This window comes from Aplidium turbinatum, chromosome 7 (genome assembly GCF_918807975.1).
Source record: "Aplidium turbinatum chromosome 7, kaAplTurb1.1, whole genome shotgun sequence".
Classification (NCBI taxonomy): domain Eukaryota; kingdom Metazoa; phylum Chordata; class Ascidiacea; order Aplousobranchia; family Polyclinidae; genus Aplidium; species Aplidium turbinatum.
Window position 1 is genome coordinate 17,983,269 of NC_137478.1, and position 137,958 is coordinate 18,121,226.

The following is a 137,958-nucleotide window of genomic DNA, read 5'->3' on the forward strand; positions in this document are numbered from 1 at the left end:
GGGTAGGCTATAAGACTATGGTATATGTATTTCAGTATATATTTCAATTTCTTTTATTTCAGTATATACGTGTATAAGCAAGATTCACCGCTGTACATATATAATTATATATACCATGGTGAATCTTGCCTCAACGAATATATGAGAGTGCTCAATGACCAGAGTCGGAGCATAATATCACAAAGTGGATCCGATCACATTATAGATTCATATTTATATAATTAAGTTCTCCTTCTTTTAGCATTTCTTCTGATGAGCCCCTATGGGCGAAACCAACAGTAGAGAACTTAATAAAATATGAATCTAAGTATAATGTGATCTGTTTCACTTTGTGATGTATATATATCTGGTATGATTGCCAATACCGTAGATTCAAATTGCTCAATGATATAATCAGAGCGAAATACTGTATAGTTCAGCAAACAAGTCAGTTACATCATGTGTATGTATATTGTATATAGCGGACCATCAATGGCAGGTAGTGTATGTATGCACAGTTGCACACACGCAACTTATATGCATGTGTGCAGTATGTGTCTTCATATACTGTATAATGCCTGCATTATTGCTCAATGTTCTGGCTGAGTCTCTTTCCATATTTCTTAATCTTTATATACATTTAATTGTTATTTTGCTGTCCAATTACCCGATTCCAACCCTTAGATAACCATTTGTGAACTCTTACCTATGTTGTTATTCAGTGTATTGTTGTATGATATTTTTGATGTGTTAGTTTTGTTGTGGAAAAATAGGTCAAGAAAGACTTGTACCCGAAGTGACAAAATGTTATTCTAGAATTTAGAATTTATCATTGTTGCTCAGATGAATCTATGGCTTAAAATGTTTAAGTAGCAGGACCCATATTACTTTAAAAACATAATTTTTTGGCACAATCTTGTTGTTGGCTCCTCTCCCTCAAAGTCATTGAGGAGGAGCCATTCCAAGTTGTTTAGTGGTCGAGCCATGGCCTCCCCCACACAGCCACAAGCTTGGTCGCTTTTGTGGGATTTCTCCATATAGAAGGGCTTCTTCTAGAAATGGGATTACCACAGTATGATGCAGACGAATGGAGACTTTTCATTGATAGCTCCAAACGAAGTTTGAAGTGTGTTCTACTTCACAATGGTAACGTGTACGGTTCTATTCCGATAGGACATTCGGTGACAATGAAATAAGAGTATCAGAACATCAAAACCGTTCTTGAAAAGTTAAAGTACTATGAGCATGGTTGGCTCATCTGTGTAGATTTAAAAATGGTGAACTTTTTGCTGGGGCAACAAAGTGGCTACACCAAATACCCATGTTTCCTATGCTACTGGGACAGCAGGGCCAAAGATCAGCACTGGAACAAAGAAGAGTGGCCTCCAAGGCTCACCTTGACACCTGGAGACAAAAATATCATACGTGATCAGTTAGTTGATATCAAAAAGATCCTCTTGCTTCCTCTTCACATCAAACTTGGTCTCATGAAACAATATGTAAAAGCTTTGGATCATGAAGGAGAGTGTTTTAAGTATATATGTTATGCTTTTCTTGGTCTCAGTGAAGAGAAAAAAAGAGCTGGGATTTTCAATGGACCACAAATCAGGCAATTGTTAAAGGGTGAAAATGTTGTAAAATCAATGTTGCCATTCGAGGCTAGAGCGTGGAATGCTTTCGGTGCTGTTGTGAGAAATTTTTTGGGAAACAGAAAAGCAGAAAATTATAAAGATCTCTTAAGGGAGCTACTGCTTAGTTTTGAAGATTTGGGATGCAGGATGAGCATCAAAGTTCACTATTTGAAGAGCCATGCGGATGAGTTTCCAGAAAACCTTGGGAAAGTTAGTGAAGAACAAGGTGAACGTTTCCACCAGGATATTAAAATTATGGAGGAACGTTATCAAGGTCGGTGGGATTGTCATATGATGGCCGACTATTGCTGGAGTTTTAAAAGAGAAATTCCAGATGCTGCTCATAAAAGAAAGTCCCTCAAAAGAGCATTTTTAAGCTTATAAGTGAAGAATTTATATTTTATGAAAGCTCTTTTTTTGACTGTTTCTGAACTTGCCCTGCCCAAGTCTTTTTGAGTCAATTTTTATTTTGGTACTTTGCTATTTCTGTGTGTGTCCTCAGAATTTCTGCACTCCATTGGAATGTCTATGTGCATATTGTGTGAACTGTAGGCTATAATTCAGATAATACCTTGTCACTGTCCTATCGACATGTTCGTCAGCATAGTGTAGCGTTTGATGTTATTATGGTTGCTCTTTTGCATGCCTATTTTTTATTCCAAGGCATGAAATTTTAATAAAGACAACGCAAATTTGTGTGAATATAATATAGAATGCTTGTTTGCTAATTAAAGCTAGATTATTGCAGGTAAAACAGTGTTTATTGCATCAGAATTCCTTGTTTTGACAACAGAGGGGGGGCAAAAATTGATTTTTTTCAAAAATTAGGGATATTTTATATCTCAAAAACGTGATGTGATAGAGAAAATCTGAGTTCATTTTCGGATTCAACGCCCCAAAATTAGCTAAAATAAGTTGTCAAAACCCAAACCTGAAATTTTGTGTAGACCAGTGTCATCGATACTATAGAACTTCTAGTTTAAATTCATATTTAATTTAAGGATTCTTGTTGCATTGCTTGAATAGATGCTTGTATCAAATAATCTGTTAATTTTCATTGTTTGATTTATATGTGTGGGGTAGGCTATAAGACTATGGTATATGTATTTCAGTATATATTTCAATTTCTTTTATTTCAGTATATACGTGTATAAGCAAGATTCACCGCTGTACATATATAATTATATATACCATGGTGAATCTTGCCTCAACGAATATATGAGAGTGCTCAATGACCAGAGTCGGAGCATAATATCACAAAGTGGATCCGATCACATTATAGATTCATATTTATATAATTAAGTTCTCCTTCTTTTAGCATTTCTTCTGATGAGCCCCTATGGGCGAAACCAACAGTAGAGAACTTAATAAAATATGAATCTAAGTATAATGTGATCTGTTTCACTTTGTGATGTATATATATCTGGTATGATTGCCAATACTGTAGATTCAAATTGCTCAATGATATAATCAGAGCGAAATACTGTATAGTTCAGCAAACAAGTCAGTTACATCATGTGTATGTATATTGTATATAGCGGACCATCAATGGCAGGTAGTGTATGTATGCACAGTTGCACACACGCAACTTATATGCATGTGTGCAGTATGTGTCTTCATATACTGTATAATGCCTGCATTATTGCTCAATGTTCTGGCTGAGTCTCTTTCCATATTTCTTAATCTTTATATACATTTAATTGTTATTTTGCTGTCCAATTACCCGATTCCAACCCTTAGATAACCATTTGTGAACTCTTACCTATGTTGTTATTCAGTGTATTGTTGTATGATATTTTTGATGTGTTAGTTTTGTTGTGGAAAAATAGGTCAAGAAAGACTTGTACCCGAAGTGACAAAATGTTATTCTAGAATTTAGAATTTATCATTGTTGCTCAGATGAATCTATGGCTTAAAATGTTTAAGTAGCAGGACCCATATTACTTTAAAAACATAATTTTTTGGCACAATCTTGTTGTTGGCTCCTCTCCCTCAAAGTCATTGAGGAGGAGCCATTCCAAGTTGTTTAGTGGTCGAGCCATGGCCTCCCCCACACAGCCACAAGCTTGGTCGCTTTTGTGGGATTTCTCCATAGGGTGGTTGTGTCCAGGGAAGTTGGGAGCTTGGGGCATTCAAGTGGGTGTCTTGGAGGTGTGGAGGATGGTTTTGCATTGTTTGGCACAATCTTCTTCAATTATAATATTTAATGAGCCTATTTTAAATTATAAATATACAAAACATCATTAGGGGAACTTGGTATAGCACACTTGTAATTAAAAATAGTACTGATTTTCAGACACAAGCTTTTGTTTTCACTTTGTGAGGTGAAATACTCAATAAGCCATTAATTTTATTTCTGATATCAATTCTCCCTGAAAATACCTTTAAAATGATGCATTGCATGTGATTGTAACTAGTGAGCACCATGAGTTATTCATGATCAAAAATTATGTTCTGCATGATTGAGCACAATTGGGGCTACTAATAAACATGAGGTTAAAGGTCAAAGGTGATGGTCAAGACATTTAGTTTTGAGTGATATGGCTCAAGAAATATATGTCCTACAATACCTGAAAATATCAATCAGTACAGTTTTTTACGAGCTGAGAAATATCTTCCTATAGTTAAACTTGTGAAAACGAAATGGATTTTACGCTTCAGCGATCACAAAAAGCAGTCAACTTTAAGTGGCCGTAACTTTTGTTTTAGTTGACCGATTTAAAAAAAAATTAGTTTTTTGAAATCAGGAAGAAAAGTTTTATCAGTGTGTGAATTTTCATTAAAATCTAAGAGGGTGGGTTACATGGTCTGGATCACTTGACATGGAATGACCCACAGACAGACTCGAGATTTATTGCTTGTTAGATCCAGAGTAGGCCTACAGTGCAGTAGATAGAGAAATAGTGCAGTTTCTGGCAGTAAATGAACTGAGTTTTTGAGGTAGGCTACTTATGATAAAACTGTGCATGATGAACAAGGCCTGCTCATAAACTTGTTCAATTACACCATGAAAAAAGATTCCAAGTTATCACAGATTGACAAAGAAATCCCTAAATACCCCTAAAAACGAGTTCTGCGCTCTTTTGATGAAAAAATTACTCGGAATTTTGAAGCCAGCCGATACCTGCCTCCAGATGCGCGAAACAGACATAAATGAATCGGTAAAGTTGATAGACACTTCAATCAACATGATTCAGTTACTACGTATAGCAGTAGTTCTCAAACTGTGCGTCGCGATGCCCTGGTGCGTCGTTTCACTTTTCCAAGTGCGTCGCAGAATAGTTCAATTTCTTGGCTGAACTCAGTTTAAGATTAAGTTATAAAAACAAGGTTAACCTTTGAGGACCGCTGTGAGACATGTGTTCCATGCATTTAGCCGATTACACCGCAATTAACTAAAACAATTGCCTCTGCTGATACCCTAACGTAGTGTTGGATGTCTATCCTTCAAAAAAAAATTGGAAACTCTGAATCATTTTTCTTCGTGTTATTTCAGTTTGAAAACAGTGAAGAGTTGAGGTTACATCTTACAAGGGCTGTCTTTAAATGTAGCAAACCTCGCAAACGTCGCAAACCTAGCAAACCTCGCAAACCACAAGGTTGCCAGAAGGTATTTTTTATTGTATTCTTTTAAATTTCTTGGCTTTTTATTTATTGGGTGCATGTTTTTTAAAACCCTTTTGAACAAGTTACTTGTTTAGTGTTGATGTTGCAGAAGTTCTATTCTCATCTATAAAAAGATATCAAAATCTCTGCTTTGTTGGTTATGGTTAGTTTTGATATAAATACATTTAAAGCAATGCCTTTGCGATCAACATTTGTGAGATAGCCTATTGCAAGTTAATATTAACGCAATATTTGGTAGTCAGACATTCGGGAATCAGTACTCCATCCCTTAGTTTGACCATGGTTGGGTGAGTTCACTAATTACTGGTTTTCTAAAAACCGGGCTGCAGACGATAAATAAAACTTAACTTTTGCAGACGACCGTAGTTCCAGCCCTGGGCTACGCAGTGTGACACAAAACGAATAAGTGCCTAATGACAAGTTTTTGTGTGTGTTTAGAAAGTAAAGGATATTTTGTGAACGAAACCGGTTTTTCCAAGGTTTGGTAATTTGAAGTGTGTTTAAAATACCTATATGCTTTGGCTCTTTTTTGGGCTACCTGCAAAAAAATGGTTTGTTTTTGGGATTGGTTTGAAACGTGTTTTGGTTGGGTAATTTTGTGGAATCTGGCAACTCTGCAAGGTTTGCTTCTTTAAATGTAGCAAACCTCACAAGGTTTGTACATTTGTACAATTATGGGAAAATATTTTTTGTGTTATGAGGTTTTCTCAGCGGGCGTCTTTAAATGTCGCGAACTCCGAATTCCTCGCAAAGCTTGAGAAGGTTTCTGCATTTGAAAGCCTACCGCAATGGGTTTTCATAGTCTCCCTAAAGAAGATAGATTTAGACTAGCAGCAAGTAATGATAAGGTTGTCTGTAGTCTAGGCCTATCTATTTGGTGCAAACTATGAACAGTTGAAAACCTCATCGGCCATCAATTGTAGAAACCTTTCTCAAGATTTGCGGGTTTGCTAGGTTTGCTATATTATATTTAAAGAAACAAACTTTGTAAAGTTGCCAGATTCCACAAAATTACCCAGCTAAAAACACATTTCAAACCAATTTTTTTTCAAGTACCGTAGCCCAAAAAGGAGCCAAAGCATATCGGCATTTTAAACACACTTCAAATAACCAAAACTTTTGGAAAAACCGGTTTCGTTTACAAAATATTCCTTACATTCTAAACACACACAAAAACTTGTCATTAGGAACTTCTTCCTTTTGTGTCACACGGCGTAGCCCAGGAACTACGGTCACCTGCAAAAGTTAAGTTTTATTTATCGTCTGCAGCCCGGTTTTTAGAGAACCACTGATTAGTGAACTCACCCAACCATGGTCTAAGGGATTAAGTACTGATTCTCGAATGTCTGACTACCAAATATAAATTGCGTTAATATTACCTTTCAAGTTTCAACATCTCACAAATGTTGATCGCAAAGGCATTGCTTTAAACGTATTTATATCAAATCAAAACTAACCATAACCAACAAAGCAGAGATTTTGATATCTTTTTACTGATAAAAATAAGACATCAACACTAAACAAATAACATAATCAAAAGGGTTTTAAAAAAAATGCACTTGATGAATAAAACGCCAAGAATTAAAAAAAAAAAAAATTAAAAAAAATACCATCTGGCAACCTTGTGATTTGCGAGGTTTGCTACGTTTGCTAGGTTTGCGAGGTTTGCTACATTTAAAGACAGCCCTTACAAGTGCACTTTTTTTCCTTCAAATTTACAAAGCATATTTATTTATATTTGTCCAAGCTCGAGTCAAAATTTGCAAAATACTTCCCGGAAAAATTTTCAAACTGGAAAATGGATTCGTGATCCTTTTGTAGTAGGAAATCCGGAAAATTTGTGGATTCAATGAATGACGATTATCCAGGTTTGGTGAATGAAAGCAGTGCGAATTATTATCCCATTTGCTACGTCGTAGCCTATTTATGTGAAGCAAAATTTTCTGCCTTGGCGGTGATAAAACCAAATATCCATCACGAATAAACAGTGAAAGAGAAATGCGGGTGGCAATTTTAAAAATTCTCCCAAGATTCAATGAACTTTGTGAAAACAAACAAGCCCACATGTCACATTAAATAATATGCATCGCTTTTTGTTGTTGTTTCAATAAACAAAACTTTAATCATATGTTTCTTCATTTACTTTTAGTTTCTGCTACGTCGCAAGTCAAAAAAACTTTCCAGAGGCGTCGCAACAAAAAAAAGTTTGAGAACCACTGACGTATAGTGATGATGGATGTGATGCGCTTCTGCAGGAATGCAACAAATTGCATGATTAGATAACTAAGAAGAACATTATCATGAAACTGGTGAAGCACTGCTACGACGTAAACGCAATCTAAATACACGCTTTACTGATTTCTTGGAGATGGAAGAGTTACTAGTTGCTGCAGGAATATAGGAGGAAACGGATCTGAGAAAGTTACTTATGCATGCTGTGATAGACAAAATAGTTTTGGAGATGAATCTCAGATTTGCATACAATTGATGGTTTTACACATCTGTTCGTGCCCTTTCTAGAGGGAAATGAAAAGTTCTTGGACCGTGAATCGCTCATTCCACTATATATGCAACTGAAGATGGACATTCCATCAGAAGAGAAATCGCAAGTCTCAAAGCAGTTCCTACATGACCATGTGAAAGTTGCAGAACACCAGGATTTCAATATAGTAGGCTATTGAAAGAACTGTTATAGCCTACAATCAACGAATGGCATTCCCAAATGCATATAAGCTTGCCGCTATACTGTGGAATCATTCGGGTCCAGTATAGTGCAGTTGTGAGAGTGGCTTCTCGGTCTAGACAAGGAGTGACATCTCGATATATCGAATAGACAAGTCGTGACATCTCGTGAGAGTGACATCTCGGATAGACAAGTCTACACGCAGGTCTATGTTCCAGATGAGACAGGCGAACTTGGTTCTGTTGGTGTTTGAAAAGAAAATGACCTAGAAAATAGACCTGGATGTTTTTGTAGATTCAGTGAAGTCCATACACGCCTTCCATTAAGCCAGCAGCGTTTCTTAACCTTTTCTGATTTTAGCACCCCTGTAAACAGGCCCGACCAGTCTAGCACCCCCTAACTATTATTGACATTAGACTACTACAGTACCGACCAAAAGTTTAGTACAGGCCGAAATTTTAACATGCCTTCAGATCGCTGGAGATATATTTTGTAATGAAGTCTCTTGTTGTTTAACAAACTGAGCAGTTGTTTTAACGAAGTTGATTCAGGATTTGGTGTTTGGCTTTCATTCACCAACAGAAATTCAATTATAACCATATGTAGGTGAATCAACTCTCTTAAAACAACAGCACCGTTTGTTAGGCGACAAAAATATACAAAATATACCGCCAGTGATCAAATAGCATGTCAAAATTTCGACGCCGCCATTAAACTTTGGCCTGCACTATTGAAAGGAAAGCGAAGTACAAATTGATCATTTTGTTTATTCTTCAAAACTACTGTCGTCATTGGTGATAAAAGAAATAGGAAAACCCGAGAATAGTAAAAGAACATGGACAAACTTAAGCATATTTAAGTTACCCAGCTGGGTATCTAGTTACACATGTATCAATGTGATTTCTGTTGTTGCTTATGTGTGACCAATTTCTCTATTCGAGGCTTCGTGTTTGTCAAAGCCACTCTCATATCGTGGAGCAACCCATGTTGAAGGCGGCTCCGGCCAATTGTTTTCATTTGGAGCATGGTGCAGAACGCCTTTTCACACAGGTAGTTAGTCGGAAATGGGACGATCAATTCCATTGCTGCTCGTGCCAATGCAGGATGTGCTGTCAACTGGTCACACCAGAAATCAGCAAGCGGAAGGACGAAAGTTTGTCCCACAACTCTGATTCACCTGCATGTCAATCATAGCTCCTCCTTTAGTCTATTAGCCTATGATCACTCATGTCTGCCAAGATGGCTGCTGTATCCACTCTGGATACTTTGCCATGGTGGTTTCTAGAAGCGAGAGGTGAGCAACAATATTACAACAAAACACCCACCAGATAAGTTCGCACAATCTACTCAGGATCAATTTGAGTATTTGACTGGGAGATGACTACAGCAATGACAGCAAATCATGTAGGCTACTTCGAAACAGCAATCATTGATATGACAACTGCTGATACTGGCAGAATAACAAAAAAATGCAGAAAATTAAAATGGCATTTTTTGATATTATACTGCATGCATTTAGCACCCCTTACAGTCTATTCCAGCACCCCCAAGGGGTGCTAGCACCCCCGGTTAAGAAACGCTGCATTAAGGTAAGACCTAACCTATCTATGGCAAGGATAGGCTACATTTTCCTGATGATGTGACATACATTGAGGTGCGATGTAGCCTACACATTCTACAATTATTTTTAAAACGATAAGTGACAGGTGCAGCCGCTACAGCCCTATTTGATCACAATTAAACGAATATTTTCTATGTATAGTAGCCTATAGTCTATTTTGTCTGATTTATGCAGCGCATTAGAGGAAAATATAAATAAACTAAAACAAACTCGAAGTCCAAGAAAGGCAATGGATTAACTAACAAAAGAATCAACTACAAAATCATAAATTTCACTGCGGTTTCTATGCCAATTTTTTAACCATTTTATCACTAGTTGATGGTCGGATGTTTTAAATATGATTTTGCTTCTCAATTTCTGTGCTGTCGTCATTTTAACTGTTTAAGCTAGCATGTAATTGACTCTACAATGCCAGTTCATGCTGCTGTTTTTATGATAATCTATGCATTTTTAAACGCTGTAATATGATTAATGTTTTTGTGTAAATATACTCACATTGTGTACAAACGTCGTTTTCGTACATGATACTGAAGGTAAAAGTTGGGCCCCCTCTAGAATACTTTTTGCCCCCCCTGGTTAATGTGCGGCTGGTGCCCCATGATTTTCAAAACTGGAATCGATTGACCCTTACTTTTTTTGGTAGGAAGGTTAGGGGTATAAAACAATCTGTTAAAATTTCAGGAAAAATAAACAATGTTTAGGGGTAGCAGGTCACCCCCAAACTTTTGAACCCCCTCGCTCGCCCCGATAATCACGATTTTACAGTATTCTACAGTTATACTTGGGCTAGAGAGTTGATTTATAGCTCAAAATGACCAGAAACCTCATATTTATATTAGTCTTACTAACATTATATAGGTCTATATTCTTGAGAAATAAAGATAATGAGAAAAAACTATTTTTCTCTTGTACGACAAGAATTATTTGGCATTAATGGTATATAACAGGGGTGGGCAAACTTTTTGTACTTAGGGCCACATTTGAAAAAATGTTGCAGCCGGGGGGCCGCACACTCTCATTACAAAGTAGGAAAATTTACCCGGTGTGTAAATAAACACATATTCATATTAAACACAATTTTTATATTTCACAACTCAGTTACGTTTAAAGCTTTGCAATCATCATCACAAAAGTTAATGAGACTTGTGCAACTGTTCACAGTTTTTCACAATCTTCTGGTTTGGTTGTGTCTTTTTTAATTGTACTCCTTGAAAACAGCCACGGACTCACGGCACAACAAGCAAACTGCTTTATTCCCAATTTCGATAAAATAGAATTTAACAGTCCATTCCTTAATGAAAACACGACTTTCGTTTTCAATCTTTCGCTTCTCAGCACTCATTATTTTAACAGAGTAAAAATATAAATCTTTTATTTTTTAACAAAAATCCTGTCGAAGTAGAAAACATTAAACTGTGCGTCTCAAATAACAATGAAAAGCTATTTGGAGGAAAGTGCTATACTGGTAGGCCTACGGTAGCCGCTACCGTATTTGTATTTTATGATCAAACAATTGAATTAAACAATGCGTGAGAGCATTTTGCAATACATGCGCGACTGGCGTGAATGCGTTTACGCACTGAAAGTGAAGAGAAAAACACACTCGTAAAGGGAATAATATTTTGTCATGTAACCTGTTTAATTAAAACAATAAGTGATTAGTAGTAGTTTCTGCAAGTGCCGGCGGGCCGCATAAAATGATCTCGCGGGCCGCATGCGGCCCGCGGGCCGTAGTTCGCCCACCCCTGGTATATAATATACATAAAATTTATTTAAAAAACTTGTTCTATAACCATGTAAGTGTGTAACTAATACCTACTTTTAAAATAATTGCTAACTATTGTAATTTGCATATTTAATTTCAACAGAAGCAAACATTCAACACATTGCAAGGTAAAGCAGTAAGGTAGTATTGCATTAATTTATAATGCTAGAAACCACGATACTGATTTCAGATTTTTCTTTCTTTGATTTGGTAGCTGATGTCTGGCATTCTCAAGCACTTGCAGGATATCTTGATGACGATCTTCTCTCTCTGCTGCCCCCAAAAAATCATGGCATAGCTTTATCCCTCTCTCGGCGGCATCGTTGACCACATGAAGACTTTGTACAATAGTATTAGCTTTTTGTACTGCTCATCTTCTGACCATTCTTTAATTGGTCGCGAGAGGAAGGTATGCCCAATCTTTAATGCCTCGAAAATCATCCACGAACTACTTCCAAAAAATTGTATCAAATCCATGGATTCTTCAGTAGGCATTCTGGGAAAACACGGTCTGCCAAAACCTGTTCCATATCGGTTGGAAGCAGTTGTGGATCTTACCGAGAGCAAACAATCAGCCATTTTCAGCTTCTCTTCGGGAGGGACATGTTGACTGAAAAGAGCCAATGGCACCAGTTCTTTTGTGAGATACCAAAGATTGTTTGCAAAGCCTCTGAGGGCAGAAGTAGCAAGCGTTTGGTCAATACGAACATAATGCAATAACAAGTTAAATAAACCAAGATCATTCTTACGTGCAGTGGCAGGATCAGTGGTTGTCAACCACCATGGAATGTAACAATAAACTACAAACTGGACAAATTGGTGGATTTTGGTCTGTTGCAGTGGTCTAACCACTTTTGCTTTGGGCAATTCCGTCACAATTTTAGAACTCATTAAGTTCATCTTTAAGCAATACAACAACTTCGACATCCAACATGCTTTATGCATGGCACCTGGTTTACGAAATGCAAAGTTCGTGACTATCTCACTATCACCAAGATAAACCAGCGTCAAATGCACCAATTTTTTATAATCACCACGTACAAACGATTGTGTCAATGCATTGTTACATAGATCAATAATGCTATGCCTTCGATCCTGGAGATGAGTTGATGTGATTGAAATATCCAAATTATCAACATCTCCATGGGTCAAAGAATCATAGTTTTTTTTTGAATCTGGTAAATAATGTATCATGCATTCACTTTGGTAAATAAAATTTGTGTACAGTACCATACCAAACCATTTCCAAAAATTTAGAAAATGTTTCATAACTGAAAAATCACTAAATGGAACACATAACCATGTAACAAAGACTGCAAATCTGTCCAAACTTTTGTAGATCTATACCTGACTGACTCGTATAGGTAATCTTATCATCATTATCTTTCAGCTCTAACACAGTGATCAAGTTTTTTAACATAAAGATATCTGACTCTGTACTTCCCTTTTAAATACCATGATATCAGGACTTTTAGAAACTTCCATGTTTAAACTATTCCATGAATGCGTTAGTACAAAGTCGCCTATATGGTGTCTGCATGCAAACCACAGTAACTTTCGATTCAACTATAATCTATATGCGATGCGTAGTTGCTGAACTTGTTAAGAAATAGTATTTCTTTTAGATACTGCATTTGTTACTGTATATACATCTATTTATATTTCTGTTATAATATGCATACTGTTTCATATTTTATTGTTACTTACTACTCATAAAATATAGCCTTACAAGAATAATTCATAATAATCTTATTAATCTGGTCTGCCTTCTGCAATTGTATAGATATTACTGTATTGAGTTAGCCTTTATTGAACTGTATTTTACTGAATTCTGATCATAAATGCCTGACTGAATTTTCTATTCTATATAATGCTACCGGTATTAGAAGCCATTGTGTTAAACACCATCCCTTCAACACACTCAGTGCAATTCCATTCCTTGAAATGTTCAATGGTAGCTTTTGAAATTAATTCTCCTGACTTTTGTGATGACTTATGTGGTAGTGCTGGAACTCCTAAAGTCCATAAAAACCCTAAAACACCATTTTTGGCAATATCTCTTTTTCTAACGGAAATAGACCTATGTAATGTTAGAAAGACTAATATAAATATGAGGTTTCTGGTCATTTTGAGCTATAAATCAACTCTCTAGCCCGAGTATAACTGTAGATATAATACTGTAAAATCGTGATTATCGGGGCGAGCGAGGGGTTCAAAAGTTTGGAGGTGACCTGCTACCCCTAAACATTGTTTATTTTTCCTGAAATTTTAACAGATTGTTTTATACCCCTAACCTCCCTACCAAAAAAAAGTAAAGGTGAAACATCCATACAAGGGGCACCAGCCGCACTCTACGGTACCCCTGGTGCTCCAAGCTAGTTACGAGCCTGCGGCGTAAATACAGCCGTTCCATGCCTTTTCTTTTAATCTTTACGTCGCTTTTACTGCGCATGCGCGCTGGTGCGTATTTTTTCTTTCTGGAAATAACAAATGAAAAAAGTTCATATATATATAACTTCTAAATTCAACCGCTTTTGGCAAGTGAATCCGTGGCGCCTGCGATCTTTGTCTAGCTCATACTCCCAAGGATATGAGTTCGATACCACCAAGAGGTATTTCTTTTTTTAAACTAAATTCGAACTCGAAGTGACTCAATCGTTAGGCTACGCATTTTTGTCGCAGTTTAGTTTGTTTTTAGTTCTTACCATCACAACGAAAAAACAGTATGCGTATAGAATGCGCTGGAAATTATATGGATATTATATTCTTGCAACGATTGTTCGTGCTATGCAATGACGTAAGGGTTAGAAATGTTTAAGCCAAGGATTCAGCCTATTTCAGCGCCAGAACACTTCGTACCCCGATTTCAGGGTACGAAATTTTCGAAAACTTGAAAGCGATACACCTACCACCAATGGCAGTATTCAATCTTGATCGTTTAACAGTAACTTGCATGACTATTTTTAATGGTGTGACGTTTTTGATATGAAAATTGAAGAACCAAATGTTAAGAACGTCAAAGCAGAAATATTTATATTTGCGATCAAGACCAGTAAACATCTTTTCTTTTATTATTTTTTAATTTAATTCTGACAGATGAAGAGTATCTTCTTCAGTTAAACAATTGCTGGCAAAAGTAAGCATTTGTTACATTGATTCAACATCTGCACGCATTGAACCAGCATATTTATTCAGTAGCCTACCGGTACTACTTCAATTAATATTGTAATATTCCATAATTACTGCTTTGCCAGCCATAACTGCTGCCTGTAACATGACAGTTTCACCATGGTTTTAGCAAGCACCGTAATAGTGCGCAGTGAAAGTGCCACAGAGATAAAAAAGAGAGCATAAAACGGTTATATCAATGGCATTGTAGACACTTCTTTTGTGTTATTGTTTTTTAAGATTGGTATGTTGTAATGCAGTTATACACCAGTATTATATTTTAGTCTATGTTTGAATTAACTTTGTGTTTCAGTTTGGTTTATTCTTGTATTTTTTAGGTTTATCTACTTTCTTCTAGGAAAACCAATACATGTATAACAACACTGGTGAATTCTGTTTAGGTCATTCACTTGTTATTGTGAGTTTGTGATGTTTGTTTTCTACATTTGTACATAATCTGTTGTAGCCAACAGATTTTCAGACTAGGTACCAACTTCATTTTCAAATAACTGACAAAACTTTCTGTGATTTTAATAGTACCGGTATCGCGGTATTTCAATGTTAATGAGAAAATTATAAATTTTTATACAGGGTTCTTGACATAAATGCTATGACGTTTGAAAAGTTTGTGGGAAATTCACCAGTGAAAATTGCTTTTGAGGATTTTATCTTGGATCAAGAAGATTTTGCTAAGAATCAAAAAACTGATGCTGCGAAAATTAATGATGATTTAATTATCAACCGATCAAAAAGGTCATGCAAAAGTCTTCCTAGCAAGCAAAACAACCTACCATTTTTACAACCTGTTATGCCAGACAGAACGTTTAAAAGTAAAGCTAAAAACATTGGCAAAAGTCAAGCAAGGAAAAAGCATGGATCACAAACTGATTTATCATTACAAGCCAAACGAAAAAGGTTGAGTTCTGATGATGTGATTGTAATAGGGGTTGTACCTTCACCTATTCTGGAAACTGTTAGCAAACCCACTGCCGATATTGCAGTTGTGAACAGCTTTTGCCCTGAAACAAGCTCAGGTGAGTGCAATCACAATGGAACATCCCTTTTAAATTGGGTTGTGGTTGTGATAAGCAGTGCCAGTAACTTGTTTTACACTTTTTGCAAAATACTGTTAAATGTTTCGCTGAAGCAATGCAGAAAAGGTCTAAATTTTATTAGTCAAATAAAACTTGATAAGGGTGTCTTTAATCTGATGCTCCGATGGTGATGGTGAGCTTTTGGAAGAATAACCTCATTGCCACATTTCAGGGCTTCTTTAAACAGATTTCTACTGGGAGGAAGCAATCTTTACTGTGATTATCCTAGTTGCTGATGGGCTGTGCCCCCCAGACTCCCCAACACTTTCTCAGAAATCCAAGTCGAGTTACATTTTACCTAAAAAAGTGGTTTGGTATATACAGATAATTTAACTTTCGTGGTTGCGTGTTAATAATCCATTCACCGGATCGCTAAAAATATTCATTGTCAAACTGGACCTTTGTTAACATTAGTTGAGTAACCACGCTATAGAGCAGGGATGGCGAACCACTGACCCGCGGGTCACGAAGTGACCCATCACAGATTTTCAGTGACCCACTTGTCTTTTTTAAAATAATGAAATTTAAACAAATATTTCAGCAAAGAATAAATGTTTCACTAGATATTTGTAATAAGGCCCTACCCTATTTCAATCTAGCTTTGTTGAATTTCACTGCATAATACATCAGGAAGCCCTTTGTGCCAAATCAATCAAATCTCTTCAAAAAGTTGTAGGTGTGGTAACAAAAATAGTCAACTATATTTCATCTCATGCTCTTAATAAACGCCAGTTTGCAAATTTTTTGAACACGTGTGACTGTCAATTTAATGGCTTACTCATGTACAACAGTGTAAGGTGGTTAAGTTGTGGTAATGTTTTACAGCGATTTGTTGAATTGTTAGAAGAAGTACAACTTTTTTTAGCTGAAAAAAATCAAAAATATCTAGAGTTAAGCGAAAGTGCGTGGTTGAATGATTTACATTTTTTTGCTGATTTCACAATGCATTACAATAACAGCCCTCGAAATTAGCTTCCATCTACGACGGCAAAAACATTGCCGTCGCCAAATCAACAAACCTTGGATTGCGGCGGCAATTGCCGTATGCTTTAATCAAACGAAATTTTATGCGCTTCTTCTTCATCGTGTGTCACACAGCGGTAGCCAAGAGCACCACAGAAGCTATTTTATGCGCTGACAATGCTCTTGTGAACTGTAAAAAGTTTGCAACCTTGTAAATACTGGCTTAATTGTTACGCAAAAGTTATTCTTTCATCGAATGCTTATGTTTGACCGGTGTTTTTGCAAATATAAAAAGTGGTACAAAATTGGATTGATCGCACAACAAATCAAACAGTGCGGTCGTGATGGACTATTCGATTATTTTTTCTCTTATCGTTTTACATGTTTTGGTACAATTTTTTCGTAATACACGTTCACAGCAATTGCCGAGGCAATTTCAACTTTTGCCGTTTGGCCTCGTCAACGTTTTTGCGAAGTAAAAATATGCTAATTTTGAAGACTGTGTGAGTTTTCACAGCAAGTAAAATAGTCCGAGGTGAGGTCTTGGTGCGACGTTTCTGCTGATTAAACTCACGCTGCTAGTAAATCAAACAGGAAGAAATTTTGAACAATTTTTGTCCGAATTAAATGCTCATTTGCGACGGCATTTTTATTGCCGTAGCAGAATGGCCATTATGACGTTTGCGGCGGCATTTACCACGGCAATTGCCGTGTGCCGCCGCTAATTTCGAGGACTGCAATAAGTTAAATACTAAATTGCAAGGCTGTGGAAATATTGTATTAACCATGTTTGGGCACATTAAAGCATTTGAGAAGAAACTCGCTATTTTTTCTGTAGACCTTGAACAAGGTCAGCTGAAATATTTTCTTTAGTTGTTGAAGCACTTTACCAGCACCAATTTAACTTATGAACAAAAGCAAACTGCACTCAACAAGTATGTTTTACTGACGAAAGAGGCCAAAAATGTAATGTCAGAAACTGAAAGGTTTACCCAGTTCCGAAAGCTAGATACTACATTGCAGTTCATTCTTTTCCCTCATGCAATTCCATTTGAAAATCTTGAATTATCAAACTTCAAATGGCTTCGACTTTACAACTTGGAAATAGAAATGATAGACTTTCAAGAAAGTGCAGTTTACAAAACAAAATTTGTAGAATTAAATCATCTCCTACAAAAAATTGAAATGAAAACAGATATGGATGGTTGTGACTTTCCTGCTGTTGAAAACCATGCTGAAAATATGATTCTTACAGAGTGGAACTCCCTGCCAAATTCGTTTGAAACTATGAAAAGACTTGCGGTAGCTCTGTTAACGTTGTTTGGTTCTTCATATTTGTGCAAATCTTTACTTTCGCACATGAATTTTATACAATCAAGCACACGGAATCGTCTCAGCTCAGATATGAGTGCTGCATGTGTGAAGCTAAAAACTACGGATTACCAACCAAGGATAATAAGACTTGCAGAGAAGATGCAGCAGCAAGTTTCGCATTAACATGTAGTTTTGCATTAACATGTAATTAAATGTATGACCCACTTTTGTTTTTTCAAGGATTAAGGTCTCTTTTGTGACCCATGCACTAAAAAAGGTTTGCCATCCCTGCTATAGAGCATTATTCAAGGAAGCTTCGTTGGGTCTATCCTCACGACATGTACCATATATAATATTGTCCACTGTCCAGCAGAGGTGGTGTTGCAGTACGGTGGCTTCTAGGCTGGGTAGTTGGTAATCTGGCACAATTGCATCGTAGGTGAGACAATCTTCACAACGAGTGCCCAGTAACCTACTTGCCTCAGACCATCATCAGCACTATAGGCGCCGACTCCGAGAGGGCAGAGGGGCAGCGCCCCCCCATGAATTTAGCTCGGGGTGCTGCCCCCGCAAAATATTTTTAAAAATTCCTAAAGCAAATGTTTGTAAGTGCAAACTTGCCTTAGTTTGACCTTCATTCATTGCGGATCGATCTCAATTAAAAGATCTACTTGTTGCAACAAGAGCGCTGCTCCTAAGATAACAAAAGAAACAGAAGTACGGTAGCTGATAAACGCCAGCAAGCCCAGCATGGTGCCGTTGAAGCACAGTAACAATGATTGAAAAAACGTTTTTCTTGATTTCTTCTGCTTTGTTTTTTCTTGGGAGTGTCAATAACGAGGTGCAGTTTGCTTAGTTTAGTATCTACGCGTATTAAGAGCTAAAGTTCAAAGTGACTAGCATATAATTCGAAGTAGCCTACAGGCCTCGAAATTCGTTCAGTTGACGCCGGACAAACGTGTCCGGTCTGAGCAGCTATCTTGGCGGACAAATCAAGTCTCACGGCGGACACACCAGTTTTAGCCGTCAATCGTCATGCTTAATCACTTTATCTTGATAATAATTCTTCGCCATTTCAGAACTATAACTACGGTTTTAGAAGGCTTTTTAAAAAATCAGTAAAGTCACTCTGAAAGGCTTTCATCAGACCAACGACTTGCGCTTGAAGAGTCAAAGCGCCGTGTAGCTGGTCAATACGTCACATAACTGATTAACTTCCCCCGAACGAGGCCGTGTGGCTTATTGCGTCACAATACTCTGGGTCTGGGCAGGAGTCGGAAAATTTCTACACCAACTCTACTATTTTCTGCTGTGCAAGTTTCACAGGCTTTTTTTCTTTTAAGTTTATTTTTGCGTGTCATGTGAACGAAAGTAAATTTTCCTTGAGCCTTTTCTTTCTTACTGTAATACCAAAACTTAACAAATTTTATTGCATCTTGCTGTAATAGCCTACTCGTATAATCTAATTTAGTAACCAACCTTGCCGTATTATTATTACTCGGAGATCAAAGCCAGATTGTAGAAGTACATTATTGTACATTCAAAGCCATTATTATAGAAGTACCTGTACTCCTATCGATTCTTAGCGAAGAATTCACCCTTGTTACGCTGATTCAATGTCATCAATCGTTGAAGCAACGTAAAAATCGAAAGTATTCCTCCTTGAATGGAAGCTAAGAGATACAGTATTCACATTTTCTAGATGCGCGCTAGAATGCGCTGGAAAATATATTATTGCAACAATTGTTCGTGCTATGCAATGACGATTTGTATCGCTAGTTCCTGTGTTATTTGTCGGCGGACAAATATGACCGGACTAGATGGTACTTCCCGTGGACATCACATGCTGTGATGGCGGACATGAATTTCGAGGCCTGAGCCTACATTATAAAGCTTGGTGATATACAATGGCAGATAGACGCAAACAAACATCAATGCTAACAAACAAACTTCAGCATTTTGAATGTAAGCAATCAGTCGGCTAGAAAGGTTGCCCTCTGGAAATTTTCAAAACCCGACGCCTATGGTCAGCACTAAGCAGTAGATTTATTTATAGTTCAGTTAATTTAGTAGAAAAGATGAAGTTTTTGTATAATTTAGTAGAAAAGATAAATAAAAATAACTAGTCTCTTAACGCAAGCAGCAATCAAATTGGAAAGTTACTGCTATTTCTATGCCAAGGCACAGCTGTTTTTTAGTCTTGTTACATGATCATGTGCTTCAATGGGCATGTATGGCAAGTAAATAGTCGTAGTTGATCCGGTATTGATGGAAAAAAAAGCTTTTTATGAAATATGAGTCTGGTCAAGTCAACACAAAATTCGACCTGATGGACCTGTTGTGACTTAGCAATCGACGTGCTGGCCACCCCTATTTACTGTGTACTGGTGTATTGATAAAAAATATTTAATATTGATCAAAAATACAAGCTGTTCCTGAATCTAAATAGCACAAATGATAAAAAGTTCAATGGGCACACCTGTATGGTATATATATCATCAAATGTACATTAACATTAGTGTTTAATTACTTAGGCTAGTTGTACGAGTCAAAAGTGGAATAGACCTGTTGGCGGAAACATAAATTATTCAAGTTTGGTGTACAAAAGAGTTATTATAATTATATGGAAAAATTTAGTGTACGTTGGATGCCTGATTTCATGCCAGGTTTAGTCGATTGTTGTAAATTGTGTCTTATGAACTTTTTCTTTCTCATTATTTGTGCGGTTTATGCTTTTGATCAATATTCTTTTCTAAAATATACTAACAGATATGCAAGGTTGGAGTCAAACAAGCCTTGGACAATGCATTGGGCATGCTATGATAAGAAAATGTTAATTGGATTAATAATATAGAATTCGTATTAAGTCTTCTAGTGGTGAGATGTCCTTGCGACAATGCGACAGGTCTGCTATGACAGGATGTCCTGTTTTCCAACAGGAACTTTTTTGTTTTAATCTACATTTTGTTAATGGGAGTTTCATGACATGTATGAACATAAATCCGCAAACTTTTATAAATTGACAAAACATTTATTTGTTATAGACTTGCTGTTAACTGACAAGTATCAACCAATAAATTCCAGTGAGTTAACTGGTGCTGGTACTGAAGTGGATAAGCTATTAGAATGGTTGAAAGTTTGGAAAAATCGTGTGGAACGTTGGAAAGAAGAAGTTGCCGGTAAGTATACTGCAGATACAGTTATACTCGATGCCACAGTTATGGAGTTACCATTTTACCTGGTTAGTTATAAATATAGTATTATGCATTTCCCTTTCTTTATGACAAATCTTAGTTCTGAACAAATGGTTTTAAATTTTCAATTCTGTGTGCGCTTGCATAAGCCACTCAATTCCACTCATTTTAGATTTTTGCTGATAAGAAATGATTTGATTTTGAAGTAACTTAAATTTATTTACAACTTGATAAATGGTAGATTTGGCTGCTGCCTACTTTTAAGCTTAATGATCTTAGAGTTGGTTTTCTTTGCGAACAGAGCTAAATAATGGCTTCTCGTTAGCTCATTTTAGACCTTACATACAATGCTTACAATTAGACCTAAATTTTAGAGAGTTTAGTAAATCATATTAAAAGGCATATAAGTGATAATATGCTTATTCAATATTCATACAATGAAAAAAAGTTCAAAGACTTTCTTTTCAGCCAGTACTTGAACCTTTCTGAGATTGCAAAGATTCATGTGATTTATCGAGTTTTGTTTGCACTATTTGCCATTGTTTATGGAGGCAGGCTATGCGAGTTGCTCAGGTTTTTCTTCACACAAGTTCTTCATGGAATGGCATGATTCAGTGCAGCCGATTTGGAGATATCCAGATTTTAAGACAACAGTCTTCGAAATTAACATCGGCAATTACCGAGGCGATTGCCGACGCAGATGCATGAATGGCGAATTAGCGTCGGCATAAAAATGCCGAGGCCACACGAACGCTTGTAAGGTTAGGTTTAGACATTCCTCCCAGTCGTTATGCCACAGCCATGAATTTGTTCCTTAGTCAACGCCCTGATGGAGCTCTGAGAAAGAGGCGTGTGGATGGGTATCAAAGCACGAAAGCCGCAAAACGTGGACGCTTCATTGCGAACGGTGAATGATTCCAGTGATGACGCGACAACTTCATCTTGCGATACAGCATCTGATGATTCTGACAACTAGTTCTTTATCAAACACTACCCCAATTGTGCCGAAATTATGTTAGTGTATACATAAATTAAGGCAATCTTCTCGCAATGAGCTATTACTTTGTTATTTTATGATAATTTAACGTAGCTAGATGTCGAATTAATGTAAAAGAAACGTATTATATATAAATTTCTTATTGGGCATTGTTGTTATGCAATATAACCCGCCAGGAAAATTACATCGATTTGTGCTGACTCGAACGTTGAATCAACCCAAAATTAACTTTTTCCCCGCACTATTTAACGTGAATTACCGGAACAGCGTGCGTATCGCGTTGCTCGCTTGATCACTACTTTTGGTATTATTACATCACAACAAATCAAACAGTGCGACCGTGATAGACTACTCTAGTATATTTTTCTTTCGTTTTACATGTTTTGGTACAATTTTTTCGCAATAAACGTTCACAGCAATTGCCGAGGCAATTTCACCTTTTGCTGTTTGGCCTCAGCAACGTTTTTGCCGAAGTATAAATATGCTAATTTTGAAGACTGGACAATCTATTTGATGCGGATGCTCTGACAAACAGCAATTTATGATTAAAATGGAATTGTCTGTGTAGAGTTGGAAGTGCTCTAAAATGCCATGGCGGCATCTGTTTATTTCAATTATAATTGAGATTATTCATAGGGGTGATCATTGATCAACCAAGTTAAAGCGTACAGTCGTTCCATTACATCTCTGTCAAACAACATTTTATGATAAAAATATGATCATCTGTATGGAAGCTTATCTTCTCGGAAATCCCACGGCAGCTTTTGTTTATGTAAAATATTATATGATAGGGATTATTTATAAGTATGAGCTACATTCTCACAATTCATGTTACAAGTTCAAGCAGTTTCAAGCAATTGTGAAGTGTCACATTTTCTGCCTTCGAGACTTGACGTAATGCATGGTATAGTTATTTCCCTAACCACGAATATTTAGAGAAATAACCCAAAGCGCGAATTTCAAACTAAATAGGCTACTGTTCAGGCCTCGAAATTCACGGCGGACATGTCGGCCGTCACAGCATGTGATGTTCGCGGGAAGTATAGTCAATCTGGGTAATGCGCAGCCATTTTTAACACACTTTGCTCTCATTTGGTCAAATTACACCTTAGACAAGCCAGTTTTAACTTTTTAAGTGCCTTGCTACTTGTAGATCAATTGTACTAAGAAGTAGGTCAAGTGCGCCTTTTGTTTGTTCTCAAGCGAATTTTCGGCATCGTTACGAATGTGCAGTGCTCGTTGAGCTAAAGCGCACCGCGCAATCGAATGCGCAGTTAGGCTGCATTATAACAGCTTTGTGCCCTTGCAGTGTACCGCCAGGCAAAATCGGGAAAGGGAAATTTATCAATGTTGAGTAGGCTACACTACAGTTCAAGCTTTACATGACAAGCACAGACGTCATTTATAGTACGAAAAGAGAAGAGAAATAATTCCTCATACACAAAAAGGTACAAGCTGCCTTTGGCGGCGCAAACTTTTAACTACGTTGATTCAACGTCAAGAAACACAGAGTCAACAAAATGTAAGATTTTGTTGACACACAAATAAACAACTAAACGAAGCGGCGTTCACAAATTATAACACAATGGGCATTACGTAGCTGCTTTAGCATAAAAAAAAATCAGTCAGTTGCCTAAAAACTCTATTTATGGCACAAATTATCATAATTATCATATTATTATCAAAATAGCAGATAAAAATTATGGCTGTTACAGTGTTTATAGCACAAATTATCAACAGGGGTTACGGTATCAATCAGTGGGGACATTCTCTTTAAATGCTCGAAACAAAGGAAGTAATTTGTTTTCCTTGCTAATGCTTGAACAGTGAACGTAACAGAAACAATGTGATATTGTAGGAAGATTTAAATAGTCTGGAAAATATGAAGTTATGCCTTTCGTAATCTGTAGTTTATCTTAACGCTGAATACCATGCTAAACTGTTTTTTGTTTTTTTTCACAATTTTATCCTCCGGAGTGGAAAAGTGAATTGTATTGCTATACCGTACTTCGCACTAAGCTGCACCCACCGTGGAGCCGCCGGCATCACTGTTTCCAGTTGATTTACGACGAATTTTGCTTTAATTGTTGTTGTCCAAAACTTTAACATCTTAATAACACCAGTAAACTTTTAATTCTGTGCTGTAACTGTCCAAGCCGAGATTCTTAGTTAAGCGCGCTTTTGCTGCACTGGACAGCAAATCACTCGTTTTTTACATTTATTTAACGTCAGCAAACGTTGAAGCAACGTAAAAAATGACTCATTTGCTGTCTTGGAATTAATATACAAACACAACAGACCGAGCCGCTATTTTGTAACACTGTCTGGCTCCTAATTTCAAAGCGTCACGTGGTTACCACGCATTTAACCAATATATAAATATTATATTCAGAATTAAAAAATGGGTGAAGAAAAATATTTCGTGTTTATGAAAAAAAATTTGTGGTTAGGCAGTCTTCAAAATTAGCATGAATGGCGCATTGGCTTCGGCAATAAAAATGCCGAAGCTTCACGAGCGCTTGTAAGGACCACGAGATTACAAAAAAAAACTAATTTTCTTAGACTACCGGTACACCAGTCTAGGATGTTGATTCAACCTTACTACAGTATTGCTGGATTTTTCATTTGGGTTACTTCCTACTTCGCCGGTGTAGCAGTCCAAGAGTTACTGCATGCCAAAAGTTACAAGAGTTGCCAAATATTTCATTTAAATTTTATTTAATTTTGTTTTAAAAAATAATTAAATTTTTAACCTCTCAAAAGGTCAGATTAATAATTATAAGTATTTTGTAATGTTAACTGAAAAGCTTGCATTAGTTTGAGAGCAATGAATTCATTACACTTAGGAATTCATTACACTTAGTTAAAACAATTTTCGCTTTTCTATCGATTGTGAAAACGCCTGGCACCGCTGGTAGCTTTTGGACTGACAGTAACTTCCAGACTGCAACGCCGCAGAAGCAGTCCAAAAGTTACTGCTATTGTAAGTGGGTGTGCTTTTTCGAAATTCTTTTGGGAAAACTTGTAAATGGACTGAAACTTCACTTGGTCAGTATGGATTAAACCCTCTGCAAGTGTGCGAAAGATGAATCCCAAGGATAAATATTCTCACCACGAAACCATAATTCTAGACTTTTAAGTTTCATGCCACGTGTTTTCGATGGGAGTCCAACGGAAATTCATTGGAATCTCAAAGTGTTCAACACTTTCGTAAAAACTAAAGCCTTCCCGGCGTATGAAACTGTGATAGCCTACTCACTGAAGGTTGATGCCATGGTGTTTTGACTACCGGTCGGCCTACATGTAGCCTAAGTTACTTTATATTTCTTCAAAACGGTAGTTATGAAAAACCAGACCAAAAATAGGCTCAGTGCTTCATTCACTAGAAAACTTTGGTTTTAACTTTCATGAAATAGGCCTACATAAAATATAGTCAAAGACTATGTTCGTCAACTACAACTCAAGACCAGCGGCTAACAAGTCAGCCTTCAAATGCAAACTTTGCACGATATATTAAGGCCTGTATAGCTTATTAAATGTTACCGATTTACGTAGCCTATAGCCAGGGATGGAGGAACCATTTTAAAAGTAGGTGGGCCCAAAGCCGTAGCAGTCAAAGTTAATCAAACTTCTGGGGGGCTTCGCCCCCCCAGACCCCATAGCATTGCTGCGTTCCTAATACTTCAAATCGTTTATACATTGTTTTTCATGATTGCCTTTTGTGCCAACCAGAGAAAATATTCCGTTTTTAGGCCCGATTTGGCCAAACAAATTACAAAATTGTTAAATTGCTCTATAGCACTGTACAAAATATGGCGATGTACACACAAATAAAAAGGCGAAATACACACACAGTTATAATATCAATCTGGGAGAAATAATCTGCAGCATTATACAGTAGGCCTACGTGCATGCACTGCATAGTATGTAATGATATCATTGTTTTAACATTGTTTAGAGAACAATTAGATTGATTTATAGATTTCTCCACCAATCACACGCAACCACACCCACATGTGCTGCCCATCAATAGTGGGCTCAACAGAAAAGTTTGGAGATTAGATTTCATCATTGAGCTATCAAAGATAACACAGGCCAACAAAAAAAAATTTTTTTTTTAAAGGCACGGCATGTGAGAGTCATATTAGGGTATTTCGAGGCCCCTGATTCCGAAAATGCACTTGTTTTTTCGAATTATCTCTAGTTTTTGAGATAGCCTACAGCAAAAACATTTTTTTGCAATTTTGCGCCCCTATAGATTTAACTTCGTGTCGTTTATTACATACACAAAACTGAAAGTAATCCCAGGCACATTTCTGAGTTGTATATGCTGTTTGGAACCAATCACGTTGATTACAACCCAAACAAACGGCTATTTAACGTTTACTGGCCTAGTAATTACAACCAAAATACGACGTGAAGCAAGCCTTAGGATACAATTAAGATGTAGAATAGCTTGTGCTTTGCGTCAATATATTTGTTGACTTCAACAGAATCAGACTTACTAACTCTAAGCTACTAAGTACAAACAACAAAATACATACATTGTTTTGCTTAACAAACTAGACGAATAAGCAAAACAAAGCCATCGATGAACAAGCGCAATTCTTTATTATGGTAGGCTTAAGATACTGACCAACACCCATCAAGGTATGAAGGCCATTTATATAATTACAGAATACAAAGTTGTGATTTTCAATAAAGTAGCTGCTTAAAATTTTACCCTTGTTACGGAAGAACGTAATCTTGGTACGAAATTCAATTCCTGGTAGTTTCAAAAATTCGAAAAAACTAAGTGCATTTTTGGAATCAGGGGTCCTGAAATACTGTAAAATGACTCTCACCTATTGTGCCAAAAATTTTTTGTTGGCCTGTGTAATCAAACTAGTGTGTGAAGAGCTTTTTTTTTGCAACTCTTTCTCTAATTTGCCGTTTTCGCTACCTTTTCAAAGAAATTTGGCTTTCAAAAGTGGGTGGGCCAGGCCCACCCAGAAAATAAAGTAGGTGGGCCTAGGCCCACGAGGCTCACATGGTTCCTCCATCCCTGCCTATAGCCCGATTTAAACTTTGAAATGTTTGGAGCGATGATCAATTAAATTATTTGTTTCAACAGAGCCATATAGCCTACAATGAGTCAATAAAACACTCATAATACTACATTGTGAATCGTAGGTTGCATTATAGCACAATCAGGATGACAGCAAAAGACTATAGGCTAAGTGGTCATCTAGTCAATCACCTCCCCATGCAAATTTATTTGCCAACGCACGTAAGGCACGGACACAACTTCAAATGGTAACTTATAGTACAAACAAATCAGGTTAAAATGATAGCCTACGTAAATTGTTAGGTTACCGTACAAATTCAAATTTCATTCCAAAACAGCAACAATTTCTGGTACAAAACTCATCTGTTAACTTTCATCTTATTTTCGCTTCATTCCCAATTACGTTTCTGCTGTAAATCATGTTGTTAAGATGCAATGGTGGATAAGTCTTCAAGTTCAACATGTTTCCAATGTTGAAATCATTTATACAAATCTGCTGCAAGCGTCAAATCTGAAAACCCTGTTTTAGTAACTTCTAGACTGGCAGTAACTTTCAGACCGCGTACACGCGGTCCAGAAGTTACGGTAACTTTCAGACCGCAGTAACTCCTGGACCGTTACACCGGCGCTTAGACACGTGCCCAGCTGGGCAAATTGAATCTTTTATAGAAATATCACCCTATTTGCATTGATTTAACTCCAGTAGACGTCAAATTATTGTATGCATTTACTCCTTATTGCCTCTCGCTTTCCGTTATCTTGTCCAGCTGATTTTTTTAATTTTAACATATCCCCTATTCATAGGTGTCGAAATAGGGTGGGCCGGGTGGGCGACGCCCACCCTGCCGTGAAACGAGGGTGCCCACCCTGTTTTCATGACACTTATGAAATGTTCGTTACAATTATTTCCGTTTTTCTTAAACGCTGGACTATCCAACCAACTGCAGCGCAACTTCTTGTTTTACGCTATGTCTCGCTAGGTATCCGACAGAACAAAGCAATTCCGCAACAACGCTGCGTGGAAAAAAATGCGGTAGGGGAAAGTGGTGTAACGTCGACCAGTGTGTAATTTGGACCAGTCCCCTAACTCAAAAAATAAAAATTGTTTTGTCAGTATTTTTGAACAGTTTGAAAGAAAAAATAATAATAGCCCGGATGTGAAAAACTCAGCTCATTAGGTTTAGAAACGTGGACGGGAGATTGGAATTTGTGGTTTTGGGTATGCTGATGTTATTTTGAGGAGTTGATTGCTAAGCGCTGAGACGTTATTGGCATGACGTTTGAGTCTGATATGATGTTGGTATTATCTTTAACCTATAAGGAGATGTTGTGCTCAATTACAAGACTTGTAACCAAGTGTGGAAGTCATAGTTGGTAATTTTTAACAGTGCATGACAGTGTGTAATTTGGACCAGTCATCTCACCTATGCAGCATCGCGTCAGTTCAAAATTCCCAAAGCTGTAGTGTTAAAACATGTCCATAACAGGCTACCAATAAATATGCTACACAAGTATCAAAAACCATTGGTAGACAACTTGATCTTCCCGAAAATATTGAAGATCAACTGGTCAAACATGTTTTGGAAATGGAGTGAAGATTTTATGGTTTAGGGGCCATAGATTTAAGAAAGCTTGCATATGACATTGCGTCTGCCAATAATATCAATACCGCTTCAACAGAGAAAAGGGCCTGGCTGAAAAAGATTGGCTTAAGGGATTCTTGAACCGTCATCCAGAAATTTCATTTCGAAGACCTCAAGCAACTTCAGTTGAAATTACATACTCCAATGGTCCAAAATACACACCCCAATGGTCCAAAATACACACCATATGTGTAATTTGGACCATTTTTGAACATTTTTTATTGCTTAATTATTCTGTATTTTTTTATTGTATGTGATTTATATTTTCTACACTGGTTTGCAAGTACCTAGACTGTATCTGGGTGAAAAATAATACACATTGACCGGAAGTTGGCTGAGTTGTGCTTATTTTTCTTTAAGGGGTTCAAAATACACACCTTTCCCCTACTCACTGCATTGTTGTTGCTACGGCAACTGCCACAGCTGGCAATTCCTGGTGAGAGAAAGCCACGTTTGATTTTTTCTCCGAATTTGCGTCGGCAATTTGATTTTTCTCCAAATGGTCTCACTTTCGTTACGTCACAATGAAACTTCAGTTCCCGGTCAGCGTAAGGGAATGTGAATATGACATCATAATGAACATGACAATAAAATAACCGATACAAACTAAAGACGTACTAAAACAATTGTTTTTGCTAATCAAAACCCGGCAAATCCGAAGGCGCCACTTTAAAGATAACAGGTCACGAGTCACGCGCTTTTTACGTCGCAACGGAAAACATAAAAGAAGTTTGTTTAGTTTAGCAGCGCTCATAAGATCGCAGGATGCAAGAAAGAAAACATCCAACCTATTAAAGCTTAATTGCTGCAGCGACGCTAAACGCAGTCTTTGTGAGAAAGACTAACCACACTTTTCGAAATTAGCGTCGGCAATTGCCGAGGTGATTGTAAGGACCACAAGATTACAAGAAAAAACTAATTTTCTAAAAGACTATACCAGACTAGGAGATTGATTCAATCTTACTATTGCTGGATGTTTTATTTGGGTTACTTCCTACTTCGCCGGCGCTTAGACACGTGCCCAGCTGGGAGATTCTCTTATAAAAATATCACCCTATTTGCATTGATTTAACTCCAGTAGGCGTCAAATTATTGTAAGCATCTACTCCTTGTTGCGCCTCGCTTTCCTTTATCTTGTTCAGCTGATACAACATCTGATGATACCGATCCTGCCTAGTTCATCAAACAGACTTTGTGTTGCTCGCAGTGTCCCAATTGTGCCGAAATTATGTTTACAATCTTCTCGCAGGGAGCTATTAATATGTTGGGTCTGCTACTATTCGGCGAGTCCAATTCGGCTAGTCCGATTCGGCGAGTGCCCTATTCGGCGAGTTTTTGAAAAAAAACTTTAAAAATTATCGGGTACCGTAGCCTAATTATCATTGCCGTTTCTACATCGTTTGAACGTCGCTAAACGTTGAAATCGTGCAGAAAAAAATAGAAATAAAATGTTTGAACAATTAAATGAAAATTCGTCATGTCAGTTCAGTTGTTTTTATTTGTGACCATCATATCAAAAACGATACAAGTTAACATAGCAAAGGTAGAAGCGACAAAACGCGAACGTTAAAACGTGCTTGAATTCGTCAGTTCAGTTGTTTTTATTTGTGACCATCATATCAAAAACAATACACGTCAACATAGCAAAGGTCGAGAAAAAGGTAGAAGCGACAAAACGCGAACGTTAAAACGTGCTTGTGACCGAAGTAAGTGATTGAGTTGAAAGAAATTTGGCACGGTCGCAACACTTTCAGAAATTTAAGATATGAAGGGAAAATAAACAAAAGAAGATGTTACAAAAAAAATCATGTTTATGTCTATAAGTTAGTACTTTTGAATAGTTAAAATGATTATCGGTAGTTTGGATCAACAAATGTGTGGCCTACAGCTTGGATTGAAAGGAAGTTATCGGGTACCGTAGCCTAGTTATCTCGACCAGTAAAAATTTGTTCCAAGAACCCAGTTAGCCTAACAGTTCATTTTTACATTGTAGTAACAGACAACCAAATGTGTGGTCTATCATTTTAACGTCGCTAAACGTTGAAATACCGTAGCCTAGTTATCCCGACCAGCAGAAATTGCCGTTTCTACATCGTTTTAATGTTGCTAAACGTTGAAATCGTGTAGAAAAGAGAACTTTTGCTGACTAGGATATTCCACAATTATCGTTTCTTTTATAGTTGAATTTATCGAAGCTTTAGATGAGTGGGGTTAAGACCTAACCATTGAGATCTTAAAACTAAAAAGCGAATTAAATTTATTTTTGAACTATTAATGTTTGCTTAGATAAAATTGACATGTATCCTGCGTCGCCTTCTGCATGCAAACTTAGAATATATTAGAATCCCCAACTATTACAAAATTCTAAATCCAACGACGCCTTCTGTTTATTTACAGTAGAGAATTTTGTATTTTATTCCATAATATCGTTTCTTTTATAGTTGAAATTCTCGAAGCTTTAGATGAGTGGGGTTTAGACCTAACCACTGAGATCTTAAATCATATTGATGACACCGGAAACATCCCTAGTGCTATGGTACGTTCCATATTCATAACTTTACCAAAGAAAACCGGAGCAACAGAATGCTCACTCCACAGAACAATTAGCCTTGTGAATCACCTAACAAACATCTTACTCCGAATCATGATGATGAGATTGAGATCAAAACTATAATCGGAAATTTCAACAGCACAGTTTTTATTTGTTCCAGACAAAGGGACCACAAAAAGGAATTTTTCATTAAAAATGATCAGAAAGACGTGTCCGATCTCCAGATCTTTTCAACGCTTACAGTGGGATGATTTTGAGAGACATCGAACATATGAATGGAGTAAAGGTTGGGGGACAAAATGTAACCAACTTGAGATACGCTGATGAATGATGATGCAGTCTTGATAGCAGAATCTCCTAACGATCTACAGGACTTATTAAATTGTGCTGTCAATAACAGTACACCAATGAGTTTAGAGGTAAATTCAGAAACAGAATGTATGATCATATCCAAAAAGAAAACTTATCCAAATTGCAACCTTACACTCAATGGTGTTGCAGTGAACAAGTTGATAAATTGAAATATCTTGGGTACACTATAACTTGCGATGGCAAAAATGACACTGAAATTAAAAAGATAATTTCTATAGCAAAGGATAGCCTACTTTTAGTAAAATGAGCACAGTCTTCAGGAATCGCAACATGACAACAAAGACCAAAATTAAACTTTTAAAAGCTTACATAGATTCAATTCTAACCTACGGATGTGAATGCTGGACAATCAGTAACGATATGATAATAAGAACAGTTAGAAATAACTAGGCTACGGTACCCGATAATTTTCTTTCAATCCAAGCTGTAGGCCACACATTTGTTAATCCAAACTAAACATTTTCTTTGTTTTATTTTCCCTCCATGTCCATATCTTAAATTTTTCTGAAGGTGTTGCGACCGTGCCAAATTTCTTTCAACTCAATCACTTACTTCGGTCACAAGCACGTTTTAACGTTCGCGTTTTGTCGCTTCTACCTTTGCTATGTTGACTTGTATTGTTTTTGATATGATGGCCACAAATACAAACAACTCAACTGACATGACGAACTTTAATTTTATAGTTTAAACATTTTATATTTATTCCTTTCTGCACAATTTCAACGTTTAGCGACCGTTAAAACGATGTAAAAACGGCAATTATAATTAGGCTACGGTACCCGATAACTTCCTTTCAAAAATTTCAAAAACTCGCCGAATAGGGCACTCGCCGAAAAAGGCTCTCGCCGAATAGGGAACTCGCCGAAACGGGCCATTCCGTAATATGTTACCTGGTTGAGCAATTAACGTTATTTTATGATAATTCAACGTCGCTACATGTCAAATTAGTGTAAAACAAACGTAAATTTCTTATTGGGCATTGTTGTTACGCAATATAACCTGCCGGAAAAATTAAATCGATTTGTGCTGACTCGAACGTTGAATCAACCCAAAATTGACTTACTTTCCCCTCCCCGTGAGTTTTTAACGTGAATTACCGTAACAGCGTGCGCATCTTGTTGCTCGCTTTATCGCTACTTTTGGGATTATTACATCACAACAAATCAAACAATGCGTTCGTAATAGACTACTCTAGTATATTTTTCGCTTCTCATTTTACATGTTTTAGTACCTACAATCTTTTCCTACTAAGTATTCACAGTAATTGCCGAGGCAATTTCAAATTTTGCCGTTTGGCCTGGGCAACGTTTTTGCCGAAGTAAAAATATGCTCATTTCGAAGACTGCACCATTGCAATTTGCAAACATACACATTCAATGAAATCTGTTTGAAAACTTTGCCCACCCAGAATTCCTCTCTTCTAAGAAAAAATCAACGCCTATGCATCTATTAGTATAAGCCTTGCTATTCAACGCAACAAACAGTTTACCAGTCTTATTTCCAGTCATAAATCGGTTTCGCTATAACAGCATCCTCAGTAGGTTGTGATCATGTCAAGAGCAAAAATAATAATAAAATTCTTCAAATGTTTCAAGCCGTGTTTCAAGTTTATGTTATGTGGCGTAACAATTGCATGTAGTGCCACCAAGCCCACCATGGAAACAATTAAAAAAATATGTAATCGATTACTACGTATATAATTACTAATGAAGAAACATAACATGTAAAATTAAATAAAATAATAACAAAAGAATCTATATATAACTGTTATCAAGTGACGTAAAATATTACTAATCACTAAAATCCAACTTCAGAATGCTGGTTTTTGGCTTGTAATGTTATATCTGCTATAATACAACATTTGCTTCCAACTGTATCACACTGACCACAAATTGGCAAAAACACATTTTACATCAGTGTTGTTAAAGCAAAGAAAAAATTGTATATAAATTATATATTTGCGTTTACCAGTCTATTTTATACCATTGCTAAGCTAGTACAATAGTATACCCTCAAGTATTATGCATTTACTATGTTACACTATATAAAATAAAAATTGGGCTGTTTTACAGCTTGTGCATGATTGGATTCTTACTACAGTACTTAATAAGTTTTTGAATTAATGCAATGCAACAGGGCAGTTCCATCGTGACGAACGTAACATTCAGAGAGTTATAGCAGTCCGTAATTGTTGATGAAATAGAAATCTTGGCAATTTTACTGCATAGCATGAAAGGGTACCTTACCACTATGAAATCACCTCAAATTTTTTTTCCTAGCTGCTTCCTATAAAATAGATATAGCTCGTTTATCATACGTGACGGACGTACGCAGAGAAACAAGAAATCCTGAGTAACTTTTGTAAGATACGAAACGCTCTGATTTGTACATAGGTAACTGCAATTTTTTAATTTGATCAGTTTAATGAATGAATAAACTAACTCACAAAAGTTGTTGCACAAATTTATTGTGTGAATTGAATACACTGTGCCCCAGAATGTAACGTGACGGACGTACAAAAGTTTCGTGACGGACGTACGGCTCTGAATTTAAGCAGGAATGATGCAAGAAATCTACTATAAAAGAAGTGAAAAATCGCATACATAATACAAAACTTAATGGATGGGTTAAAATTTCCAATATATATGCTTTAATTGAGACCAGTCTATACAAATAATTACAATTACGGTATAGTTGAAATGTGAACTCTTTCGTCCAATATTAAAATGAACTAATTTAATATAAAAGTTCATTGTTCATTACCAGTAGAATCACTGGTGTAGTTGCTGTAGTGCCGTACACACATAGTTATAAATCATGTATCTTATAAGTATACTAGTTATGTCATGTACACACATAGTTATAAGCCATCGCCACACACTGCCACTTTTGTGCAGTACTGAAAGTTCGTAGTTTGTGCTCGCTACTTGTTGAACTCCACCAGGGTAAAATTCACTATCATATTCAACAAGTACCCAACCACTTTTTTGATAGCAAGCACTTTCTTCTACTTCAGACGTTCATGTCTTCATTAGATTCTCCATAGTTAAATGATATAATAACAACAGTGTGCTGCTTATCATCGGATGTGTAAGCCACAGCGGTGATGTTGCTGTCTATGACTGAAACATTATGTGGCATATTATCAAAAGTTTTGATGTCTTGAGGTCGCAGCTGGCAAAACTTGGATAAACGTGATGGACGTTCCATTACGGTGTACATCCGTCACGCATTTTTACCTAGTTAAACAAAAAAAATTTGAAAACCATTTGGGATGTAGATTGGTATGTAGGAGCTAAAAGAAAAAATGAAGTTTCAAAAATTTAATTCATCTAATAATTTAATAAAATAAAGGAAAAATTTTGTGACGGACGTACAGGACCCCCAGGTCGAAGTCCTACATGCTATAAGTCCAGTGATGATGATGATGATGGCGTATGAGCGATCTTTCCAGGCTAGATTGGAGGGCAGGAAATCTTCAGCCACTCAGCAGTCTCGTCGTCCAGGATTTTCAGACCATGCGCACTGTGTGGAGGCCGGTGGGTTAGGCAGTGGTGGATGACATGGTCTGCGGTCTGTTCCGTGGCACCACACTCGCATTCTGATGAAGGAGCCAGGCCCCACTTGTGCATGTCCGAACAAAAGCGGCCGACGCCAGTTTGCAGGCGGTTAAGCCTGACCCACGCAAGCCTTGCGAGGGACATCCCTGGTGGACGGGGATCGGCGTCGGGTATGAAGTCACGGAGCGTGGAGGTGTGATTTTGCCACTCCGTGTTCCACATGTGGTTCGTCCAGTGTGCCGCACTTAAACCAAGTTCTTCTGCGTTCTTAAGGAGTTGTTGTGCGGCAGGCACAAAGGGGCGTCTTGATTTCAACCGCTGCTTTATAGGTGGTGGTCTCTTGAGTGTTGCATGGAGGAGATGGTCGGGGTCCAAAGCGCGGCGAGCGAGAGAAATCGTGGCTCCTTTACGGCGTAGCTCAGCGGGTTGGATGCCTGCTAGGATGGGTAGGCAGTCCGTTGGAGTGGGACGCAGGCATCCAGTCACAGTACGCAGTGCGTCGTTGATGGCGGTATCAATCTGGTGGGTGTGAGAACTACGACACCAGACCGGCGCGCAGTACTCAGCGGTGGAATGAACAAGGGCTAGGGTAGCTGTACAAAGAGTTTTAGCACCAGCTCCCCAGCCGGAACCCGCCAATCGCCTCAAAAGTGCGATGCGTGTAGATGGTTTTTTGCGCAGTGACTTCAAGTGCCGGCGGTACGTGAGTGACCTGTCCAGGGTTATGCCGAGGTATGTAGGTTCGGCACAGTAGGGCAAGCGATCCCCATCAATCTTGATGTTTATCTCACGCTGTGCCTCCCGGTTGTTAAGGTGGAAGGCCGCCAACACTGTCTTTAACTTGCTGAGCTGTAGCTTCCATTTCTGGAGGTATGCTGATAGTGTTTGCATGTCTTGGCTGAGGTTCCTCTCCACTGACTGCCAGTTTCCTGCTGAGTGCAGGAGTGCCAGGTCGTCTGCGTAAGCATATTTCCTGGAGATGGTGGGGGGCAAGTCGTAGGTGTATATGTTGAACAGGAGAGGAGCCAAGACTGAGCCCTGTGGGACGCCGTTTTTAAGTCGGCGTAGTCTGCTTCGACGACCGCTACCGGTTGTGAGGGTAAAACTGCGGTTTTGCACAAGTTCCATCATCATATGGACCATGTGTCTGTTAGGGAACAGATGGAGTAACTTGCAGGTAAGGCCGCTATGCCATACGGTGTCATAGGCAGCCGTGAGATCAACAAACACGGCGCCAGCCTTCTTCTTAGCCGAGAAGCTGTCCTCAATGTCTTGGGTCATAAGTGTGACCTGATCTAATAATAATAATAATAATAATAACAATATTTATATAGCGCCACATCCACAGTCAAACTATGCTCCTGGGCGCTATACATGACAATGGTGATAACTAATACGGTACATTCAGTCATAATGTTCATTGAAATAAAACGTTTTCAAGCGAGCTTTAAATTCATTTAAATTTTCAGCTTCTTTCACACAAATAGGCAAACAGTTCCAGCAACTGGCAGCAACAACTGGGAAGGTACGATTTCCATATTGTGTTTTACATGAAGGGTTGCACAAGAGCAATTGATGCTGAGAACGCAAAGTTCTGGCAGGTCTATAATGAACAAGCAAAGTGTCCAGATAGTTCGGAGCAAAACCATGGAAAACTTTATAAATTAATAGACGGTTGATTAGACTACGGTTGATCGTCCGTGTCGGAAACCAGCTTGTTCACGGGGGAGCTGCGGATCTATTATTGGTTCGACACGGGCGTAGATGAGTCTCTCAAGGATCTTGAAGGGGATGCAGAGCAGTGAGATTGGACGGTAACTCTTCGTGTCCTCTGGGGGCTTCTTCGGCTTAGGGACTGCAACCACAAGGGCTCTTCTCCAGATTCTGGGAATTCTCAGGTGGCGCAAACAGCAGGAAAGGAAGTCTTTTAACCAGGACTTTAAGGAGGCAGCAGCATGGAGTATCAACTCCGGGCATAGGTGGTCAGGGCCCGGGGCTTTACCTGGCTTTATGTGCTGGAGGGCGGCGGAAAATTCTTCCGGGGTGAACTCACCCGAGATGTTGTCCCCGTCTGGGGTTGTTACCCTCCAGAGGTCCGTCATTTCTTGCAAGACGGATCTATCTGATTCACGGTCTCTCGATTTGTATTTCCCGTTCTCCACAAGTTGTGAGGCGATGGAATTTGCTGAAACGGGACATTGTTGACGAGAGGCACGTGATCTGCCAGTTAGGTTGTTCAGTGTACTCCATGCTATGCGACTGGAGTGCGTGAAGTCAATTGATTCAACGGCTTCTGTCCAGCGCTCCTTCCTCTTTTAGTTCAGCCTTGCCAGCAGAGCTGTGGCTGAGCTGTTGGTGTCATTGCCCTGAGGGGCGTGGAGGAAGTCGGAGTAGAGGCTTTCGCACTCCTTATCCCAGCACGGTATGTAGGTTTTTCATTGGCCGCGAGAGATGGATTGTTTTGCCGCTGATGTTATTGCATCACAAAAGTCCTGGTAAGCTCCTTCCACGTTGTTGGTGTGAGGGGATGGGAGATACTGTGTGGCTTCATTGGTGAGGAGGCTATAGTACTCCCAGTTAGCCATTCTGAAGTTCCATCGATTAACAGGCTTGCTCAGGACAGGCATTATGAGCGTTGGAGCCGTGATAATCGAGGGTCGATGTTGGGACCTGGGGAACTTCTCTAGCACACGTCTGTCCGGTTGGCAATTATCGGGGTCATCACTTGCGAAAGCCAGATCGGGGTTTGTACCAGTGTTCCAGCGTCCGGAGAAGAAGCTCGCTGCACCCTTGGGATCGTGCAGTAGGGTGAGGTTGTTATTGGCTGACCATGAGGCCAGGCTTTCTCCGTCGGTGTTGGTGGTGTTGTAGCCCCAGTCAACGTGGTGGCAATTAAAATCGCCAGCATAGAGGCTGGGTTGGGGGAACACTGGGATGGCTGTTGGTGTTAAGCGTGAGGGTGGTGGCTTATAGACATTGATGATGTGATAGCCTGATATGTCTATGCATAACCACTCTATCTCCGACTGGGAACTGGACTGGTCTATTGGCGTCCAGCTCAGTTGCTCATGGACAAACGTGGCGAGGCCGTGTTTCCTGCTGATGGTTGCGCCTGCGAGTGTGAAGTTGGGTAATACCAACTTATCCACAGATGTGCAGTGGGTCTCCTGGAGGAGAATAACGAGGGCCTGATGTTTTGTGGCCAGATACTCGATGATGCTGAGCTTGCTGGCCGTAATGCCCTCGGTGTTCAGCTGCAGTACGGTGGGTCGTCGGTACTTTTCGACAGAGGAGCTGCCGCGCCCTGAGAAGGGCGTTTCCCTATCCACCCTGGGATGAACCTGGGCCTGGTTTGCTCGAGTGTGACAAGCTTCGTTTCGCATATCTTTTCTTAAAGATGTGATACTGACGGGAGGGACCATGAGAAGGTGCTTGTTCTTCCCCCCCCATAAGTCCAGTGTGACACCTTGTTAAAAAAACTTCCCCCCCATAAGTCCAGTGTGACACCTTGTTAAAAAAATTTTTTTTAGAGATTAATCTTACACTCATTTCTGATTGTACAACAGCAGTATTGACGAAGTTACTTGAAATATCAATCAGAAACTTCAGAATTCAGTATATGAGTATTTTTCATGATTTTTTTGACATTTGAAATGATGTTCGCTTACTGAAGCATAACTTCCACCCATTTTGTGTGGGGGCCAAATATTTTTATTTTCTGAAAACTAGAAAGAATAAGCTTTCCAGGGATACCATTTTTATTGTTATCACACAAAAAATATGTTTTGATGGGTTGGTTGTCCTTATCATGGAACTGCCCAACATGAAATTAAGAGGACATGTTTTATTTAATTCAGTAGGCTACTCTTTGGTTAAGACAATGGTTTTTTAGCTCAAAATTATTTCTTTGAAGATACATGACTTCATTATAATTATGCTCATTGCTCAGTGTATAATGCTATTGCTATATTAATGTAGCTATTACATTAATGTCATGACTCATGTTGGGATTGCTTGATGCTAGCTTGCAACACTTTACTATACTATATTGGCAATCGGGTGGATAGAAAACATTGCCAAATTGGAAATCTACCCAAAAGTATATTCCTAAATGTACTTTTTTTAAAGAATCATAAGTATTGCCATGAAACACATTCTTTAGGAGAGCTTTACTGCTTGATGAGAGTAGTTGCTGTAATAGTGAATGTTCAGAGGCAAAACCTGTTTGCTGCAAAAACGCTACCTTTTGAGATGTAGGGCGTAGGCTTTTGTCAAATATGTACCATGTCAAGTATATTTGTAGATTTGTCCTCAAAATATTCCGATGATTGCGATTTCGTACCATCACGTGGAGCATATGATGCTGAAGACGACTTTAGCTTGTGCAACACAGTTTTAGTGACTGGTCCCTCAGGCTGTGGAAAAACATCAACCATTCATTCTTGTTGCAAAGAAGTTGGATTTAAGGTGAAACGTTTATATTGATGTGAAATTGTAAAATTATATACTATATTTATGCATATCTTACAATGTAATGCAAAGTTATGGATGGTACTTGTAGAGCAGTGGTTCCCAACCTGGGGGTTGTGCCCCCCAAGGGGGTCACTCAAAGGTTTTGTGGGGTTGCGGCCATGGACTTTGCTGGGAGGCCTACCATACATATTACTAGCGAAATTCATGAGCATTGTCTTTAAATTTTAATGGAAATAAAATTGTCATTGTTTGGTGTGCTGACTAAAGACTTGTTTACTGAAATGAAAACATAAAATACCATGAGGTGAAAGCGAAACAAACTCCCTTGAGAGCCAAGCACATTGAACAATACAAACATACCGAGGGCAGCGCGTAAATCCCTTGTGTACTGCTACGGCAAATGCGCTGCCACAATTCTGACATTGTTATGATCGAAACGTAACAGTACGTATTGTCTTCAAACAATGAGATCCTAGCTGGTAGTGACACTGCACTGCTAGTCATAGTCAGTACTCAGTAGCATAAAAGAATTTGACAGTTGTAGTCTACCATAGCTAGTGGTCAGAAAACAAATCAGGTGCAGTGTTTTTCTTTAAATTTTGTAATGGAGAAGAAGCGTAAATATGATGAAGCATATTTGAAGTTTGGATTTACCCGCATAGTCAGCAATGGCATTGAGTAGCCTCAGTGTGTTTTGTGTAACGTGGTGCTCAGTGCTGAATTAATGAAGCCGTCAAAATTGAAATGCCATTTAAAAACCACTCATTCCCAACACGTTGAAAAAGATTTGGAATTTTTTAAACGACATGAGGCCAGTTTGAAACATCAGAGATTGGACTTGGAAGGAAGTTTTAACCAAGTGAATGTGGCCAGTTTACAAGCATCGTATGAAGTTGCCCTTGAAATTACTAAACAAAAAAACCCATACAATTGGAGAAACGCTTGTGAAGCCATGTTTGTTAAAAACTGTAAAATTACTTCTTGAGGAAGCTAGTGAGGCAAAAATGAGACAAGTCTCTCTTTCCAACACCACTATTCAGAGACGTATTTTAAGTACGTCGGACGCAGTAAAAGAGTTGCAAATGAAATTAAAGCATCTCCGATGTTTTTATTTCAAGTTGATGAGTCAACTGATATAAAAGTTCATGTGCCCAATTGCTAGTTTTTGTAAGATACATACATTCAGGTGATATAATATACAAGAAAAATTCCTGTTTTGCAACGATTTGGCAACAACAACAACAACAAGTGCTGATGTGATGACGAAAATAAAGACTTTTTTTGAATCAGCAAAGCTTCAGTGGCCTGGCCTCACTGTACTTCAAGCTTTTATAGCCTCTGTCTAATGTACATTAAACATTACACTGCAGCAAACTATCATAACATGTCTTCCAAATAATTCCCGAGACAAACAAACTGCACCAGACTCCTGAAAAACTGTAATTTAGGTCATTGACCTCTCAAGGTCATCAGAGGTCAAATTTGACTTATTTCCCGATCTAAAAATGAACCTTATGAAGTTATGATACTATGTATTAACGCTGGTGAAACTTTCATGCTTTAATAATTATCATCAAATTATTCCAGAGACAGACATAGCCTACTGCATCAGAATCGTGAAAAACTGTAATTTAGGTCATGTTTGGGTCATTGACCTCTCAAGGTCATCAGAGGTCAAATGTGACTTACTTCCCGATCTTAAAATGAATCTTATGATATGTACCAACACTGGTGAAAATTTCATGCTTTAGCTATAATTTGCACAAATGTCATGGTAACCCGCTGCACTCTTATGCTAATCAAATTAAATTTACCACAGGCTGATCAGAAATTGGAGAATCTAGCTATTTTTCATCTGCTTTGACAATCTCCCTGAGCTAACAGCTGTCTGGATTGTTCTAAAAGCATTCTTTTTGTCATTTTTGCTTTCATGTTGATCTTTCAATTTAAATGTAGCATAATTGTCATTTCAATTATATATTTCAAAAACATTTTCAATTTCCACTAAAAAGTTTCTTCGCTTGTCATGTAACTTTTTATCATCTCATTTTTTCAGAAACTTGACATTATGACCAATTTCAAACAAAGAGATCAACTCAAAGGATCTGCTTGCATCACTTTAATATGGGATTGTGGAACAATACCGGTCCACAGTTGTATTATCTCCTTTTCCTCAATAACTATTTCAGATAGTTGCCTGCTTGTAAAAAGATCAATTTTTATGCAATATTTTTATTTTTCAATTTTTTTACAAAACCTTTGGCTTTAGAGAAAATTTTCCTTTTTAAGCAGATAGGAACATAATGTTTCTGAATCCAAAAACCAAAAATCAGGCTTATATGACCTATGATTCATGAGTTATACGAATTTTATGGATTTGCCCTTTTACGATTCACACTCACCCATGTTGCACAGACAGTGTTTAAGCAACTGCCCAAACATATGATAGGACATGCTTTTATGCCTAGGTCAGTAGGTCACCAATTAAGAACTACTTTTTTTTTAAATTCAAAAATTTATATTTTTCTCCTCACCCCTAGAAGAGTGATGAAATTGGCGATGACAAAGGAAGAAGTACCAGAAGCACTCGAGCAAGCAGTTATAAGTCTTCGTGGCTGTACAAGTGTTTGCATTGGTTGTGTGCTTTCAGAGTCAGACTAGTTTTTGATGTACGTCAGTGTGCATCAACAATGATAAATATTTAATTCTCTCCTTTGATTTTTGCCATTGTAATTGATGTGATCACCAAACGTTCCCCCGAGAAGGATCCTTGATGGAGATACTAATGTCTATCATGTGGTTTTGTTGAGTGACACAATAGAAGATCTGAGACAAAATTTTCAAAGTGGAAGGAGTCACTTTAATGCAAAGGTATGTCTGTCAACATCAAAAGGAGAAGTATGATAATAAGTTGAACGGATGGAGAAATCCTTCTGAGCAAAATCGACCCTTGTGGTGTATGTGGATAAAGACTAAAGAGTGATGTTAAATTCTGTTTTGTGTGTGAAGTGTAGGAATTGAGTACATGGAAGATGTGCAAAAATGAAGATGGTGACATGCAGATTCGGAGATTGTTTAAAATGTGAATGATGTAAGAACCTTGAAGAAATAATGGTGAAGTGGAATCGCTGCATTTCTTTTGTCAGCTAGGAGATAAATTGAATGCCAGTGGTAGTTGTGAAGAGGCAGTGACTGCAAGAGTGAGGTTTGGTTGGGTTAAATTCAAAGAGTGTTGAGGGTTGTTATGTCGTAGAAAATTTTGGTCGAAAGTAACAACGAAAAATTTATACTAATTATGTGGGATCTGCATTCTGCAATGCTGTACGGAAGTGAGACATTCTGCTTACGGTACTGGAAAACGAATTGTCGATTTTAAGAACTAAGAGAGCGATGGTGAGGTCAATGTATTGTGTGAAGCTGATGGGCAAGAAGAATACCCGAGGATGTTATCAACTTGCTTGGTGTCACAATCAAGGTGCAAGGTCTCTCGACGGGATGCTTTGTATCTTGACCGAACATGCTGTTTTGATTGTGAAATTCTTATGCTATATGTTATTATCGGTTACTGTCCAGTAGTAACCTCTGATTGCGAAATCTTTTTTATGCGACATATTTCTAGAACATTTTACCCTTCGTGCGAACCTGGAATGTTCTTTCGTTTTTCACAATTGCCAGATGTTGTTTGTTATGATGTAGCATTACGTAACCTTCTCGAAGTTACTAGACCAAACAACCTGCTATAAATAGTGGTGTAATTTGGTAAATGATTATTATGAGTTGTAGAATGTAGATTGTTGTTGTGTTAGTGGGTAATTGATGCAGAGATTATTGCCGATTGAGAGTTGAATTAGGTAATTGAATACGAGTAGATGAGAATTGGTGCTGATATAAATTGTGATTGAAATTGAGTTACATGAGAAGCTGTGTTGAGCCGTTCGTTAAAGTCCTTCAAGAATTTTCATTATCATTTCACTAGTAGAACTATTCGACATTTAATTGACTGCCTTTCGGTAATATCCCATTAAACTATGTCATTGAACCTTTCCAAGTCTCTTTACTAGTAAGAGATAGAAAGAAATCGTGACACTTGGGTTGAATGAGATTGTTGATAAATTGGCAATAGTCAATGGAATAAGGTGGTAGAGGCTTGTTTTGAGGAGGGACGAACATGATGTTTAGATAAGAGCACTGGAGTTGCAAGAGAATAGTCGAAGCAGAAAAGACCCAAGAAAACATGAAAAAGGCAAATTGAGGAGGAAAGTTGCAATGTGGGCTTTACAACAGAGGACTTTTTAGACCTGTTGATCTGAAGGCAGGCGGTGCATGCGATTGTGGCACTTCAAAGTGGATCCAGCCTCCCTCTGTAACAGGGACGTCACCAGATTAAAACTGGACATACATACAGCATCTTTGCAGATTGTTGCGCATTTCATGAGTATGGTAATTAATTTACACATTCTTTAGATTCTTGAACTGAATGCATCAATGCTGCGGAGTAGCAAGTCAATGCTTGCTCAGCTTCAAGAAGCTACCCGGTCACATCTTGTATCAAAGTCTACCAATCAAGGTAAGCTGTGTTTCTTCTGCCAATGTCTTATTATTTGTTAACAACTGCATAACACACATTACGAAACCTTTTAATGCAACTCTCGAATTGATTTAATATTATAAATGTATACATCAGAAAGTGGTAAAAGGATAGACCCTCGCCCCCAAAGGCTCACACGATGACAAAAAACAATTTACATTTTTTTAGATTTGTTGATGTTTGTCGAGAAGGTTTTTATTGAGAAAAACTCTATATGTGACTGCTGAACTCATCATAGAACAAAAACCATAATCATAGTTAAACAACAATTAACAACAAACTCCACCTTTTACTGTCTTCCATAGCATGGCCAGTTGTAAGAGCAGTTGTAGGATGTTCAAAAAAACACTAGTTAGACATCTATTGAGAACGAGAGCTCACATCTGTGTTTTTATCAAGGCACTTAAAGCCATGCTTTAAGGTGGATACGTATATTGACGTTCTATTCTTCAATCATCGTATGCATGCCTGATTACAACAAAAAAATCATTAACTTAAAAAGCAACAATAATATATCGTACTCTGCAAAACAGAATAGAGTCTTTTGAAGGCAGTCTTTTCAGGCATTTTGGTTTTGTCTTTTTCTTTTTGATTTATTTTCAACGGTCAGCTTGCCTACCCCTTACAGGCTTACAACAATTGATAGCATGTGGCACATGAAAACATTTGATTGCTGTGTTCTGCTTCGTCCTGGTTTTAGTGTTGTAAACCTGATAGTCGGTGCAATGTGATCCAAAGAAGGTGCTACTTCCGAGAAGTTTATTTTCACTTTAATAGTCCGAATGATACTACATATTAGACGGTAGTAACACTTATCACTTAATGCTCATTGCTCAGCAGTGACATATACGGCTAATGAATAGAGCCCTAACTGCAAAACTTGAGAAAAGCAAAGTTTCCATTAACTTGTATAAAAAGTTAGTCGATAAAGTCTTGAATTCTGCTTCATACAAAAATATTGAATATGTAATTAGTTTATATCAGGTTTGTGATTTTGTCACAGTACCGAAGGATGGTGGAAGAAATAAGCCAACAAATCGCCCAGCGCTTCAAAAATTTTTTGCACCACCTAAGTGCAAGACACCTCAAAACCAAGCTCATTCCACTTCGAAAGAGGCATCTTTGATATTGATTGATGAGGTAATACTGTTATCTACTGTTTATTTATTTTTTTAATACTAAGCAATAAGCATTGTAAACAACAACTAACTTTTAAAGCAGTGTTATGTTAAACTAGCAATCATGTCTATTAGTCTGAGGCTAAAAGTGGGTTTTTAAGGTCAACCTATACTGGAATACTTAGTGTAACTTTTTTGTAGAAATAGTTAGAGAGGTCATATAGGAACAATTTTAGAGATGTTGCCACCTCCATAACCCTTGGCAACATCCCAATTTCGTTCTGTTTCCAAAGTCTGTAAAGTCGGGAAAATTTGCCAAGAAAAAACTCAAGGAAATACTCTCAATTGGTCCAAACATAGGCATGTCATATATCATTTTCAAGGATTTTCCGTTCTGTTTAAGAATATTGATGTTCTAAGAAAGTTCTAATCACTTTGAATGTATCGGAATGGCCCGTTTCGGTGAGTCCGATCCCTATTTGGTGATTTTTTCAATTTTTTTTTAAATTATCGGGTACCGTAGCCTAATTATCATTGCCGTTTTAGGGTTAGAGGTTAGGAAGTCACCGAATCGGACTCACCGAATAGTAGCAGACCCGAATATATTATATACGTTATTTAACTTAATAGGCTGTGTAATTCCCGACTTTTTATAAAAAATCGTAAGAAAAAGAGGAACTTGAAGAAGCATTATTTTGAAAAACTGCTGAACTGTTCTTTGTAGTAAAATAAATAATCATTCTCTAGCAGATGAAGGTTGTATGAGCTTGCTTCTTTAAAACAAGATTATATCAGAGGCTGTTGAGTGTTGACCAACAGGCACTTCCACATTATCAAATCTGGTTCGTCTGGGGAAAAGTTTGAACTCCTTTGCCCCAAAGTAGCTGATGGATGTTAATGGTGGTCTACTGAATTGGCCTGTCATTGCGTCTTCATAAACAGATTTTTAAATTTCGATTTTATCTGAATACTTTTTTCATTCTCATTGAAGTTAAGAAGATAAAAATATAAGATGCTTGTACATCTAATGTTTTTTTTATGTTGATGCAAGCGATGTGTCCCCCCACAGGTGGAAGCCATATTAGAACCGGATGTGGGTTTTTGGGGAGGTCTACATTCCCTCATCGCCTCAAGCAAACGCCCTATTGTAATAGTTTCTACAAGTGCAGAAGAATATCGACACCTGGAAGGAAAATATGAAAAGATTAATCTCAAATTCCCAACTATGGTAAGATATTTCTTTGCAAATCATTAAACATTTGTCACAGAGAAATTAAAAACTGCATTTTTACAAGCAAATGTATGTATTGAAGCCAAGGATTGATCATTTAATTGTGAGAATATTTATTTCCACACTGAGCAAAAAGTTGTTTTTGTTATTCGTGGCCGTTTTGCACACTTGCATAGACTTTCAATCACCGACGTAGGCCCTATTACCTAGTCCTAGGACAATAGCATTTGCTTGCAGCCTTTTTACTTTCTACCCTATCCATTTGGTACCGCTTAATGACCTTGCTGTTCATTAAATGAAATTGTCAACTCCACAATACATTGGTTGAGCTAATGTGGTGGCTGGGTTGTGCTTTGCACTCATTTAATTTGTTTTGTTGTTTAGTCGACTTTATTGTGTAACGCTCTTTGTGTGCAGGAACAGTTAAGTGCACGTTTGCGAGCCATCACTCGTCAGGAAGGTCTGGAGGTTTGTGACTCAGCATGCTCCGATGTGGCTGATTCAGCACGTGGAGATATTCGTCATGCCATTCTATCGCTGGAGTTTTGGGCCGATGTAAAATTACTCAAGAAAAGGAAAAAATTCCACAAGCAATCTCGACGTAGACGAACTTCATTTTATTCCAACATACTTGGTGTTCATGATCATTTGCAAGATGATAGTGAAGATATCATTGATCTCATGCACAATTTGCGGAACAGGAGTGCACAAACTGTAAAGTGTTTAGAAAATACACTGTCACATTTATATTTCCACAACATGGATGATCGCATGGCAAAGCACCCTCTACAATTCATTTCGTCACAACATGAGCCCTCAACCTCCAAAGTCACGTCTTTAAACATCGCCAGTGAAAGTAAGTTGCTTAAAGTAAAAATCTTCATATCTTTGCCTCATCATCGAACTATTTATGTTGTGCACATGTTATTGTATTATACCAAGCGTGGCCAACACGTCGATCACGTCTGATTTTGTGTTGACTAAACAAGATTAAAAAAAACGCATATTTTTTATTAATATTCTTGTGGAAAAATTATCGATAAACTCAAGACAATTTACTGGGTTAGATAAACTCAATCAGGGCTTCAGTAGGCATAAAAACAGAATACATGTCAGTCATACATGCCCAATTCAGGCCTTAAAACTCGTGTTTTTTTCCGGCAGCCATCGTGGCCTACCGAGAGCTCCTTCTCGGCGGCCAAATCTGCGTGCTTGGAGGCAAAAATATAATAACGATAGCACAAGTAAATAGCATTAAACTTGCAACAATGTTAAAATGATCACTTAGCGTTGTTGAAGTCTGGGCGACGTCCTGCCATAAAATCGTTGTACCACGCATTAAATGCTTTATCGGGATTGTAATCCGGTATTGCGGGACCATCTAACGACCCTAAATTGTTTTCACTGCTCGCAGCTCAGTAAATTGTTTTAACTGCATACCGCCTTTCATAAAACCTGACCATTTATTCCGCTATGATGTCACCATTGAGGGTGTGAAGTCACTAACCCACAGCGTTCTCAACTACGAAGACACGTGTTTACCCACGGATGTCAACTAACCTAGTTCAGTAGTTCTCCTTTTTAACAACGATTCAATGTCCGACAACATTGAATCGATATAAAAACGACAATATTGCCAGCCGATGTAAATTAGCACTTCGGATTAACACTTCGTTAAAATAAACATCGGGAATTGCAAACAAGACTTACAGCGCTGGTGATCGCAGCTGGATATATTCAATACAACAGTAGTGACTATGATTCGCTGACCTAATTCTGCGCCACTCTTTGATACTACATATTGTCGACATTTAATTTAATCCACAATCATTCTATTGCGAAATTAAATAATTGGCTAGAAGAAACCGGCGGCCAAACTTGGCCGACAGAGGAGGTAGCACAGGCGGTCATTCAAGCACTACTTACGATGGCCGCCGGCTGCTTTAAGGCTTGTCAATTGCCCATTGATGCAGATTGTGATGTAACAAGTACGAACATCTTACTGTAAAATCGAAGCAGACTAAATTAGATGCCTTGGCCAAATAGTAAAGGTAAGGACATGACCATAGATTAAACAAAGAAGAAAAAGAAGCATAAGCTGTAAGGAAAAAAGAGTGTGGTTTGCGAAAGCGAGAAAACAAAATGAGGGACCAACGTTTTAGAATAAGAACAAGGAAAAAACCACATGCAGTTTGTGCTTCTTTTTCCTCTTTTATGTGGTGCAAAGAAGAAGCAGTAACTTCCCTGTTTGATTGCTGCTTACGTTAACAAAGTGAAGCTAGTTGTTTTCTACAAGAGTTGTTATGTGCATTTATGCATGCTGTTACTTAGCCTTGATGGCTGCCATGGCACAGAGATATCATCAGTCATTGTTTGCTAACCTTAAATCTTACTGGTTAGTTGTATGAACAAAATGAACTCCTAATTATATTTGCGCCGCAGCTGTTTGTATACTACTGTAGCGTACGTCTTTTATTTATTGTGTGATTTGAATATCTACATTCTTGTCTGATGCAAAATAAATAATAATAATTGCAGCGCAGCCTAACCCAAACTTAGCCTAGTCCAGTGCTACTCAAACTTTTTTATGCCATGTACCGGCTGAGCACCTTCCATCACTTGGCGTCCCGGTCAATTTGCGAAAAAAAGACAAGAGCAAAGTCATTATTACTTTTGTAACAAATACACAAAAAAACAAGTAAAAAAAAACTTTTATTAATGGTCTTTCGAATTTTGATGCGAAGTGTGCGCTTGCTTATTTGCAACCAGTTTATCCAATTGCGGTTCAATGGAAGACAATGCTACCGTCTTCAACAAATCTATGTAAAACATGCTCAACTCACTACAATCATCTGATATTTTGAAGTCAGAGTGTGGCCGATCGATTGAGCCTCTCACTTCTCTACTCGTTACTGGACGCTGCAGGTATAGTAAAGCACGTGGACACAGCACAAACACACAAAAAGGATGATCATCTCGCATCGAACATTGCGATACTTTGTTGAAACCATGGATAACAATAATTACGAAATAACATTTCTTTGTGACGCAACTGGAAGTCGTCGTAGTAGCGGGCCACCAAACAGTCTATTGCTGGGAAAGCAGATTGAACATTATCGTTGCCTAAAAATTATTATATAGACGTTCTGATCAACATAAAACAAATTACTTAATTTACAATTTCTCCTAACTGACCGCGTACCAGCAGTCAAGTGCTTGCTTACCGGCGTTTGAGTAGCACTGGCCTAGTCTATAGTCTACTACTAAATTAATAAGTATGAAGATGCTGCGCAGTGGACGATTGTAAATGTGTGATTTATGTAGGCTAAATCCATTTACAGCCAAGGTGTCACAGAAAAAAGTTCCCCAGTGACCTCATCACTGACTGGTCGATCACTGGTCATGATGAAATTTTCTAGTCGATTCCATGTGATGAGAAGATGGCCACCCCTGTATTACACTATACAGGGTCGTGTTAACTGCCACCTGGCGGGGAGGCCCACGGCTGTTTCGTAGATCAATCAATTTAGTCTTTTTAGTGTTTTTTACTGTTTAAAAAAGAAAAAAGTTGCAACAGAAACTCGATCATCCATAGCTTGAATCATGTAATGTAAGCGTTCTGGAGGGGTATAGCCTCTTCCTGTTCACTGGTCTCCTTATCCCAGATTGCCTAACAACAAGACCATCCCAGAGCCAAGGTCGGGATTATAGCCTTTCTTCCAGTGAGCACTGTGAAAGGTTGGTTAGTTGTTTGGCGAATAGAGCAAGGAAAGATTGTTTTTGGAGGCCCACAGTTCTACCAGTTTTCCACCTTTATTACCGTACTGCTGTTGTATCCCCAGCCAGTGCTGTGACTGTTATAATCCTCTATTATGAGACTGGGATCGTTACTGTTGATCAAGAGGTTCTTTGGCCAGGGAAATGGTTCTGTAGGGAGGTTTATATACTGAGAAAATTTCCAATGACTTAGTTTTTATGCGCAAGATTTAGGACCAACTACATTCCTGGAATACTAGGAGAGACTTTGTCTGTGTTTCTTACAAGCACAAGATGCCTGGTTGTGGGTTGACAATGACCAGTGACCACTGCTTTCGTGCATGAGAAACCTTCTGTTTGGAAGCTAATTATTTTCATTGTAGGGTCGAGGGTCTAACCTTTTACCACCCTAAAGTTTCACTCTTTGTGCTCTCTCTCCGGCAATATCTGGAGTGTGATGTTGAGATTAGTCTTCTGTGAAGGATTAACGGGATCGCCACGTAAAGGCTCTCAATAATGACCCTAATGAAATGGGATGAGATCAATAGAAGTGGCAAAAATCGTGAAAGAGGTTTGTGGAGTATCAAAAGGTTCTCGTGAATGAGAAACTTGGTGGAATAATGATGCGGTCAAGAAAGTTCTGAAAAAAATACAGCAAAGTATCGTAAATGGAGAAAAAAGAGAAGTGATGAAACAAAAGCAGAGTTACAGAGATTACAGAAATAAAGCAAAACGAGTGATTTCAAACGTAATGCATGAAGAGATAAGAGAAGAGGCACAAAAGATTGAGAAAATGAGAGTGGAAGAAAGAATGAAATATATCTATAGCATGGCGAGAACACAGGCAAAATGTAAAAGGGATGTTGTTGACAGCCCTTGCATGAGGTATAAAGAATGGCATTTGAAGATGGAGTTAGTGGACAAGTTGTACTGATTGTAACCTAAAACTAGAGCTAAAGTTACATTTCAAAAACAAGGCGATTAACCCTCCCCCTAGTTTAACATGCGGACAAGATATTTCAATTGTCCTTTCATCATTTTTTTTTATAGATGCCACAAAGTAAAGTCGCTCCCAGGTGCCAAATTGCCTCAACAGATCTTGTTCGTCAGACATAACAATACATATTGTTTCAATGTTGAAAAACACCTCCTTAAAACTTTTCAATTTAATTGAAATTAAACATAATTCTTTTGACACTTGGATTTAGCAAAAAATTGAACATTAACATGCTTTTAGATTATAACGCTCTGTGCCCTAACAACTAGAAATCTGGTTTAATCTTGTGTCTGTTATCTCGTGCTCGTTTAGTGTGTTCTGATGTTCAGTTGTTTCAGAAAGAAATCAAGAAATTTAAAAAAAGCATGTTTTATTTAAATGGATAACCTTCTCATTTTTTTTAATAAAGTCTTAAACACCTTCATGGCTGATAAACCAAAGGATCTGTTTCCGCCGTATACTGTAGTTTACTCGTAATCATTCTTGTATCACTTGTTCAGTTTGTGCTTTTCAGTCCGGAATGACGTTACAGTTATAGTGCATAGTCAGATCTACCTTATAATTTTTATTTTATGTATATTGCAGATTTAATTACTGAGAAGGACACACGTACGTGTCGAAAACGTTTGAGTTGAATTTTTAATTATGTTATAATATATCTTTTAGTAATAAAACATGTTGGACCCGCTAAAGTTACTTTGTTTTGTTTGTCTATGGTTCAACAAAGCAAACGCTCTACCAAAGCTTTATCGTACTGAATTTATTAAAACAAAGAGCTCGTAATAATGGCTAGATACGCAAACTGCTGTATTCGGAATCTCGACATGAATTTCTATTATTGTATAGTTAAAAAAATAACTTCATAGACAACAAAGTTGTTCAAATTTGCAAGCTACAGCAGTTAAATTTTTTTTAGATTTGTATCTTCATATCTTTAAGATTCACTAAAACGTGATTTAGTATCAAATTGTCTAAATTTGAGCTCAACATCAATTGTATACATGATTGTATATTATCTTTGAGACCATGTAATTGTCCCAGAATTGGAAGATTATAGCTATCATTTTTAACTTAATATGTGCGCCAACCACAAAACTCCAATACATTTGCATCATAGGTCTACACCGCATGAAACAAAAAACCTAGATATTTCAAAAAGCTTGGCATTTAATTCAGCCTCCCGAAATGCTTGAACAGAAGTCTATAAATCGGAGTAATCGAACAAACAGGACGTTGTGTAGTGTTATTAACGGTATTTGACATGAAATTGTTCTAATTTCGTTAGTGCAATTTCATCATCAGACACATCACAATCCATTTTTGCAGGCGAGAATTATGTCGACGATAATTGGTCTGATGAAGCTGATATGCTTTCACTGGCGTTCAATCGGGCTCAACCAAACACCAATAAGGAAACTGGATCAATATTTAAAGTGGAAGAAGCAGTTAAGAACAGAAAGACTTCCGTCAACAAACAGAACGTCAAATCGTGGAAGAATGATGTGAATTCACTATCTTCCTTCATGGAGGTGGCATCGGAATGCGACATAATCACTGGAGCTTATTCCACGTTATTCCCAAATCACTGCCGCTCTACCAAAGTTCGTGACGGCGTTGAGGATCAAGCAGGTTATGATTTCGTTATTATTATTTCTTTTGCCATTTAAAGGTTTTGACGCCAACACATGCATTAGGCTCTCGCTCTCCCCTTACTTACCGATTTTCGTTTGTAATCATCATCATCTGTTTTGCTTCAAAGAAGCCAGGTCTTCATCCGGAAACATCAGGGTCAACAGAGTATCAAAAATTGAAACATGATTGTGGGTCGTTGATAATAATCAATTGCTTTTAATAGACCATAATTTTTTGTGTGATACTTAGTGATATGGCAACTGTCAGCAACATCGTAGCATACTTTGAATAGGATTGTTAGTTCATTCCTGTTTGGAATGAAGAAATTATACCGTAAATACTGAATTTAATATAAGTCAATTAAAAGCATCGGTGACTTCATTCTCACATGCTGCACCTGCCTGATACTTTGATAACTTGTTGCTGCGTAAACCACGTTTAAGAATAAACTAGACCATGCTTTGTGGTCAGGCAATAGGCATCAACAACACATGATTGCATGATGTCATTAATTTTAATGTAACGGTAAATCATAAGGTTTAGTTTTTTATGAAATATCAATACATTCTAAACATTGCAGAAAAATAAAGTGGCCAATGGGTAAACATTATTTCATCCGGTAAATTATTGTGCTTGATCTATCCGTGCAATCAAACTATTTTTACAGATGTTCTTGACAACGGAAGCTTCCATACTAGAATACTGTTTAATAATATTCGATCTTCTTTGCAACTTCGTGCTTTGAAATTAACCCAAGAGAGCCTCTGCATGACCAACCAATTCGATGTAACTTTAAGACCAGCCAAACTTCCGACCAAGTGAGCCCTTTGTTGAATGTTGATAATGTAGAATTGGCAATTAAAACGTAATAACTAGTACAGTAGTATCTTTTGAACACTCCACTAGAAAATTAACGTGGGCTTCCCCTAGTTTTACCAAGCTTTTTACCACAAATAAATATTACTGAGTTTTAAATTGTTGTGTTTTGATTAGGAGTTATTTCGTCATAATTTTCTTTGGAATTGAAATTACATATTTTAGTCACTCTGTTTTTATTACATAATTTATTATATTTTACCGCTTTAACTTGCAATTGTACACTTTAACTGACTAACTGCAGTACTGGCCGAAACGTTCTAGTAAATTACTGGTAATTTATGATTGTCGAAACATACGAAATTTTCTTGCAAGAAGTTAAATCGGTGAGGAGTTATGCAAAACGACGACTAAACCGAAAAGGATTTTGGCGTATTCCACTACGTTTGTATTTTACAAGTTTGCTTTCTACTTGGAACCGCAGACTGTTGTCTGCTAATCCTCGCTTCAACGAGGAAACTCCAATGAATACTCCTCGACTGGAGTAAAAACTAGTAATAAATGTTTTTCTTCCGATGTCTTCCTGCAGATTGCCACCACATGCATTGATGTTGAACGAAAACACGTCTTGTCATCTTGATGTCTTCCCTTTTCTTCGCTCGATGTGCCGTGCGGAGGAGAAAAGAAGAAGCGCGAAAGCGACTCGGCGGTCAGTGGGAAGGCTTTGTCGGTCTTTGGTTTTGTTTAATATTGCTCCAAGAGAGTGTTAAAAAATCCTTGCCGAGAATACCACTTATTGTCCGTTAACTAATATTAATTTTATATTGCAGATTTTTTCATTACTTCAACTCCATTGGATTGCATTTTTCTTCCAGCACCTGTGCCCGCTTAGCGCAAGAATATACCTTTACCTCCAATCATAACCCCTCCCCTACGCAACCGGATAGCCAAGTGTGACAACGACACTGTGTTTTGATTATCATCAGCAACTTAATGTAATGAATACATTACATCCGGGCGGCTCTGGTTGATTGTTATGTCTGATTGTGAACCTAGTTTCATTGGAAAGCGACTTTTCTCCATAAACAAACACCCATCATTGGATATAGCCAACAGAGGTTCTCAAACTGTGCGTCGGTGCGCCGGGTACACAATGATTTTGTTTCGTATTTCAACTCAATCGTCGTATTAAAATGCTTAGAGATATTATTATCCCGTGATATGTGCATTCGAACTCTTCATTGCAAACTGTAGCAATTGATTACGATTTAACAATCACAAGAGAAATAAAGGCTGGAGAGTGGAGACGCAAACACGTAAACTTACTTAAATTATTATTGTTGGGTACGTCACGAGTCCAGCAAACTTTTCCAAAGGCGCCGCAACGAAAACGTTTGTGAACCACTGGGATACCATGTTGGTCGCGCGAAATTGCAAATGTCCATTCTTGTGGCTTTTTGACAGTGTAGTTTTTATTATCACAGTACGAAACTTGCAGCTGACAAATACAGTACTTGGAATCGCGGAATGTGGTGACTTCGGTTAAATTGGAGTGAAAATGTTCGTAGAGAATTCTTCTTTCCCCAATCCCACTTTGTGGGGATCGCCAATAAGTTACAATCTCCATTTTCATAAGTTTAGGTGTGAAAATGTTTATCCTGAGATTAAGAAAGGTTTTGGAAGTTAAACTTGCCAGTTTCGCGTGGTTGCAGACGCGTTGAAGCTATGATGCAGGTCCGATAAATGTTTTAAAGCAATTTATATCTTCTTCGTTTATGACGTCAGTGAAAATGTTGCCCCTCCTGGAAAAATGACAATGAGTTTTAATTTTTAAATTTGTAGCCTATATCTGCAACTTAGCTGTCTAGGCGAGTAAGAAGTGACATTGGACCCGGACATTTTTGATAACAACCATTTTTTGGTTACAGAAGGCTTGTCTGGTAGTCAGACCGACGATTCTAAAATTCGGCGAAAATCGGACCTAAGGAATTTTTTTTTTTTTTTTTTATCCCACCCGAAGGTGGGATGTGGGCCGAACCCGGAGGTACTGCAATACCGGGACAACCCGTGGGTGCGACAAAGCGAGCTTTGAATCGACACCCCGTCTTCAAACATAGCCCCAAACCCATTTTAAATTTGCATAGGGCGCCATCTAGCGGTTGTAAATATTTGCTCTAAATAAAATGCAACATATGACGCATATATACGCGTAATTAACAGTCACAAGAAGATAATTGTATTAAAACTATTTAAAAAGGTTGTGATCATAGGTGTCGGCAGGAAAGGGGCACTAACCCCTCCCCCGGATTATGATTTTACATGCAATTTGCTTGCAAGAGTGCAATTTTCCAAAGTCAGATTCGCCTTCCAGGCAAATACTTTCACATCAGGTTTTCAACCAACCCTATTTTGATTTTTCTAAATATTTTCCGCCGTGGGCTCAACAACCACTTACATCAGACGTTAACAGTAGTTTTTTTTCCCAATTCTTGCACCTCACCTCTCAAATGTTACTTTAAATTGAGAACTTTTCTTACCTATGTTGCAGCTTACAAGATGAATTTGGCTTCAAAAATTGTGTCTTTGCAACCCCCGCCTCTCCCCCACACCTGCATTTTTTTCTGCCGACACCCATGTTTGTGACGTATTTGGTCATTTATATTACAGTTTCATGTTTTTCACGCAATTATAATCGCCTACGTTAAGTTGTAATTCAATGTAGGCTATATGACACTTCAACAACATTAGCAACTGAAACAAATGATGATACAACGTTGGCAGATGTAGAATCAACGTATAGGCTAATAAAACGATGAACATCAGCGATTTGAGCGATTAATGTTTCAACAGAAAAATCAGCGTATATTTAATATGCGTTCACTTTCATTAACAAGTCATTCATTGCAAAAAATACTTTACTTGCAAAAACTACCACAGTAACAATTTGAGGTCCCGTTCTAGAGATACAACTATTTTTATTAAAGTAAATATACTTCTACACTTACAGTTCTTGGGTATCTAACACTCTAAATGTGATGCATTTTCACACTGAGCTTCACAAGCACCGTGAATACTGCACATAAAGCCTTTCTTGGAGCAACCATACAAGATGTGCATAAACGTTTAGCGCTCCTGCAATTGCACCTAATTTCTTTCAGAAAGGTTTTGGGTGCACATTCATTACCTGTCATTATTGGGACCAGACCAGAACCAGAAGCTATTTCCTTGTATCCATAGAAAGTAGGATTTAGCACAGTTTTTAAATGACGCCATGTTGACACTTGATGATGCACACGAAAGCTGTGAAAGTAGCATGCTCTACTTGTTGGAGGCATTCTTTCAACTGATATATATTTTGGAGATAGGCCTACAGCGTAACTGTAGCGCAATAAATTCAAAGTATCCATGGAAAACCCTTACTTGTACAGAATTTGGGCAAATTCTTCTCCAATTCTGGAAATGTCTTCTTTTAAAGCTTCCTTGTTTCCGAAGGCGGCACATTTACGTTGCACTTTGTCCAGACCTTTTAATATTTTAAAAACTTTTACTTTTCCTATTCCGTAAAAGCAGGATGTTGTATCGCAGCCAGAGAACGCGTGGCAAAATAGCAACGATCGGCACATATTTTTTTTCCGAGAGCAAGCTGCTCCGAGAAAGGACATCAGTTGATGAAAACCACCAAGTCGCAAGTGAACATTTTTGAAAATACGTAATTGTCCTGTTTAATTTTGAATGCTCTGAAGACTGAAGTAGAGGGGTTGGTCAAATGTTAGCGGTGCACAACATAATGCTCATTTTTCTCGCTTGGTCTTGAACGAATATCATTGTATTGTAAACAGCTTCATCTGTTGCGGGACTAAGCGATATCATAGGATTAAAAGATACTGACGAAACTTGAAACTCACCTTTAACTACATTGGCCATGAACCCTTGCCATTGTACTGGCTTAAAATTGAATATATTTGAACACAGCCACAGAGTGTCAAGCAATTCATAGTGCGTAGCCTATATACTGTAACACAGCAGAGGCATTCAGCTGCTTGATTCGTACGTCTTTTCAAGTAGCCTACCCATCTTTGCAGCAATTAATGTACGGATTGACTAAATTACCAAAATTACCTAATTCCAGTAGTTCAGTTGCACTGACGTGTCGTTTTTCAACTTTCATAACTAGTGATCGAGTTGGTCATCAAAAATTTACTGATAAATTTCAGATAATTTTTTTTTCCCTTGTGAACACTATCATTAAAGCAATGGCAGAACGCTGAGTTGTTGAGATAAGAATTGCAATAGGCACTGTAGCCTATTAGTGGGAATAAAAATATTTGATTGAGGTAGGCTATGTCGCATAGGTAAATGAGAAAGGTTATACTGTATTTAAATTCAATCTGTATTCAATTTTAGTATCATTAGGCCTAACTAGGTGGCTAGTAACAATTGGTCACAGCGGTAAACCATAATCTTTTCGTGTGAAAATTGTAACATAAGATTCCCGAATCCGTTCGTCTGTATGTAATGACCGAAAAAGAAACACTCCTTTGAAACGTCTATTCAAAATTGTATTTCTGTAAAATTAGCCACCTGGCTGTCGAAAATGGAATGCAACGCCGTACACCACTAAAACTTGTCACTACAGAACAGATTACTTGGATAAAAGACGGAATTTTCGTCCAGCTGGCAAGCACTAAACAAACAGTTAAATATGCCTCCAACTTTCAAGCAACCATTTTACGAACGACTAGAATAATTTGCGATGTCTCAAACTCACGTACACAGTAACTGTGACGTCATAATGAAACATTGTGAAGCAATTCTCAACAGGTGTGAAAGGTAGTGCTTACGAACGATGGTGCAATATTTGGACATTTTTTAGCAATTTCCATGACGTAAGATGCCAGCTAGGTTGAGTTTTAGGTTTTTATACGGTTTTTATATGACGTTTGATTTGGTGAAAATTGTCTGTAACAACAATATTACTTTTCATGGTCTTTACACTTGTGTGTTGATCCGAAATAAAATTTATCGGCGATTATCGACGATAATCAAATATTGCCTTTGGCGATAACGATACCTGAAAAAATAATTGAGCGATAACGATAGGCGATAAAAATTTATCTCCGATAATTATCGCCGGTAAATTATCGCCGATAATGCCCATCACTGATTACTGTAGAGTGTAGACTAGAATTCGGCCAATTTGTTGCTTTCTGTCTGAATTGGAGGCCATTTGGCAACCCTGTAGCCTATAACCATTTTAAATTTGCCTTAATAGGTTGATCTATGGCCATTTCTCGAATTGGGTCATATCCTAAACATAGGCCACCAGACACAGTGCGTACAAGGGGAAATCTTTTTTTTTTTGCAATTTTATGAAGACGTTTTTATGGACACCTCTTATTTGTTTTGCAGTATATGCTAGTCCATTTCTAACAACATGTAGCGCTGATACTTCACATCCCGATTTATCATCCTGTTGAATGCTTCACTGTATTGTGTGAAAGAATATAGGCTAAGCAACCTTACAGTGGCGTAGGCTACGCCGACTTTCTCAAGGAGTGGGATGCATTCAAAAATGTTTTCGAAACGAGTTTTAAAAAAACCTTCATTTGCTAATAATAGCTAGTAAGTTTTATTGCACCCTACTCTTGTTAGTGCCAAAGGCTGAGGAACCTTATCTTACTTCCCAATAGTCAATAACTGAGAACGGGACCTCTATATTGTACAAGATCAGTCTACCATACTCCTCTTGCATTGTCGAGAATTGTTTTAGTTTGCATCAGCCATTTTCGTTTCTAGCTTTTCAATTTCATCAGATGAACGTAGCAACTAGTGCTAGAAACGATAATTGTCCTGATGAACACCCAAACTTTTCAGTATTCAGCCATTTTGATAGATTTTGTATTGAAAACCAGGCCACGATTGAAAACAATATTTTTTTGTTTGTCGTATCCAAGTTTACACCAGGTGGTTGAAGGATTTAGATTAAGTTGACGGGAAGCCGATCTTCGTGTCCACCTTCAGGCATTTCTTTAAGTGTCCTGCCGGAGATACAGCCACATGCTCTTGAGCGGTGTCGAACCGGCGTCCTTTCGATTGCCGTTCCATAGTCTCACCACTCGGCTATGCAGCCGAAAACAATATGATACTAACACTCACGACGTCGTATATAGGCTAATGATTTACGCAGTTGGCTTTCTTTTTCCAATGAATCACAAATATTAATAATAATAACAATATTTATATAGCGCCACATCCACAGTGCAAACTATGTTCTTGGGCGCTGTACATGACAATGGTGATAATTAATACGGTACGGTACTTTCAGTCAGTTCAGTGAAATAGAACGTTTTCAAGCGAGTTTTGAATGAGATTGAGGGTGAGTTCAGTGGCGTGCGTAGGATTTTGTTACCGGAAGCGAGGCATTCGGTTTTGTAATTGAGAGAAGCCTAATGCTACTTCATAGTGTGACCAAGGTAGTCTAGGCTAACTGTTGGTAAAATATAAACTATCACAGTAGCGTACCTAGGGTATGGCAGGCATGGCTCGAGCCATGGCGCCACATTGATATAGGGGCCCAAAAATCGGTTGGTAAAAATTAAAATTTGTGACTTACACTTTCTTCAAAATCTAATTTCCGGCCAATACAATAATCGAAAAGAAGTCTCATCTTTTACTGTAGCCATTGTTAAACAATGGAATTGTGACGTTGCAAAGCAACATTGCGCCTCTTCTGGCTCATTTTGCGTTCAGTCAGCAACAATTGGAAGTTTAGTAAAGTCGCTAAGCAGCCATTAGTTGAAGCTTGAGTGTTAAGTGTTGTCCGCCCCAATAGTTCAGTGGTTAAGCGCCTGGCTCAAGTTTGACTCTCGGGGTATGCGCTTGAGCAACGCATTTATTTTCAGGACTGCTCTCCATTCAGCGGCACCTAGTGAATGGAATAATTCCCGGCAGCAATACTTCAACAATCGAAAAACTTCACTCTGCCAATCTCAGTAACCCGCCCTGCGTCAAGAGCCTCTACAAGTAGCTATGCGAAACTAGCAGGAATAACCAATCAAGGCTTTGCCAGTCCGAGGATAAAGATTCAAAACCAAATCAGCTTAGAAGTAGTACCAGAACTTATTCATTTTTAGAAGAATTTATAAATCTAATCTGTTGTATGACTTCAATTTGGCCTGACCAAAGTACTCAGTTTGTTCTAGGAAGAAATTAGCATTCAAGTATTATTGAGCCTATAAGCATGATTATATGAAATTTTGAGACCATGAATTGGGTTAGGTATGATGTATTTTTACCTGCTCTGCCTAGCACATAGCCAAACGGATAAAAAGAACTCAATTCGTAATAGAACACACCAATGTTGGAATTGGGAATGATTCGCTATCAGTTTCTTCAATCTTTAGTTACCATACAATCCAACCGTCACAAAACCCGTCGACACGCCGACAATTAATGTCGGCAACAAATTAAATTAATTAACATTAGGTTTTGAAAAAATCTGCCGAACTTGGATCGTTTTATTTTTATCCACAGATATCCGACAAAAATACCCGTATCTATAAGTCGGTCACCGCTGGTTGCATCAACACAGCGCTCTATTGAGATGAATTTTAAGTAGGCCATTACGTAAAAGACAATGAAAACATTTTTTCCATGTAGGCCTAACTTATATATTATGATTATAGACCAAGCTTATTTTTTTAATTTAACTTTTATTTGCCGTTTGTAATTCCAAATAATAATTATATAATTTATAAGACACAAAGTGCAGCATTTTATCAAAATGATTAGCTCCGCAGACAGAACAAAACTTCTACGACGAAACAATCTCACGTGACTGTCTTTGAACATAATAAAACGGCAATAACACATTGATTTTTTTCTTGATTTGTTCATAAAAGAATTGTATGCAATTTTTAACGTAGATTGTTAAAAAAGGCGCACATTTAAACTTTGCCATGGGCGCCATTTTGCATAGGTACGCCACTGAACTATCACGGTTTTTGCCTAGGCTATGTCACTGTATTTACGGTTTGAATTAGGCTATAAGGACATGATGGCGTATGAGCGATCTTTCCAGGCTAGATTGGAGGGCAGGAAATCTTCAGCCACTCAGCAGTCTCGTCGTCCAGGACCCTCAGACCATGCGCACCGTGTGGAGGCCGGTGGATTAGGCAGTGGTGGATGACATGGTCTGCGGTCTGTTCAGTGGCACCACACTCGCATTCTGATGAAGGAGCCAGGCCCCACTTGTGCATGTCCGAACGAAAGCGGCCGACGCCAGTTCGCAGGCGGTTAAGCCTGACCCACGCAAGCCTTGCGAGGGACATCCCTGGTGGACGGGGATCGGCGTCGGGTATGAAGTCACGGAGCGTGGAGGTGTGATTTTGCCACTCCGTGTTCCACATATGGTTCGTCCAGTGTGCCGCACTTAAACCAAGTTCTTCTGCGTTTGTAGTTGTTGTGCGGCAGGCACAAAGGGGCGTCTTGATTTCAGCCACTGCTTTATAGGTGGTGGTCTCTTGAATGCTGCATGGAGGAGATGGTCGGGGTCCAAAGCGCGGCGAGCGAGAGAAATCGTGGCTCCTTTACGGCGTAGCTCAGCAGGTTGGATGCCTGCTAGGATTGGTAGGCAGTCCGTTGGAGTGGGACGCAGGCATCCAGTCACAGTACGCAGTGCGTCGTTGATGGCGGTATCAATCTGGTGGGTGTGAGAACTACGACACCAGACCGGCGCGCAGTACTCAGCGGTGGAATGAACAAGGGCTAGGGTAGCTGTACGAAGAGTTTTAGCATAAGGACATGTGAATATGAAAAGCATGATACCGGTAGTAAGCGTAAACAGATAAGTAGAAAGTAGAATAATTCGTTAACAGGCAATGTCATTAGTTCAAAGCATAAGTCGAACTTATGTGTGCTGGCTGCTGGTACACCCCTTCCTTTTCTTTGAATCTATACTTGTGTCCCTAGTATCTAATTCCTTGTATTTTGGATCCATCTTAGATGATTGTTATGTCCTAGCTTAGTGACAAATTCCTGTCTTTTTCACACGTTTTTATTATCAACAAATTACCTTCATTGCATCGCACAACTTTTCTCCTAAAAATCACACTTTTTAATAAGCGGTAAAATTAAGTTTCGCGGGAGTCTGAAATTAAAAATTAGGCCTAAATCAATCCTCATTGGCTTATTAAAATCATTCTTAGAATCATCATCGCTAAACAACTTTCTACTTTGATTTTACAATGCTGAAGAGATCAGAAGATTGAAACACTGGCCACTGTTCGTAGTTAGGCTACTGTTAATAATGTCTTTTAAAGATCGTCTTTTTAGACATTACTTTTAAAGAAATAAGAAGAGTCAAAAGTGATGCAAATTTCACCCGTACTCACCGTTATTATTTTATTCACTTATCTGTGAAAGCTTAAATATCGAATTCAATTTATCACTGTAGCCTGGTTTAAATAAAAGTTACCGCACTCTAAACATAAAGAAAAAGAACGCCTATACTACAGGGCCATTTAAGCACCATCTCGCTTTATCCCCCGAAATCCACTAGCGGGCCTCTATTTTTAGTGAAGGTGCCTGAAATGGTTCCAAACCATGCATTGTGAATTCGGATTAAACACGTTAAACGGACTCCACTTTCTATCAGGACTCCATCTTTGATTGCATAGCAATACAAAGAGCTATGGAGTTTAATTGAAACAAGCTAGACCTTCCAGTGCCGTTTTCAGAGGACAATTTGTGTCTAGTGCCAATCAAAAATCCCTTCTCTAAAACTTGCAATTGAATCTATTTTGCTTTGGTTTTGAATCGTTTTTCTCGGACTGACAAAGCCTTTGATAGGATATTCCTGGAAGTAATTTGCATGCTTGTAGTACGGGGGTGGTTAAGTTTTCAACTAGCCCTGATTTTAGGATACAACATTACGTTCTAAGACCACTAATAAAAAATTGAAATTTCCGTCCAAAAACTCCCCCCTTCCTTGAAAATTACTTTTCAGCAAAATTGTCTTGTATTGCATTGACGTCACTTTTTGCCTATGACATTTAAAGTTCAAATATTATTTACCTACTGTACCAGTTCAGTTTAGTTTGTTTTTATTTCTGACCATCACAACGAAAAAACCATATATGATAAACATAGCAGAGGTCTAGAAAAAGGTAGAAGCTTTCTCTGACGTCACTTTTGCTTCGCTTTAAAATTCTGGCATCTATGTAATCTGTGTAACCCGTAGGCTTACAGCGCACTCTCGCATTTCGAAGGAAAATTCAAAGCACTGGATTTTAAGAATGCCAAGTCACATTCCGACAATCACTTCAAACATACGTATTTTTGCAGTTTCGTTACATTGTGCATTTGTGTATATTGATTGCAATGCTCCCAGCGATGCACTTAGGCTACAATCAAAACTTGGGTCCCTTTTTAAGTGGCTGCGACGTTGATATGTGACTCTATTACTATTATTTTCAATTCAGTAATGTAGTACAGCATAGCGTTGTTAGGATTATTAGTTTCTGGTGTCGGGCTCTTAGCTTTTTTTTCTGGTGTTTTCTGTTCAAATGTTCTAGATCCTGGATTCCCTGGATATCTTCGTCTCCTTACCTGGATATAGAATAAATTATTACGTACAACGCCGGAGACCACCGTGTCCTGATCACATCCCGCCACCATTGTGCCCAGCAGAGGTGTCGTAGTCCTAACGACGGCTATAATAAGTGTATGAGCGGCGTCAGCATGCAATACGCCACGTCCACTACAGCCTCAATACAACCAATTGATTTGTCCTTGCAACACTCGTAACCAATGTTCATGTCAAGCCGTTGATTTATTCTGCATTGCTTATGTACAAAGCAAGGCTATACCATGGAATGACCAAGTATCAGGAATTGTTATGATAACTGTCTATCTGAACAAGTATAGGATATGTGCAAGTAAAATACAAATTTTGTAATTCTGTTCAACATTTCAACTAAAAGAGCTTCTGAAGTTATTTTTCACATATTTCATAAGCACTGAATAACCTTGAAAACCGTATTTTCTTTATCTCAAAAATCACTGCAACAACTCACAAAGTGGAAAAGACCAAAAAAAAATACTAGTTGCATTCCAGGGTTAGTTTCAAAGTTAAGAAACAAAAAGCATAATAAACTTACGAGTTTAGTTTAAACTTAACATTATTAATAGAAAATAAAAGAATTAACGACAGGTTTATGCCAATAACCATCCAAAGTAAATAAACTATACATCAATTACAGGAAAACTACAGTAGCATGAGTAAGTTATGCGCTAACTAAGGTGTTATTAGCTAGAATGAGGCTGGATAACAATCATCGGGCAAACTGAAAAACGAAAATAAAAATATTCAGGAAAAATTTGAAATTCCACCAATGTTGATTGATAGCAATATTGAATGCTACCAATGCTGATGACATTACTACGTTTTCTTGCATATATTTATTGTTGCGTTTCAGTGTTGCGCCTGCATGAACCCTTAAGTAGCGCATAACTTATCCATGTTAGTTTTTTTGTAATTGTTTCAACTCTGTTTACTGCATTGAGCACTTTGTTTGCAAATGCTACAATTCATTTTTGAAATAAATTCTGCATCATAACTTTAATGCCATAAGAGTGTTGTAAAAGCAAAGTTGTATCATAATTATAAACCTATTTTAAGGTGCAGCTCGTGCTACATCGTTTTGACCGCTGACTGTTGTGTTTTACACAAAAAACCGCCAAGTTTGATTGGAAACCATTTTAAGTTTAGCCTATCAGCTAGATATATTTACTAATGAGCAAATAAATGAAAAACAATAAGCACATCTTTTACACAGGTTTGGCTTGAAATAATTATTTTATTGCTTGAGTTTTAGATTACAACCATTTGTTTCATGTTGCATCGGTAGTAGAGAGAAGTGGTTGATTGATTTCAATGAGACATCATTGTTCTTCCTCGCTGTCATCTGAGGATGATTGATTGTGCTTCTCGACAACAGTCTCTTCCTTGGGTGGAGTTTTTAGGGTATGACCATTCGATGTAGGATCAGGGGCATATGGATTTGTTTCTTGGGCTTCTACAGACTTGGGATGACTATTAGCAGCGGTTGACTTGGGACGTCCATTAATTCCCGCTTGATGGCGCATTGCAGTTAATCTAGGGTACAAACGTTGTTGAGGGACGTATCCTGCTTGCATTGGGTCGACACCACCTTGAAGAGGCATTTTTCGGGGGTCACTAGGGTCAATGGGAACAACGGTGTAGTAGTTCTTTGCGTCAGCACTTCGCACGGGGACTCCTCGGTAAGGAGCGCTGGACTTCGCCCGTGACCGGTACACTTCTTCATCTTCCGATTCGCTTTCTTCCGACATAAGCGGTTGTCTTTTCACATCACGAGATTTTCCACGACAGAAACAATAGAAAATAAATACCAGGAAAAATAACCCAATGAGCGGGATGACTATGTATACCCACCCATAGTCGTTCAAATCCAAAAAGTTTGGAGGTGATCCATCAACAGGTGTGCAGCCTTCGGACCATACGCCATTTTTTATCCAATATTTCCAACAGTAAAAAATTGGGGGATCGTCTTGTTGAACGTGGGGTGCACCGTTGTTGGCAGCCATTGCAAGTAACCAATGATTTAATAGAATAAACCTACATAAACATGCATATTTGTAAATTTGCTATTCAAGTCTTTTGCTTTTCATTGCTTTAAGGAAATTGCTACTTTTTCTTTGCAAACATTGCTAGTCATTATAGCAAGTAGTGTCATCAGAGATGATGCTAAAACTACTTTTACAAAGAATTATAACTGAAATCTTGAATTTCTTATAAAAAAAATCAACGTGCTTGAAATATTCCACAATAAATGCCCAAAAAACAAATTGGGGAGATGTGGGATCTTTAAACCACCATCCTAACTTTTTTCCTTTCAAAGTAGATCTTTTCAAATTAAATATTTTTAGATGAAGATTGATTTCAATCTATGATTTACAAAAGGCCACAGTGAAGCTGTAATAAAAAAATATGACTTTTTTGCGGTTTTCTGTTTTAAACAGCCAAAAGTAATTCTTAACGCACCAGGTTTTGTTTTTAGCGCTTCCGCAGTGCTTTTTTGATTATCATATTTCAAACGGTTATCATTTCAAACAAATATATACTGCTACTTATTAGAAGTTATTAAAACTAATGATCCTATCAGTAAGAACTGCCAAGTTGAAAATCATCCTGATGCCATATGGGACCTTTAAATCAGCTAATCAGGGAGCTTTTGAACCAGTGGTTGACGAATGTCAGCCAAGATGAAGAAATGCTTTCCAGCACTTCATCTCATCCAAAAATCACAAGCAATTTGGAATGAAATTCTAGACAGCCAAAGTCAATTATTACTACAAGAATATATTTTATTACTGCTAACTAAAACATTGTGATAAAAAATCTCTGACACCCAATTCTACCAGTTTAGATTGATTCAATGATATAAGAAGCGATTTTATTTCCTGCCATTGTTCTACAAAGAATAAATTTTTCGATGCTGTTTAAATACCTTTAAATTTTAGCATAAATATTGTAATTCATTTTATACGATGTTAAGGAGTCGTTACGCCCTTCTAATCAACTTAATAAAAAAATATATCTTGCTAATGCCAAAATTTCTAAGAACGCTAATTTCATGAAAATTTCAGTTTCAGTGTTAAGTAAACTTGTGAATCCATAAAAAGTATACTTTCGAAATCTTTCCAAGTGTACCATAATTTTACCAGACACATGAGTTGACATCTCCACGTATAAAAAAAATGTCTGATCTACAGTTGCTGTGGTTGATAACATTTAGTTCAAACATTTTTTTTCTGTTCCCTTTGTGGAACAATGGCAGTTTACTGTAGGCTATATATTTGCTGATGTCCAGTAGCAAGGTCTGACCACAAATACAAAGGCCTTTTTCAATTTAGAATGAAAAATTCCATGTAGCAGTTTTCACGCAAAATGATGCAGCTGAGTTTCGATGTTCGGCAAGTCCGACCTACATTTTACGAGTTGAATTTTTTTTTATTGTACGTGAGTTATTTTAGCTTGTAAAAATTTCAAAACTTTTAGTTTCTTTTCAATTCTAATCTAACAAAAACAGCAGTTTATTTGAACAGCTTCTTTCAAGCACAGCAGCAACAAAATTTAGATAAAGCTAAAATGTGTATACGAGTACTTTGAAAGGTGAAGAAATAGAAACCCCAGCAGCCAGAAGCGTTGACGGGGTTCCGGGGGTACTTTTGAAGGCAAGGCATGATTTAAGGGTTTGAAGCCTTTCCAAGAGGTCAATGTGTTTGAAGATACCACCGTGTATTGTTTAGAATGGTGAAGTTTTTTAATAAGTGTCTTGAATCATGTTCTCATTGGCAGTGGTCCCAACATATCCTCTCAAGGCTCTGCGAGTAGCAGCAATAGCGGAAATCCGCAAAATGTATGGACGATTTACTGCAAGTTTGAAAAGCGGAAAAAACGTATTTTGATTTTAGAAGACAAGTAACTCAGTGCTTGTTGAACGTTCAAGAACACCGTGCAACAACGAGTAGTGTTTCTTCTAAACTACCACAAGATATACGCTTTTATGGCCTACTCTACACCACTTCCTTGGGCAAGCAATCAGGGATATCCAAAGAAAGGGATACGAAGGCTCGCAGTGATTGCCTTAACTTTTTTTAATTGCAAAGTGTTTTGTAGTGCAGCTGGTACAGTCAGCTACAGAAGGCAGTTAGCAAATGTTACGTAGAGCACATTTAAAGAATACTTGTTTGAAAAAACAGTTGAAAAGTTACCAGTAAGCTGTTTTTCTTAACAAAACCCTTGCAATAGACTAGATAAAAAGCCAGTATATGAGTAGTTGAATTAAGAAGTAACCATGAGCATGCAGTAAATATGCAGGCCTGATGCTAATAGCGCAATGTAGGTTATCATAATAAGATTTATTAAACTACTATCGGTGCCAATTGTTATTTTACGATAAACAGATATTATTTACGATAACAAAAGCGCTTTTTTGTCAGACGTAATAAAAGCCTTCGTACCCCCTTCGTTAGATATCCCTGCTAGCAACGTAAACCCAGGGTCGGTGCAGCAGGTGCAGAAAGACTACGAAAACTATGTCCACAATGTGCAATATCCTTCTCTATGAGGATCATGGCTAAATTAGTTGCCCCTTCGTTAGATATCCCTGCTAGCAACGTAAACCCAAGGTCGGTGCAGCAGGTGCAGAAAGACTACGAAAACTATGTCCACAATGTGCAACTGCAATATCCTTCTCTATGAGGATCATGGCTAAAGTATGTGCACAAAGTGCAACATTCTTCTCTATGAGGATCATGGCTGAATTTGTTTAAAAGATTGTCACACTCGTCAGTGCGTAATCACTAATAAATGAATGTTTTTCAACCAATTTGTACTTCCTGATACCAGACAGACGTAGTTCTAAGTCACTAAAGCAAAAAGTTATTAATCTTGTACCGGAAACTGCCAATGTTCCACAAATGCAACATGACGTAACTTACGTTAGAGACATATTGCCCTTCACAAAATAACTTTTTATCATAATAAAAACAAAATATCTAAAATTTACTAAAATTCGACACTGAAACTATGCGCGGTAAAAAAAAAATTAAACGTAAATTAGTCATTGGAGTTGTACATTTATTGCTAATTTGAATTTAGCAAAATGGTTTAAAGATTCCACGTGGGTGGTTTAAAGGTTCCACCCTAACAGGATCTTTAAATCAGTTTTTTTTTTTTAAACAATAAAATCCTTGCCAATTCGCCAATACTAAAAGTAGAAAATAATATTCAAGGTAGGCTATTGTTACAGTAGGCTACATAAATTGTTGTGTGATTTTTTGTTAGAAAAGAAATAAACGTTTTAGCCTTAAAAAACCTACTTTTGGTTTAAAGGTCCCACATCTACCCTAGGCTACACAAAAAGCGAGATAACTTTGTTTACTCACGGCGTTGGGTTTTCCGGCCAATAGCACAACACCCAATTGGCCAGAAAACCCAACAATTAGCCTACTGGACATATAAACAGTTGTGTAGCCTAAAGTTCTGTGTAAACCCTTTTTTTTCTGTGGGCCGGTAAAATATCAGTCGCTCAGGTCCGAAATAGAAAAAGTTTTTACAGGAAGGATAACAGGTGTTAAAACTTCAAGCAATTGTTGTCAAGCACAACGAGTCAAAAACTACTTGGTTACCAATTGATTAGTATCCTATTGAAATTGAGTTAATCTGTACATATAGTAGCCTGATAAACTAAATTCTCCCCCCCACATAGGCTACAGGTTAATCATTGTAAAGCAATTGCATAATAATATTTTTGTAAAAATTGTCTAGCAATCCTAAATAGCGTATGGTCATCGCAATTTTTCAGAAATGGGAAGTTGGCCAAGTCAACCTTGTGACTCACCAAAACATGTTTTCTAAATTCAATTATGCCCATTGATTTTGGATTAAAAAACATTGAAGTAGCCTACATCTCAAACTTATCGCAAAGTTAACAACAACCTATATCATGATTAGGCTAAACGTTGGCTAAGGTCCTTGCAATTTTTACATTCATACATTTTGCTACATTTCACAAGTTTGCACTTTCGTTATACGATATCTCCATTCTAGAAATACTAAACTGATGAACAACTTATCAGCAGAGTAACTTGCGTCGCTAATGTTTGTAGCCTACGATTGCAAACTTCTTGATCCTTAAAGTTACGCAATAGAAAATGAAACGCTCCAGACAAAGTAACACAAACCCCGCATAGCTGACCAAACATGATCACGCCCATGTTTGTTCGGTAAACATTAATCAACTTCACAAATGTCCTAACCTTCACTTCTTGCTTCAAGAAATTTTTTCCTGAAAATATATAAGTTAGGCTTTCCATTGACGATGTAACAAGCATGAAAGCGATAGGCCCCACTAACGACAAACTTATAATTTGTGGCATCATCTCCTGGAACAAAGAAATCGTTGATTTTCAAACTGTGCTTCAATGTTTGCTTTGTTGAGTACATAACCAGTCAATGATTAACTCTAGAACGCTGAAGCATCCTTTATATCAAGTGGCAGCCGATCGTTGTCATCGACTTTTTAAGTTAATAGGCTGAGTTATTCTCATAACATATCTCGAAAACCTACAGTATATTATAGAATTATAAGCTTTCATAATGTTTTCGCAAAGATGTCATATGGCTTGATATAATTAGAGTAACCTACTGTGGCTTACAATATTGTAGAATGCATGCGAATGAATGAATGCATACAACAAGTTCGAGGCGTACTACTTCAACTACATTTCATCTTTTATATATGTCCAATTGTCCATCCTACAGGTTTCGTTGAGTTACGTACAAATGAAACATACTTAATTTGGCCTATTTATTTTTTGATTTCTTATTGCAGCAACAACTAAACAAGCCCACTTCACCTTAATAACCACCTTTCAGAACTGAAACTAAACATTAAAACAGAAGGAACAGCACTATCACATGAAAAACATTTCAAATATCTCGGAATTACACTTGACAAGAGATTAAGTTTCAAACACCATTTCTAAAACATTGCAGGTAAGCTCAAAATAAGGGACTTGTTAATTAGAAAACTAGCTGGAACAAGGTGGGGTGCGTTTCAAAACATCTGGTGCATTTCCAATCTAGTGCTGTGCTATTCAGTGGTGGAATACTGCGCTTCTGTGTCGAGCCATGTGTTTGAGCAGAGACTTCGAAATCCACAAATTCGAAGTGTGACTCAATTCAAATTCACACACAAATTCGAAGTCCAATTACGAGAGTCAATGCGCACAATCACCGGAGCACTCCAATCGCCTCTAACACAATGTAAGAAGCTAATAAGCAAACTGAACACATAGCCTACTACTAAGTGTCCATCAGAGGTGTACAGGAGCCGAAGGTTTGGATTATTTAGGAGCCGAAGTCTCGGTTTATGGCCGGAGTCATAGTGGAGCCGGAGACTGAAATTCTTGGCAAAAATAGGAGCGGGATATAACTTTTTGCCAGTTGATACTTTTAGCGTACAAATATTTGCGGTGCACTTGGTGCAGTTGATATTTTTGTGCATTTCTATGGTTTTATTTTCTAAGCTGTAATTTTTTCATTCAAAAATATGGTTTTCTTTTTTATGGCTGGTGATAGGAAAGGTATAAGTGTTATACTTAGTAGGCTATACTCAATTTGAATTGTGATTCATATTTTGAATTTTGAGCCGGATTGGAGTTTGGTGTCAATATTCCCAAAATATTTGAAGCATAGGAGTGGATTCGGAGTCGCAGACTTTGGATTTGAAGTGGAGCAAGAGTCCAGAAAACTTGACTCCGTAACTGATGATGTGTATTGTATAACAAAATACAAGAGTTTGTGAGTTATTTACAGTTTTTCCAGTGTGGCAGACTATCAAATAGTTACTATCGGCAGCACACTGGTATCAGTTGTTTTGGATAATTTCATAACGTTTCCTGTCTTGATTAAAATGGGTTTAAATATCAAACTTTACAACAACTTCAATGGATATCGATTGTGTGATTACATGTCAACTTTCTTTCGCCTTATTTCTTGTCTAGGCCGACTTTGGCATGATCTAACCTGAAATGAATTTTTTTTTGTCAAGAGATGATAATCTGTGGGTATACAGTATAAAAAAGGTTATTGGCTGCCTCAAGCTTATTTACCTGTAGCCTATCAACTTTTTTCTTGTGATGTAGGAGCAGACTAGCAAATGGCGGGTCAAGCTCGAGAACTAGCACGATTTGGTAAAATTTTAATTTTAGACGATTTATGTGTAGCCTATGTGTGAGTTTCTTCTTGCTGCTCGTTTGAAGAAGGGCACTGGCGTGCGGAAAAAGGGCCACTGTAGTCTGACATCTCATTTGGAGGAGATGCCAGAGAGGGGCAGCCAGAGAGAGGGTAGCTTTTGCTGAAGAATCTTCTTTGGATGTGCCGCAGCAACCCTGTCATCTCAGGGCGAGTGAGACAAGGGAAAGGGACGGTTGAAGATTCCCACTGCAACCACTCTTCCGGCATCATGCCGTTTCAGACAAGTGAGAGGGACGGGCGAAAGATGGGTTGTTACGCCCTTCGTTGTCTAAAATTTTTCAAAGATGTTCTATTTATATCTCTGGTTCTACAACCGTACTGAGCTAGTAAGACCCACCGCTGCAATCAATCATTTCTGCCATCAAGGACGGCTGACAGGGCCCGTTGAAGAGAGAGTTTCGACTGTTGTTGTTCTTTCTGACCGTAGGAGGAGTTTTAGAAGGAAGGAAAATGTCAGATGACAAAGGAATGTTATGTTTTTGTGTTAGGTGTCTTTTGTTTTTGTCATCAGGAGCGTTGACAGGAAGTCTAAGTGGTACTTTTGGACCCGGAATATTTAAGAGGCCCGGATTTAAAAGATTCCCCACGACTTCAAGCATTATGATTAAGCTCTGCAAGAAGCTTTCCCAGTCCGAGGATAAAGATTCAATCAATCAATCAATCAATCAGATCTAAAGGAATTTCCATCAAAGGTTAAAACAGCCACTTCAGCCGTCAGATGGTAAAGTACCGGTCCTCTTCGGGGTACCGGGCTCACCTCAGCTTTATGGTGGTAAAATAGACACTTCAGCCACCAAACAGTAAAATAAGAATTTAGTGATAGTGAGTCTAGTATAGTGATTTCCCTAACCACGAATATTTAGTGAAATAACCCGAAACACGAATTTCAAAATAAACAGGCTAATATTTGTTTGAACTCAAAAACTGAAATGGCACAGGTAAGAAGATTGCTATCCCTATTTCAGCACTAAAAATTAGACCAAAACTGCTTTTTAGATTGCAGCAGGGCGTGTGCTTGAGCAACTATTCAGTTGAATTTGATCGTTTGAGCGAATTTTATCAATGAAGCAGCAACAAGTGACAAACATAATAAGTTCTGACATTTCATTTCTTATGGTAATTTTTGCATGTTTGTGTGAAATATCGGTTTAACGTTTAATTGAGCTATAAAGCAACTTAATTTAGCAATACATACCTGAAAAATTCAATCAGATTTTTTTGGGAGTACGAAGAATGCTCTGACCTGACAAGGGGTACGAACAGCAAAAACGGTTGAAAACCCCTGATTTAGACAGACAACCCCGTTAGCTCAGTAGTTACGCGCCCAGCTCAAGATCACGCGGGGAAAGTTCGACTATCGGGGTGTGCGCTTGAGCAACGCACTTTCAGGACTGCTCTCCATTCAGCGGCACCTAGCGAATGGAATAATTTCCTGGCAACAACACTTCAACAATCGAAAACTTCACTCTGTCTATCTCGGTAACCGGCCCTGCGTCAAGAGCCTCTACAAGTATGCGAAACTACCAGGAATGACCAATCAAGGCATTGTCAGTCCGAAGATGAAGATTCAAAAACCAAACCAACAATTCGACGTCCGCTATTGGTATGTTGATGACACCTTTGCCATTTTCGACAACGAAGAATTCACTTCATCCTGCATGAAAATCCACATACGAAAGGAAACAAAGCGGACCTTTACTTTTCTTAGACGTTCTTGTCCAGGCTTCTCTCACTTCTGTTCACCGAAAATCCACCTTCACTAGCCAATTCGTACCCGGGATTCGTACGCTGAAACTCCTTTGCCCCAACAAACGTAAAACCAACCTTATTTCCACTTTGACAAACAGACCACTCAACATCTGCTCAAAATGCAAACTAGGCTACAGAAAATTTTGAACTGGATAAAACTCGATCAATTGTGAAGCAAAACGGTTAGGCTACTCGAACCACCGTGAACACCGCAATCTCTAAAACTATCTGCCAATTTTCGTCTTTTCGTCAACCACAGTTCGGCCAAACATGCCCAGCATAGCTTACATGAAATCGCCGTGGCTGGGCTTTGTTTCCGGAAAATTTGAAGATCACATTTCTAAAACAGTCAACCAATGTCTCTCTGCCGTCAAACCACGTATATTCTTCACCACCAAAGACATTTTCCGTTCAAGCAACAAAGATTGCCTGCCTACCATAAAGTTCAGTAACGTAATTTACCGATTTAAGTACTATTATTGCAAAAGTCGGTGCGAAGGCCACACGTCCTAACGCCTGGAAGAGCGAAGCAAACAACATGTCCCAAAAATAAAAATGGGAGAAGGAAATGTCAATACAACCAAATCATCCATTGAAAACGGTGAATGACAAAAATATATCTAGTGACCCTGCCATTGAACAACATGTAGGCTACTGTAGCCTAACTGCATTACGAAATGTGCACTTTAAACTCGAAATGTTTTCAATTCTTGCTAAAGATCGTTCTTTGTTCCATCTTGCAGCATTGGTTTGGATTTGATCTTTATCCTCGGAGTGAACAAACCCTTCATAGGTTATTCGTAGGCCTACTAGTTTCGCATACTTGTGGAGATATTTGACGCAGAGCCGGTTACCGAAATTGGCAGAATGAAGTTTTCCGATTGTTGTTGAAATGCTGTTGCTGGGGAATTAATTCTGTCTTCACAAGGAAAACAACTTAATTCATCTAAAGAAAACAACAGCATTTTCCTCTGTATAAAACATTTAGATATTTTTCGCTGAAATCTCTCGTTCCTCAGTCTCTTCGTTCCACCATTGTCTAAGCCTCTAAGGTACTTTTTATCTAGTAAAGCCCTCCCCCGGGATCTTCTGTGTTACAAATCTTTTACACAAAAGTGGAAGCTCTGATAGCTGCTATGGTGAATTGCGACTGACTGGTGAAGTTTCACAGCCTAAAGTTCAGAACTTTTTAAGTTACGAAAAGTTGATGTTTGGAGGGACTGAAATTGAATGTTTTTATTAATTTTCACATATTTCAGACTGCTCTGCAGTTCACAAACCGCTTTGACTTCCGTTTTTTTTTTTTTTTTTTATATGAAAGATATGTTCATGCTGATGCAGTAAAACAAATAAATTAGACCTTTTTTTTAGTTCAAGCAAGATTGATAATGAGGATCAGACTAGGCTAATATTGGTAATAAGGCCCATGGAGTAGGAAAATTGTACCGTTGTGCACCACTCTTGTTACACCATTAATCCAGTTTGTTATTCATCATCATCATAATCCATCGCCGGTTTGTTCCCCTCTAGTGGGGGTGGCCGATTGTTTCCGCGCAGCAATTGTTTTAATCCATTTCACCCTGTCCCTTGCATTTTCCTCCTTCAGTCCGACTTTTTTAAATTCATCCTACACTTGTTGTTTCCACGTTCTTCTTGGACGACCGCGTTTCCTCTTCCCATCCACCTTTAGATCTTTAGATTGTTATTGCAATGGAAATATCGTAATTTTAGAATCAAAATACTTTAGTATCCCTACCATATCTAAAAATACTATGACGCTATGAAAAAAAATGGAGCATGGGGGGGGGGGGGGAGGGAAGTTGTATTTGTATATTTACTTATTAGTTCTGTGCCTGTGTTTTCGATTAGTTGTTTTGTGGTGTTGTTATTGTGAAAATACACCTTTTCTATCACTTTTGGTACAAATTCAAACCGGCCTTATTCACAACACATGCATCTAGTAAGGCCCGCTTGAGATTTTTTTAATATTTCACAGCTCCTTTTACTTAGAAACTTATTTTACAGATGTGTTGTTTAGATAGACCCAAAGTATCCTCATTCCAAGTTTCGTTGAAAATTATGCAGTATTTAGAAAAAATATTGAGGTTTGAAAATCAGCGGGCCTTATTAGCTGCAGGTAGGCCTACCTTATAAATTCACATGTTCGTGTGACACAAACATGACATAGCTTACACAGTCCACAAGACACTTGGTTACAAGAGCAAGGAAACATCTGAATTTAACAGACATCAACAAACACAGTGCAATCAAAGACCACATTTAAGACTGCAGTAGGATATTTGTTGTAACAACAAATTTGCATTGGATTGATTCAAAATAATTCGAAACTGTCAATTAGAGTTTGAAAGTAAAATTCACGAAGCACTCAAAATATAGCAGCACAGCCTTGAGGTCAATAAGCAATTATTCGCTGGAGTGGCATCTTTCTTGTTAAATTTGTACTAAATTACGTTTGTTTTATGTTGTGTAGTGATTTTCCTTGATTGCCTCGATATTTTATCTCGTGACCACACTCCGGCATAATTTATAACAGATCGTTAACACCGTTTGTGTTTGTTCTTCAGTTGTGTTTATACGTAGCTCAGTAGCCTACAGATTGTAATTCCAGTGATTTATTGTTAACATTTCACGAATACTTGTTGCTTTGTTTATGAATTAAGTTATTTTCCTGATGAGGGCAGAAAGTTTTGCCGAAATACGTTCGAATTTATGTAGATATCTTTTATTTTATGTATTGTTTTTGAATCATGCAATTCAATCCTATGAAGTTGCTATAACTGTCTATGGTATTCAAAAATTATCTCTCTACCAAAGCTATATTAATTGAGATGATAAACAATAGCTTTAAATTAATTTTGGAATATTTTTCAATGGGCAAGACTTGAGCTACTTCTATTGTAAAATAACACTTTACCCGATAAGTGTGAACAAGATCTGGCAACACTAAACTTTAACACACCTGATCAGCTTAGCTGACTAGTCATTAACAACTAAAGGATTTGAAATCCACCAAAACTAAATTGGTAACAAAAGCCGTTATGGTAAAAAGGGTATTTTTAGGTGGCAATAAAAGAGGAGCTGCAGATATTGGCACAAACATACAACATACTCCACTAACTTATCTTTTGTTTGAAGATCAATACATCTAAACTTTTCTAGTAACTTTCGACATGCATTGTGCAAGTTATGTTCTCCGAGCGCTTTCAAAATATTTTATTGATTTGAACAATTATAAATAGGCCATCACATGCCTCAAGACTACATTCTACTTTATGGCGCATATCTGCACAATGCAACAACAATAGTTTTCAATTATTGGCATACCGGTAGCCTAAAGTTCATGCTGCCAATGTGTTGCTGCAACTTACAGGCTGTATTTTTAAACAGCTCGTAAAGTAGGACTGTGGGCTAGAATTTGTAACCACATGTTTGTATAGATCCAGAAAGATTCCGTGAGGTGCGAGCAAACGACGAAGTTTGATTCGTGACATATGCAATTGAGAAGCGAATATTCAGAACAATACGTGACTATTTGCTAAACGTCTGCCACAACGTCAATATTAATTTTAAAAATAGAAAATATATGCATCATAAAAATGTACTTGCTATAAAAAAAATAATACTTTCAACAATAAAGATAACAGATTGCAACGGTCCACGTGCTGTGGTGTTGTGTCGACTTTGCTGGTATGTGCTGTGGCGTTATAAAAGAAATCTCCAACGATGATCACTGAAACAAAAATTGGAAATGGATAATATAATGCAGTAGGCACTTAAACATAAAAAGTTTTGTAAGACAAATGAATCATTGAACCAATCATAAGTTACAGGAACAGCGTTTCAACTAATAAGAAGTTGCAGAAAAAACAGAGATAAAACGTATAAATTAAGTCAACGTTTCGTAGTCCACAGCTTGGCGCAGACGGTTAAGGCAGTGGTAGTTATTTCGATGACGTGCGTTCGATTCCTACCCAAATCATAACTCTTTTTTTCTGTAATTACCAAACAAAGTTCAAAGTAGGATCAACTCTCTGGCTGATTGCTAGAAGGGCCACAATTGGACGGTGTTCACTTAAACATGTTTTGATTAGTTGGGGGCGTCATCGGGTCTTACAGGGATTTGTCATGGTGGCTACTATGTAATGCAGCCTGGCATCATCAAATTATCAAGAAATTTCTTCAAACAAAACTCTATTTGAATAAGTTTCTTCTGATGATTCTATTGAGATGAAACAGGTTGTTAAGATTTTTGGTGAGCTAGTAACTAATTTTGATATATCAATAATATTGACATATTTTTATGAAAATCACAAACGTAGGTTACGCAATGAAAAATAAAGCATGCAACATTTTTCCGTATGCAGTGTCTAACAATTTAGTTTGGCAGTTTACTTGTGGAAATATTTCGGCCGTAAATATTTCAAAAGGAGCAAACGTATTTAATTAGATATATGTTTAAAGTTCGCAGATTAGGTAGTGGTGGACACCAACTTAAAGGAAGAAATAAAAAAACTGAAGTTGTTCCAACAAGGATATACTTGAGCATAGAGATGAGTCCAATATCACATAGCCATGCACAAATCAATCAGCTCTTTGTTTCGTTTATTTATAACAAAGAAAATGTGTTTAACAACAAGCTTTTCTCGACCCAACAAATAGGCCAAAGGGTGTGACAAGTTATGACATAGAATAATGTCACAATTTATCGAACAATGATTTATCAAGAAACGACACTTTATCGAATCAACAGTTCATAGAAAAACTTCGATTGAATTTAAAATGATGAATGCAAAGTTAAAACGCAGGAGCAAAATGGCTGGAACGCCAGTTTAATCCAAACAAACATTAAATAACCCAAGCTATTATACCATAATTGTAAAAAAAACTAATAGAAGTCAAGTTTTTCATAAGATGATACGTAAAAGAAATGAGAGTAGTAACACGAGTTTAGTATCTACCTTTTGGGCTCTTCATTTTTAGAATAGATTAACAAAATCGCAGTAACTGTCATTTAGGCAGCGATATTGCACGTTATCCCACTGATCAACAAACTAAGCCTAGGTCGACAGTATTGCCATTTCTTACAAAACAACAGTTTGCATCAATCTGTCGTTCGATGAGCGTCACAGGGTCATATATCACAAGTTAGAAACTTGAAGAGGTTCAACTCACCATGAGAGGATCCGTCGTACGGACAATCCCGTTCCGATGCTCTTGCAACCTCACGGTGAGCTCGTTCTTCTCCCGCGCCCAGGTTCGTGCATTGTGGTCAAGTTGCGCTTCCAGGGATCGAATCCGGTTCTCAGCATGCTCCAAGCGGCTCTTCATCTCCAACACATCTTCCTCGTGTTCCTCCTGTTGAGCCTGTAGTGGAATCAAACCTCATCAAACGAACAATTTACCGAGGACAACCTCTAGGAGCGAATGGGCCTGTCTGAAGCGTGACTTACGCGTGTTCTTTCTACTTCACTTTGTAGCTTCGCGTTTTCTTCACTAAGCATTGTCACGGCGTTTTGTTGATCTGAAACACAATGACAGCAATGCACAAGCAGCGCGAGGAACCATGCACAATATGTGTGTCCTTTATTCATTTTCTGTAGTGTCAACGCACTGCAATCGCTACAACGTGGAATCGGCAATAATATGTTTGCGAGCAAGTGAAGCCTGTAATTAATAAAAATAACAAAGCACTGTAACTCACCTTGTGAATTGGAAACATCTTTGGGTTGATTTGATTTCATGTACTTGCTCAGCAAGCTCTCCATCTTTCGGATGACTTTCTCTTGCTGCAGGCACGTCTCTTGCAGCTTCTTCCCTTTTCTGTCCTTCTCCTTCAGCTTTTCAATCGTTTCATCTTGCTCTTTCCGCGTCACATTGTTACTTAAGTATCCCTTTTCCCTTTCGTTTGCCTGATTATTGTCAATACATGTTTATCAAATTGATTAAAGCTATGAGATGCAAAGCAACACAAGCATCATCCAAAACATCACTCCATATCAATCATATTTCAAAAATAAATTCAATTAGTAATAAACTTGTACCGACACGCGACCCAACCTTGATCATTTGGTTCTGTAGATGTTGAACTTTTCCTTTGTATTTTTTCAAATCATCGCTCTCTTTACTGAGCTTCTGCGTCACAGCCACTGCAATCCAAAGACCTTGACTTTAACGATATGATCCAAATGCACGCTATTTCTATCCTCCATCACCATGCCAACGTTAACTTACTAGCACCATAGAGATACGGACACTTACCAAACTTATCTGCAACTTCAGCGGATGATACAACACCTCTACTAATGTCATCCATGACACTTCTACCCATCTCTTTGGTGAGCAGCAGTTCACTGCGTAACCGCGCGTTCTCCTCCTGAGACATAAAAACAAAATGAAAGCGCATCTCGGCAAAGTGACCATATTGCGAAAAACGAAATATGAAAGATCTCACCTGCAGTCGAGCGATGTTGCCTCGCATGGCGACCATGTCGTGGGACATGCGCTTCAACGCCTCTCTATACTTGATCAGTTCATCAGATTGGTGATCGAGCAACGTTTTTTGATTGGACGGCTTTGCTGGCTCGGGTTGATGATTGGTTGATTTTTCTAGACTGAATAAGTACAACAAAAAACTTGTTGGACACAGAAAAAAGAAAAATTGGCAAAGTTGAATAAACGCGATGGGTGCACACTGCACATACAGCCACGGGTTTGTGGACAAATAGTCTGTACGCACACAACTGCTTTCCTGATAAGTGAACAATAAGCTTCTTTGTATTCCTGGGAACACAATCAAAGTATTCAAACACTAGGCAGAAGTTTAAATTTAAAGCTTTGCAATAAGGTTTTTATGACTAAAGCAACTCTTTTTATTCAAATCTATAAATCATATAGACAAAACTCACTGGTTGCTAGAACTTTTTCTTACGTCAGTATCGTTGATAGAAATGACGTAATCCGGCAGTATACTTTCCAATACATCACTTGGTGGATATTCGTCCTCCTGGACTAACTGTAACATACAAGTCAACTTTTTTGAAACTAGATTTTTCTTGACCACTGCAACCTCGTCTGATTTCATTTTATAATTTATCGAAGACTAACCACAAAGCAAATGCAAAACTGATCTTATATGACGCTGAAACAATGATGTTTGTGACAATGCACAATAGTTGCGTCGTGCTTACATAAGCAGAAACAGGCCGATGATACGAAACTGACATCTCGTGGTGAACCTTCGACTGAATGAAACTAACTATGGCCACCTGCTTGGTACATTAATATCGTCAAACAAAAAATACGCATAACTAACAATAGACTATTCAATCACACACTTAACGCAAGTTACCTATTGTGCCATAACAATAGTCACGGCGACACATTCAAGTGGTCCTTCATATTCCTTCGCATAAGAGCAACATAGTTGAACCGATTCGATGATATTTTAAATCACCAAGTCACGTTATCCACTAAGAAAGCAATGACGGACAAAAAGTGAAAGCAAGAAAAGAAGATTTTATGGATTTGACAACCAGCGCCACTCGCCGATTTAAACAACCAGTTTGTGCTGGTTAACTATCAACACAAGAGGGCAGTTTTGCAAGAATGTATACTGTAGTGTGTAGTATACACTATAGTCTGTAGAAATAGACTAGAGGTTCGAATCGGCGCTTTCAAATTCAATACATGCGAACAAACATATTCAATCATAACTAAAATAATAATGGACAGCGAATATATACAGTAGCACATAAAATATGCAAAAAGTGTTAATTGACGCCCAAGGTCGTTTGAGCGTTAAAAGCCAAAAAAGGATACAAATGTTTGGAAAAACAAAATTTTTTTGTTTTTTAAGAAAAGGATATGCAGCAATTCAAGGCAAAAGTCGGATCTTCCCCAGCAACTCATAAAATTGCGTATTTTTTTAAGCCGTTTAGCTGCCTTTTCCATTTTTGATTTTAATCCTATATTTGCCACAGGCTCATATTGTTTTTCGTTGTGACGGTAAGAAATAAAAATAAACTGAACTGAACTTCGTTTCTCTTACACGTTTCGACAATGGCAAATAAATCAAATTCAGTTGTGATTAATACGTTGTGCTTCATGCATTGCACGTGCACAATGTTTACTCGATAACTTTACTCGGGCTTGCGGTATCGACAAAGTAGGTTTGTTACGTATTCCAAATGAAAAGATCTTTCGTCATAGCACATGACTAGGGAACTGTGTTCCGAAAGCTAGTGCAAACTCGCTATTACCACAGCGAACTCGCAGCATCAGTCTAAAACAGGTCGTTAATATCTGCATTGTTAAGAAAAGATGTTTGTAAGCACAAAGATAAAAAAAAAACTGAGACAAGGTAAGTACACAAGGCCTGCAGAAACGTGAAGACTGCCTCATCATGTGTTCGTTGCAAACTTAGACAAACAGAAAACAAGAGCTTTAGTTTTAATACGAAAAAACATGCAAGCCGAAATACTAAAAATCATATCAAAGTGACTCGTTGATAATAATTTTCGCGCTATCTGCATGAGAAAGTCCTGTAAACTATGCCAGTGGTTGTTTGCAATCACATCAACTTTCATTGAAAAGCATGCTGTTCTTCTTCCTCGTTTGAGCTTCTGGGGCCGAGGCTCCATCCTTTCACCACACCAGCTTCACGATGTTCCTGGACTACACTGGAGGGCTACTACAGAGCAGATAGTCTTTGGTTTTATCATCCAAGGCATGCAGTTAAGCGCAACAGTCTCGGTGGCCTACTACAGAGGTCCCCAACCTGTTTTCTCTCGAGGACCGATTATGAAATGAAAATAGTGTCGCGGATCGGCGATAGACAAAAAATGAAGTTGGACATTTTGAAATCTTGGCTACTTGCAGGTATAACTTTTTATAGCGGTTTAAACACACTTTAAGCAAGATTTGTAAAATAAAATTGACAATGTAAAAGTCGAGGTCGGAAAAGAAAACTAGAAGGGGGTCTGGAAAGATTGCCCCAAAAATGTTTGACAAATTTAAAGTATAGGCCTGATAAGGGTTTTTTAATAAAAACTTACACCTTGTATTCCACCACTACCATCAAACTAAAACCGGATTTTTTTAAAAGTTTGAGTGACAACGTTTCATTGAAAATTGAAGTTACGTTTTAAATATTTTTTCTTTCACGACTACAGAAAGATTTCAATAACATATCTGTTAAAGGTTTGTATAGTACTGTGTCGACTGTAGAGTTTAGTAAAATTTCGAAAATCCATCTGAAATACTTCACCTATAGCTTATAAGTTTATACAAAGCACATTTCACCTCATACCTCTAAGTAGTTAGTGAGCAAGATGATTGCTTCGGAACATTTCATTAGTATTTTAGTTTTTGAGGGCCCTTAAAACATTGGTACTATTCTTTAACTTCACTGCTTCTTTTTCGTCGTGTGAGCCTCTGGGGCTAAGGGTAACTACAGGGGCTCTATCCACTTTTAGAATTCGGGGGGGTGATTTTTGGACAGTGGGCTAAAATCGTCATAGTCATTTCAACTTCTGGGGGGCTGCGCCCCCCAGACCCCCCATTGCAGCATCAGCTTCTTTCTGATCGAAGCATAGGGTTTTCAAGTCGTTTCACAAAGAATGTTTCGGAAATGGCATTTTTGGTAAGCAAACTGGTAGTCACTTAACAAGAAATAATTCTGGCACTGCAAATGAAAACTCGAACCAATCATAAACTACGTTCTCCGTGACGTGAAAAAGGGCGAAAAGAAGATGATACAAAGCAAATCAAGTGCTGGATTTTCTATCAGCTGTTTGTTTGTTTGTTTTTCATATTTTAACCCTGCATTGCGAGAAAGCGGACTTGAGCGCTATGCATCGGTGTACACCTTCTGACGTACACCTGACCCACGCTGCAGCCGACGGCAATGTTTGTTTCCGGTTGTCTACTCTACTTATGACTTAAATTAGGTCCTACCAATTACTTGAAATCGATCACTGGGTAGAGGCAATTATACTTAGGCCTATAGTGAAGTTTCTTCCCCAGAGAAACAACAGCAAGAGCGGGGGGGTGGAGTCGAACATGCAGGCTCTCGACTGCGAGGCCAACGTGCTAACCACTCGGCCACTGCTGACGACTAAGTTGGCAGCTGGTTGGCTTTTTAGGGGCTAGGGTTAGAAAGTAGTCATTTCATTGACGTGGGTTCGATTCTCACAACTGCTATTGCTCTTTTTTCTTTTGTAATTACCAAATAAAGTTCAAAGCAAAGATTAACTGTCTGGCTAAGTGCGAGAAAGGTCACAATTGGACGGTAGCCTCTTATAACATGTTCTGATTGGTTGGCGGCGTTATTCTAGTCATTTGCAGTGGCAGAATTTTTTCTTGTTGAAGTGGCTACCAAGCAAACTAAGTTAAAACCAGGGTTGGAAGTCGTTAGTCAAAAAGCAATGACTATTTCACTATTCGATAGTGCCCAAAAAAGCAATGACTTTCCGCAATCGATGCTTAAAAAAAAGCAACGAATAGCAATTACTAAAAATTGTCTGGCCGAAAAAAGCCCAAAAACAAGCAACGCGCAAACTCAAAAAAAGGTAGGCTACCAAAACTTGAAAAAAAAACAATCCCAAACTTGCGGAAAAACCGCAAGGTTTGCAACACTGTTAACGGCTCTCACTGGCATGGTTTTTCTGAACTGTGTTGTCGAAAATTTTTCCTTAATCCCTTAAAGTTCGAAAACCGGAAGGGGTCTAGGTCGGATAGTAATCCGAAAACCAAATCTCGCAAATTCGTTTTGACGACAAAGTAAGTGAACAACAAAAAATGATTTAGCAGTTCTCCTAAATAGGCTATCGATTAGTGAAAAACGAATAATGATTTCGTTGCTTGCATAAAAAAGCAGTGAATAACGCGCATTCGATATTTATTTTTAAAAGGAATGGGTATAAGCATTCGATATTCAGAAAGCAACGAATAACGCTATCGAATAGTGACAGCTAGTCGTTATTTCCAACCCTGGTTAAAACACAGTGTAAACGCCTGGCTCGTAGTTCAGGGTTGCCAAACCAAAAAATCATATTGAAATGAAATATATTCATATTGATAAAAAATTCAAAATGTGCTAACAGCGAAAATATATTTTTTTAAATTTGATCAATAAAATATCACAAAACCTTTTCAAAGCCAAATGAGTGGGGGGGTGATTTTGCATCGATCACCCCCCCACTCCAATTAGTGGGGGGTGATCACCCCCCTCACCCCCCCTTGGATAGAGCCCATGGGTAACTATATTAATTATGCAATGCCACTAGTTACGTTAATGACACATGGTTGAGTAAGCAAACTGAGCGAGACAATTTTGCAAAAATGTAGAAAATTTACGTGTTTTTTTTTTTATTTTGAGTAAGACACGTGACCAAGTGCTTCCGTGGATCCGCCACTCGTTTGGTAGAAATACACCGGGTTACAGATAAGATTGATTTGTACGTATTAGTGCATGGCTGTAATTGTTTTCATTGTAATCTATTTCTTATATGGCTAAAGACATACACTCAACCAACTCGCATTCTGGATGACCATTTTGATCGAGTGTTCTCGCGACTAGGTGGTTGGGAGCCCCTGGCCTAGTGGATAGAATAACCGTTTCTGAGGAGAAAAAATGTTCGATAGTGAAATCAAACCTACAGTGTGACAAAAGATATTTGTATTTCATTCCCCCTCAGCACTCAGCATTGAAGGAAAAGGTTTAGGGTATTAATGCACGAGGTTGGATCTTTATTTCACTGAAACTATCTGCTTTGTAAAGCGCTGAGGGCAAGACAAACCGAAGACAGATATAACGTTATATACACATTATTATTCATAGGTGTGGCATACCAACGACATAGGCTACTTCGCCCAAAACTTAGAAAGGTACCCAAAGGTTAAAGATTCAGTTTGACCAAAAAAAATAAAAAATCGCCATGTTGTCCTTAATTCATGCAACAAATTTATTCACAGATTGTGGTTGGTGTTGCAATGCGCATGTGGCTGCTGTGTCATTTAGCGCCATCCAGTGTGTACAGGTGGAAGGAGATGCATCAAGTAAAGATTCATTAGAGGTTTACACCGCAGATGTAAAATCTTGTGTTTTTGGAGATGACTTCATTGAATTTTCGTTCTGATTTGAGAAATAACAATGCGTTGATCACGCATGAAAACTATTTTCTTTGCTTTGTTGCAACAAACTTGAACCCGCGTTGTTCTATATCATCGCAGAAAGTTCATACCATCATCGCAATCATTGTTTCATCCCATTTGAAGACACATCACTTACTAGTCTGGTCTTCTTTCGCTCAAATGGAGGTCCTCCGATGGCTGTGAGATCATGTTGTAGCGGTTCCGTCTCCACATCAGCGATGGAAGTGGGAGAATTCTGAGGAGGAGACGCATCGTCTATGGAAGGGAGTCGAGACACATCGGAAGTCACCACAAGAGTATCTGGACGCTGCGGATGTATTTTCATGGTCACAGGTGATTTATGTTCTATGTTTAAAAATACTGTAAGTAAAGAGATCCACATTAGCTTTCAAAATTCGCAAACATGCAGCCACATCGATACGAGTGGAAACAATTGTTCAGAAAACATTAAACATTGAAATATGCGCGGACCGATGGTCACAAGCATCTACAACCACGTCACATCTTCGTCACCAGTCATAAGTTACTCATACCAAATAACGATACAGTGCCATATAATGAATTTCAACAGTTTTAGGTTTTTAACACGTCCAGTTAAATATTTTCATTGAAATCGCGCGATTTGATTTGAGACTCACAATGCCAATCTAAGAAGCGGATATCGATAACAGCAAAAATACATGCATGACTGATGGTGAAACGCATTGTTATAGAGAGCACATTAACTCAAAAATTGAAGATGCCTTCAATACAAAGAAATGGAATCGCTGCAGACAATTGGTTGACTCTGACCTTTCGGGATGAAGACCAAGCTTCTTCGAAGCAAAATGTAGAGAGATATCGAGCGATATGAAATGCTGGCTGATAAAGTGGGCACTCAGCCTTGTGCTGATAACTGGGAACAATGTCACATAGGGAAACCTATTACTCTAGCTGCCCAACCCCAATCAGAGAGTGAGGTATCGGAAAGTCTTGTCTAATTTGAAGTAAGCTTAGGCTATAAGTTCCAATTGCAACGGCAATTTCCATTTTAGCCAAAAACACAATTTTTGTTCTACAACGTTTTCTATTTTTGACCATATTCAAAGCCAAACATCATTTGCTCATTTGAAGCCTTTTGTCAGAAATTTCCTGCACGTTGCAAAACCACCAGCTTCGCTAAATAAGTAAGGGTAGGCGAGCCTCTGCAGGCTACAGAACAAACCACATCTGCCTTGCAAACTTAGTCCTATTTTTATGGAAAAAGTTGTTTTACAGCTTTTCTTCGATTTGATTAGAATTTTGGACATGAAATTTACAAAGTCGAATGTATCATAACAACCGCGATTAATTCAGAAAAGTATTTGTGAAATAATAGGTTAATATCAAATACAATTCTTGTCTAAATGCGAGGCTACGGCGTAAACTATTTCATTAAATGCACCACAATATATTTCAACACACAAAGACACGTTCTATGAACACGGACAAGACACGTCCAGGCAACGAAGGTTTTATATCCGACAGAAACCAGGCCATTTAACACAGCCGATAATCAGAAAAAAAGCAGGAAAAATTCAACCATACCCGAGAAGCCAGAGAAATTTCTGGGTGATATTATAAACACAAAATAGCGGTTGGCAAATAAATGATGGTTCATATACGTTAAATTCAGCAAAGCGAACATACATGTGCGCAAGCTGGCCCCATTTATTTTTGGTACAATTGTTGTGTGAAAAACAACTGAGAGTATTCGCCAGTTCACTTGTTCATTTCGAAAACCGGATCTTCAAAATAATCACGGTACGCCTCTTTCACTCAGTCAGTGGTTTCGCTTTATTCGTTCTAATTTTACTTACAAAGTAATAAATCAATTACGTTAGTGGAAAAATTTCATCAGTGGCAAAATTTCGACTTTTTTTTTCTAAATAAAACCTTGAAAGGGAGAATAGAAAGCGTCACTAGCCCGGAAATTCGGTTTCCGAGATTGAAACCTAGATAGTGACACCTTGCAATATTTCGAAGACAGTTTGAGAAGTATTTCAATAAGACAGCAGTTAGTGCTCCAGGATGGTTGCTCGCCAGTCCATGATACAATGATATTTACCAGGCCAAATGCCCAAATGCATTAGGGATTAGGCAGTAGTCAGATTTCTCTTGTTTTCAACATTTTTAAATTCAGATTAAAATTCCTAAAATCTAACAATTGAGCTAAATGCTCATTAAAATTACATTTAATCGGACCAAGCTTCAATGATGTCGAATTGAAAGTCATTTATCAAAGCAATGGTAAAGACACGTGCATGAAAACTAGGGCGTGTTGTGCATCACAGATTGCTTGACTACTATATACAGTACAATGAGATGCATTCAGCTGATGTAGTGTGGCTGCCGTAGTCAAGAAGTTAAACTACCGCTCGTCAAATTATTATTGCTTGGTTACGTTTTTATAATTTCTTAAATTTAAATAGAATCATTATTTTAGTTATTGGTTGACAAATTTATTACTTGCCTCTGTGGTAATAAGTCGAATTGCCAAGCGAATACTAGGACACGGACCGTCTATCGTTCTCAGATTTGACCCTTGGACCATGAGGTCATCAATTCGCATTCCCACCCTTCCAGCGTCTGAATTCAACACTGAAAAGGATACAATGGTGATCGGTTGCAATTAAACTAAACATATTTTCAAGTACACACTGATTGCGAGCAGCCACTATATCAGAATAACCCCTTGGTGAATGAGGGTTGCTTCGCGAGCCGTCATATTTGAGCGCTACGTAATCGGACAGGCTTAGTGATGTCCATCCCTTCTCATCCTTTTTCCAAGAAAGAATTCGTTTGACTTGTTTTCTCAACATCACCAAAATAACAATTGGATAACAAAATATTTTTCGAGAACTATTTAAAAACTTGCCAACCTACTCACTTCGAAAAATTTCATCGTTCAAAAGAAGAGTACAGAATCCGATTGGATTACGAATTGTCCAGGTCACTGATGACATGGCTGCACAAAAAATAATTTTATAACAGATGGGCATGATGAGAAAATTAAACTGGTAAATTGCAGTGCTTATTCAGTTCGAAATAACAACACAACTTTCGAATAAAATTAAACATTTTTCAAAGTGAAAAGGGGTTTGAAATTAGAAATAAAAGTATATTAACAAAATCACGAATCATGCGAGCGATGGAAAATGCAAAACTTCTTATTTCAATAAGTTTTGATATATGAAAAAAAATTCTGTGCGCATGAAAACATCGTGAGCACTCCTAATTTACCTCATAGTGTAAACAACGCTTTTTATAGGAATCCATTTTCATGAAAATTAACAGCACAAAGCAGCATTCACTCTAACGCATTAAAAAAAAAAACATATAAAAATAGTTAGACCTGAAGTAAACAGCTGATATTTTTAATAAGTGACTCACAAGTAGAAGTGGGGTACAGCTCTAGCACTAAGGCTGAGTGGTGGGTGAACATTGTAGCAGTGTCATCTCCAGTGAAGAGAAGGGATTGCATCCATTCAGGACGTTGATCTCCATGGCTGGGGGTGCTTATCTAAAGGTAACTAAGTGATAACGTCAGAACTTATGGTGTGATTTTGACAGATTGACTGCCAGCGAAGCACAAACTAAACATTGGCGGTCAATCACCAGCGCAAATGAAAAAATGAAGTGTGTTGAAGCTTCAATTTTAAATGACAGTATGGCGGCAACAGGAGTATATTATATTTGTAGGATAAATACAGTTCCTGCTGAGTACGAACCTGGGGATTACCTTGTTGCTGTTTGACCACTTGGAACGAGGCCGGGTTAGGAGAAGGAAACGTCACGGTTGTCGTGGTGATGCCCGCTTGTCGCTTTCCCAGTACCTTCTCTCTGAAGCAACAAAGTTTTATTTTTTATTTTTTTTTATCGAGATGATTACAACCGGTTTGCGACCGAGGCTGTCAAAACGAAACGACTTTGATTACGAAGAACAATAAAACTGTGGTTTTCTGCACAAGACCTGTGAGATATCGCCAAGGAACGGTCGATTACATTAAATGTATGTAGGATGATCTCCAATGCTCAATGGCAAAAAGCACATAGTTTTAGTCTTTAGTTTTACTACGACAACAAAATAAAAAACTGGACTATGCCTAAACTGTCATTTTTTAAGCCATGACCCTAAATATTGGCATACACATTGGACCGTGTGCACCCTTCGTAGAAAAGTTCAAAAAGTAAAAGGCTTAAAAATAAAATATTGTGTTGGAAACACTTCAAGTAAGTCACCAATCTATGAAAATCTACACAAAACACTGAAAACATATCGATATTCATAAAGTCAATAAGCACTCCTGACAGCAACCCCGTCAAAAGTAGCCTAGTGGATGTGATGTCTGGCAAACAACCTGAATTAGTTTTGTTTGATAAAAACCTGAGTACACGAGTAAATCTGGGTAGCCTACATTAGCTGCGTTTTAAAACGTTTATATTGGTTTAACGAGCGTAATTGATACTTTGACATTGTAAGCATTAAAATCTGAGCCAATGGTTCATAAACCCAATTATTATTTGCCCGCCATGCTGTGTAAGTCGTAGTGGTCTGGAAAACGATTGTCTTTAACATGACAACTGCCTCGATAGCTCAGTTGGTTAGCGCGTGACTTTGTGAACGAAGAAGCTTAAGATTAAGCGACGCCGATTCGATTCAGGAGGTGTACGCTTGAGCAAAGCATTCTAAGGACTGCACTCCATTCGGCACCTAATGGATGGAATAACTACTTGGCAACAACACTTCAACAATCGGAAACTTCACTTTGTCAATCTCAGTAACCGGGCCTGCGTCAAAAGCTTTTACAAATATGCGAAACTACCAGGAAAAACCTATCAAGGCTTTGTCAGTCCGAGGATAATGATTCAAAACCAAATCTATGCTTGTGCTCAATCTTTCTTAGATGTCACAATAATGCCTCAACAGAGGCTGTTAGTCTTCCTAAGCTAGTTTCAAACCTGAGTCAAACACTTCGTTTGCGCATTACATTAAAAACCTTATAAAATGAAACTGGGAGATATGGATGAAAGCTGGAGTCGGACCGATAAAAATTGGAGATGCCCAATGCCTATTGCCGAAAGCCATGGTGCTGTTTGTAAATACCCCATAACAAAACAATGGCAAACATACAGATTCTATGAAAACTTTGGCATGAAAGGAACACTTGTACGATGAACCATAGGCGATGAACACTTTGCCCAAACCACTGGCCGTGACCGGTATCGTCTTTATTTGTGACCTTAAAACTTACTTATAACGAGAGTAATCAGGAACAATCCGAGCAACACAAATCAATGAGCCGATAGAGTTGGAAAGTTCGCGTTGAAAATCTCGTAGGGTCACTTCCAAGCCACAGAAGCCAAATCCCTAAAAATATCAATAACGTGACGCAACATATTAACCACAGTAAGTTTTCAAAGCATCCTTTGGCGCATGTAAAATAATTGTCAATAACAGGAAAAGTGTAGGACGAAAAGTACACCATGAATAACGACGTTGCAATTTCGTTATACAAGGTTACAATCGAGCTATTGTGTATGAACGCACCTGCAATCGACGTAGGTGGCTGTGTCTTTTTTGTAGTGTGACGTAGAGACGAACTCCCGAAGGAATGGCAGCAGTTGGCTGAGAGAAGTTAAATAGGTAAAATATATTATTAAGCATTGTTCATGACAGTTGCACGCACCGCCAGCATGGCAAAATCCAACCACGAAGATTTGCGAAGAAATAGAGGAATTTATTTACTGAACAAAACTAGAAAATCGTTTGATCTCCTTACTCTGGAAACTTGGGAGAAAAGGAACAACCCAAGTATAGTTACATTTCTCAAATTAAATTGCAGATGGCTTGCATTCAAGATAGTTTATACACATCAACACTCCTACAAGAAAATGAATCGCTATCGAGCAAAATTTCACAAAACTAAACGGACAAACTCAACATTATCCTGATAGTCTTCATTACTTTAGTAGAGTAGTTACAATGCTTAACCACAAGTAAATGAAACTAAACGACACGGCAGCATTTACAAAAATAAAATAAAATATAAGCGTTTTCGGCTATAGGCTACATCACCAAGGGCTTTGTAAAGGATGTAAAAACTGTAAACTTTCAAATGTTTTTTGCAACATTTTTATGTTGATGACTGTAAAAGTGTTTTGTTTCTGGCATCCCATTATTCTACTCTTATTACGCGTAGGCTATAGTAGAAACAAAGATACATGAGATACATGCTTACAGTCAAACACACGGCCTTACAAACATCTACCAGGTGTTTTCATTACTCTGTCACGGAGTGTTTCAATTAGGCAAGAGACCACTCTTCCATTCACTTTTGAAGTTTGGTATCAATCACACATCATTGCGGTTTTTTGGGGTGGGCAAAAATTTAAAAAAATATGTTTGAACACATCAAGTGCAGTGCAGTAAATAAATACTTAGCGCTCGAAACCAGAAAGGTCTAAAACCCATAATTACCTGCACCAGTTCCAGATGGTGGGAGTGAAATGGGGAGAGGTAGGAAAGGGGTATTTTATAGGTGGATAGCTTCTCTTTGCTCGGTTTATCCGCTACGGTCAAAATGACCTCTTCATTGTCGTCATCATCCGACACCTTAATAATACATTGGCAATGAACGTCATGTCATGCAACACTGGATGTCGAAAGTTTCAGTCAGACAAAAATAAAATGGTATTTTACTCTTAAAACACAAGTGAATGTCCCACCTACAGCAGTGGCTCCCAACGGGGATGCCACGGCACCCTGGGCCGGGTTGCCATTTTACAATACTCCGGGGTGCCGCAAGCTATACCTCATATTCAGTTTTCATCTGTCTTCAATTGGTTAGCTAGGATCATTGTTACTGATAGAATTTTCATGCACGATTGTTTTTGTTATACATTAAGGGCAATTGTTTTCATACAAATTCTCAGTGTGGTACTCTAATATTCCTGTGGCTTTGTGATCATAATGTCTGTACAAGTTGTGCTGATTCTCGATGATAGTTCAGTGGGTGAATGCTGTGCAATGGAATGGTTTTTGCCCATTTTGTCTGGTAAGGGAAGAGCAGTATAAACTAGTAAACACTGACAGTGACTTCGAATTAAGTAAAATTTACTTTTTATCGAACTGCCATCTCAAAGTGGCATCCAACTTCCAAATAGAATTGAAGTATTAATTATCAGCCTATAGCAGGGGTTCTTAACCTTTTTTGTTTCGTTTACCCCTTGCCGAATAAAAAAAAGAAAATTTACCCCCACCATAGGGCGGCCCCTTGTGATGTCATCGTGTCTGGTTTGGTTTTGAATCTTTATCCTCGAACTGACAAAGCCTTGATAGGTTATTCCTGGTAGTTTCGCATTTGGCATTACTTGTAGAGGCTCTTAACGCAGGGCCGGTTGACAGAGTGAAGTTTTCCGATTGTTGCTGGGAAATTATTCCATCCACAAGGTGCCGCTGAATGGATAGAAATCCTTGAAATGCGTTGCTCAAGCGCACACCCCGAGAATTGAACCAGCGCCGAGTGATCTTGAGCCGGCGCGTAACCACTGAGCTAATGAGATGTCCAAGTCCAGTCAACCATGCGAAGAAATGCAAATAAAGGAAATCGCAATCTTAGCAGAGTTGCAATCCACATTGTGGTCGAAGTCCTAATTAAGTTGTGTACAGTAAAAATGTAATACGCTGCTGCAATGAAACTGGTAGTCTACTTGCGTGGAGCTAAAAGAAAAACACGAAAACTTACACTGAGCATAAATTTGAATCAAAATCGAGTGCAACACTACCAGTTTTTTAATAACTGAAAAGTGAAGTTTGCTTTAATTTATAATTCAGTAAATTTACCCCCTCGGTAGGTGAAATTTACCCCCAGGGGGTAAATTTACCCCCGGTTAAGAACCCCTGGCCTATAGTATTATGTTTTTTTTTCATTTACAAAAAAAATTATGTTAATTTTTGATAGTGCTATTAATAATTGTCTTTTCCAAAGGCACCCACAATAAGCAAATTTGACTACTTTTCTTCACACTGCATTAGAGCTGATAGTCGAGTAAAGAAGCTATGAACACTGAACAGGGATACCATATTACCGTTTTTAATGCCATATTCGAAATATTTGGCGTTTTTTTAATGCATTTGGCAGGTTATTTTTGGTTCGGCATGTTGGCGTTTTTTTTAAGTTATATTTTGGCAGTTTGAATTGACGCTTAAACAACTCCGTTTTATCTATTTGCAATGGATACATAAAATCAGGTTTGAAATGACAACTTTATCGTCTTGTTCTATACTGCTCTACAGAGAAGCAACAGAAAAACAGACAGTTTCAAACTGTAACGACAATCTTTTAAATGTATGCATCAACCTAGAAATTCCAGACAGCTGGTCTCGTACAAGCTGTATACGTACGACAGCATTGGTTCTGCAGACAGCTGGTAAACTTGACTATAAAAATGAAAATAAGCAATTAGAAACTCATGGTACAAACAAACTTTATTAGTGAGGATCACAAACAAGCCACGATCAACTGATAAAATAGAGATCCATTCAAAAATTTTACGACATTACCTGGATGACCATAGACTCTTCCCAAGTGGGGCTGTGGGTGGGGCCGAGAGAAGCGTGTGTGGCTGCTTGGGCCGCTCTACCGCCTCTTTCGTCGTGGCCATTTTTTCTAACATGCAACAAATCATCAAACCGTGAAAATTAAAATAGATGAACATTTCATATATACATTGTCTTACACCATACATAGTAGCAATGCACCACTACGCTGGGACAACGGTGGGAACAAACATTGGCATTTACTTGTCGCGCATTTGTGGCCCTTCTGAATCTCCGTACCACCAAAGCTTAGTGTATTTTTGAAGAAAATTGTTTCAAAATCAAACGCAACTTAAACTTGCTGTAAGTGTAAAGTAAATTAAAATAAGGTATAACGTGAAGTAGCTTGCGATGACGTGAAGATAACACAAGATATCTAATGTTTTACATACCTTTAGCGCAAGAAAAAATATTTCATGACAAAACGTGGAGATAAATACCGATAAAATCTATCTTAAACCTTTCTATAATGTTACTGTACATAGGCGGTGAGTGAAAAACGAAACGCAAATGCAAAGTAGGCTACACAGCTTGTACTGTATAATAGCACTAGGTTCCAATTAAACACAAAACCTCATTTAATGTTCCTGGCAGCACTTACACTGTGGTGAAGGGTACAGGATCGGAGCCGTCTGATCGGGAAGGCAAACTTGTGGCGCCATGAACTATGACGTAAACCTCGGTGAACCCTGGTCTGGCCACGTGATTGCTCAAGAAAGATTGAGATGGTGTTGGTGGAGCGTTGGAATGGGAAGGAACACGTGCACTAGTCAATGTGTGGGATTTTGTATCCAATCTTTCCGGTTCCGACCGAACGTCTTCAGCCGGCAAGTCCATAACTATCTGTAGAAAGGAAAGGTTGGTTGTCATTAAATAGAAGAATTAGGCAACCACGAGCGGTTTGAGACACAACGCGGCAGCGGGGGCTATGACAGCCATTCTAAGCTCAGCATCTGGTTCATTTTCATTTATCAACTTACATACCTAATCATACATCAACTTACATTTTCATATTCAACGTTCATTTATCAACTTAAAAAGTGCTCATTTTTTAACCACAAAAAGAATTCATGATGGCATGAACTGATGAATAATGCAATGCCAATTAATCACTCATGATCACATGAGTGTCAACTGATGAATATTTAATGAATTCGAAAATAACCGGTGGATGAGCAACGATGATCAATCGTTGGTAATGACAGTGACACCGTAGCAGTTTGACGACGACAAAAGCAACAGCAAACAAGAAACCAAAAACAACGAAGTCAGAGCTATACTTGTCAGAACACCTTTTCATGTTATCGAGGGAGAATAATCTAGTCAGAACAGATGGACAGAGCTCATCCATAACTGACAGCTCTGCATCCAGTCGTTCATCATCACGCTCCAGCGGAGCACAAACAAACGTAAGTAGTAATCAATCTTCAATAGCCATTACAGTTTTTTTAACGTAATACAATACAGTGACCACTAAATTTAAGTTTCAATGCCAGCACATCAAATATTACCAAAAGCAGTGGCGTACGCAAGAGGGGGGGAGTTAAACCCCCCATTGAGCTTAATAGTTGAATTTTTTGTACTGTTTTATTGCTTATTATGGTTTTATTCAAATGCGTCATCCTCTATTTTTTACCAACGCAACGTCATACGAGTTCTCATGTAAATTGAGTTAGCCAAGAAATTATTTGTGACGAAACAAAAAGTAAGAGATTGAGCAGCTGGTGTCAGAATTTCTCGCTTGACTTTTGTTGTTAATAAGCTTAGTAGGACTGGTTGTAAAAAAAAACTAAGTTATTGTGGACGCAGGTTATAACCACCTTCTTAAACAACTGATCTATTTTTCACTGGTGGCTTTTTTTAGTGATGGGACAGCTCCTAGCATGAGCAACTTTAGTGTTTACGGTAAAACTTTTAAAACAAAACTTTGTTTCAATTTGAGTAATAATTATTTTATTTTCTTCGACATCATAATTGTTTCAAGATCATAGCAATTTGGTTTCGTTATGCGCTTGAAAGAAATATGAAATGCTAATGCATGAGAATCCTAGCCAACAAGGTAGAAAGCGGCAAAACAATGCGTGGGGTTGCGTGAAAAGTATTTATTTTAAGATTTACTTGACTATTTTCACTTCGGGGTGTTTAAACAAGACACAACGTATTTCAAGATTTTGTTTCGTTTATAAAATAAATAGTGTAGTAATTAATCACAGGGTGTGTAGAGATTTTTGTTATGTTTGACCAACAGTAGGCTACCTTTTTCTGTCGCAAAGTAAAAGCAAAGCACTACAACGAGTATTTAAAATGCCTTTTCGCTACGATATGCAGTGCTCACGTAACTGATACGAAAAACATTTTCGTACTCCATAGAAAAGACTGAAATTCTGGATGAACAGTGGATTGGATTCATGATTTACATTTCATTGCTCATTTAACCAATCAATTGTTATAAAAAAACGTACGTTAATGTTAGTAAAGCTTACTCGACCATCTTTTAGCCCTCATCATCACCACAATATCAACAGCACAAGCCTAGGCCTTGTGACCTTCCACACGCTTACTTTCGTTTCTACTGTGAAGCAAATGTTGAATAAAAATAAAAATTTTGAAACCCCTCGCCATGAAAACTTTCTGCGTACGCCAACTGACTAGAACGACAAGCCAACAATTTTAACTGAATTGTATAAACGCAGCTTAAAATCGATGAAAAGATCATCCAGATTGCAGAAGCGATGGTAAACGATTTTAAAGCGGATATCATGGCTGAACTGCAAGTATATACCTCAAACATTTGTTTATGAGTAAAAATACAATGTTGGTTGCTGGACTTTTGCTTAGAAAAGAACCTACGCACTAACCAATGTAACCATGCACATTGCACAATCATTAATTTAAGGCGCCTGCTTATCTTTTGTAAAAAGACCACCCATCAATTTGACTTCTTTCGTAAATTTAAATTAGTTGACTTCAGCATACTGTGCTCTTTTAAATGAAATTAGCAAACAAGTCGACCGAGTCCAATTCTGAACAAAATAAGCGCAGCGGCAACATCATTGGTAGTCATTTTGAAATACTGTAGGATTCTCTATTTTGTTCACTTGTTCCTGACCTGTAAATGTTTCCTTTAACAACTTTTCTTCAAATTTGATCAAAATGAACCTTTCAACGACAGGATAAGCTGAATGAAAGTAGCCTGGCAAAGACGGTTATCGGGGAGTGCTCAAGTGCGATCGGAAATCGGGTGGATGACGTAACGGCAGAAGAAACAAAGAAACTGGTCTCGGCTATTACCAAAGTTAACAAACAAGCTCAAGAAAAATATTCTGGAAAAATCATTTGTAAAAAAGCAAAATCAGATCTAAATGATTCTGTAAAAAGGGTATGAAATTGGTGACTCCAAATACCATGCAAACTAATATACATTTCTATGATAGGTGCGTAGGCCTAATTATATTATTTTGGTAAAAGCGACAATGCAAGTAATAAGTGCATTATGAAATATGAGACTAACATCGTCTCAAATACTCAAAGGTATGACTTTAAGCTGTTTTGTTCACTTTTTTGAAAGGTATAAAAACAGTGCAGTGTATATGTGATGCAGTGATGCAAGTGAACACAAACTAACATGAAATCAAAGAATTCCATTCAATACAGACTATGAAGAAAATCTTCTCAACCGACTGGCAGGACACGGCGAGAGAAATTACAGAAAATGACACAGAAGAAGTTGAAGAAATTCTGTGGGGTGAACTTGGGACGCAGCTTCAAGAGGTTCATCGTCATTACAGAAACACGGGAGCTGAACTTAAACTCAATAAACAGGTGTAAAAAAATATGGCCCCTTTTAACAGACAGGGTCTGCTACTATTCGGCGAGAGCCTTTTTCGGCGAGTGCCCTATTCGGCGAGTTTTTGAAATTTGTGAAAGGAAATTATCGGATACCGTAGCGTAATTACAATTGCCGTTTTTACATCGTTTTAACGTCGCTAAACGTTGAAATCGTGCAGAAAGGAATAAAAATTAAATGTTTAAACTATTAAATTACAATTCGTCATGTCAGTTCAGTTGTTTTTATTTCTGACCATCATATGAAAAACAATACACGTCAACATAGCAAAGGCGTAGAAAAAGGTAGAAGCGACAAAACACGAACGTTGAAACGTGCTTGTGACCGAAGTAAGTTATTGAGTTGAAAGAAACATACGCGCCGACTTCCGGGGGGCGGCGCCCCCCGTAAATTTATGGTTGAAGGGCAACAAAAATGGTGATGACAAGTGGTGTTTCAAAGATAAAACACTTCGTGAAAAAGATTTAGATAATTTAAACGGTCTTAAAGAATGCCGAAAGCAAGAAAAGCCTACGTTGCTCTTGCCCGCAAAACAGCAGCTGATCGCATGGCTTTCTCATGCGGTATGGAAGTTTCAAAGTAGATGGTAGAGTAACTTGCACTGCTGGAATAGTCACGTAACTATTCACTGCAATATTAAGTAAACCAGCTAAATTAGACGCGCTATTTTCAACGAGGCCTTCCCGCTGTGAGACAATTATGATTCAACAGAACGCATTGTTTTCTTCGCAATGTGTGAGAATTAAATCGAAAACCGATAAAAGAAAAGGTGTTTAATGGTCTTGGTCGCAGATATTGCCTGCATTAACGACGTCTCTTACCGCTATTATCATCTAGCTAACCTGACATCATTGTTTTATGCGGCCGGTAAGGTTTGACATCGACTTCAACGATCATGGAATGTTACGTTATAATAAGAACGATTATATCCCACACGCAAAAATAAAAAAATGATCTCCTCTTTCTGTTTTGTCTCGTGAGCTTTGCATATTGCTCAACAAGTGCATAAAGTTTAGAATTGACAAGAAATCATTGAATTTGAAAATTAAGTTTGAATCACTGCAAATAAACGTATTCAAAAGTTTTACTTAGGCCGACGCGATTTCACACTTACGTAATCTACGTCGACAATGATTTTTAGTGCGTTCATTTTGAAAATTGCCGAGCTGGAGACAACAGCTTGTCCCGTGTTAGTTGAACTTGTCTTTTTAAGGTGAAAATCACTTGCGAACATCTCGACCTTTACTCGAGTATAGCCTACTGTATTCAATAAAAGACTATAAAGACTTTCGATAAAAAACAGAAGAGAAAACACTTCGCAGTTGTTAACGCTTTGAAAGTAATTAGCGAAACGAGGTTAATAAAACTGATAGTGGGTTTTCACTCTGCTTGAGATCATGATTTTTTGCGTTTTATTTCGATAACTTCACTGTCTTGATTGTTGTTATTCACTCGCACGAAAAGGAAATGAATCGGCTTGTTTTCCAACAGTTCCAATTATGAGCTAACAATATCAAAATTTTTACGACTAGGCGTACTGCATGCGTAAAACTAATCCTTTCAAGCAGCGCTTCTAATAAATTCAGTTTGGGACCTATTTGTTAATATAAACAAGACACTAAGCTTGATCAAAGACTATTTTAATTGAGTAAAATAGCGTTATGGTTATGACGTCATCACCTTTCTCGCCCCCCAAGGTTTTTTGAAAAATCGGCGCCTATGGAAAGAAATTTGGCACGGTCGCAACACCTTCAGAAAAATTTAAGATATGAAGGGAAAATAAAACAAAGACAATGTTACAAAAAAAATCATGTTTATGTCTATAAGTTAGTACTTTTGAATAGTTAAAATGATTAGTTTGGATCAACAAATGTGTGGCCTACAGCTTGGATTGAAAGGAAATTATCGGGTACCGTAGCCTAGTTATCCCGACCAGCAAAAATTTGTTCCAAGAACACAGTTCATTTTTACATTGTAGGAACAGAATGAAAAGGCTAACCAAATGTGTGGCCTATCGTGTTAACGTCGCTAAACGTTGAAATCGAGTAGAAAAGGGAGCTTTTGCTGACTAGGATACTTTGAAACTGAGAAACATTCACAGAAGCCTTTCGATTTGTTCCAAGAACCCAGCTAGCCTAACAGTTCATTTTTACATTGTAGTAACAGAATAAAAAGGCTAACCAAATGTGTGGCCTACTGTAGGCCGCCTACAGCTTGGATTGAAAGGAAATTATCGGGTGCCGTAGCCCAGTTATCCCGACCAGCAAAAATTGCCGTTTTTACATCGTTTTAACGTCGCTAAATGTTGAAATCGTGTAGAAAAGAGAACTTTGCTGACTAGGATACGTTGAAGCTGAGAAACATTCTTTCGAATTGTTCCAAGAACCCATTTAGCATAACATTTCATTTGTACATTGATTCAACGTCTGAATACATTATCTTAAAAATGCAACGTATCGTAGGGCTTCTGTGAATGTTTTTCAGTTTCAACGTATCCTAGTCAGCAAAGTTTTCTTTTCTACACGATTTCAACGTTTAGCGACGTTAAAACGATAGGCCACACATTTGGTTAGCATTTTTATTCTGTTACTACAATGTAAAAATGAACTGTTAGGCTAACTGGGTTCTTGGAACAAATTTTTGCTGGTCGGGATAACTAGGCTACGGTACCCGATAATTTCCTTTCAATCTAAGCTGTAGGTCACACATTTGTTGATCCAAACTAATCATTTTAACTATTCAAAAGTACTAACTTATAGACATAAACATGATTTTTTTTGTAACATTGTCTTTGTTTTATTTTCCCTTCATATCTTAAATTTTTCCGAAGGTGTTGCGACCGTGCCAAATTTCTTTCAACTCAATAACTTACTTCGGTCACAAGCACGTTTTAACTTCGCGTTTTGTCGCTTCTACATTTTTCTCGACCTTTGCTATGTTGACGTGTATTGTTTTTAATATGATGGTCAGAAATAAAACTAACTGAACTGATATGACGAATTTTAATTTAATAGTTCAAACATTTTATTTTTATTCCTTTCTGCACGATTTCAACGTTTAGCGACGTTAAAACGATGTAAAAACGGCAATTGTAATTAGGCTACGGTACCCGATAATTTCCTTTTAAAAATTTCAAAAACTCGCCGAATAGGGCACTCGCCGAAAAAGGCTCTCGCCGAATAGGGAACTCGCCGAATCGGACTAGTCGAATCGGACTCGCCGAAACGGGCCATTCCGTAACAGACAAGTGATACAAAGTTCTTACACTCTACTGTATATCGACACAACGGAGGAATGTTTGGTAATTTGGTTCCTAGTCAACAAATTACGTGTTCTCTTTGGTAACGTTGAACCCAGGACTAACAATAACAAAATATGAGAAGTATGTCGTAATAATGAAATGCGTATTGACTGCGCAGTTGCAGAGTCGGTCTGCAAATACTACACTAGGTCACAATCTTTTAAGGTCCTACTCTGTCTCCGGACACGACAACATCTTTCCTACTTCGACTTCCTCTGGTAAAACGCACATGAACGATTAACTGCTCTTAACCTTGTAAGGACAAATGTATGAAGTAAATCTCTAACTAAAATGTGATGGCAAGGAACATAATAATATTTGACTGAGGTACATTTCAGACAAACATCAATGTGGCGGACGACCGGTTGCAATCGCTGTTGCTACAAGTTCACGTCAACAACTTGCAAAGAGTGCAGTACCTCTCTGGTTCCACCCAGCAGTTTCTTAAAAACGAAATGAAGCGTCGAGAACAAGAACTGAAGATGCAAGTCGAGCTCGAAGTGAAAACATTGCGACGGGAACTCGCTCAGATAAAGCAAAATGCTGAACAACAAAACGGTAGCACTGCTTCGTCACAATGTGTAATACTTTGACGCCATAATAGTTCGCTTAAAAGAAATTCAATTATACAGACGGTAACAAGGATTGCGTTGGAGCAAGGTGCGATCATACAGGGAATAATAATTCGACTAACCAGTTATGTTTATACGCTTAATTGGCTCCTAAGATACTTAGTGCAAGACGTTACTGCCAGTTCGTGCATAATATCGTTCTCTCAAGTTGTTGCTTCATCGGCTAATCACTAATTGACAATTCAAAAGGATACATTGAACGAAATGATAACGAAACCACAAAAAGGCTGTTCTTTAGCAGCTTTTCGGAGTAGGTAGTAGTAATACCAGTCCAGTTTTAATCCGGTGATGTCCCCGTTACTGAGGGTGGCGGAATTCACCTCCAAGTGCCGCAATTGCCTTCACACCCTGCCTCCATATCGATTTGTCTAACGCGTCCTCTCTTGTCAAACCCGTTTTGCTGCTTTCCTCTTCAACTTGCCTTTTCCTCGTTTTCTTGGGTCTTCCTTGTTTTCTACGACCCTCCACTTGCAACTCCAGCGCTCTTCTCTCACCTTCACCACCTCACTCCATTCGTCTTCGCTAACTCATCAACACTCTCATTCAAGTTTTCAACCCAAGCAAGTTCATAAGTTCTTCGGTATTCCTTTTTTCCATCAGCCTCACACAACACATTGCTCTCACCATCGCTCTTTCAGTTCTTCTTAAAATCGCCAAATCGTTTTCCCGTAAGCACCATATCTCACCTCCGTACAGAATTGCAGATCTCACGCAACTAGTATAAATTCTTCCAATTATTTTTAACAGAAATCTACTACATAACAACTCTCCACACTCTCTGAATTTCACCTAACCAAACCTTACTCTTGCAGTCAATGCCGCTTCACAACCACCACTGACATTCAATCTATTTCCTGGGTAGAAAAAGGCATTCACAGATTCAACTTCGTCATTCAGCTTTTCAACAGGACCATCCATTCTTTCTTCAATCTTCTTGCATCTTTGACATTCAAAACAATCTCTGGATCTGCATGTCACCTTATTCATCTTTGCCCAATGCCCATCCTCCATGCATCCACTTCCTGCATTTCGTACACATAACAGAATTTCCCTTTACTCTTCATCCACATACGCCACAAGGGTCGATTTTGCTCATTGTGGTTTCCCCTTCCGTTCCACTTATTACAATCTTTGTCTTTTTGATGTTCACACGCATACCTTTACATCGAAGCGACTCCTTCCACTTCTCAAATTTTCTCTCAGATTTTCCTTTGTGTCACTCAACAAAACCAAATCATCGGCGTACAGTATTTCCATCAGTGAATCTTCTCTTACACATTCAGTAATCACATCAAGCACAATGGCAAAATTAAAGGAGAGAGGACAGAACCCTGGTGTACACCAACCTTCACCGAAAACTCGTCTGAGTGAGGGCAGATCCAACGCGAACTCTCGTCCTTGAACCGTCTCATTACTGCTTGCTCGAGTGCCTCTGGTATTTCTTTTTTTCTCATTGGCTTGCCTATTCAATCACTCTTCTTGGAACTATCAAACGCCTTTTCCGTGTCCACGAATCACATGTACAAGTTCTTTTCCTTGTCCCGATATTCTTATTGCAACCTTCTCAAAATAAAAATAGCATCTGTCGTTCCCTTCATACGCATAAATCCACACTGCATCTCGTCCAGCTTCACCACAGATCCCATTTTATTTTCCAACACCTTTTCCACTACCTTCATTGCATGCTCCAAGAGTTTTACTCATCTATATGCCCCACAATCTATTACATCACTCTTTCCCTTTAGGATTTGTATCACCACGCTTGTCTTCCATTCATTTGGCATTCCTTTTCCATCTAACACACGTTGAGTAGGACTGCTAGGGCTGCTAAAAGCCTCGGCCAGAGGCTCACACGTTATTTCAACCGAAAGAAACTGTTTTGCACATGCAATAGCCTACTTCCATAATAGGTCAAGACTTGTCCGAAAGCTGTCGCTTCCTCATTTCTTGATTCCGTTCATTCATAGGTATGCTTGACGAAATTTGTTCAGGAATCAGTGATAACAATAAATAATAATCACTTAGTGTTGCAATAAAATGAAGGCTGTTCAAATTTTTCCTAGCTCAACAACCGGGATCAGGTGCAAAGTGCCAAGTGTTTGGCGGGATGAAGGGAACGTTCGACAGGATGGAAAGTTATCGACGTGCGTAAGACTTAAAACACCAAATTTAATACAATGCTTCAAACTGGATAGGTGCATAAACACACTTTTTGCTTGACATTGCAACGATCTACTCATTGCCAATTCTGGCTGCGATTCATAAAAGTCAACTTCAGCCTCGGTTGTAGTAGGCCTAATATAGAAATTTTGGAAATTTTGTTTGTTTGTTTATTTGTTTATCTTTATCCTGCATTGCGGGAAAGCGGACTTGAGCGCTATGCATCGGTGTACGCCTTCCGACGTACACCTGACCCACGCTGCAGCCGACTGCAATGTCTGTTTCCGGTTGTCTACTCTATTTATGACTGAAATTTGGTACTACTCATTACTCGAAATCGATCACTGGGTAGAGGCAATTATCGTAAAGTTTCTTGCCCAGAGAAACAACAGCAAGTGCGGGTGGCTGGAGTCGAACATACAGGCTCTCGACTGCGAGGCCAACCTAACCACTCGGCCACTGCTGCCGATTAATTAATCTCACACCACAAAGAGCAGTTGTAACTAGAAATACGGTAAAATTACTTTGAGTTTCTACAGCAATGAAGTCTCAACTGCTTTAATCGAGAGGTACCTTTATGGGTTGGAAAGGTCTTTTCCTATTTTATAGAACAAAAGCGGACCTGCCCCGGCCAACCTTGGTTAAGCATAACATAATTCGAACAGGAGGGCGGCTGCTTCCATTCCAACATGTACATTGTACAAGTAGGGTTTTGTTCTCACATCGGCCTGCAAATTCGGCGCGGAGGAACAAACTGCTGACCGTGTCATTCTTGAATGTCCCATTTACAAGGCACCAAATGGAATGCATGGAAAAGCAACACTTGACGAAGCTACACTCACCTGACTTTCCATCACCTGCCCTGAAATTTGAACAATCCTGTCTCATACGAAAGAAGAAGAAAAGATTTAGATGTGCGAGCAGCTGTTGAAAACTCGAAGACACACACCAACTAAAACATTAGACTGCTTTTTTCCTCAAACGTTCAGTAACTTTACCATTCACGCTTCCGGGTTTTTTAGTTTCCAAAACTAAATAATAATATTAAGAATTTACTTGTTGCTGTTCTAAGCTTTACTGTTTTTTGCAATTTCTGATCAGGTGGCCAGGTCTTCATTTTGAGCCTACTATGTAGACTAGCCTACGCATTTCGCTTTTAAAATAGTTGAAAGCAAATGAAACTAAAGCTATGTTTATCTCAAGCTAACAGCAATCAGATTACTACTACTTCCTTTCTATTTCAAGATATTTTTCCGATAACTAAACATGTGCTGACGCCAGATAGATCGCTCCATCTAAACATGTTCAACTAATCATTCATCAACTAACTTAGGCACTTGTTGCAGACGTGACAGTCAACCGTGAACCTGAAATACAAAGTCGAGGCACAACAAAGCCGTTTAAATCAACACAAAGCAAGACGCAACAACAAAAGCAAACTCATGACACCGTAATCTTCAACGTCGATTAAACATCCAAGCATAGTGAATCTGCGTCATACGGGGCATTTACAAATGGTTTGCTGATGAAGCGTGACGCCTCAGAGGAGAGAGTATGTTGAACGTTTGATTGTTTCAAGCTGATCAATGACGTGAAACGAAATATTCAATGAAATGTGACGGTCAACGAGGCGTGTTAAACCAGTCGAGCATGATAAATGAGGTCACAAACCAACTCCGAACAAAACGACGCCTCCTGTGTCCGATAAACACGACATGAATCCTTATTCGACCAATAACCCACGAAAAAATGCCAGTTTGAAAGATGAATAATGAATGGGATGTGAAAAGCAACAATGGAAAGTAAACACGTGCGGCAGCTTTGTAGCTACCGTTGCATTGTTAGAGACGGAAAGTTACTATAGCGTACAGCTGCCATTGAAAAGGGGGTTACAAAACCAACAATATGTCATTGTGCGACCACAATACATGAAATTATTTTGGCCATACTTCTTCTTAAAACAAACAACATTAAGTAAACACCACACACCAAAGTGGTTGCCAAGGCAACTTAACTCATTGAGATAAGTTCTACTTCACATATTTCAAGAATTGTTTTGTCGGTTTGAAAAGCAACAGCTGGAAATTAATGACACGCAAGTAACACTTTGGACCGAAATAAAACTGCCGAGAACATTGTAACACCTTTCTTATGAAGTTGTAATCATCACCTGCATCAAATACAAATCGAAGCTGGCTACCATACAATAATTTCAATTGCAAAACCTAGTAACATTTATGCGCAGAAACACTCATAACGCAGTAGGCAAGCAACAAACTACCGCCATGATTTGCCACACGAACGTGAAACACTCAAGCCTCTTAAGATATACAAAGTATAATATATATTGCAGTAATTAGTTTTACTATGGCAAGCAAAAGAGCAGCGGTTTGTGATATCCATTAAAGTCAAACAGTTAGGGCGTATGCTGAATACTGAAAAGTTTGGATGTTCATTAGGGCAATTATCGTTTCTAGCAGTAGTAGCAACGTTGCAACTAGTGCTAGAAAGGGTCTAGCTTCCCGTTTCGCCTGTTCGTGAAACTTGGACAACAAGACCAGGCTAAAACCGCATGAAACAGCGCATGTTACTCAATCAATGGTAACGACCATTTAAAAGGTCCTAAAATGGCTGCAATGACAATGAATTATTGTATATGTAATTATTTTTGCAATCACCATCACGTAGCGCAGTAGCCTTTTACATAGGGAAGACTGGAGTAAAGTGTGCAATGGGTAAGATGAGCAACCCCTGTTTGTGGAGAAACGAGTGGGCGGAATTTACTTTTTCTTGGTCCATAATATATCACCCATAATGCCACTTTAGTCAACGGAATGGCCCGATTCGGTGAGTCCGGTCCCTATTCGGTGATTTTTTCAATTTTTTTTTTAATTATTGGGTACCGTAGCCTAATTATCATTGCCATTTTAGGGTTAGGGGTTAGAGGTCAGGAACTCACCGAATCGGACTCACCGAATAGTAGCAGACCCTGATTTGAATAGGCCTATTGAATAGGCTATATAAGTTTTGTCCAGTGAATATGGCATTTTACAATTATAGACAATTACGTTATTAATGTCACAAATTCTAACTTTTTTTGTTGCAAAAAACTGAATAATTTTATTGTTACACTATGTAAATCAAATCTGTTTTTTTATTTTGTTAGGTACAAAAGGTGAGGATAATTTTGCCGCAAAAATCAAGATAGGGTAAAGTGTGCAGTGTTAGTTAAAGGAGAATTTTTTGGAGCAGTTGCTCAACTTAACCCAAAAAAAATTTTGTTTCAGCTTAATTAATGTTTAAATTGTCGAATTTGTGTATTTTTTTAGCTTGATTGGATAAAAAACAACAATCTTATGCTAAGCTTGTCTGTCTTGCAATTACAACAACATAATGACAGGGAAATGATTCAGCTTATTGGAATTGCTCAAATTACCCCAAGTCATTGCTCAACTTATCCCATAAAATTTTTGTTTTGGTAAGTCGAGCAACACGCATATAGGATAGATATTAATATACAAAATATATATAAATCACAAGGTGATCAAACCGGATCTAATATGTAACTAATCAACTACAGCTTCAAGCTAGCCCTTTTAAAAATGTTCAAGATCCTTTTTTTTTGCAAAAGCAATTTGAGCAAAAGGTGGTCATCTTACCTCATCCTCCCCTACATTCGCAAAGCATCACAAGCTGTAATTTCTAATTGAACAATAGTCTATGGCTCTATACGACTAAAATAATTGCAACGACACCGTTGTCCTCAATACAGTAGTTGATAGCCAGAAGCATGTCATGCTTAAATGCTTCTGGTCAGACTGAAATGGATGTTAGATAAAATTTTCTATCAACTGTACCCTCGTCGCAGATGGTATTTCAATGTCATGAAGATACAGTCCAAAGGCAAAACGTCCCTCGATATATCTCCCAAGTAAACACAACATAAATGTTAACGGGTCAAAATCGTCAAAGGAAACAATAGGCAAACTCGAACAGGGGGTCTAATCACCTGTTTAGAATAGATGGTAGGAGAGGGTGTTGGAGATAAACTGATGTGGAACGAGGTCTCCGTGTCGTAGTTGATTGCAGCATCATCATCCTTTACTACAGCACTGTGCATGCTCCGCCCTGCTGGCACTGGAGCGTTAAGTGACGAAGTCATGAAGTCTAATCAAAAATAAAAGCAAACGATGCTACTTTGTCAATGAAGTAATTTCGTTATGACAATAAGGTATTCTAAGGTTGCGAACATCACATTTTTTTCCAATCATCACGAAACGTTTCTCTACGTTGGTAAACGTAAAACAAAAACCTCGTGGTTTGAGCAAAAAATACTTGGGCCACGCTGAATGTGGGGCTTTCAAACGGTTTTCCCATTTTTTCTTTAGTGTTGAGTTTACCTCAATCTCTCATCGGACTACCTTTAACGTGGTGAGAGAGTTTCAGTGACCTCTAGAGTCTACAGCTGTACTGGCGGGAGCTAACTGCTCCCAGAAGGGTCAGCCATACCAGGTTGGTCGAAAGGTAGAGGCCAAACAAAACGTAGTCCACAGTACGCAAGTTTTAAACGACGAACAGGCGGATGAAGTCAATCCAGCTCAATGGCAGTGAAGGCGGATGAGGGTTGTAGCATGTCACCAGCTCCAATTGTCTTGGCTTGCCATTGGACAAAGCTGGTGGCCTAGCCAAGTTTACGTGTGCTTGTTGAGAGTGCAGCATCAAGTCCACGTTAATGAACCCACGCACATGCGTCTACGCAAGACACTCAAACCTAGCGGCGATCGATAATGCATAACGGAAACAGGCAAGTAAAAAATGTAAGTTTCCCAGGATTGGACTTATTAACCAATGATTAATAAGTTGTTAAATGGTCGAAGTTGAAAGCTATTCAACAACTCATCGTTATTAACCATTCAACAGCTCATCGTTATTAACCATTCAACAACTCATCGTTAGCATTTTTATTGCAAAGACCATCATCCTCGAAGACGAGAGATGGCCATCAGTTCACCTTCTTAGGACTTAAATTTTTTTTAGCCTTCAATGATGCAAATAAGACAATTTGTTCCTGAAAGTGAGAAAATATTAATGTTATGAACAGCATCAGGGATACCACAAACAGGCATACCTGTCTTTTGCTATTCAATCTCGTTTCTCAGCAAGTTACTCCTTTTTCACATTGAATTAGTATTTACAGACGTTGAAGCAATGAAACAGAAATTTATTTTCTTACTGGGTTACAGCACTACATACAATATATCGCGTAATCGCTAGCTTTTGTGCGCGACAACTATTTAAAGATTAGCCTATGTTTGATGTACCGTACCGGTTTGTGTTGATATGTCCACAGAACTAGTCAGGCTACTTTGGAGCTTGATTTCTGCAAGTCTTCGATGTCTGTCTTCTTCCTGTTTATAAAGTCGCACTTCTTCCTCTTTTTCTAAACGGTCTTGTTTAGCTTTTCGAAGTCTGTCTTCTTCGTGACGCCGTTCATCACTTCCTCTGAGCACATTCTTTCGCTGCGCTACACACCACCATGTTTCGTTGAAACGCAAAAATGGGCACACTCACGCCCCTGACCCATCAGGAACTTCAGCAATGTAACAAGTTCGTGACAAATACGATCGGTGACATTTTGACAGGCATATGAATTATTGTTTCTAGAACTAGTTGCAACGCTCATCTGATGAAAGTGAAAGTAAAAACAAAGACAAACAAGTTGATTTACTGCTTCACTGACGTTTCGGGCACCTTGACAATGCGCATCCTCAAAGCGAATAACACACAAAATAAATTTACGAAGTTATATATTGCAGTGCGGTTGAAGGCAAAAGAAAAAAAAAGAAACACAGGTTATTTAAAATGTTGACTAAAAGATGTGTGAGCGGTTACTTTTCAAGTTACATAAAGTGCACCAAACGTTAGTGAAGCAACAAATCAACTTGTTTGTCTTTGCTTTTACTTTCACCAGATGAACGTTGCAACTAGTGCTAAAAACCACACTTATCCTGATGAACACCCAAACTTTTAGCGTATGAATTAATATCACAAAAGAATAAAACTAAACGAATAAATTCGAGTTCACGTCTTTTAGATGCAGACAGTTAGAAGCCTGCCAAATACGGGAGCAATGTGGCGTCAGGATATTTAGGTGCGGCGCACTGTGTCGCCCGGTCATGTAAGTGCTATTCGGTGGGTCAAATTACACACATAATCATATATCAGAAATGCTTGATCATGCGACAGTTCTCTCCTCTGTGTTACAAAGTGAATTTCAGTTAGCAAGCAAAGCAATAGCAAGCTCTTTTGTTTGAACAGGTGCACGAGGTGTAAGGATGAAGATTTTTATTAAGCAATAAATAAAATACGGAAAACGCGCAATTAAGCACTGCAAATAATAAAATACAGAAAAAAAACACAATAAACATACAAAAAGTAAGTTGAAAAGTTAAGGTCCCGTGTAGAAGTTGTGGCTTACTCCTGGAAGAAACTCCCACATTGCTTAGCCACTTCTAGCGAAGAAGCGATCTGCAAAGGCTAACAGACTTTCGTCTGCATCTTTGTACTTTCTACGCTACGTTGGCGATGCATATCCAGTAATCATTTGCTCATACTCCAGGTCGCAAGATTTTTGCACTTTCCGCAAGCTGTCGATTACATTCCAAAGTCCCCAGTTCACATTGGATTTTCCTGTGTGCGGCTTCGGCATGACTGTTTATTCGATCCCACAAACCAACACGACATTACTACACGAATGATGTGTCATAGTATAGTTAAGTAACGTAAGTTACACTAGGTAGGCAAGACGCATTCTTTTGCATTGGTCTAAGCTTACTAAACGTTTTGTTTAGGAATGATTTACTTGTAAAATGTGTGCCTAAACCACAAATCATATCTGGTTCAGCGGTCAGTGTAGCTTACCTGGTCATGAAGCATTCGGCCGTGAAAGTTCCACATTTCCATTGGAAACATGAGGTTTCGTCTCCCAATTACGTCAAATAGGCCTAATTGGGAAACAATCACGTCTTCTACGTAAAACATTATATGCGAGACGTCAAGAGTGTTTTATCATATTTTTTGTTTTAAATACAAAATCCAGGAATTCAAAAAAGTAGGGAATCGCCAACTCGGCTGTTATATCTGACAAGTGGAGCCAAAAGTATTGCCAGATTTTTTTTAATTTTTAGAAAAAGTATTATTTTGACAGTTTTAAAGTAGTGGTGGCCCAAAACTTGCCGGTAAACAACTATTCTAACACTAATCTAAAGCAATTTTATTATTCACTGATCAAACTATGATAATTTTTGCAAATTTAACTTTTTCTGCGCATAAAACATATTACCTGAAAAATAACACAGGCTTCAACACTTAAAATAGTGAAGCTTTATGTTCTTCGGGCGTATTTTAAGTTTTTCAAGTTGTTTTTTTGCTCTCAAATACTTAAAGGGATACTAAAGGAAACACCTGACTTGGCGATTGTACACGTTCTTTGTGTTTAACATGCTACCATAAAACGATTTTCAATAAAATTTTGCCACTTTGCGGTCTGATCAGCATTCCGCGCGTGCTTTTGTCAAAGCTTTCAAAACGGGAATGGTCGTGAGCATCGAAGCGTGCGACTGTACAGTCTACGTCACTATAGACTGGCAATCAGCTGATCGAGCAATAGTTGTTACTGCGGGCGATTTAACTGTAGGCTGTGTATGTATGTACATCAAAACATCAGATTTCAACATCAGACAGTTTGCTCAAAACACCAGATCTGATGTTAAAGCATCAGATGTGGTAACGTGGCTTTTGTTATTGCTGTCGATAGTGACGTATTCTCGAGCAATGTTTCCACTTTTTGGTCAGCTGAAGAAGTGCTTTCAAATAATCTAGATATTAGCATACTAGGTTAAAAGTAAAGAGGTTTTCAAGGGGATGTTTGTAATTTTTATGAAAAGTTGTTGCTAAGCAACGGCGAATAACTTCCAAGACGTTGATCGAAAAAAAATTTTAAGCATATTTTTGAAATCAGTGTTAAAAACCCATGCAGAAAAGTCACAATATAGAAGAAAACAAAAGAAAGTCCGGGGATTGGGGAGGTCTACGCCACAGTGCGCGCACCTATTTGGCAGGCACCTAACTGCCTTCACCTAAAAGACGTGCTCCGTGAACTACTTATTTCATTTCGTCAAAACACAGTAAGTTTAGAGGAGGCACCACAAATAACCTTCAGCAGGTTTATGAGCTAAAATCGATGGGAAATCACCATTGTTAGCTTGTAAATTGTTAGCTATGTGCATAATATGGTACGATGAATGTTACTATTTTTTTTCAGAGACACATAAAAACGTCCTTCAGTACAAACGTTAAAGCGCATTTTAGAAAATCTCTAAATGGAATGTGCAACATGCTCCTGCAATGTGTGCAAGTTGTACATCACTAGCACATGAAATTTCCCATCAGCTTGGGTAGAAATAAATGTACAATACATTGCCTGTAAACACTGAAATTGGAACATTCCTTATCAATTCGATTTTTCTATGCAAAATTAACACTACACCTAAAGTGACTGATCTTACCTCTTTAATGAAGCTGATATAATTTGTAAACAAGACGATTTGAACGCTGTCGTTAGCTGTTAATTGAAAACACTGGTGATTCTCAAATAAACGGCGACATAAAAGAAGCTTACCTGCTACCAACGCAGCCTTAGTGACAATCGTCTTTACAGGAGGACTTAGAGTGGTCGGTGTTGATGAAAGATTGTCCTGAACGACATTCTAAACATTGTACAGCAAATTTAATCACAAGCTTGCTTCGTTTAGATTTACATAAAGGCTTCAGTGTTTCACACTTTTTATACAATATAGGAGTCAAAGCAATATTGGTCCCCTCAATCTACAACTATATTGTAGTATTCTTCAAACAATTGATAGTGGAGGATTTGTGGTTTATAAACATAACAGTGTAGCTGGAAATTTTGCATCATCTTGACATTTCTTTTAACATTCATCATCGATCTGCAAATAAAAGTTTTCAAGTTCTGGAATTTCCCGGCTGCTTGTTTACTATTGATATAACTGATAAACAATTTTAAGATAATCACGTGTCGAAAAACTAGAATAAAGTTTAAAAAAAAAAAGACTGAAAGCTAAGCATATAAGAACAAGCACCTGTAGAGTGTAGAACTGTAGATACGTGCCACTTGTTTGCCGCTAGCTGAAAGTGTTTATGCGCATCACCCACATCGATCAGTAGCAATCGTTCAGTGAGAGATATTAAATTGATAGTTGATTGTGATATAGTTTGAATATCAAAAAATAGATTTGTATCAATTTCGAAGCACAGAGAATATACTTTTGAAGTCAATGCAATTGACCAACCTCATCATCGCTCCCTACCCCAGCACCAACATGCACAAACTCCCGAAGAGCAACAGAATATGAAAGTCTTCCACAATGCATCGATATCGATGCTCGAGAAGATGGACGAAGGAGAGTGAGAACGCTCGAGTAGCGATAGTAGTCTTTTCCTTTTCTGTTGCAAAAAATTAACAAGCGAAGTTACAACCTTTTGCGTAAACACAAAACGCGTTTTCACAAATGGATTAATTTACCAGTTAGTATCGCCATGGAATGGCTGAGCGGATAGGGCGTTAGTTGGCATGGTTGCCGGAAAAAAGGCCACATAACGCTCAATAGTGTCATAGGCATAGTATAAAGAGGGCTTTGCTTTTAAATGCGTGATAACCGAGTATTGAGAATAATTTCATTTTTAGTGAAGCAGGTCAAACAACGTGAAACTATACTGGAACTACGTCTCTCATAATATTATATTGAAGTCCTTGTCTGAAATCACGATAAGTTATATTGTAGAAAACAAAAAGTTTACTTCACTAATAGGTTGGCTTTGGGCGATTCAGTTCTCGGATAGATCGCAAACAAAGCTTCGCCTACAAGTACCGACGTTGCTCCACTCAAGTAAGCTTCTATCTTGAGGTGAACGTCATAATTTTTGTCATTCTTACAGAAACCTACAAATTAATAGATGCAATCAAATTAATCCGCCCCGATAGCTCAGTTGATTAGCGCGTGACTTCATAAACGAAGAAGTTTAAGATCAAGCGAAGCTGGTTTTAATCTCGAGGTGTGTGTTTGAGCAACGCATTTCTAACGACTGCTCTCCATTCAGTGGCACCTAATGGATGAAATAATTCCCCGGGAACAACACTCTGTCAATCTCGGTGACCGGGCCGCGAATTTTTTTTCCCACGAACTTTCTGCCTCATTTGCATATTTCTGTAAGTGTAGCCAGATAAATTTATCGCACAGGATATCCACTAATGGCTATACTTACCGAAATATGTAAATGACACTGAAAGTTTGTCAGAAAAAAATTCGCGACCGGGCCTGAGTCAGTGGTTCAAAGCCTCTGCAGTCTACACGTATGCGAAACTGCCAGCCTTAAGCTCTCAAAAAAGCTTTCCCAGTCAGAGGATAAAGATTCAATTAATCAATATAAACCAAAAGGTTAAAGCCACTGATAGTGATCAGTATAGCATTCGACACTGCGGTATGCAAATTACAGTAGGTCATTAACTGGTGTGCTCGGTTCACCTTTTCTGCGCAAATAACAATACAATTGCAGCCAATATAAATGTTGGAGATTTTGAAATAGAGAATTTTTAAACAAAACAAACAATTCAAAGATATACAAAAGTGGCTACCTCGGGGAAGTCGAAATCGAAAATGATTGTTCTGAAACACGACAGACTGTTTTGAACTATCCCACACAACAGCATCAGTGTTCATTGAGTTAATATTGACAAGATTTCCTGAGTTATTTGCCTCAAGTTGAATCTATAACAATTTTTTTGAAGCATTTGTTTAATTTTACAACTTCATTTTTCTTTACAACTCAGCCATGCAGAAGCAGGCGTTAGTAGTTATACAAAATATAGTCTTCAAATCAGATTGTCATATATATTAATGCCAAGATAGGCTACTTAGTTTGCTTAAATGCATTTCAACTTTCTAGCAGTCTACATAGTATTAGTGCAATGAGAAAACAACATTACTTTCAAAAATAATCAACATTCAGTACAACTGACAGAGAAATGGTTATAACATAGTGCTATGCGCAGTCAAGTGTTTAAGTTTCAAAGTCGTGCTCCGAAAGTAATCGGGATACTATAGTATATATATATGGTAGCATAAGCAATCAATAAAAAAAATTTACCTGGGGCAAAAGGTCTGCTCTGTGGCTATTTTGCACAGAAACTTTGAGAAAATATTGTCCATTCTTATTAAACTGCACTTGAACTATCTTGAATTCAAACTCTAAAATTTTTTCTTCAAGTTTGACATTAAGCTGTAATTTCTCAGACATAATTTTAGCTTATTTCCTCTAATACATATACGGTAACTTAATTCCGAAAAAACATGTAGATTACTGTACTTAACATTTTGTTCCAGTTAAATCAATCTAAAAACATACTGAATAATATAAAAAACAATGAAAACTATATATATAGTATAACACAATGAAAACTATTAATACTACAAAAACGTGCTCAATGCTAAGCAAAAAAGCAAAGCAGAGCAAATTAAATCAAATATAGTAATAACTATATTTGATTTATATATATATACATACTATTAATACTACAAAAAAGTACTCAATCCAAGCAAAAAAGCCAAGCAGAGAAAATTACATTAAATATAGTTATCATCATCATCATCAACCACTTTTGATTATACTATACAGGCCATGAATTAATCCTCATGTCGAGGGTGTGGCCTGTCTGTCGAGAACGAAGTCTTCCCCTCCACCCCTTGCGATTTATTGGGTTGACAGAGTCCATGTTTCCAATACCTCTACAGCCTGTTTCACCCTAAGGTTTTAGAAAGTAATAACTATATTTGATGTAAAAACATAAAAACATATTGATATATCCTGTGAAACAAAAGTCATAATTTCTTGCTCTATATTGCTAATTGTGATGTGTAATAGAATATGGTACAAAAGTGTGACATGACAATTGCATTGGAATGAAAATTCAGATAACTAGTCATTGCTCCAAAAGTACATTACCCAGCATATTATTTTGCTCATTCATGCCTAGTGGAACATAAGGAAGCAGAAATAGCATTTTATCATATTTCATCTTTTGCTATTCTCTCTAAACTATTAAAACCTCTCTACCTTTGTCTGCACATTATTAATTAACTCAATAAATAAGAAACTTTTTTCGACAAAGTGGTAATTATGTCATAATTATGTTATGTTATTTTTCCATTAGAATGCTCTTAAGGAGGGTCGTTTGGTTACATTGGATAGCTAACTATATAAGTAAATAAGTTTGAAAACCACTGGTTTAATGGCCTACTCTCAGTTTCACTAACTACCGTAGTCCTTTTTTATTGTGTTGTGTGTAGTATCTCTGCACAATTGTGCATATGAATGTGTAATGAGATTTATTTTATTAAAATATATTGATCTTATTTATTGGACTTAGCTAACCAGATGACCAGTTATGGTTATTGCTGCAATTTTAATTAATGTCATAACCTAACCCATTGTTATACAATATGTTGCTTTGAAAAATAATGACGCTATCAAAACAAATAAAATGAATTCTTTATTCGTGTGAGACAGGATTGTTCAGAATTCGGGGCAGGTGAGTGTAGCTGTAGCTTCATCCAGCTCTGCTTTGCCATGCATTCCGTTTGGTGCCTTGAAAATAGGACATTCAAGAATTTTCAAAAGTTTATTCTCCGTGCCACAATCGCAGGGCAATGAGAGAGTCAAATCCAACTTGTGCATACTGGAATGGAAGCAGCCGTCTCCTGTTCAAATTCTATTGAGCTTGATCCGTCGACCAGAGCAGAATCATACCAGAGGGGGGGGGGGCATGCCATCGGGTGAGGTATAAAATCATGGATTTTGGTATCGGTGGCACAGTGGCACACCATGCTGTGTTCCAAGTGTCTTCCATGTAACATGCTGCACTGGTGGTATGATTCCTGAATGGTTGTAATAATTCAAGGGCAGCTGGTACAAAGGGTGTCTTGACTTTCCTTGCCAGGAAGATTCCTGAGGTAGGACAAGTGGTCACGATCTTCTGCCCGGTGAGCCAGGTGTTAATAGACGCAAAGCTCAGTAGGTTGGATGCCTGCAATGATTTGTAAGTGCTGTAGGCTACCCTGTTTTAGTTGAGCGCAGGCATCCAGTCACAGTACGCAGTGTGTCGCTGATTGGCCAGTTGACGAGGTGGGCGTGGACTTGTGTAAAACCAATTGATTATACGTAAAGTAGACTAGGTTGCAGCAAAAGACCTGTAAAGTTTAATTCAAGGCAAGCAGTTATTGAAAAGTAAGGTTTAGTAAGAACTGGGCTATAGGATAAAGCTTGTCTCAAGGAAATTCAATTTTGGAATAGGTTTCAGTTGAAGGTAGCCTGCATTGAGCCAACATGTTAAATATATACATCTTGTAGCAGGCTCATATTTATGACAGCATAGTACCAATGCAAGTTGCCTGAACAAAAGGGTATTGGGCCAGTATTATCCCAATAATGTGATATTTTCAGGGTATTCATCCCTTCTACATGCCAGCCAACAACAAAAAATAATATTTTTGTGTACGTACATGGTACAAACGTCTGATTTGATTACTCGCATCGTGTGACAATCAAATCAACGCCTTTGTACTCTTTATCTTTAACTTAGTTATACACTCTTGTGTTTTTTTCTCAGTATAAATTGCATGGCGTTTTACATCACTTTAGATGAGTCTACTACTGTAGTGCAAGCGATTACACTATTTCACTATGACTTATTTTCCCTTGTCTTTGACTTATTCTGTCTTCTGTTAAATACAAGTCTGGCAAAAATGCAACACCTACCACAAGAAAACAACTGACAGCAAAATCATACCTCCAATAAAGAAACTACGGTAATAATTAATTCTATTAGGTTAAGTTGATTGATTAAGAGAATCTTCATCCTCTGACTGAGAAAGACATTTTTTTTCTTCTCAAGATATCACAATACATTAATATTGTACCACATTACATAGTAAAATGAGGAAGGAAGCGAAAGGCCTTACTAGGTCACCAAGTTAGCTTCCACCCTCTCAGTATTCAACAAAAAAAGTTGACAACGAAAGTTACAGTGTACCCAATACCCAGTGAAAAACACAAGAGAAATTAAAGTAACGTTGAATAAGGTTACAATCGCAATGTGGTGGTTATCATATTACATACAAGCCAACCATTAAAAAATTGTAGGCCTATATAAATATATAACAATTGTATACTTTTGATAACAAAAACATAATCACATAAATCAAACAAAACACAAATCAGATCACGCTAAGAGAGCTTAATTCTGGAAGTTTTGCATACTTGCAAAGGCTTTGAACCATTGACACATGTCCAGTCACCAAGTCTGAAACAGAGAGAAGTTTCAGATCGTTGTTGAAGTGTTGTTGTCTGTGAATCATTGTAACTGCTAGGTGCCACTGAATGAAGCGCTACCTTTTAAATGCGATACTCAAGCACACACCCCAAGACTCGAATCAACCCCGTTTGATATTGAAGTTTCTTCATTCCTGAAACCAGGCACTTTACCAACTGGGCTATAGGGACGGTTCTTTGAGAAAACTCAAATAAAACTGAAATTACAATGAGCTTAGTTAGTTTTATTTGAAGTTACTGCTGAATAGAATCAATTTGAGTCTTTTCTACATTAAACTGCAAGCATACATCAAACAATTTACTATTTAAAGATAAACCTTAAACAGGACTTTGCTACACGCTGAAAAATTCATCAACATATGGAAAAGGCGAACAAGATAATGAAGATACTTTGACAAAACCTTCAATTCATAACACAAGTTTTTGTGTGTTATCCCAGTCAGAACGACTAGCTACACGGGAAAAGCACATACCAAACTACTGTAGCCTACCTGTACCAACTTTCGTTCATTCATGGCTCAAGAATAAACATTGGCAGAAGTGTTGTAGGGAAAACCCCTCATGTAAGATATGTTTACAAACCAAGTTAGGTCGAAAAGGAATAATTAAAAAATGATTTTACTGTGGTGTTAAACCATTTAACCATGCAACGCGTCAACGCGAAATATGAGATATACTGTATGTCATGTTTTATTTCGCTCATTGTGGCAACATTAGCGCAAAATACACTGTGGTCACAGATATCATGTACACTGCGGGCACACATGCGATATAGGCCTATAGCTGGTCACAGCGGTAAACCATAATCGCTTCGTGGGAAAATTGGAACATAAAGTTCCCGGATCCGTTTGTCTGCATATAGTGACCGAAAAAGAAACACTCCTTGAAACGTCTATTCTTAAAGTGTATTCCTGTAAAATTAGCCCGCGGCTATCGAAATCGAGATGCAAAGCCGTACACCTCTAAAACTGTCACTACGATACAGATTACTTGGATAAAAGACGGAGAGTTTGTCCAGCTAGCAAGCACCAAATAAACCAGTTAAATGTGCGACCGACTTCCAACAAACAACTTCAAGAATGAATCAGAAAAATTTGTGATAACTCAAAGGCACGCCAGCAGTTCGTGACGCAATAACATTTCATGTCCAAACAGGTTTCAAACTGAAACAGGTTTAAACCGGTTTGACACAGGTCTTACGAACGATGGCGCAATTTTGGCTCATGTTTTAGGAATTTCCATGACGTAATATTCAGTAGACTTGAACGGTTTTTATATGACGTTTGACCAGGCGAACAACCATCTGGAACATAGCGGCCCCTAGTTATGACAGTCTGACATGGCATAACTAAAAAAGAATTGACGACAATTGTGAGCCAATGAATAAAAACACATGATACACAAATTGTTTGAATCATTCACGTTTAAGTTAATACGCAAATACAAAGGGCATGCAAAGAATGAACAGCAATAAGAATAAACACGACGATACATGAAATTGGTACCATAGGTATTAGGTAGGCCTACACGCAAAAAATGACACTATATACCATGGTTGCGATAATAACCGACTGTTCTGGGCTCAGACAAGTGTCGGCCACCGCAGACAAAACCAGGCTCAAACCCTAACACTTAGGTGTTCTTTACGGGGGCGAGGCACGAAATATCCCTCAACACACAGTCTACTTTCACTTTCCCCGTACTCTCATCATAGTTGCAGACGGCAACTTTAGCTCTACGAACCACAGGCTTCCCTTTCCTAATTTGTGGAACTACCTCATGCACCCTCCCAAGTTGATACTTCCCACGTTTACCAATGTCCTGGAGAGAACCTACCACTACAAGTTGACCAGGCTCCAAATTCTCGGCCATTTTTAGCCATTTTTTCCGGCCCTGAAGACCTGGCAAGTAAAAATCGATCCATTTACTCCAAAACTGCTGAGAAAGTGACAAATTGAACCGATAATCCCTTCTTAATTGGTCACGATCATGTGGTTGCCCAACAGCACAGTATGGGTCTAAGCATGGGGTCAAAAGTGAGGCAGGGGTGATGACAGTAAAATCCCTAGGGTCGTCACTCAAAGGTACCAAAGGGCGTTCGTTCACGATCCGAACGGCACTACTGGTGTACGTAAGCAGTTCAATAAATTTGGGCTTACGACTTGAAGAGTCCAAAATGTGAAAAAATGCAATTTTAAATTGTTTAACCATTGCCTCCCAGGCGCCACCTTGCGCCGGAGCATACGGAGGTATAAATTCCCAGTTTATCTCTCTCTGTCTCAGGGCGTTGTGAAATTCAGCTGATTCTATCAACTCGGGTAACTTCTTAGATGCTGCCTGAAAGGTACTTCCATTGTCGGAATAGATAGCATTAACCTGCCCACGTAAATCTGTAAACCTTGTAAAGGCAAGTAAAAAATCACTCAGCGACAATGACGTAACCAGCTCAACATGAATAGCGCGAGATGCCATACATGTGAACAAGAGTCCCCAAGCTTTTTTGTGACTTCTACCTTCAACAAAGGTTAAAGGTCCAAGATAGTCTAAGCCGCAATCAAAAAAGGGTTTCCTATGCGCAGTTGTGCGAGACAAAGGTAAATCAGACATGAGCTGCCTTATAGGTCGAGCTTTCTCAATCGCGCATACACCACAGTCATTAAGATACCTCTTCACGGAGGCATTACCATTAGCGATCCAAAACTTCTGTCGCGTAGACAACAAAGTGTGCTGTAGCCTACTCCACAGTGCGCATTTCCATTATGATGCGACAGTACAACAAGCCTTGTGAAGGGGTGCTTCGAAGGCAAAACAATCGGATGCTTTGCTTCAAGAGAGATCTCGGGAGAATTACTTAAGCGCCCTTCAATGCGGATTACACCAGCGTCATCTACACAAGGTCTGTACTTTTTAAGTGAACGTAATTCTTTCAAGCGTTCCTTCTCACGTTGCGAAGCGCCAACACTACCGTACCTCGCTTTATCACTTCCTCAAGGGCATCCGGCGATCGTTTGGTCATTAAATGTACCACATCGCCATACACGCTCTTCTGAACAAACTTCACAGCCAACTCTGAAGCACTGTTAAGTTAAGATGCATCCAGTTTTGGCTTCACAAAGCTACGCTTTCTCGTTTTACAGCACAAAAATTCTACAAAAGCAACCAAATAAGCGATTCTCTTTTTCATAACATACAAAGAAGGTGCGGCCTCGATCAATCTGTGAAGACCACCCTGTCCAACGTCAAGCGACTCCTCTTCGTCACGAAGATATAGGCTATGGACAGGTACTGGAGTGGCATTTTCTACAGATGGAATTTCCTCACACTGGTAGAGAAGACTAGAACCATTTAACCACAACTCTCGAAATTCTTTCTTTGTAATAAGATTTGGCCTTGTGCCAACATCAGCTGGGTTTATATCGGTAAGGCAAAAACGCCAATCCTGGGCTCCAGACAACAATAAAATATGCTCAACTCGACGCGTAATAAACTTATTCAAACGTAAATCAGGGTTTTTAACCCACTGCAACACAGTACGAGAATCACACCAAAAATACTTAAGGCGGTCGGGCATCTTCAATGCCTCGTAGGCCTGCTTCACGAGTCTTGCTGTATTCAAAGCGGCAACAAGCTCTTTCCTAGCTATCGGCCAAGAAAACTGATTTTTTTACAACAATGGTAGATTTACCCAGAACGAAAGACACACTCGGAACTCCGTTAACCAGTCTACGTAAGTAAACAACAGAAGAGAAAGCTTGATTCGAAGCATCACTAAACCCATGCAATTGATATGAAACAATATCATCCGGACTGCACACACCAGAGTTTGCAAAATACCATCTCGGTAACGAAAAATCCTTAAGCAGGTCCAAAGAGCGAAGCCACGACTCCCACTCTTTAACAAAGCTATCAGGGACCTCGGTGTCCCAATCAAACTTGTCTATCGCCAATTGCTGAAGTATAAGGCGTGCTTTTAGAAAAAATGGCGCTCCAAAGCCTAGCGGATCAAAATTTTGTCCAAGCTGACTGAGCATACTTCGGCGCGTGTGTTTAGCTAAGGGCTTTAAGGAACATGCGATACGCATCTCGTCAGACTCGGTTTGCCACACACAACCCAATGTCTTCGCTGATGGCAAAGTCATATTTTCAGTCTGAAAGTCAATGTCACGAATCAAAGGTGAAAGCATCTCATTATCCAAATTTGACAAGACAATCATAGCCTCCTTGTTAGCACTCCACTTACCAAGTTTAAACCCACGGCTATCAAACAAAGCAATTGATTCATGAGTGATTTGCTGAGCTTCCTCTAACTAAGCTATCAGCCGAAAATATAAAATCATCCATGTACATATTATTTGCAATATTGCAGAGAGTCAATTCACCAGCACTGCTGGGATTCTGCTCGATTATTTTCTTTATAGCCAAGCAAGCGATATACGGGCTACTCTTTATTCCCCAAGGGTGTACACAAAAACGAAATGGTACCATCCTACCATTTTCAAGGTCATCATCTTCAAACCACAATATACGAAACAAATCCCTTTGCGACTCAGGTAACTTTATTTGAAAGAAGCATTTAGTCACATCAGCCATGAGACCAAATCTACCAAGCCGAAATCTAGCCATGACATCTACCAGAGGGTTTAACAAGTCAGGACCCGAAAACATTACATCATTAACACAAGTTCCTCGAAATTCAGACTTGCCATCGTAAACAATGCGCTTTTTTAATTGTGACGTAACAAAGTATGGTAAATACCATTCAAATCCCTTGACATTTCCTGCTTCACCAGTACGCTCAATATAGCCATTTGATTTAAGATCTTTCATGGTGTCAGTAAGGAAATCACGAAGTTCAGGTTGTTTTAAAGCCTTCTTCCTTAAAGCAGCAACTCTATCTGACGCCAACACAAAATTGTTAGGTAGATCAATATCTTTCTTCAACGGAACAGGTATCTCAAATCGACCATCTTTCAACTCAATATTCGGTTCAACAAGTTCTCTAGCCAACTTATCATTGCGAGACAATTCACAATCCTGAATGACTTTATTCAGGTCTGCTATTTCCATATTACGAGACTCAATTTTACGCTGAAAGCCAGAGATGACATCCGACTCTGAAGACGTCTGCACTCTGCACACTTTAGCAACGCTTTCATCTAAGGGTGACTTACCACCACAAGCCAACCAACCGAGAGGAGTGAGCAAAGCATGTGGTTCACTACGATTTTCACCAACACGCTCTTTTTTTGCATACATCAAATAAGCGTTGTCGTTGCCAATCAGTACATCTACAGTACTACAATCATTCAAATGAAACATATTCACGTCATGAAAATGACGGAAACCATTTAAATCTTGTTTATGCGGTAAAGTTTTAACATCGTCAGCCCAAGCTGGGTTAACCACCGAAGTTATATCACAAAACAGTTCATCTGTCTCTAACGACTGGATGTTGAGTTTGACAAGGTCAGCACAAGTAGCTTTCTGACCAGCCAGGGTATCCATTTTAAACGACGCTTTATCGTACGGTTTAAGATCAAGTTCACACACCAAATCACTCGAAACAAACGTCAACTGCGAACCAGGATCATGCTGATAATACACCAACTTCGATTTGCCAGTCATTGGATTCAAAACACGAGCAGCAGTAACGCGGTTAAAGGCTGCTTTAACATTTCCAATCTTAACATTACGCACAGGAACTCTAGCACCAGCATCATCTTTGCCGATCGAATCCAGAGAATCACGTGACGTCACATAAAAATCATGCAGAAGAAAATAGTGTTTCCTATCGTTGTTAGGCCCACACTTACGACAGTTATTTGCATGAACGCAATTCCTAACCATATGCTGGCGCAAACAATTCAAGCATTTGCCAGCTTTCACAATGACATCTCTCCGATCTTTAGGTGTCAAGCGCAAAAATTCTTTACAATTAGACAAAAAATGATATTCAACTTGACCACGTGACGAACAACAAATGCATGCCGGTAGGTTTTTACGTCTGGCTTCACCACCGCGCGGTGCGCCAACAACAGTCGAGTACTGCGAACTTCCTGACATCACATCATCATGGGGTTTTACGGACGTCTGCCTAACCGGACATGAAGGCAATTTTCCTTTGCCAAACTTTTTAAATTGCTGCGACTCACCAGAATCGCCCATTAGCATAATGCTAAAATCAGTCGACTTACGCGTTTCCTCCCGTACTACAAATTCAAACAAACTCTGAAAAGTAGGCTCATCAGTGCCACCATACTGATCACCTAAAAAGTCAAGATAACGCTGCTTAGCGTCAAACGGGAGTCGCTTAGCCAAAACCAAAACAAAACGTCCTTCCAATTTATCACGCTGACTATAAGCTTGCGCGTAAAGCAAACACTGCGATAATTCATCTTTAAACTCTTTCAGATCACTGGAAGAGGTCGAAGTCAATTTGCTACCATAGCGATACTTTCTAATTTCTGGTTCTGCGAAAAGACCTCCACGAACCCCAAAACGCTGGGACAAGCGAGCTAACGACATTTCTATCCTGTCTTCCTCTGACAAGCCAGGGGTGTCAGAAACCAAATTAGCAATCGTTTGCGCAGCTGTCCTAACACAAGCTGCTTGTAACAAAGTCAAACGAGTCCCCTTAAAGGGCGAAGCTGCCATTAAGGCCGTAACACGATTTTTAAAGAAGATAAATGGCATATTATTACCATCGTAACCAATCAAGGCCGCCTTATCGAAAAACGTCCTACTATTTTGGTATTCAAAAAAGCAATCCTGTTGTTGAGAACTCGATTTAGCGGGAGAAGACAAGCTATATCCCTTAAGGGGCTGAGTGGGCTCAGTCACATGCACAGCCCGATCACGATCCTCACACACGTTAAAATCAGGAGACGCGATACGCCTCTCACAACCACCCAAATTACGTGTAGCTGGGCGATCCACAACTAGCGGCGCAGAAAATTTTGAAGGGGGCAAAGCATTACTGCTAATGGCGGCCCCGTGACCTGTACGCTCTGGGGGAGGAGTTCGGTTGTAATTCACAGACCTTGGCTCTACAGCATTCGGAAGACCCTTAGCCGCGGCCCCAAGACCTCCTGAAACAGCTGGAAAACGTGTGGATTGCCCTGGTCCACTCACAGGTTGAACGGGCGTTTGGAAAAGGTTATGTAAATTAAACTGCGATTGATGTTCATTTCTGGAATGCCTAGAAGAGCCCTTCTTAGAGCTACGCCGGGAGCCCGCCTCTGATCGATATTCAGCTAAAACTACCTCTTTTCGTTGTTCAGCCCTCAACTGAGCGTCTTTGAGTGCGAACTCAGCAGCTCTCGCTTCGGCTTTCGCGGCGGCTTCAGCTGCTCTCGCTTCGGCCTCAGCTCTCGCGGCGGCCTCTGCAGCTCTCGCAGCAGCCTCAGCTCGTATGGCCTCAGCTCTCGCGATGGCCTCAGCAGCTCTTGCTTCGGCCTCAGCTTGTATCTGGAGCTCCTCTCGTTTTAACTGTAGGTTAATTTGTGTAACTATCCGTGACGAGCTCTCAGACATCCTAGTGCTTACGTTTGAGGCGCTATCCTCAGGATGTATGTCAGCATCCAACCTATCTGAGAACTCACTTTCTTTTTGTTCGAAGTTATGTTTTAAAGAGTTAAATTCGGGATCTACCCTATCACGAAGTTCTGCCAAGATTGCAGAGTTAAAGATTTTAGTCAAAAGAGCATGGAAATGCAGTAATTCCTCTTCTAAATTAGATAAGTTAGATCGAAAAATTAACAGTTCCTGCTTATCACTCAAAGAACCTAGAGCTACAGAAAGTTCCCCAATTTGAGTCAAAATATCCCGTCTAAGATGCCGGGCCTCTCGAACTGACTTAGCCTCATCGTTATTGGGTCCCTCCCCAGAATGGCCTGCCCGACCGCAAAGAACATCATCAGGCTTAAACTCAGTCGAGTCTACGGCGGTCGAGTCCTTGTCGCCACCGAGTGTAGACATATTAAATGTTGGGGCTAAATTAACAATTAAAAAAAATGAAGTTACACAAACACACAAAATTATTAGGCTACAGTAGTTATAAAAAACTTAACTGCCAAGACCGTAAAAATACAAAAAAGAATTTAAATGCACGATACCGTAGCTGTAGCGGGTATGAAGTCCTAAAGTCCACAAAACTTGCTTGGATTCTTCCACTTGAATCTACAAGCACAGATGGATTGTCTTTTAATCTTCTTTCTTGCCAATGAATGTCAAAGTTATTTTTCTTCTGTACCAAACTGAGAAGAAATGTCTTTACTTTTCTTTGCTTCTGTAAGAGTGTAGACTACCAACCAACAAACCTTCTTTTATTATTTCTTGTACTTCTAAGTAATTCTTCTGCACTAGCTGACAACAAACACGTCGTTTATTTTTATGCCTTCAAGTGCTTCTTGGCCTACCAGCTAACAAATTCGTTTTTTATTTTTCTTGCTTTAATTTCTTCTTGACCTACCAACTGACAAGAACTCGTCTTTTATTTTTTTTTATGCTTCTTGGCCTACCAGCTAACAAGAACTCGTCTTTTATTTTATTTTTTGCTTTAATTTCTTCTTGACCTACCAACTGACAAGAACTCGTCTTTTATTTTTTATGGTCACAGCGGTAAACCATAATCGCTTCGTGGGAAAATTGCAACATAAAGTTCCCGGATCCGTTTGTCTGCATATAGTGACCGAAAAAGAAACACTCCTTGAAACGTCTATTCTTAAAGTGTATTCCTGTAAAATTAGCCCGCGGCTATCGAAATCGAGATGCAAAGTCGTACACCTCTAAAACTGTCACTACGATACAGATTACTTGAATAAAAGACGGAGAGTTTGTCCAGCTAGCAAGCACCAAATAAACCAGTTAAATGTGCGACCGACTTCCAACAAACAACTTCAAGAATGAATCAGAAAAATTTGTGATAACTCAAAGGCACGCCAGCAGTTCGTGACGCAATAACATTTCATGTCCAAACAGGTTTCAAACTGAAACAGGTTTAAACCGGTTTGACACAGGTCTTACGAACGATGGCGCAATTTTGGCTCATGTTTTAGGAATTTCCATGACGTAATATTCAGTAGACTTGAACGGTTTTTATATGACGTTTGACCAGGCGAACAACCGTCTGGAACAATAGCAGACAACAGGAAGCAGCGAAGATACATACGGTAGGCTACAACGTCTACAATTGTGGTGTTTTTATTACTTCAAAAATTAAATGATTGATATTAGTAATAAAGGTGTTTCGAGCAGAAAACCTACTCAGTGGATTCAATTCTTTGGCCTGGTAGGCTACAAGTTAATGCTGATGTAGCAGTGCAGCCAGTAGCAACCCGCTTATGCATAGCTGTAATCATAACAACGACATCCCGAGAAAAGTAGTGATGGGGATTACCTTGCTGAGAATGAGGCCTATATTTCTTGTATACCAATTTATTGCAGTAGAAAGAAACGAATCATTAACATCAGAACGTAAAGATATGCTGATAAAAAAGAGACCGGTCTGACACCAAATTTAAGCCATGAATAGAAGGCAGAGCTGCTCGATCACATCAGTTTTGCTGGATGTAGGCTAAAGTCTTCAGCGTTCTGCTGTCAGATGGTAGGATGACGGTGCTTGTCGACAGTGGACTGCCGCGCTCTGAAAAGAGAGGTTCTCGTGAGGTGTTGTGCTGAGCGCTCCGGGTCGAGGTTCAGTTTTGACGGTCTTCGTTTTGCAGTTTTATGATGCTACCTACAAGGGGACCGCGTGAAGATGACTGTTCTCTTAAGCCATAAGAGGATCCGAAGCGGCATCGACCTACAGGTCTACCTCTTCTCTGCATTCCTTTTAAAATCCTCGAACGTCTTATCCACACTCGAGTCGAACCAATTATAGACTCACTCTTGCCCCGGATCAAGCTGGTTTTTTACGTGGAAGATCTACGGCATGGTATTGTAGACCAAGTCACTCTCATGACTCGACATCGAAGACTGCTTGGAGGCAAAGAAGAAGGCTGGTGCTGTGTTTCTTGACCTCACAGCCGCATACGACACCATATGGAACCAAGGTCTCACCTGCGAACTCCTCCGTCTGCTCCTGGACAAGCACGTGGTCCGCATGATCATGAAACTCGTTTACAACAGAAGCTTTACCCTCACCACCGAAAGTGGTAAACCAAACAGGTTACGACGCCTTAAGAATGGTGTCCCTCATGGATCTGTCCTTTCCCCTCTTCTGTCATCTAAACCTACGACTTGCCAAACACGGTATCCGCAAAAGTAAGTTACGATTATATCAATGATTTGGCCATTCTACACCTGTCGAATCATGGGGAAACATTAGAAGGAACTCTAAACCAGGACATGTCGACACTTTTGGCATACTTTCAGGGATGGAGATTAAAGCTCATTGAAATCAAAACAGTGACGACAGCCTTCCACTTAAACAACCGGGCAACGAAGCGTGAGCTCAAGAATAACACCGATGGAAATAGCCTACCTTGCCTTTCTGCCCAGACCTTAAATAGCCTATCTAGGAGTAGACCTAAACGCAAAGTTTTTTCCCATGCAGGCCCTAACTAGGGGGGCGCAGGCCCCCTCCCTGGAAAAAAATGATTTTAGTTAGGTCTGTTCGCTGAATTTTCAGTTTTATACTCAATTTTCTTGTGTTGTTTAATTGTAGCCTAAACATTGTGTGTTTAATGGTGTGGTAGAATGTTGTGTTAAATAGACAGACTCTAGATTTATTGCTGGTAAGATCCAAAGTAAGGCCTACACCAGTTTCCAACTGAGCGAAGCAGTGTGATAGCCGATCAGTCCCCAGAATACTGTGCATTTGACTGCCACTAAGCATTGTTAAAGCACCGGACAACCACCTTTGCCTTTGCGTTCTAGGTAGCCTATGCTTCTATATTGGCTAACTTGCAGTTTGAAACTCAGATGGGCAGATAATTCATGGTTTTACACATCTGTTTGTGCCCTTTCAAGAAAAAATGAAAACTTATTGGACCGTGTATCGCTCATTCCACTATATACGCAACTTAAGATAAATATTCCATCAGAGGCAGAATTGCAAGTCGCAAAACAGTTCCTACATGACCATGTGGAAGTTGAAGAACACCAAGACTCCAATATAGTACTGAAACAACAGTTACTGTACAATCAACGACTGGCCTTCCTGAATGTCTACAAGCTTGCCGCTACTGTGGCATCATTCGGGTCCAGTAGTGTGGTTTGTGAAAGTGGCATCTCGTATAGACAAGCCTACACGCAGGTGTATGCAGTGCCGGATTAACCATTAGGCAAAGTAGGCACGTGCCTACAGGCCAGTCAAAATCCAGGCCACTTTGAAATCAGTAGAAATTTAGTCATGTTTTCAAAATAATTATTGTGTTTATAATGCATTTCCAAACATTGAAGTAGCACTTAGAATGTACTTGTCTCTAATGGCTACGAATTGCTCGGGGAAACGCTCGTTTTCACAACTGAAACGAATTAAAGACGTTAAACGATCAACAATGTGTCAACAACGTCTTGGTACACTGGCAGTTTTGTGTATTGAAAGCGATCTACTCCGTAAGATTGACCTCCAAAAATTAGTTAACGCGTTTTCAATCGCAAAAATGCGCAAACGTGTTATTTAGTTAGGCATATGACCAAGTTTTTGCACGGTACTCTGTGTTATAGGGTGGCTATTGACTAGTGGACCGTATGGTCGTCTCGTTGTCTCCCTGTCGGTATGGGAACTTGTGTAACTTTGCATTGTGTATATTAACTGCATATTTCAAACATGTACCTATGTTCCTGTTACTGACAAATAAAACATTGATTGATTGATTGATTGATTGATTGATTATAGTTGCAACAACGATCTTTGTGACAATGATTTGGCAACACTGATAAATCTAATTTTTTTAGTTGGCCACCCTGATTTTTGGAAATTTCGGGCCACTTATAAAATGTGCCTACAGGCCAGCAGACCCTTAATCCGGCACTGGGTGTATGTTTCAGACCAGACAGGCGAACTTGGTTCTGTTGGTGTTTGAAAAGGAAATGACCGAGAAAATATATTTTTGTTATTAGATTTTACATTTTTGTTAATAGATTCAATAAAGTCCATCCACGCCTTCTGTTAAGGTAGGACCTAACCTATCTATGACGAGGATACATTTCACTGATGGTGTGAAATAAATTCTCACTATTATCATTAAAGAATTGATCTTGAAGAGATGATTGTTGATTCTGCACTAGAAAAACTGACTTGCATTGTAAGCCTACAATTATTTACAAAACGATGAGTGACAGGTGCAGCCCTATTTGATCATAGTTCAACGCCTATTTTCTATGTAAAGGCCTAGACTAGTATATTTTTTTGTGATTGATGCAGCGCATTAGAGGAAAATGTAAATTAATAAACTGAAACAAACTCAAAGTCCATGAAAGGCAATGGTTTAACTTACTAAAGAATCAACTACAAAATCATAAATTTCGCAGCGGTTTTTATGCCAATTTTTAACCATTTATCACTAGATGATGGTCGAGTGTTTTAAAAATGATTTTGCTTCTCAATTTCTATGCTGTCATTATTATAACTGTTTAAGCCACAGCATGTAATTAACTCTACAATGCCAGTTCACGCTGCTGTTTATATGATAATCTATGCTAATGTAAACTCTGTATTACGATTAATGTTTTTGCGTGAATATACCCACATTATGTACATAGGTCGGTTTCGTACATGATACGGAAGGTAAAAGTTAGGCCCCCTTTAGAATAGCCTACTTACTGCCCCCTAGTGCTCCAAGCTAGTTACGGGCCTGTGTAGGCCTACCTTCAGGCTCATTTCCTACATAATTCGGCAAGTGTAGCCATTAGACACTGGTCAACAAAAAAATTGTTGCATTTTCAAATTTACTTGGTTTTGGGTAATTTTGGGGTGCTGAATCCGAATATGACGTTATTTTTGGTCTAGAAGCTCTAGATTTTTTGCAAATTTTGATTTTTTTCCTTTTTTTTGAGTAAAAACTAAATATTTTTCAAAAAATTTATATTTTGATGAATAGGAAAAAAAAACATCTTTTACGACTGAAATAACTGCTTAACTGTTTTGTCTATAGCTTAGATCTATACTTACTGATAGAAATGCACCAAAATATTGGAAAAAAACATTACAAAATCATTCGAAAAACGTCGTAAACAAAATTTCAAAAACTATATAGGCTATATACATAACAAACGAATCATTTTCACAACTACAGTAGTAACCATAGCACTGCATGCAGACCTATTGCAATTACAAGCATAAATAAGCTCCTTTAAAAGTTTAATGTTGTGAGAAAAGTTTACTGGCTGAAAATAGAAAGCGAAACCCACACTACATGCTGGGCAAAAATTGGCGTTTGAGGCTCTTGCGTTTGTAAGCTTTTTGGGGGAAGTCTCGTTTAATGCTCCAGCAGTTAACTGCCATCATGTGTCGATTCCATCGGCCTTGGTAACGTTCTTCTACTTTTCTCCTTGTTCGTCACTGACAGCTACAAGGTTTTCTGGAAATTTGTCCAGATGACTGAATAAGAAATGAACTTTAATGCTCATTCTGCATCCTACTGTAAGTCGCGGAAAGCAAAGAGCATTTTGCTCACAAGAACCTCGTAATTGTGAGCCTTTTTGTATCCAAGAAAGTTTTTAGTGACATCCACAAAGGACAACCATGCTGCTCTCTGTTTGGTTTTCATCTTATCGGTCTCTCTCTCTCGTTTGACTTGTAGCAGCTTAGATTGGCAATGCCTCCTCGTGCAGCCAAGATACGGTAGTTGGGTCCAGTTGTCGAATACCAGTGATTCCACTTGGGGGCCGTAAGATGGAACATTCGTGGAGTATGTGTTGCATTGTTTGTTCTACCGCTCCGCAGACACATATCGGCGAATTATGCAACCCCCACCTAAACATTAGCTCCAGTGCAGCCAACGTCACATCTGATCCTGTTCAATGTGACCCATGCCTTTCTAGAGAGGTCTGCTCCAGGAGGGATGGAGAGTGCTGGTATAACTGAAAACTGGGGAGGGATATGTGGCAGCTCGTTCTTATCGTATCTTATCGGTGAACTGTTGGTATTGCACAAGGCTTCGAATTTGTGGTCCATTGAAGACACCAGTTTTAATCTTTTCGTATGAAATGGAGGGAAATGTATGAACAATATATTGGAAGCAGTCGCTATCAGAGCTTAAAGCTTTCACAAACTGCTTCATCAACCCTAACTTGATATGAAGAGGGGGGGGAAACAATTTTGTCTCTACTTACAATCGGATCGTTTAACATGTTTGGCATGCCGGCTTCAAGTGTTTCACGTATGGGCCAATCCTTTTGGGTCCAATGCTTGTCATTAGCTCTGCTGTTCCACATGCAAAGATAATATGGAAACTTTGTGTATCCTTTTTGCTGCCCAAGTAAGAAACCAACCATTTTCAGGTCAACACATAATATCCAATTGTGCTGATGATATTTCAGCAAGTCAATGACTAGCTTAATATCATCATATGATTCTTTTAAGACAGTTGAATAACCAACTGGAACTTCTCCATATGCATTACCATTGTGTAAAAGAACACATTTCAGGCTTCGCCTGGAACTGTCTATAAATAAGCGCCATTATTGAATCATTTTATTGATTATCATATTATTGAATCATGAAGAAACTCCTAGTTGGACGAGAAGGCCTGGAATATCATTGCAGTAAATTAACTGCTTTTCCTCTGAAAAAAAAAAGACAAACATTTTATCTCGTTTCCTGAAAAACGAAACCTTTGTGGAACGGTCCAATAGCTACGTGTTTTTCACTAAGCCTTGATGCTAAAAGCTCAGCAGATTGCTTGGATAAGTCCAAGTCTCGTGCCAAGTCATTTAGTTCTGACTGGTTAAATTTCTGAATGGTTTCAGAACTAGAGCCTTCTGAGTCTGCATCTGCTTCCTTAGTATACTCGCATTCCATACTACCGTGGTAAATCTTAAGAGTCTGTTTCTTCATCATTGGAGGATGCAAAACCATTAAATACTGGAGGTGGAAACGTTTCAGAGTGAAGGACAGGTCGAATAGCGGAAGGAATATTTGGATAAGAAATATTTTGTCTGTTTTTCCTGCCAATGCCCTTGGTGTTAATCAAACAAAAGTAACAATCAGTGCAGTGGTCCTTCGGTTTACGCCACACCATAGGGACACCAAAAGGGAGTCCGTTACGCTTTTTCTTCGTCCAGTCTCTGGTCCAGTCTCTAAGCATTTCTTCGCAATTGTGGCAGAAAATATGTGGTGCTCATTTCTTCTCTTGATCTCCCAGAGGAATTTGAAAATAAGCTTTGTAGGCCTGCTTCACGAATAAATCGTAGGTTAACTTTAAATCGAGGTTAACTCTCGTGGTAACTAGAACTAAATAGTTGGAATTTTGTTTTAAATTTCAGACCAAATGCTGCAGCCTCAAAATATTCACTGGTGTAGTGCATAAAAACTAGAACTTGCAGAAAAAATCTGATTGCAGATTTGGAATCAGTGGCTAAAACTCATTCAGAATCGATCAAAAATCTCTTGCAACAAGAATTTCTTTTTTTCGTTGACCAGTGTTATTAATCACTGCGTGCGGTAAATTTATCTGTCGTTTACTTCGTATAGAGTTTGTATTAATACGGTACCGTGTGAATGCAAACATTTTTTTCGTTCGTGACGCGACAATTTATCGAAAGACGATTTGTCGAACGACAGTTTATCTAACGACAATTCATCGAACCGACTGTTTATCGAAACGACAATTCATCGACCGACTGTTTATCGAAACGACAGTTCATCGAACGACGAAGCATAATATATGCAACGGAATACTCATAGTCCAGTCGCTGAATGATTTGACCCGGAAAAAAAATAATACCAAGCTGAAACTTTGTCAGGAGGTTCGATTGATGATGCGTAGTCACCAAAAAAAAAGCCCCATGATTCCCCGTTGGGAATAGTGAGTTTTGGCCATTTTTCCATAATGGCCGCAGCCCCCATAAGCCAAAATTTCGAAATCGTCTAAAATTGATGTTTTATACCTCATTCGAAAAATAATTTCATACTGAATCACTTTTACAAAAAAACTATGGTCAAAAAATACACACATTTGAAGTTATTCGCCATTAAATGCTGACCATAAGGCAGAATCCACCATTAGGCTTTAGCCTGGTGTGACAAGGAGGAGTGATAAGCAATGAATTACTCCATGGTTAAACCAGAGCTTACGAAAAAGTGTAAAATTTCCCATCCGAAGTCACTCCTCAAACTGATTTAGGGAAACTTAATGTATAAACAAAAAGTCTCCATAAAAGTGGAAAATTTAAACCAATTGTAGGTGTAGAAATTCAAAAATTGCTGAATCTATAATTTTTGGAATATTTTATCCTGAATTACTCCCAAACCAATATTAACATATTTTTGGCATTAAAATACACCACACTGAAAAAATGTTGACCGGAAAATAGCAAAATTGTAGAAATTATGTAAAAATGTTCCATATTTTATATTAGAATAAATCAAAGATATTCCGTCCATCATCATCGTCGTTATCATCATCACTTGATTCGTAAACTTCGAGTATCTAAAATTAATAACATTGATCTTTATGAAATATCTGATCTGACTGCATGTCACCTGACATAGCCTATAAATAGTTGAAGTCACTCCATACAACTAAAATGATGGTCACATGACTTGCTTCTGTTGTAGCCTAATGAATTATGGCGTTATACGCTTATTTTCATCTTAATTGACTAAAAGCTTGATTGTCCAAGAAATTAGAAAACATTGAAGTGAAGAACTGTTTACCTCTTTATTTTCACATCCTTCACCATGACAACGACTGCATGCTGTTACACAACTGGGGTCATGCTTCTTACATGAACATCTCTTTGTACCACACTGATTGTTCGTTGATTGGCATTTGCATCTTATAACCTGCAGGAGACACTCTGGAGCAACTTTATTGTCCGTCATTATTGGAGAATCATTGTTGTCTTGAAGTTTCCAGCCCCACTTCTCTTCCTTTGACTCTATTTCCGTATTGCTTAAAAATTTCCATATGGTTACTTGATGATGTGCACGAAGAGCATGGTAATGAGCTGCTCTGCTTGTTGGTGGCATTTTTCTGGTTCCAACACACCCTGGGTTGCCATCTCCATATACTTTCTATCACTACTGGATGTCCAAAGTAAAATTAGTAATGGAAGGTATATGTGTCACGATTTCTTTCTATCTCTTACCAGGAAAAAGACTTGGAAAGATTCAATGACGTAGTTTAATGGGTCAAACCGAAAAGCAGTCAATTAAATGTCGAATAATTCTACTAGCGAAATGATAATCTGACTTCTTGAAAAACTTTAACGAACGGCTTCTCAAATAACTCTAATTTCTGCATCAACTACCAATCCACAACTCATAGCACACCTCTCATAATCAACTCATAATAATCACCATAATAATAATCTCAGAATAAACATTACACAAACTACACCACTATTTATAGTTGGCTGTTCCGTCCAGTAACTTCGAGAAGGTTACATCATAAAGAACCATCGTTCGGTCACGTAGCATTTAAATGTAAACAACAGAAGTCTCTAGAATGTCACGTAGGGCCGAAGGTTGTAGAAAACACGTTACATAATACAGATTTCGTCATCAGAGGTTACTTTAGGTCACTACCCGATGATAACACATCGCTCAAAATTCCACAACCAAAACAACACATTCTGCCAAGACGCAAAGCAGCCTGACGCGAGGCCTTGCACATTGATTGTGACAATATGAAATAATAACTTATCACAGGGATGTTTAACTCTTTCATATCTGGGCTTTTTGAGACGATGTTTTTCTAGGCAGGGGCACAAAGTGCCTTAAAGTTTAACCGCTTATAACTTCTTTCAGTTATGAACTAGAATCTTTTACCGCTGGAAAAACAATCGCAAGGCCTTTGAGCGTTGAATGATATTAACATGTTTGTAATACATATTATTAAAGTTTGTTAATAAACGTGTTTATGAACGCGGGTCAAATTTGAAAGCTGCCTGATTTTTATAATAAAGAAACAAACCTTTCGTTTTTCCCACTCTCGTGTCATTTGCCTTTTTCTAGACCTCTTTTTCGCTGTGATGGTCAGAAATAAAAACAAAACTCAGCTGAACTGTGAAGACGTATTGTCGCCTGATTAGTTACGCTTGGCCGGCCAACAAACAAACTATGACAATTCGATGATTACGACGATCTTGTGTGTGTTCGAACAATGCCCTTAGAATTGCGACTGCTTTCCACATTTCGCTGCTTTCCAG

General features: G+C 38.4%; 3 protein-coding genes and 1 pseudogene across 3 annotated transcripts; 2 read left to right on the plus strand and 2 right to left on the minus strand.

The window, feature by feature from the left end:
* The first annotated feature begins 15,084 nt into the window (after positions 1–15,084).
* LOC145773800 (uncharacterized) lies at positions 15,085–55,348 on the plus strand. Its single transcript, XM_082584929.1, has 11 exons — positions 15,085–15,508; positions 20,890–21,024; positions 39,513–39,676; positions 44,147–44,249; positions 45,274–45,410; positions 46,458–46,616; positions 47,037–47,475; positions 52,699–53,001; positions 53,672–53,822; positions 54,410–54,529; positions 54,651–55,348. The coding sequence occupies exons 1-11, from the start codon at positions 15,085–15,087 to the stop codon at positions 54,775–54,777; spliced, it is 2,262 nt and encodes a 753-aa protein (XP_082441055.1). The 3' UTR covers positions 54,778–55,348.
* A 494-nt stretch (positions 55,349–55,842) lies between these two features.
* LOC145774954 (U2 spliceosomal RNA) lies at positions 55,843–56,054 on the minus strand (annotated as a pseudogene).
* A 21,603-nt stretch (positions 56,055–77,657) lies between these two features.
* LOC145774188 (coiled-coil domain-containing protein 33-like) lies at positions 77,658–116,604 on the minus strand. The gene is made up of 25 exons (XM_082585359.1): positions 116,398–116,604; positions 115,886–116,018; positions 115,051–115,192; positions 114,543–114,696; positions 113,852–113,927; positions 110,498–110,695; positions 109,181–109,338; positions 95,833–96,074; positions 95,196–95,301; positions 93,111–93,245; positions 92,181–92,258; positions 91,885–92,000; positions 90,361–90,472; positions 90,023–90,152; positions 89,520–89,597; positions 89,103–89,230; positions 86,748–86,918; positions 81,364–81,470; positions 80,910–81,069; positions 80,717–80,831; positions 80,516–80,604; positions 80,160–80,367; positions 79,909–79,979; positions 79,631–79,822; positions 77,658–78,188 (listed from the first exon to the last, which is right to left on the minus strand). The coding sequence occupies exons 1-25, from the start codon at positions 116,545–116,547 to the stop codon at positions 78,186–78,188; spliced, it is 3,252 nt and encodes a 1,083-aa protein (XP_082441485.1). The 5' UTR covers positions 116,548–116,604; the 3' UTR covers positions 77,658–78,185.
* On the plus strand, positions 98,475–103,096 carry LOC145774189 (uncharacterized). The gene is made up of 3 exons (XM_082585360.1): positions 98,475–98,610; positions 98,886–99,053; positions 102,718–103,096. The coding sequence occupies exons 2-3, from the start codon at positions 98,889–98,891 to the stop codon at positions 102,970–102,972; spliced, it is 420 nt and encodes a 139-aa protein (XP_082441486.1). The 5' UTR covers positions 98,475–98,610; positions 98,886–98,888; the 3' UTR covers positions 102,973–103,096.
* Positions 116,605–137,958: the final 21,354 nt, after the last annotated feature.

Bases quoted from the DNA above. Each gene is read 5' to 3' on its own strand.
- LOC145773800 (XM_082584929.1), top strand. From the start codon at position 15,085: ATGACGTTTGAAAAGTTTGTGGGAAATTCACCAGTGAAAATTGCTTTT. The intron at 47,476-52,698 runs GTAAGTTGCTTA...CCATTTTTGCAG, and splicing joins TTTAAACATCGCCAGTGAAA to GCGAGAATTATGTCGACGAT. The intron at 53,002-53,671 runs GTTATGATTTCG...CTATTTTTACAG, and splicing joins CGGCGTTGAGGATCAAGCAG to ATGTTCTTGACAACGGAAGC.
- LOC145774189 (XM_082585360.1), top strand. From the start codon at position 98,889: ATGAAGAAAATCTTCTCAACCGACTGGCAGGACACGGCGAGAGAAATT. The intron at 99,054-102,717 runs GTGTAAAAAAAT...GGTACATTTCAG, and splicing joins AACTTAAACTCAATAAACAG to ACAAACATCAATGTGGCGGA.
- LOC145774188 (XM_082585359.1), bottom strand. From the start codon at position 116,547: ATGTCTGAGAAATTACAGCTTAATGTCAAACTTGAAGAAAAAATTTTA. The intron at 89,231-89,519 runs GTGAGTAGGTTG...TATCCTTTTCAG, and splicing joins GAACGATGAAATTTTTCGAA to TGTTGAATTCAGACGCTGGA. The intron at 86,919-89,102 runs GCAAGTAATAAA...ATACATCCGCAG, and splicing joins TTCGACTTATTACCACAGAG to CGTCCAGATACTCTTGTGGT.